General features: G+C 25.7%; 4 protein-coding genes across 6 annotated transcripts; 3 read left to right on the top strand and 1 right to left on the bottom strand.

The window, feature by feature from the left end:
- Nucleotides 1-5,033: 5,033 nt before the first annotated feature.
- Nucleotides 5,034-38,953, bottom strand: LOC122511081 (brefeldin A-inhibited guanine nucleotide-exchange protein 3). Of its 2 annotated transcripts, none has more exons than XM_043626125.1 (20): nt 38,734-38,953; nt 38,480-38,613; nt 37,567-37,701; nt 32,663-32,828; nt 30,780-30,909; nt 30,385-30,654; nt 29,611-29,844; nt 22,698-23,299; nt 20,192-20,376; nt 19,958-20,120; nt 19,530-19,838; nt 17,290-17,512; nt 17,054-17,209; nt 16,278-16,899; nt 15,274-16,144; nt 15,007-15,139; nt 12,172-12,400; nt 8,862-9,088; nt 6,086-7,517; nt 5,034-5,204 (listed from the first exon to the last, which is right to left on the bottom strand). In XM_043626125.1, the coding sequence occupies exons 1-20, from the start codon at nt 38,870-38,872 to the stop codon at nt 5,061-5,063; spliced, it is 6,504 nt and encodes a 2,167-aa protein (XP_043482060.1). In that variant the 5' UTR covers nt 38,873-38,953; the 3' UTR covers nt 5,034-5,060. The 2 variants fall into 2 exon arrangements, with proteins under 2 accessions (XP_043482060.1, XP_043482059.1); XM_043626124.1 differs by having other exon boundaries at nt 30,385-30,669.
- LOC122511083 lies at nt 33,609-36,177 on the top strand. Its single transcript, XM_043626126.1, has 8 exons — nt 33,609-33,747; nt 33,846-34,016; nt 34,397-34,485; nt 34,664-34,731; nt 34,803-35,028; nt 35,192-35,361; nt 35,465-35,582; nt 35,778-36,177. Exons 1-8 carry the CDS (start codon nt 33,645-33,647, stop codon nt 36,108-36,110), a joined length of 1,278 nt encoding a protein of 425 aa, XP_043482061.1. The 5' UTR covers nt 33,609-33,644; the 3' UTR covers nt 36,111-36,177.
- Nucleotides 38,954-39,515: 562 nt separating the features above from the next.
- On the top strand, nt 39,516-48,307 carry LOC122511088 (probable C-mannosyltransferase DPY19L1). The gene is made up of 9 exons (XM_043626133.1): nt 39,516-39,840; nt 39,985-40,097; nt 41,912-42,049; nt 42,159-42,227; nt 43,586-43,921; nt 44,416-45,238; nt 46,946-47,108; nt 47,236-47,364; nt 47,750-48,307. The coding sequence occupies exons 1-9, from the start codon at nt 39,726-39,728 to the stop codon at nt 47,961-47,963; spliced, it is 2,100 nt and encodes a 699-aa protein (XP_043482068.1). The 5' UTR covers nt 39,516-39,725; the 3' UTR covers nt 47,964-48,307.
- A 6,857-nt stretch (nt 48,308-55,164) lies between these two features.
- On the top strand, nt 55,165-97,760 carry LOC122511087. Of its 2 annotated transcripts, none has more exons than XM_043626131.1 (8): nt 55,165-55,731; nt 76,735-76,959; nt 80,687-81,261; nt 90,205-90,385; nt 92,373-92,504; nt 93,052-93,499; nt 96,176-96,485; nt 96,731-97,760. In XM_043626131.1, the coding sequence occupies exons 2-8, from the start codon at nt 76,737-76,739 to the stop codon at nt 97,088-97,090; spliced, it is 2,229 nt and encodes a 742-aa protein (XP_043482066.1). In that variant the 5' UTR covers nt 55,165-55,731; nt 76,735-76,736; the 3' UTR covers nt 97,091-97,760. The 2 variants fall into 2 exon arrangements, with proteins under 2 accessions (XP_043482066.1, XP_043482067.1); XM_043626132.1 differs by having other exon boundaries at nt 92,382-92,504.
- The last annotated feature ends 8,819 nt before the right edge of the window (nt 97,761-106,579 follow it).

Genomic DNA, 106,579 nt, shown 5'->3' on the forward strand with positions numbered 1-106,579 from the left:
CTAAAATAATTATTTTATCACCCGGTCGTCTTTAATTATTAAAAAATATGAAGAAAACTATCATTTTGAGTCTTTGACTCGGATCTTATCTACATTTTTTATAATAATTGTTTTTTCTACTTTTTTTTTCTAGTAATTTTTGTTTCTTAAGTCTTCAGTAACTTATTTGTAACACGCCCTGAAGAAAGGTGCTTAAAAAGCAAAAAATTGAAGGTTATGTTCATATCTTCTACTCCTTTTTGTTTTTTTTACATTCTTTGGAATTTATTTGTAACGGGCACTGAAGAAAGGTGCCTAAAAAGCAAAAAATTTGAAGGTTATGTTCATATCTTCTACTCCTTTTTGTTTTTTTTACATTTTTTGTAATTTATTTGTAACGGACACTGAAGAAAGGTGTTTAAAAAGCGAAAAATTGGAAGGTTACGTTTTTTTTCTTATAAAATACTATTTTTTGTTTTCTGTGTGTTTTTAACACCCACTGAAGAAAGGTGCCGAAGAAAGGTACAAAAAATTGATGGTTATGTTCATATTTTCTACTCTTTTCTGTTTTTTAAAATTATTTTTTGTAAATTATTTTTAACAGGCAGTGAAGAAAGGTGCCTTAAGAAGCAAAAAATTTGAAGGTTATGTTTACGTTTTTAACTTCTTTTTGTTTTTTTACATTTTTTGTAATTTATTTGTAACGAGCACTGAAGAAAGGTGCCAAAAAAGCAAAAATTTGAAGGTTACGTTTGTTTTTCTTATAAAATCCTATTATTTGTTTTTTATGTGTTTTTAACACCCACTGAAGAAAGGTACTAAAGAAAGGTACAAAAAATTGAAGGTTATGTTCATATTTTCTTCTCCTTTTTGTTTTCTTTTACATTTTTTGTAATTTATTGGTAACGAGCACTGAAGAAAGGTGCCAAAAAAGCAAAAATTTGAAGGTTACGTTTGTTTTTCTTATAAAATCCTATTTTTTGTTTTTTACGTGTTTGTAACGCTAACTACAGAAAGGTACAAAAAATTGAAGGTTATGTTCATATCTTCTACTCCTTTTTGTTATTTATTTGTGACGGACACTGAAGAAAGTTGCTTAAAAAGAAAAAAATTGGAAGGTTACGTTTGTTTTTCTTATAATATCCTTTTTTTGTTTTCTGCGTGTTTTCAACACCCACTGAAGAAAGGTATGTTTCTTCAATTTTTATTAATTATTTTTTATCGTAATAAATTTATTTTATTATTAAATTTTAGAGCAGTTTATAATAAGAGTTGATCCTTTTTACGTATTTTGATTAGAAAAATAACAAACATAACCTAAAATTTCGATACCTTTCTTCAACGCTTAAAAAGAAGTTTATTAACTTTATAGTGTCTCTGCTAAACTTTGTGAATTTAGAAAAGTATAAAACTTTACAAAAAAAGTAAGAAATATTTTCGATAAATTGAAAATTAAAGATTTAGAATTATAATGAACCTATTGATTTATGACAAAGGAGATGAACGAGTGTAACAAACAAGATTGGAAGACTTGCGAAGAAAACTGATAAATTGTCATGGTTTTATCTGGGGGCGTTGAGAGGGCATGGATAATCCTTTTTACGAGCGTAGCGAGCTCCATTTAATATTTAAAGGTTGCTGCGAGTGACGAAGCGATGGATAGTTGCGGTCTGGCCAGACCTCCCTTTATTAGCAATCTACCATTTCTACCCCATGGCTCCAGTTCAGTCCTGTAATATACAATCCACCATTTCTCTTGGTGTTCACAGCTAATAACTATATTTTACTTCACTATATATGGAAAATCATCCCTTTCATCCAGTTTGACAAAATACATTCTCCCGTCTTTCGTGCGTCTATATAATTTTTATATTCACCTGAAAAGACATATTTCTTTTTTCCATTGATTTTCGATTCGAAACCATTGAATTCTTTTTCTACTTATTGCTTTACGAACAAAAAGATTTTTCGTAAAAAAAACAAGACAAGACAAGACCAAATCAGTTAACACGTGATAAAAAAAATAACAGTGTAATATTAAAAAAAAAAAAAAAATGATGACCGCAAAAAAAAATTTTACGATCCAAGAATGGAAAAAAAGTTTTGACACACAATGGAAATGATAAATAATTCTAAATCTAATGTTTTGAAGGAAAAAAAAAGAATTTTTTCCGTTTGATTTTGTTTTTACAACCTCAACCCTCAACAGTTCTCTGCCAATGGAACAGGAGAAATAAAGCCATGGAATAAAGGAAAGACGACCGTTGCTCGTAAGCTCCTCTCTTTACGAGACACGGATGACTCGGCTTGCCCAACCGCAGACGCAAACTCAAATCTCTCCTCTTTCCTTTTTTTCCCTCTTCTTCCTCTCTTCTCTCATCAGCCTTCTTTATTTTCTCCTTTTATCATTTTTCATAGAGTGCCATTTTACAACAACAAGAAAAAATTCAAATTAGCAAATTCTTTGAGAGAAAAGAAAATCATCAAAAAACCTGCTTTTCTTCAAAAATATTCAATTCGAATTCCACTTTTAAAAACAATTCTACTTTTCTTAAAAAAATTGTTTTAAAAAAAAAAATACTTTTTTACAAATATTTTTCTGTAATAAAAATTTTTATACTCTCTAGTAAAAACAAAAGTCATTAGAAATCAATCAGTAATTGTTAATTAAGTTCACAACCTTTTGACGAAATATATAAGCAAAAAAAGGTCAAATTACACAAAAAGCTGAATAATTCATATTTAAATTATTCGCGAAAAAAAAGTATGTCACACATGACAAAAAAAAACTTTTTTTTTTCTAAACTTTGCACGATAAGATGAAATTAAATATGAAATTAATATCAAAACCATTCGAGATAGACCTTCATTGAAATACTTAACTTTCCTCTGGTGAATAACAAAGTTACGAGTTGTTGAAACCAAATACTTCATTGCAATTCCCTCGCCTACGAGGGAACCACAGACTACAGTTAAGTGCAAAGAGCATAAATAATCGTCGAAAGCCGTATAAGAGTTGAATAGATCATAAATAATAAACTGATCTTGTCTTTACAGATATATAGAAAAAAAACAAGACCTTCTTATTTAAAAAAAAAAATCTCGACACATTTAATCTTCATCATCAATTTCTACAAATAAAGAAGGAAATAAAAAAAATAGGTCAGATCAAAAACAAAAGACAGAAAACCACTATTCCAAAAAGCAAGACAGCTTGCGTATATTGTCATTTAATGTGGCCATTCATCGCAAAAATACACCTGAATTACTTTACAATATAGCATTCGTTACAATTCTCCATAATTTCACAATTTTTCTCATATATTTATTTTCCTCTTTTCGAAATTCAAGAAAATTCGATAAATTTTTTCTAAAAACTTTTTTTAAAGAAATAAGAGATTATTTCTTTATTTATTTTATGCTTAAAAGTTAAGAAAAATTAGAAGAACCTATAGATATGAACCTCTGGGTTCCTAGGAATCCAGAGGTTCATATCTATGGGTTCTTCTAATGTTTTCTAATTTTTGTAAATAAATTTTTAAAGAAATAAGAGATACTTATTTAATTTACACTTATTTAATACTTAAATGTAAAAAAAATTAGAAGAACCCACAGATATGATCCTCTAGGTTCCTGGGGACCCAGAGAAATTTTTTTAAAAAACTTTTTTAAAGAAATAAAAGATTACTTTCTTTACTTATTTAATATTTAAAAGTAAAAAAATAGAAGAACCCATAGATATGAACCTCTGGGTTCCTGGGAACCCAGAGGTCCAAACTTCTGGATTCTCGGGGACATAGAAACTCAAGAATTATTCTCATTTATTTATCTTATTACTGATCTTATTTTTTTACTAAAAAATTAAAAAACGCATAGACCTGAACCTCTGAGTTCTTGGGATCTAGAGGTCTAAACCTCTGGGTTCCTGTGGACCCAGAGGTCTGAACCTTCAAGATTTTGAGGAACCCCTGGGTTCTTGGGGACCCAGAAATCTGAGCCTCCGGGTTCTTGAAGATATTTTCTGCCCTATTATGACCATTTTGAAAGATATATCTTTACTCAAATAGGAACCCATAGAAAAATTTTTGAAAATTTTACCGAATTTTCTTAAAATTTCTCAATCATTATTTTCTTAGTTATACAAAACAATACATATTCTCTTTAACCTCTTTTGTAGAAACGCACATAAAGGATTTACATTTATGAATATATTTTTTGTTCATTGCTCATTTTCTTTTCTTTCTAAATACATAGATTTATTTTTCAAAGATAATAAATTTTTAAATTTATTCTACACGGCGAATATTTGGAACAATATTTTTGAAAATAAATTCAAAAATCGAGAAGAAAATACTTAATTAATTTAATGAAGATCAATATGAGGATAATTATTATTACTATTATTAATAAAATTATAATTAATTATTATTAATCAATTAATTAATGATTATTTATTTTTATTAGTAATAATAATAATTTTTTTATTAATAATATAAATATGTATAATTTAATTATTGTTACCTAATAATAATATAATTTATTTATTATTTTTTTTAAAGACAAATTCAATTCAGCCCGACGAATAAAAATACTTTATTACAATAACAATGTTTGGTATAAAGCTAAATATATAAAAAATCTATTGCAGCTTGAGATCTATAAAAGATAACGTTTCTTTAAATGAATTCTAACAATATATCTATATTTACAAAAAGTTGTAATAAAAATATCACAACAAATATTTGAAGCAAATAAAATTATTTTACGTATAAAGTAAATTTTTACTTGCCTCAAACAAAAAAATTCTTATTTACTATATAAAAGTAATTTACTTAAATACTTTTAAGTAAAAAGTAAAGTTTTTTTGCTTTTTTCCCTATAAAATAATTTACTATATAAAAGTAATTTATACCACATGTATAAATTGACAATAAAATTACTAGTTTGACAAAAATACTTAATTTAAAGAAATATTTTTTAAAATTTCTTCCCTTTTTTTTGTTTCATAAATAAAAGATGTGAAATTTATTCAAATTTTTTTTCTCTTCCTTTCGTTTCATATGGGAAATATGTAGTTTCGCTTATTTGCTTGCCAAGCCATATATTGTTATGATGCGTTGAAAGACAGCCGATAATCTTTGCTTTAGAGATGGATCAGTTGCGTGTCTCGTCAAGATTCTGACACCGCCTACCAGAACAGGAAGTAACGGCGCCAATCGCTCATCCTGTGAACAAATTGTCCCTTTTTTTTAAAAATTATCTGTGATCCCTAATCTTTGTGCCCCCCACCAAAATGAAAAAAAAAATGTGGAAAATTGGAATTCATTTTTAATAAATAAAAAATTTTTTATCATGAAGAGACTTGTTATCAAAAACGACCTTAAGAGGTCAAAGGAAAATGTGGATTCTTTGTAAATTTTTGTATTTAATTTACCTTTGAGAGTATAAAAGTAATTTTAATTTTTGATATATTTTTTATTTTTTAAAAGTTTTTATTTATAACAATTAAGAGGTAATTTTTAATATTTTATAGTTTTGAGGCTTTAAATCTAATTAAAGAAATCTAATTCCTAAGTTAGAAACTAATTCCTTAGTTCTAAGACCTGTCCTTCTGTTCTTATTTCCTAAATCTTTGTCCTTAGGTTCTTAACTTAAAACTAAGACTTAAAGATTAACCTAAGACCTTAAACCTAGACCTTAGACCTTAGACTTTAGACCTTAGACATTAGACCTTAGACCTTAGACCTTAGACCTTAGATGGACCTTAGAAAATGATTGCTAAAGACTTAGATCTTAGGTTTTAAGAAGGTTAAAACTTTCTTAGAACCTAAGACCTTTAGCAATAATTTTCTAAGATCTATCTCATTAGGTTTATAACTGAGACCTGAGACTTAGATCTCAGGCTTTTAAGTCCTTAGTACCTAAGCTTGTATATAACTTCTAAGACCTAAGATCCTAAATAACTACTGGTTTTTTAAGAACCCTTTGTCTCTAAGACCTAATTCTTAAGTTCCTAATATCTAAGACCTAACGAACAAAAAAACACACTTCCAAAAATTATGAAAACATTTTAAAACATTTAACATTTAAGAAATGAAATACTCACCGACAGAGCCAAAAGCGAATCAATGGTAGCATTTAAAGTTTCAGCCCAGGCCTTTCGATGTGCTTCACTGTCCTTATTAATGACACTCTTCTTCTGAAATTCAAATTCAAAGACCTGACTGAAAATATATTGATTCGCCAGTAGCATCTTCTCGTCCTCATCCTCAAGAAAGGGATTCGTTCTAAATCCCCTCTTGCTTCTTTTATAATCCTCCAACAATGCCTCAACATTATCAGAAGCATTCGATTCGATAACATTTCCCCTCGTTGAATTCAAATTCAATCCATTCTCCAATGAAGATCTTTGTAAATCACAATTTCGAAGTTCCATTGCCGATTTTGAAATTCTTTCACAATTCTCTTGATCAGAACAGACAGGGTTCAAAAAATTTAAATTGTTACTTCTCTTAATACAAATGTCACTCTTTCTTCTCTGGAGATTTTTTCTAGGCGATCTTTCTGAATCGATAAGTTCATTTCTTTCTTTGTTCCACTTTCTCTTCTCGACAGTACTTTTGGATCTTATCGTCAATTTACTGGCAAGTTGATCCTCACTGGAACAACTCTTCAATGGTTCGGGTGTAAATGAATTTTTCGAATCAATGCAACCTTCGCTTGACGTGCAACCCGAACGATCGGGATAGACAATTCTGTCATTGATCGAACCTAATCGTGAAGCAGGTCTTGAATCATCGGTTTCGGGTTCGGATTCAGGTCCCGAATCGGTGGAATATTCAACAGCAAGATCCGAGAGTCTAAAGGGTCTCTCGTCCTTCTCTTTTTCTATTTTCAATCCCAATTCCTCCAATTCTTCCTCAACATTAGGATTATAGACGTCCTCCTCATGATCCTCGTCATCAGTTGTAAATCCCATGTTTTCCTCAATTCCATCTTCTTGTGGTGGTTCATCTTTAATTTCAGCAAACTCCTCAGGCTGGGCAACGAGAAGAAATACCTTCCTTTCGGAAAATCCATCAATCCTGGTGTACCTACCATCCTTGTCCATTACAATCTCCGAATAAGTCTCGCACAATTCATCAAAAGCTGCTTTCAAATATCTCAAATATTTGACAAGATCCAAATACTTTTCCTGACTCTTTGATTCAGTTCGCATCAATATTTTCACCTTCTCCAGATCGACATCCGTTCGTTCAATTTCTCGAAGGGATAATTCCAGCAGTGTCATAATCTTGATCATCCATGAGGCTGCAGCTTGCCGATAAAGATTAGCAGGCTTCTCTAAATTTGCCACTTTTTGCACTAGAAATTTGAGACTCGGTCGTGCGTCAAATTTTAAGGCTGCCGAGTAAGAAAGATCTAAAGCAGCGAGAAAAGTATCAATGTGGTTGGGTCTCAAATTCAACAGGTTCCCCGATGTTGACAATTTTGATGATGATGATGTTATTGTTGGACTTAGGATCACATGAGAGATACTGGAAAAAGTTTTAAAAAATTTAATTCATATTATCCAAAAAAAGCATTATTTTCCTTACAGTACCATCGGGAATTTAGACCATTTTTTCTGAATAGAAAACAATTTAATTTTTAGATCTGAGATCTGATCTGAATTCAACGTTAGATCTTAAATCATATCTACATTAAATATAATTCTTAAAACTGATATAAATTAGACCTAAGTTCTCCATTAAGATTTAAATCAGACCTAAGTTCTTAAATCTAGTCTAATCTAGATCTAAGTTATTAGGTCTGATGTAAATTCGATTTTAGATCTTAGATTGGACACAAATTAAATGTAAGTTCTTAGGTCTGATATAAATTCAACGATAGATCTTAAACCATATCTACATTAAATATAAGTTCCTAGATCTGATATAAATTCGACCTAAGTTCTTCATTACGATCTAAATCAAACCTAAGTTCTTAAATCTGGTCTAATCTAGATCTAAGTTATTAGGTCTGATCTAAATTAGACTTTAGATCTTAAATTAGACACAAATTAAATGTAAGTTCTTAGGTCTGAACTAAATTGGACGTAAGATCTTAAATCAGATCTAAACTAAATAAGACCGAAGTTTTTAGATCTGCTGTACAACAGGCCATGAAACCATCAAAAATATTCTAAATTAGATCTAAGTTCTAAGCCCTAGGATCTAAGTTCAAAGACTCGTAAGTTTTGTCTAAAGTTTTGACTAAAGGTCAAGTTCTAAGTTCTTCATTAAGATCTAAATCAGACCTAAGTTCTAAAATTTGGTGTAATTTAGATTTAAATTGTTAGGTCTGATCTATATTCGACTTTAGATCTTAAATTGGACACAAATTGAATGTAAGTTCTTAGTTCTGATCTAAATTCTACCTTAGATCTTAAATTGGACACAAATTAAATGTGAGTTCTTGGGTCTGATCTAATTTAGACCTGCACTCTAAATCTAAACTAAATAAGACCGTAGTTTCTAGATCTGCTGTACAACAGGCCATGTAACTAACAAAAAATTCTTAATTAGATCTAAGTTCTAAGCCCTAGGATCTAAGTTCAAAGACACGTAAGTTTTGTCTAAAGTTTTGACTAAAGGTCAAGTTTCTAAAACTGAACTTTTAGATGTCGGACTTAAACATAAAATTTCTACGACCTAAAAACAAAGTTCTAAAATCTGAGTTCTATGATCTAAGTTCTTTGACATAAGATCTAAATTTCAATCCCTAAGATCTAAGTTATAGGATCTTGAATTGTTTTCCAATTTGCAGATAAAAATTAGTTTTAGAATTAGAAAATGAAGAAAATTCCCGAGGTTTTTTTGAAAATAAAAAATAAAATTCACCTTGGCATGAGGGGACCATAGCCTTGAAGAAGGACACTTGCAATGCAATGAAGAAGCATTTGGTGAACCACAAGTCCAACAACTAAAGCTCTCAAGTGAACTCTTATTATATACAAATCAGGATTAAGAGTTGTCTCAACGGATTGAGGATACAATAGGAAGACATAAGATCTGCCATCGGAAGACCTTAAAGTATCATCTGCTCGTTGTTCCTCTAAAAGGAATACCTAAGGCACAATATCAAAAGAAAAATGTTCTCATCAGAAGCAAAAAAATATTCCCATCAAAGCAAAAAGTGATTTTCCAATCTAATCCATTCAGTCATAATTTAAATTTTCTCTCTTTCTATTTACATATTTTATTTTACTCTTTATTTTTCCAAGAATTAAATTGATTTATTAGAATTAGAATTATAATTAAAATTAGAATTAGAATTATAATTAAAATTACAATTAAAATTACAATTTAATTTAGGATTAGAATTACTCAATTATTCATTAATTAATGAATGGAGAATTTTAGAAAATCACATTTAGATATTAGGTAAATATACTATTAATATTATCACTAATTTTTAAATTCAATTAAAATTAATCTAGTTTTCTAATTTCTATGTTAGTGTTTTAAGTATAAAAGAGGGCAAACGAGAGTATCAAAAATATGTGATGACTATTGTCAATTATAAAGTAAATGTGATATTATTTTTTTTCAAAAATCGTTTTATATCTGAATTGAGAAAAAAAAATACGTGTGCGCACTACTTAAGCTGCATTTCTTCTATATATGAAAAGTGTCGTATTTTAATAAAAATATACAGTAAAAATCATTACATATATTGTGAGAGAGTGATATTTATTCTAGCCATGGTCTCAAGCCATGGATTTTAATGGTGATTCACAAGATCGTGCCACTCAAAAAACGCAATGATTTCTATTTATCACTCTCGACAGGGTCCTTCAATTTATTTTTGAAAATTAAACCTTTAATTAAAATTACTTTGAGATTTAAGAAATTTTAATGGTATACTTAATAAATATGTAAACATCGCAAACAATTAAATATTAAATATACGTATTATTTTTAGAAACTAAAAAAGTTTTTTTATTACATTTAGGAGTGACTTTATTGAACCTAAAAAGTTTTAGATCAATATATTTTTTAGAGACCAGAAAAAAAATTCTAGAATAAAGCTAATTTATAATTTCGAAAAGTGTTTATTATTAAATGTTTTTTATATTAAATTTCTTATTAATTCTTTTTAAATAAAAATTTTTTTATTCTTCTTTCTTTATTGTTCTTTTTTTATTGAATTTTAACAAAATTTTGAAATAAAAAATATAGGTAAACTTAAGAATAATATTTGAAATAATTGAGAAGGACCCAGTCAATATGAGATCCTGTTAATGGACCTCGAGTGCCTTTCTACCAGCGAGTGCATTCAAGTGTTTTTAATGCGATTAAAAAATTTGCATTTATCGAAATATTATCGGCAGGCCTTTTCCACCATAGAAAATTAGAAATAATAATTAAAATAAAAACTAATAACACTTTTTTTCCACAAGGCACTCAATTTCTAAATTTATTTTCTAAATTTATTTTCTATGGTTAATTTGATCTCTAATTTAATTTCTAATCAGCACTAAAAATTATTCGAATTTTTTCAAAAGAAGCATTTTTTTATTGCACAATGTTCTGAATAGAAGCAAAAAAAAATCGAAAATTTCCACAATGCCAAAAGGTCTTGGCCTACCGACATTTAGATTCGATGACTCTGATATTTGATTTCATTTTAAATCTGAAGACTACAATTTTTAGAAATTTTTTTTTTCAGAAATTGGGGAGGGATTTTTTTGGATTAAAACCGAAGGGTGGTCGAAAATTTTTAAAATCCATGACGTGAGTTACCGTGGACGACTAGAGCCAATGGGGGCCCGTGTTCGACGTAGTGTTAGTGTAATCGGGGGGTGTCGTGTGCTGCCTACAACCGACGGGATAGGAAGTAGTGTGCTGATCAATCAGTGTCGTCTCAATGGTCATCGTGTCCTGGAAAGGTGTCGTAAGCAGTGATGCCGCACTCTGCCTCTTGATGGCAGTCAATATCTCTCGCAGCTGGCTTACCTGGGAGCAAGTCACGTCAGGAGGGAAGCACATTTGCCCATTCCACTTTTTTTCATTTTTCAACTCAATTTTTTAAGCTACAGATGAAACTTTTCTAAATTGCAGTTTTATTTTATTATTTATTTATTATTTTCATCTTTTTATTTCTATATTTGTATTTCTTTACATTTTTTTTCTATTTTTAGAATTTAAGTTAACCTGGGGTTTAACATCACCTAGGTTCTCAGTTCTAAGGTCTAGGACCTTATAGACCTGAGAACAGACCTAGAACAGAAGTTGTAGGTGTGTTCTCAGGTCTTAGTTCTAAGTTCTGCTATGGGACCCAAGATCTCAGTTCCAACAGACTAGGTCTAAGTTCTTAGTTCTAAACCCAAGGTTCTGTTATTTGATCTTAGTTATGAAAACCTGGGTTCTGTTATACCTAAGATCTTAGGCCTGAGAAAAAAAACTAAGGAAACCTAAGAAGAAAACCGAAGACTGGATTTTTCTGTAGGCTCTAACTTCCCAGCAAGGCCTAAGTTCTAAGGACCTAAGACCTTAGTTCCAACAACCTAGGTTCTGTTATAGACTCTAAGTTCTTTGTTTTAGGCCCTAAGTTCTATTATAGAACCTAAGTTCTAAGTTCCAAAACCCTGGTTGTTATGGAACCCAAGTTTCCAGTCCTAAGATGTAAGTTCTGCTGTAGGACCTAAGGTCTAATTTCTAAGAACTTAGCTTCAATTGCTGGACCCGAACCAGATTTTCACTTAACAAGTTAGGTTCTAAGATGTCAATTCTTAGACCTGAGGTCTAATTCCTGAGAACTTAGTTCCAATTGCAGGACCCATTCCAGATTATCATTCAACAAGTTCTCAGTTCTAAAATCTAAGTTCTTAGACCTAAGGTCTAAAAATCTTAAAGTAAAAAATAAGTGAAATTTTTTGCAATAGAATAGAGCAAAGAACGTGCTTCCCGCTTGAAATTAATCGAAGGAAAGCCTAACTTGAAAAGAATGCGTATGTATGTATAGATAGCAAGGATCTTAGCAGAAGTTACCTATTTTAGCAGAATCTCAGTAGTATAAGAAACTGGCGTTGAGTTAAGTTTACTGCGACTTTTTTAATATCCATTGTTATATACTTGATTCCTTTTTTTCAAAATTTAGAAAATAGGCCTAATTTGAAAATAATGAGAAAATTATTTAGATACAGACCTGTGAGGCAAGTTGTCGTAAACGTTCTGATTCCTCAGCCGAAACATCACGACGAGCCGCTACCTTCACTTGGGCAACGTCGCCATAAAATGATTCTGAACGCGGTGAAAATGCCATTGTCAATTGATGCAATTCCTGAAGTGAGTGTGAGCACGCTCTGTAACAAGCCACACCGCAAACTTCCCATTGTTCCGGTGTTAAATTTGGACCACTGCTCACCAACATGTGTCTGGTAATTTTTAAAAAAAGTGTTATTAAGTGTTATTAAAAAGTGTTATAATCAAAAAGAATACTATTTCTATTGCAATAAATTGGTGGCAGCGGTGGGATTACTGAGAGTTATTTTCTATTTTGACAAATCGTTCTCATATTAAATGAATTTCGTTTTCAGATTTATAAAAATTGAAGATGTTGCACCATTTATTTGATAAGATAAATGCTTTTAACTTTTCTAAATTCAATTTTTTCTAATAATACAATTTTGTTTAGTATTAAGAAAAATAATAATAATAAAAAAATAATAAAAAGGTCTCTAAGTACATTAGAAATTCGAGCGAAATTCTGTTTTCATATTCGAAATCGATCTGAACCTGTTCCGTTTTTAAGGATAGTAGGTACAGTTTTTTTTTATAAAAATGATTCTCCGTCATCGGGGTTTAGAATTACCGATGGATGCGTGCCATGCATTATAATATGAAGAAAATGCGACGACAGAAATCAAGGTACACAAGTATGAGTGCTACGGAGTTTCGAATATCAGTGGCTACTTTATCCTACCCGACAACCTGTCAAGCTTCGTTATCATCTTACCCAGCGCTCATTCGAACGATACAAATTCTACATTCCTCATATTCTTGCATTTCAAGAAAAAAGTTGATTCAATTTTTTTTCTCTTCAATTTCTATCATCAGAAAATATTAGATCTTCCTCTACTATAGTAAATAGATCAAACATAAAATATCAGAAAATAAATAAAAATACTAGGCTATAGGGTTGCCACAGGTCAGGGAAGTCAGAGGGAATTCAGAGAATAGTCAGGAATTTTTATTAAAAAAAACTGGAAAAAATTTAATTTTTAAAATTTATAAGAAAATTCTGAATTTTGGTGTCATTTTTGTTTGCCTCATAAACTATAAAATTGCCAAGAATTCTAATAATAATAATTAATCATTCTAATCATAAAATTATTACTTAGAAATTATTTAATGAATAATTTTACTTAAAAATTTCAAAATTAATTGGATTTCAAAAGAGTTAAGCTTACAATCTTCGTAAATAGATCAACATTAAAGGATTCAATTAAAAATTTTAAAAAATGTCAATTTTTAATGAATTTAAATAGAAATTTTAAGAAAAACTGATTACAGAAATTCAATTATTTTCAAAAGTGAAAAACTTCTTCGCATAAATTCAAATATGATCAAAACTTTTTTAAAATTCTCGTTAAAATTTTAATTATCTTTATAAATAATAAAATTCAAAAGAATTCAATTGTTTAAAGATTAAACAAAATTTTAATAAAAATTTCACAGGAATTCAAGTTTGCGACATTTTTTTTTAATAAATTTCTTTAAACTAATTCAATTATTTTGGATTTTTTAATTAAGTTTCTCAAAAGAATTCAAGTATATTTAGCGAATTAAAAAAACAGTTCTGAGAACATCAATTATATCGAAAAATTTAAATAAAGTTCTTTTAAAAATTCAAAAATATTTAAAAAAAGGTTGACCAAATTCTTTACAAGATTTAGTTAATAAAACTGCAATTTTAATAAAATCTTCCTAAACAATTCAATTATTTTCAATACAATTCTTCTTGAGAATTCAATTATTTTCACAAATAATATTTTTGTATACTTGTTAATTTTAAATAAAACCTGTTTATCTGCTTTTTTTCTTAAATTTGGGACAAAAACAAACAACTTTTCCTTAAGACATTTTACGTAGCACAAAATTCTAAAAAGTTATGACTTTTTTCCATAAAAGTAGAAAAAATTCAGAATCATTGGCTTTGAAAATTTCAAACTTTGGTATCTTTGTTAATTTTTTTCAAAATCTATTTTTCTGCCTTTCTCCTTAAATTTTTGGCAAAAAGAAACAACTTTTCCTTTATACACTTTTACGTAGCAGAAAATTCCAAAAAGTTATAATTTTTTTTTCATAAAAGTACCAAAAATTAAGAATTATTGTCCTTGAAAATTTCAAACTTTGGTATCATTGTTAATTTTCTTCAAAATCTATTTTTCTGCTTTTCTTCTTAAATTTGGGACAAAAACAAACAACTTTTCCTTTAGACACTTTTACGTAGCACAAAATTCTAAAAAGTTATGACTTTTTTCCTTAAATGTAGAAAAAATTTAGAATTATTGGCTTTGAAAATTTTAAACTGTGGTATCTTCGTTAATTTTTAATAAATTCTATTTTTCTGCTTTTTTCTGAAATTTTTGGCAAAAAGAAACAACTTTTCCTTTAGACACTTTTACGTAGCACAAAATTTAAAAAAGTTATGACTTTTTTTTATAAAAGTACCAAAAATTTTACTTTGAAAATTTCAAACTTTGGTTATTGATGTTTTCGAATAACGAATAATTTAGCTTTTAAAGAAATTTTGCAAATAAATGTAATAGAATATTTTTTTGATTATTATCTAATAATTTTTGGAGTGAATCAGAATATTCTTTATGATCAGGGAAAAAGTCAAAATTTTGTTTGTAAATCAGGGAAAGGTCAGGAAAAAGTTAGGGAAAAATAAAATAAAATTTTTGTTTTTGTAAAGTCAGGAAAAGTTGGAGAAAAAAAAATTAAATTTTTATTATAACAAATGGTATTAACGCACCTGATACAAGCACAACCGAGACGAGCAATACTTTCAGTCGGTTGAACAACACATTCCGCCATCACTAATAATAGTTGTTTTAACATTAGAGTTGTAGCAGGAAGAAAGTCGTCATTTCTTGTCACGTCCGGTCCTGGAATTTTTTACTTTTTTGTAAAACTAGCAACAATTCGCTCTTAATTCTTACTTTTTTTTTACACAAAATTGGCAATTTTTAAATTTCTTTTTAAAAGTATTTAATAAAATTGTTTTTTTTTAATTACTTACCCTGTAGATAGGTAACGAAATCAACAACCAAATCAGTAGTAAGTCCACAGCATTGCTTAAAATTAGGAGCAAAATTATCCCAACCTCTGACTATTTTCGAAGTCTTTCTCAACCAATTTTGCACCATTGGTAGGAGCAAATGATTGACACAATACAATCCAAAAGCTGGTCCCGGAACATTGAGAGTATCTCTCAAAAGATGAAAAAATGTCTCAAGAACATGTGGTTGATATCTTCGTGGACAAATCATTGTAGCACTAGCCAACCCCTCAATCAAAATATACCAAACTCTTAAAATTCCACTCGGTCTATCCAAACTCTGCAGTGTCACAGTCTGACCAGGATCAATTTTCGTCAAAATTTCATAAGACATCTCCGGTATATTCTCACAAATCGAATCAATTTTCTTATCGAATTTCATAATTTCAATATTCGGAATATTTGGATCAACGTATTGTGGAATTGTCGACATTGGTATTCGTTGTGCCGAATGGAATATCGGACACGCTGGCATTCTGTACATTGATGCTAAAATATCACTGCAACTTAAAAGATACTTTAAACTCTCAACGCACAATCGCATTTTTCGTGCTTCCAAAATATCGATATCTTGATCATTATCGAAATTATCATTGTCAGTGGAACCTCTCACGTGTCGCAGCAGGCATAATATACAATCGAGTGCTGCATTCGCGAATACCAGTGTATTGTCAGTTGAGAGAAAAACACGGAATACTTCCAGTAGAGGTGCAGATTCGACACTATCGGAATTGCCCACCGAGGCGATTCTCAATGCTCCGAACAGTGGACGCCATCCTGAACGTATTTCTGTTCGATTTGTCTCAACGAATTCGCAGATACAACTGACGATCTGAAAATTAGAGGAAAATTAAATGGAAGTAAATTAGAAAGGACTTTAAAATAAATACTTTAAAATAAATACTTTAAAATCTCCTAGAACCAAAAAATTTAGAACCTCTGGGTTCTTGGCCTGAAATATTTACCTGATCTTGAACATCACTGTCGCATAATTCCAGACACAGGAGATTTTCAAAGGGTTTAAAGAGAGCTTCATTGAAATGAAAGTGCGCCAATTCGACTTGCTCGTTCAGCAAAGCTGTCATTGAATCGTGAATACACTGAACTGCTTTTTTGGAAATAGTACGATCCTTGTGGCAAGCCGCTTCCATAAAGTGTGGTCCTAAAATACTCCAAACTCTCATCACGTGGATTAGAGGTCTTCCACTCTTAACACATTTCAACATCACTTCTCCCAATCGGCTCAAAAGCAGGACATTCAATTCATCCTCCCTCGGTTTACTCCTCCTCCACCAAACTCGTCTATTCTCCTTGATACCGTCAATATTCTTGAATAACTGATCCTTACTTGCCTTACACAATGCCGTTAGGAAGAAGCAAAGAGCTCGTAAATTCAATTTTAATGCCGCATCTTCGAATAATCTGTCCACTTGTTGTGACAGGACGCAAACAATTTTCGCCGCATAATCCGCTGGCAGGATACCATTAAATTGACTGTCGGCATTTGAGTCTTGTATTATTTCCGGAATTGTGTCTATTCCAATGTTTTGCGTGTATGGACTCGAGAGGAAACTGTAGACATCGACACTGAAATGGAAACAATATTAGAATTTAGAGATTTCAGATTTCTTTCTTCATTCTTTTGTCCTCTTTTTGTTCATACAAAAAAAACCTTTTTTTTAATTCAAATTTTTTTTGTGCCCATTTTTTGCCCTACTATTTTTTGTTCTATTTTCCTTACCAAGTCTCGTCTTCGTCAATATTGAAATTCAGTTTATTCGATTTCGAATTAATGGGACTTTCCTTCTTCTCCTTTTTATGCTGAACCTTAGGCATCGTTGGATTTTGATTCTTTCCAAAGAAATCGTGTTCCAGTTTACTTACATACAGGCAACAACTGAAAAAAATTGGTTTTTTAATTTTTCTTCTTTTTGATAACTTTTTAAAATTTTAAGAATTCTAAAGAAGGAAACTTACGTAAAAACGTGAGGCCAACAGTCACTTCCATGACTGCCTAATTCTAATCCTCTGCCTAAAAGTACCTCCATACTCAAGGCATGCGAAGAATGGAGATTCGTAGCTCGATTCTGTAACTTAAGTCTAAGAACATCTTTGGTTCTCCTCAATTTTGAAATTGACTGTTCAGAACACGCGGCTTTCGCTAAAAGTGCAAAAATCGCTCCACAACGATTTTGCAAACCTGAAAAATCAAAAGACTATTTTCAAAAATTGTTTCTTAATCTTCGTGCCTCCAAGAAACCCAAAGGATGAATATCGAAACTTATTAGCATGAAATTAATACTCTGCGTTTCTTGGAGCGATTTTTGGGGTCTTTGATTACGAAATTTGAATCAGAATTCAAAAATTCAAAATGGCAGACGATTTTCAAAAAGTTCTTAAATTTACCCAAAAATTTCTGCTATTCAGGGTTTTTTGAATCGCTCTTTACGAATCCAAGATCAGTTTGTCAAAATTCAAAATGGCCGATTTAAAATGGCCTACGAGTTTTTCAAAAAGTTCTTAAATTTGCCGAAAATTTGCTATCCTGTGGTGCGTTCACGTAACTTTAACTTTCATTTAAAAATTTCTCACTTTCACATTCATTTAAAAATATTTTCACTTTCAATTTCACACAAAAATTCTCACTGTCACTCAAAACAGTTCCACTTCAAAGTTTAATTTTTTTTTTAAGTGAAAGTGAAAATTACTTGGGTGAAAGTGAACATTATTTGAGTGAAAGTGAAAATTTTTTGAGTAAAAGTAAAATTATTTGAGCCAAAGTAAAAGGGGAAATTTTTTGATAAAAATTGAGAATTTTTTTGGGAAAATAAATTTTTTTAAAAATAAAATCAATATTCTTTTAGTGAAAGTGAGAATTTTTTTGTAATGAAATTAAAAATTTTTGAGTAAAAGTGTAAGTGAAAATTTTTTGAATGAAAGTAAGAATCTTTTAAGGAAACTGAAATTTTTGGAGTGAAATTAGTGACATTTGATTAGTGAAAGTGAAAGTGAAAGTAAGAATTTGTTGACTGCAAGTGAACATTTTTTTGAGTGAAATTAAAATTTTTTTAGTGAAGGTCAATTTTTTTTTAGTAAAAGTGAGAATTTTTTTAATGAACATGAAAATTTGTTGACTGAAAGTGACAATTTGTTAAGTGAAAGTGAAAGTAAGAACTTTTTTTGTGGAAATCAGAATTCTTTTATTAAAGGTGGGAATTTAATGAAAGTGGAAATTTTTTAATTGAAAGTGAAGGTAAGAATTTTTTAAGAAAAATGAAACTTTGTGAGTGAAACTAAACATTTTTTTTCAGTGAAATTACATTTTTTCTAGTTAAGAGCAAAATTTTTTTAGTAAAAGTGAGAATGTTTTTAATTTATTCTAAAAATTTTGATGAGTGAGAGTGAAAGTAAGTATTTTTTGAGTGAAAGTGAACATTATTCGAGTAAAAGTGAGAATTTTTTGAATAAAATTAAAAAAATTTGAGTAAATGTAGAAATGAAAATTTTTTGAATGAAAGTGAAAGTAAGAATCTTTTGGGGAAAGTGAAATTTTTGGAGTGAAATTAATGATAATTTTATTACTGAAAGTGAAAATAAGAATTTGTTGAGTGAAAGTGAAAGTAAGAACTTTTTAAGTGAAAGTCAAAATTCTTTTATTGAAGGTGGGAATTTATTTAATGAAAGTAGAAATTTTTTTAACTGATAGTGAAAATTATTTGGGTGAAAGTGAACATTATTTGAGTGAAAGTGAGAATTTGTTGAGTAAAAAAAAATTATTTTGTCAAAGTGAAAGGGAAAATTTTGTAGGAAATGTGAAATTTTTTTGATCAAAATTGAGAATATTTGAGGGAAAATAAACTTTTTTTGAGTAAAGTCAATATTCTTTAAGTGAAAGTAAGAATTTTTTGAACGAAACTGAATGTAAGAATTTTTTTTTTGAAAATGAAACTTTTTGAGTGAAATTAAAATTTTTCTAGTGAAGAGCAAAATTTTTTTAGTAAAAGTGAGAATGTTACGAATCAAAAGTCAGTTATTAAAAATCCAAAATGGCGGATCCAAAATGGTGGCCAAGTTTTTAAAAAATTGACTAAATTTGCCTAAAATTTGGCAACTTGGAGTCAATGGGATCGCTGATTAGGAGCTTAGTGACAGTATTTAAAAATCCCAAGTCCTGGAACTATAATAGAGGAAAAATACCGAAAAAGTGCTTAGCGTACCCAAAATGTTGCTCAAAATTGCCGCCTTATGAAGACCCTCGAGAGCCAAAATAATTGTATCCTTAACGCATCTACTGCCACCGTCTTTATTCAGAATTCCCTTTCCACTCTCCTCTTTACATGGATTCAATCCAGTGGCCAAAACTGCGACCATACTGTCCCAGCAGCAAGTCAATACACGTCTTGATAATTTGGCACCAGCTTCCGCCTCCGACGTCGGTTCACTTCTTGACAATTGTGCGCGTTCCAATCGTCGAAAATCGGAAAGAAATTGACCGCCTCTTTGACATCCGCTTATTCCATCGACATCTGATTTAAAAAATCAAATAAAAATAAAGGAAATATCAAATAAAAAAGAAAATTCGTGAAAAAATGTGTAATTTGCGATAAATATAGTTTTTACAGATAAAAGTTTTCTATTTACTAACCAATGAGAACATTAACGAGTGCACTGTTCTCTGTCGAATTTGGATTATAACCACTTTTCTCAAGAAGATTACAAGCTAGAATTTGTTGATACAATTCGGAAAGCCAGGTGGCTGATAAATAAACCAATACACCAGATCCATGAACCTCTTCTACGAATTGTTCCTAAAAAAACCCCCCAAAAAAAGGTCAAAATGGTAAAAGCGGTGGGATTTTTGACAAAAGACGCAACAAACCTCGTTTATCGGCACTTGTCTCGCTTCCTCCTCGTAATAATTGAGTCTAATTAGTTTCAAATTAAGAAGTAATGCTGCATAGGTCGCTAAATATATTCCATCAGCGTTCATAATCGTCAGCAAAGAGCACGTATCTTTATTTGAATCACAGTCCTCCTGGAATTTTTGCTGCGAAGCAAATACACCTGGAATAAAAAATATCTTGATTTAATTTTTATTAAAAATTTTTATTAAAAAAATTAATTAATTTTTTTGTTATTAAAAATAATGGATTTATAGAAAAATTTTAGTTAACATTAAGAAAAATTATTTTCACAAATAATACATTTTTTATGGGAATTCAATTATTTAAAAAAAATTTGAAAAAAATTCTTCTCAAAGAATCAATTATTTTCATAAATAATAAAATTTTTCTCGAGAATTCAATTATTTAAAAAAATTTTGATAGAAATGCTTTATAAATTTGAAAAATTATAATAAAATTGATTATAAAATACAATTATTTTCGTAAAATATAAAATTCTTTATAGAAATACAATTATTGTCAGAAATATTTGTAAAAATCTTCGAAACAATTCAATTATTTTCGTAAAAAATAAAATTCTTCGAAGCAATTGAATTATTTAAGAAATTTTAATAAAATTCTTCCCAAGAATTCAATTTTTTTCAAAAATAAACATTTTCACAGGAATTCAATAATTTAAAAAAAAATTTAATAAAATTCTTCGTCAGTTTTCAATTATTTTCAATTATTTTCAATTATATTCATAAAAAATATTATATTCTTTTTTGGAATTCAAATTTTTTTTTTATAAATATTAAAACTTTTTTTAGGAATACAATTATTTTCGTAAAAAATTAAATTCTTTTTAGGAACTCAATTAGTTTCATAGAAAATTAATTTTTTTTAGGAATTCACTTTTCTTCATAAATAATAAAATTCTTTTTAGAAATTCAATTATTTTCACAATTAATCGCAGAATTTTAATTAATTTTGTATACAATTTGAATTAAATTATATAAAATAATAATTGAATTATTCCTTTCAGATTTAATCAAATACTTCAAAAAAATTCAAATATTTACAAAAATTTTAATAAAATTCTTCCCAAGAATTCAATTTTTTTCAAAAATAAACATTTTCACAAGAATTCAATTATTTAAGAAAACATTTAATAAAATTCTATGTCAGATTTTAATTATTTTCAATTTTTGAATGAAACTTCTTTATGGAATTTAATTATTTTCAAAAAGTTTTAAAAAAATATAAACATCTTACTAGAATTCAATTGTTTAAAAAAATCTAATAAAATTCTTCATCAGATTTCAATTATTTTCAATTATTTAACGAAATTTCTCGATAGAATTTAATTCTTTCCAAAAAGTTTTTAAAAAATTTTGAGAAATTTAATTATTTAAAAAAGTTTGTATAAAATTCTTCACAAGAAATTAATTATTTTCGTAAAAAATAATATTTTTCTCCGGAATTCAATTATTTTAACAAATAAAATTCTTCACAGGAATTAAATTCTTTAAAAATTTTTTAATTCAATTTGTTGCAAGAATTAAAATATTTTCATCAATAACAAAAGTTATTGCAAGATTTAAATTATTTTTTATACAATTTTAAATAAAATGATAGAAAATTGTATTTTATTCTTAATTTTTTTTTAAATTTGACAAAAGAATTCAATTATTTTTTTAATTTTTGATAAAATTCTTTTTAAAAATTCAATTATTTAATAAATTATTTATTTTTGTATTTAAATTATTGAATTCTAGTTGAATTTTCTAACAAAAATTTATTTTCATTTTATTAAATGAATTTCAGTTAAAATTTTAGATAATAATTGAATTTTAAAAGCAATATAGCGTGAATTTTTAGAAATAATTGAATTTTGAAATTCATTTTTTTGAAAACGTGCAATTGGACTCTTATTATATTATTTTCAGTTTTTATTTTCTAATATGTATTTAATTGGTGAATTCACGAATAGTTCAAATTTTGTAAAATTGAATATTGTAAATAAATTGATTTTGAAAATTGTCGAAGAACTTTTCCGAAAATTAATTGATTTTAAGAGAAATTTTAGTGAAAATTTCTTAAAAATAATAATTTAACGAGGAATATGACGCTAGTAATTTAATTGAAATTATGAAAATAATTTTGAAGAAGTACAATAATTATATTCTTATAATATGAAATAATGATTTTATCAATTTGCTATTTGTAATAATTATAAAACATGAAGAAATCGATCGCTTAGAGTCGGAGACTCGGAGTCATTGATTTCTTTATGTTTTATAGTTATTAAAAAAATTTTATTTTTTACTTTTAAGTAAAATTTTATCCTTTTTATAAAAATATATAAAAATAATCGCTTATAAATTTATAATTTATAGCTTATTTATAATTTTTTTATAATTTATTTTTATTTATAATTTATAGTTATAAATTAAGCCTCAAAGAGTGTTTGAACCAAAAAAAAAAAAAAATTCCACCTACTGTGACAATATTCAGAGGCGAAATTCTGCAAAGCCTCATCAACCTCAATATTACTCCTCAAACAAAGAATCATTGGAATTAAATCGCCTCTCAATGTTTTAACGAAACGCCTGGCATTGTGACGTTCAACGTCAACGTTACATTCCTCGGCAATTTGCCTCCCAACGTGTAGACATTTTGGCAATTTTTCAAGACGTAAACGTTCGCGTTCATTTTCAAGGGCATAATCAGTGTCATCAATACTTGTGTCCTCGTTGACTTCATCTGATTCGTGAGGACCTTCGGTATCAGTCGAATCGCCATCCTCCGATGGTCCATGTCCTGAGGATTCAGAATCTGAGTATGTGCCCTTCTTCATCAGTTCCAATTGCTCACGATAAGTCTTTGGAAGACGGGACATTGACTGATATGTCAATGGACCACGATAATCACACGATTCAAGATCATCGTAGAGACTATTAATTGTGCAGGTATATTTGTGACTTATTGCCTTTCCTTCGCATAGTTCTTGTAGTGCCGAGAGCATTGCAACAATGCATGCGACGCTGGCGTTGAGGACATTAACACCCGAACTTATTGACTCCTCAATTGAATCCATAACACTGAAAGACAATATTTTTATTAGTAAAAGAATTTATTTTTTAATTATTAAAATAATACTAATACTGACAATAAATAATAATTATTATTGTTTAATTATATAATTATATTATTATTATTACTAAAAATATTATTTTTACTCCTAGATTGGGATAAGTATTCAACTCTTTTGAAAATTTCAAAAGTGGACCCGATATTCAAAACATTGTTTGAATTAATAAAGGTTTTTGAAAAAGTATAAAAATTAAAATTTAAGTAGTAAATATCAATACTTTGTCAGACATTATTATTATTGTTCCCAGATTGAGAGACTTCTTCCAAACTTTTTTGAAAACTGCCAAAGTCGACTTGACGTTCAAGATATTATTTTTTAATTTTAACTAATAAAAAGTATTAAAAATTAAAAATTGTAAGTAGTAGATGTCAATATACTATCAGACAGTATTATTCATATTCTTAATTTGAGAGAGTTCTTACAAAGTATTTTAAAATTTACAAAAGTTGACTTGACGTCTAAGATATTATTTCAATTAATAAAAAAATTAATTAAAAATTAAAAAATATAAGTAGTAAAAGTCAATGTGGTGTCAGACATTATTATTCACATTCTTGAATGGATACAGTACTTTTAAAGTATTATCAAAATTACAAAAGTGGACTCGACGTTCAAAATATTATTTCAATTAAAAAAAAGTATTAAAAAAGTATTAAAAATTTTAAATTGTAAGTAGTAAAAGTCAATGCACTGTCAGACATTATTATTTACATTTTTGGATTCAGACAATTCTTTCAAACTATTTTGAAAATTGTAAAAGTGAACTCGACGTTCAAAATATTCTGTTAATTAATAAAAAATATTAAAAATTGAAAATTGTAAGTAGTATAAGTCAATGTACTGTCAGACATTATTATTTTATATTCTCAGATTCAGACAGTTTTTCCAAAGTATTTTAAAAATTGCAAAAATGAACTCAACGTTTTTTCAATTAACAAAATGTTCATAACAAATATTGAAAATAAAAAGTTTTAAGTAGTCAAAGTCAATATATTGTTAGACATTATTATTTAAACTCCTGTATTGGGAGAGTTGTTCCAAAGTATTTATAAAACTGTAAAAGTGGACTCGACGTTAAAAATATTATTCGAAGTGATAAAAAGTATTAAAAAAGTATTAAAAATTGAAAATTGTAAGTAGTAAAAACAATGTACTGTCAGACATTATTATTCACATTCATGGATTCAGACAGTTCTTCTAAAGTATTTTCAAAATTACAAAAGTGGCCTCAAGTCGGCGTTCAAAATATTATTTCAATTAATAAAAAGTATTAAAAAACTATTAAAAAATGAAAATTCTAAGTAGTATAAGTCAAAGTATTGTCAGACATTATTACCCACATTTTTAAATTGAGTGTATTCTTCCAAAGTATTTTGAAAATTTGCAAAAGAAGTGAACTTGACGTTATTGGAATTAATAAAAGATTTTTAAAAAATATTAAAAATTTATAATTGAATGTCAATATATTGTCAGACATTATTATTCACATTATGGAATTCAGAAAGTTAGTCCTAAGTAATTAAAAATTACAAAAAGTGACTCGACATTTAAAATATTATTTCAACTATACCTATAGAGTCAAAATACTCCATCTGCCAATTAGCAGACAATCGAATTTTCGAGTTTTGCGAAGCTAAGATCTTTAAAAAATTTAATTGTTAGAAGACAATTGATTTTGTTGTTGCCTATTGTTCCTTAAATGTTAATTTACAAGAATTTCAATTAGAGAAATAATTTTGGCAAAATTACTAGTCAAAATACTCCATCCGCCAATTAGCAGACAATCGAATTTTCGAGTTTTGCGAAGCTAAGATCTTTAAAAAATTCAATTGTTAAAAGACAATTGATTTTGTTGTTGCCTATTGTTCCTTAGATGTTTGCTTACAAGAATTTTATAAAACAAAATAATTTTGGCAAAATTACTAGTCAAAATACTCCATCCGCCAATTAGCAGACAATCGAATTTTCGAGTTTTGCGAAGAAATGAGCTTTAAAAAATTCAATTGTTAGAAGACAATTGATTTTGTTGTTGCCTATTGTTCCTTAGATGTTTGTTTACAAGAATTTCATCAAACAAAATAATTTTGGCAAAATTACTAGTCAAAATACTCCATCCGCCAATTAGCAGACAATCGAATTTTCGAGTTTTGCGAAGCTAAGATCTTTAAAAAATTCAATTGTTAAAAGACAATTGATTTTGTTGTTGCCTATTGTTCCTTAGATGTTTGCTTACAAGAATTTTATAAAACAAAATAATTTTGGCAAAATTACTAGTCAAAATACTCCATCCGCCAATTAGCAGACAATCGAATTTTCGAGTTTTGCGAAGAAATGAGCTTTAAAAAATTCAATTGTTAGAAGACAATTGATTTTGTTGTTGCCTATTGTTCCTTAGATGTTTGTTTACAAGAATTTCATCAAACAAAATAATTTTGGCAAAATTACTAGTCAAAATACTCCATCCGCCAATTAGCAGACAATCGAATTTTCGAGTTTTGCGAAGAAATGAGCTATATAAAATTCAATTGTTAAAAGACAATTGATTTTGTTGTTGCCTATTGTTCCTTAGATGTTTGTTTACAAGAATTTCATCAAACAAAATAATTTTGGCAAAATTACTAGTCAAAATACTCCATCCGCCAATGAGCAGACAATCGAATTTTCGAGTTCTGCGAAGAAATGAGCTTTAAAAAATTCAATTGTTAAAAGACAATTGATTTTCTTGTTGCCTATTGTTCCTTAAATGTTAATTTACAAGAATTTCAATTAGAGAAATAATTTTGGCAAAATTACTAATCAAAATACTCCATCCGCCAATTAGCAGACAATCGAATTTTCGAGTTTTGCGAAGAAATGAGCTTTAAAAAATTCAATTGGTAGTAAGCAATTGATTTTGTTGTTGCCTATTGTTCCTTAGATGTTTGTTTACAAGAATTTCATCAAACAAAATAATTTTGGCAAAATTACTAGTCAAAATACTCCATCCGCCAATTAGCAGACAATCGAATTTTCGAGTTTTGCGAAGAAATGAGCTTTATAAAATTCAATTGTTAAAAGACAATTGATTTTGTTGTTGCCTATTGTTCCTTAGATGTTTGTTTACAAGAATTTCATCAAACAAAATAATTTTGGCAAAATTACTAGTCAAAATACTCCATCCGCCAATTAGCAGACAATCGAATTTTCGAGTTTTGCGAAGAAATGAGCTTTATAAAATTCAATTGTTAAAAGACAATTGATTTTGTTGTTGCCTGTTGTTCCTTAAATGTTAATTTACAAGAATTTCAATTAGAGAAATAATTTTGGCAAAATTACTAATCAAAATACTCCATCCGCCAATTAGCAGACAATCGAATTTTCGAGTTTTGCGAAGCTAAGATCTTTAAAAAATTCAATTGTTAAAAGACAATTGATTTTGTTGTTGCCTATTGTTCCTTGAATGTTAATTTACAAGAATTTTATAAAACAAAATAATTTTGGCAAAATTACTAGTCAAAATACTCCATCCGCCAATTAGCAGACAATCGAATTTTCGAGTTTTGCGAAGAAATGAGCTTTATAAAATTCAATTGTTAAAAGACAATTGATTTTGTTGTTGCCTGTTGTTCCTTAAATGTTAATTTACAAGAATTTCAATTAGAGAAATAATTTTGGCAAAATTACTAATCAAAATACTCCATCCGCCAATTAGCAGACAATCGAATTTTCGAGTTTTGCGAAGAAATGAGCTTTAAAAAATTCAATTGTTAAAAGACAATTGATTTTGTTGTTGCCTATTGTTCCTTAGATGTTTGTTTACAAGAATTTTATAAAACAAAATAATTTTGGCAAAATTACTAGTCAAAATACTCCATCCGCCAATTAGCAGACAATCGAATTTTCGAGTTTTGCGAAGAAATGAGCTTTGAAAAATTCAATTGTGAAAAGACTATTGATTTTGTTGTTGCCTATTGTTCCTTAGATATTTGTTTACAAGAATTTTATCAAACAAAATAATTTTGGCAAAATTACTAGTCAAAATACTCCATCCGCCAATTAGCAGACAATCGAATTTTCGAGTTTTGCGAAGAAATGAGCTTTAAAAAATTCAATTGTTAGAAGACAATTGATTTTGTTGTTGCCTATTGTTCCTTAGATGTTTGTTTACAAGAATTTCATCAAACAAAATAATTTTGGCAAAATTACTAGTCAAAATACTCCATCCGCCAATTAGCAGACAATCGAATTTTCGAGTTTTGCGAAGCTAAGATCTTTAAAAAATTCAATTGTTAAAAGACAATTGATTTTGTTGTTGCCTATTGTTCTTTAAATGTTTATTTACAAGAATTTCATTTAGCAAAATAATTTTGGCAAAATTACTATAATAAAAGATACTAAAAAATTATTAAAAATTAAAATTTATAAGTAGTAATAGTCAATGTACTGTCAGACATTATTATTTACATTCTTAGATTTAGACAATTCTTCCCAGGTATTTTGAAAATTACAAAAGTGGACTAAAAAAAAATTATTTTAATTAATAAAAAATAATAAAAAAGTATTAGAAATATAAAAATTGTTAGTAGTAAGAGTCAATGTACTGTCGGACATTATTAATAATATTGCTAGATTGAGACAGTTAATTTGCAAAGTATTTTGAAAATGACAAAATTGAACGCAGGATTGAAAACATTATTTTAATTATAATAAACGATTCAAAAAATTATTTGAAAAAACAAGTAGTAACAATTAATATATGGTCAGACATTGTTATTACCATTCTTATATTGAAACAAATTTTCCAAATTATTTTGAAATTTACAAAACAGATTTCACTTTCAAAATAATGTTTTTATTACCAAATATTAGAAAAATATTAAAAATTTGTAAGTGTAAGTAGTAAAAATCAACGTATAGTCAGACATTATTAATCATATTTTCTAAGGACAGTTTTTAGAAAGTATTTTAAAAATTCCAAAGCTGAAGCCGGCATTCAAAATATTATTTTCATTACCGAACGGTATTAAGAAAGTATAGAAAATTATAAATTTTAAGTAGTAAAAGTCAATAGTTAATAGTCAATAGTCAAACATTTATATAAATATTCGCACATTCAGGCAGTTCTTCGCGAAGTATTTTGAAAACTGCAAGAATTCACACGAGGATCAAAATATTAATTTAAATAATCTAAATATTTTTATAGAATAAAAGGTATTAGATAGTTTCAAACGTGTAAGTAGTAAAAATCGATGTATGGTCAGACATTATTATTAATAATAATATTTGTATATTAAAATAGTTTCTTGAAAGTATTTTGAATATTAAAAAAGTGGACACGCAGGATTTTATTTTAACTAAAAAAAGGTATTAGAAGCTTATAAATTTGGCAAGTAGTAAAAATCAATATTTGGTCAGACATTGTTATTAAATATTGCTGCATTAGGACACGTTCTCCTATGTATTTTTAGAATTACAAAGATGGACACAGTGTTCGAAATATATTAATTAAAAGGTATTAGAAGCTAATAAAATTGTCAAGTAGTAAAAATCAATATATGGGTCAGACATTGTTATTAATATTGCTAGATGAGGACACACTGTAAAAAATTTAGGGAGTTAACGGACTCGGGAGTTGGGAGTGAAATTTTTCGAGTTAAAAATCAACTCCAAAAGAGAGTTAATTTCTAACTCCCTTTATTCAACACCCGCGCGAGTTATTTTTTCCTTGGGTAGTTAGCATTTGGGTATGTGAAATTTTAACTCTCTTTATTTAACTCCCCTGGCATTAACTCTCCAATGGGTGCGACTTTTATAGACCCCCCGGGGGAGTTAAAATTTAACTCCCTTTTTTTACAGTGCAGTTCCTCGAACGTATTTTGGAAATTTCAAAGTTGGACTCGTCACACAAGTTATTATTTTAATTAACAAAAGGTATTAGTATTGTATTAAAATAACAAGTAGTAGAAGTCAATATATGGTCAGACTGTGTTAAAAATATGTTTAATTCAACAATTAGTAGTAAAAATAAATTTTAATAAATTACTGTAGGTAATTTTTGCTTTCTAAGAGAGTACTTCTCGACACAGTAGTAAGTGGCATTTCTAGTCAGACAAATATTCTTTTAAGAAATCAGTGAAGTAGATATAATTACCACCAAAATGAAAAAATTTAAGATTTTTACTCAAGGAACTAAAGTGGTCTCTTTACAAACTAAAAATTTGGGAATTTAGTGTTTTAAGGTCATTTTGCAATAAACGAAGACAAAAATATTAAACTTACAGTCTCATTAAAGCCATATCACTCTGTAGCTGACAAGATTTATCCTCCTCAACCAAAAGTGGTCCAGCAAAATCAACCATTCGACTGGGACTACGAAGAAGTTCCCTAAGAGCTTTTAGAGGTTCCAAACGATGCTGTGGTGGAGGGTAAAGTAACATTCTATGAAATACTGATTCTAAAACAGGTCTAAGTGGACCTACACAACCAACCAGTCGTACCAATTCCGTGCCAATGCTGCAAAAATAATTAACCATTCTTATTATTAATTGTTAATTATTAATTATATGAATTAATTCTAATTATTACACTGTAAAAACAATCTTAAAGTATACTTACAGCCCAAATGGATTTTTTTCTTAAATTCAACTCTTTTTTGGGCTTAAATTAAATTTTATTTAATTTAATTAAAAATTAGACAATTCGATGTCTTAAAATCAGTTCCTAGTCGGAAATTTAGTTAATATTTGGACTAATGAAAGTTGTTCTAGTCAAAGTTGGGCTTAAAACAAGACTTAATTTTTACAGTGTAAATATTGATTACAGTAATTAATTCCATTTCTTAAATATTACTTGGTTATTAATTCTATTTTTTAATTATTAATTATAGTAATTAATTACATTTCTTAATTATCACCTAATAATTAATTCACTTTCTTTAATATTAGTTATAGTAGTTAATTCTAATTATTAAGTTCCGTCTATTTAGCTGAATTTAAAATTTATTTATTTATTTATTTAATTAAATTAATTAGCTTAAATGAATTTGAACCGAACCTATAAACAGTTTTCGCCTGATGACTATCGAAACTCAATGATGTTGTTAAATATCCAGAACCACGGCCGACTTCCGCTTCTTTACCCTCGCGTGATGTAAATGACTTGTCCACTCGTGGCGTTCCAAGAAATGCTATTAAAGCTGGACAAAATTTTTGCCAAAGAAATGTTGTAAAGTGAGAGTTTGTGTGTATTTTTTGAGGGAGCGACGATATCAGAGTGTGAAGACACTCTAAAAGAAAGACCACTGTACTTCCGTTTCGTGTGGTACTGGAACAACATTTCCTTAAAAATTACACATACACAATATATATATATATATAATACAAAAATTCAGACGTAATTGTCTTTCGGGTTAATATTTTTTTTGCAAAACAATTTTTCAATTAACTTACTTTTGGGCCTCGTCCAACTTGCAACAAATGTATTGAAGTATCGGTAACGCCTCATTGAAGCAAGACACTCCTCTCTCACGAACGTTTTTGTTTCGCTTTGCGTTCTCATCCATTTCTTGGCACTCCTCATCTGTAATTGTGCTCAATTTCATTATTACTCTTCGAAAAAAAACAAAAAGAAAACAAAAAGAAAACAAAAAAAAAGAAAAAAAATGAATAATTTTTATAGACTTTCACCAAAGGGGGAAAAAGGGGAGGGGGAATAAGATTATTTTCTACTAAATAAAAGTATTTTCATAAAAGTATTTCTTTATTAAAGAAAAAATGTTGAATTTTAAGAATTATCGATTTTTCGAAAAATTCAAAAAAGTATTTTTTTACCAAATAGTGGAACAAAAAAATTCGGTAAAGTGTTTTTGAAGAGCCCGAAAATAATTAAACCAAATCCCACGAAAATTAAGAAAAAATGTTGAATTTTAAGAATTTCCATTTTTCGAAAATTTTAAAAAAATAATTTTTTTTTCAAAGAGTGGAACAAAAAAATTGGGTAAAATATTTTTGAAGAGCCCAAAAACAATAAAACTAAATCCCACAAAAAAGTAGAAAAAATGATAAATTTTAAGAATAATCGATTTTTCGAAAATTTCAAAATAGTATTTTTTTATCAAAGAGTGAAATTAAAGAAACGGATAAAGTATTTTTTAAGAGCACAAAAATAATAAAACCAAATCCCACAAATAAGAAGAAGAAATGATGAATTTTAAGAATTATCGATTTTTCGAAAATTTCAAAAAAGTATTTTTTTCAACAAAAAGTGGAACAAAAAAATTGGGTAAAGTATTTTTGAAGAGCCCAAAAATAATTAAACCAAATCCTTCTAAAAAGAAGAAAAAATGTTGAATTTTAAGAATTATCGATTTTTTGAAAATTTCAAAAAGTATTTTTCTTATCAAAGAGTGGAGCAAAAAAATTGGGTAAAGTATTTTTGAAGAGCTCAAAAATAATTAAGCCAAATCCTACTAAAAAGAAGTAAAAATGTTGAATTTTAAGATTTATCGATTTTTCAAAAATTTCAAAAAAGAATTTTTTTCATCACGAGTGGAACAAAAAAATTCGGTAAAGTGTTTTTGAAGAGCCCAAAAATAATAAAACTAAATCCCACAAATAAGAAGAAAAAATGATGAATTTTAAGAATTATCGATTTTTCGAAAATTTCAAAAAAGTATTTTTTTCAACAAAAAGTGGAACAAAAAAATTAGGTAAAATATTTTTGAAGAGCCCAAAAATAATAAAACTAAATCCCACAAATAAGAAGAAAAAATGATGAATTTCAAGAATTATCGATTTTTCGAAAATTTCAAAAAGTATTTTTCTTATCAAAGAGTGGAGCAAAAAAATTGGGTAAAGTATTTTTGAAGAGCTCAAAAATAATTAAGCCAAATCCTACTAAAAAGAAGTAAAAATGTTGAATTTTAAGAATTATCGATTTTTCAAAAATTTCAAAAAGTATTTTTCTTATCAAAGAGTGGAACAAAAAAATTGGGGAAAGTGTTTTTGAAGAGCCCAAAAAAATTAACTCAAATCCCTTATGAGAAAAATAAAAATGTTAAATTTTAAGAATTTTCGTTTTTTATTACATTACATATGATAAATGCCAGTCTTATGCCTGAGTTTTTGTAAAATTCTTATTATTAATTATAATTTATGTAATTTAATTTGATTTGTTCCTTGAATACAAAAAGCAGGAAGTGAAATATTTTGACAAGTTGAAATTTTAAAGGGGAAGTGGAGAGAAAAAGAGAAGAAAAAACCTTTCAATAAAAAAATAAAATCACGATGATCATTCACACCTTCCTTTCTGGTGTGTAAAATGGACTTCTTACCCAAAAAAAGACAAAAAGAACGCAACGTCTGACTGGTTGCTGCCTGAGCTGCAGTTCTCACGGCTTGATTTCCATTTTCAAAGGCTTCGCAGCATGTCGTTAATATGGCAATGATCAATCTGCCATTCATCGTCCAGTATTGAGAGCAGGCAACTTGGAGTAAAACCTAAAAAGTTAAAAATAATAATAATTAATAATTAATAATTAAAAATAATAATAAAATAATACTTACAATTTTATTTGCAAAAACTACAAATCATAATAATAATAAAATTCTATTGAAATAATAATATTCAATAAAATAAATTTTTATAAATTAAAAATGGTTATTTTTCGTTTTATTTTACAAGTTGAAAAATATAATTCTTCATTTTATCTTTAATTGAAAATATTTAATTTGTAATTATAAAAAGTAAATTATAATACTTAATTCAAAGTTTATTTTCGAAATTAAAAATTTTCATATTCTTTAAAAAACCTTTATTTTCTCAGTTTTATTTTCGACTTTTAATTTTTAGTTCGAATATATTAATTTTTAATTGAGCATAATTTAATTTATTCTTTATTCTATTAATTTTGAAGCGGAAAAATAATTTTCTGTAATATTTTATTTGTTCTTTAATATAAATTTGAAAAGACTGGGATTTACCATTTATCGAGAGGAAACATTTGAAATATTTAATATTTTTTTTTTTTATTGTGAAAAGAAAAATTATAATGATTACACTCAATTATCACAGTATACAATGATATCGAATTGTTTGATCAGGTGAAGGTTAAAAAATTCTTTGCTGACGATCTAACTTATGATTTTCTTCGAATCACTCTCTCGTATCTTTTTAAAACTGGATCAAAAAAACATTATTTTTAAAGCATTGTACATATTAATAAGAATTTAAAAAAATTTTTATGAAAAATTTAGTGAATTTTTATAGTTAATGAAAAATTTTTTCCAGTTTTTTATATTTTACATTTCTTTTTAATGGCTTTTTTTAGTGAAATACTAGTAATTATGAAAAAGCTGTTAATTTTATTAATTTATTTTTGCATTTCTGTTACAAGTGTTTTCACATTGGAAGAAATAAGTAAGTAAACAAATTATTTTCTAAATTTATTATTTTATAATTTTAATTGGTTTTTTTCAGACTTTTTCAATTTTTTTCAATAATTTAAAATTTTTCAGATTGTACGATACAAAATAATTTTCTCGTAAATATTAGAAATAATCATAAAGCCAACATATTTGATGGGAAATTGAGCATTCAATTTACGAGAGAAAAATTCAAAGTCTATACGTATAAAAATACGGAAGACGTTAATTTTTTGATAAATGAAACGTATGTAAATTTTCAGGGTAAGTTACCTAAAGTGGAAGTGAATAATAAATTTTATTTTAATTGAAAATTTCATTTTGGTGAAAAAAAGTTAAATTTTAAATTTATAAAAATAAAATTTTTTAGTTAATTTGTCTCAAAAACTAAATTTTACAGTACAATCAAAATTAATCAATTTGATTGAAATTAAATTATTTTTTATTGAATTAAATTTAAGTTAAATTCAAAAAATCCCATTTAATTTAATTATACTTTCATTCAACTTTAATTTAATTAAACTTTAACTTCATTTAAATTAAATTTATTTTAATTTAAAAAATTCAATTTAAAAATTTTAATTTAATTCCTAAAGAAACTAAATTTAAATAAAAAATAATTTTTTAAATTTCAAATATTTCAGGACGAATGCTAATAGATAATTTATATGACAAAATTAAACCAATAAATCAAATTTTTCACACGCGAATCTTGGGAGTTTCTGTCTTACAGGTAGAAAAGATAAAAACACTATTTATCTTTTTCGAAAAATAATTATCTAAAATCTAAAATAATAATTGAAGATTAAAAATATTTTTATATTGTAATTTAATACCCTATGGAATTAACTTATTAAAATTAATTTAGTTCTATAAATTGAAAAAAATATAACTATTTTTTTCTCCTAAAGGATATTTCTTGTTATGACACTATTCTCACACAGTGTCAAATACTTTTACCGAGGAATAAAACCGATAGGTAATTATTATTTTATTAAAAAAAAGTTTTCCAATTAAAAAACATTTTCAAATTAATTAAAAATTCTCTAGTCCCAAATTTCCCTTTGAAGTGGAAAATGAAATTCTTCACTTGGCAGCGAGTTGTTTAAATATTGAGTTAACGGAAAAAATTGGAAGCCTGTTGCCAAAGGATTTTTCAAAATCAACTGATTTTTATAATTTTGGACCCCTTTCTGTTGATTTAAATCATGAGAATGGAAATTCATGCTCTAGTCATTCAATAACTGAGGAGAAAAAGAAATTGAATTCAATGCAGGTATTTAATTTTTCATTAAATTATTTTTTTTTCAATTAAAATTTTTAATTTTATTTTTGAATTTTATTTTTGAATTTTATTTTTGAATTTCATTTTTTAATTTCAATTTCTAAATTTTTACCTACATGATTTCTGACTAATTTTATTCTTTTTATATAACAAGTTGGCGCTGAATACAATTGTGGATGTTGTAGTTATAGAAGTGAAAACGTTTCTAAAAAAAAGAAAAATGGAGATAATAAAAATTCCAGACGTTTTTGAACCGTATCATGTATTCACCGACACATTTATTCAAATGGCAGGTTATTTTCAAGCTACAAATGGCACTTTCGAGTAAGAAGATTTTTCTATTAAAATCAAATATTTTCATTTTAAATTGTGTCAAAAATTTTCACTTCAATGTTTCAATTTTTTTTTCCCCCATCATTTTTGTTAGAGATTTTTCAACAGTAAAAAGAACAAGTGAAGTTGTCATTGATCAAAGAAATCAAAAGCTTTCAATTTCATTTGGCTTCGGACTCGACAGAGCAAAAATTCATTTTGGTTACTATAAGGTAAGAAAAAAATAACTACAAATAAAAAGAAAAAAAGCTAATCAAATAATTTTTTTAACTAATTAAAAATTAAATTAAAGTCTATAATTTAAAATTAATTTTTTAATAATTCAATTAAAATTAAATTCAATTAATTAAAATTAAATTAAAGTAGAACAAAATTTACTAATTTTTAATTTCCGGTTTCTCTTTCAGGCAAAATACGGTGTTTTATCAATGAGCGGAAATATATCGGCATCAGTTAAAACTATTGATGCTGATGTCAAATTGTCAATGGATTTCGATAAAGAGCCATGCATAACAAGTTTGGATGATTTTCGCTTTTCGCATTTCGATGATTTGCTAATTAGTATTTCCGGTAATGTAATACTTAGTCCCTTAGCGTCAAAGATAGTGACGTCAGTTATCAATAAATGGAGAACAGAGATTGCTGAGTTTATTGAAACAGTAATTGGTCAACTTGTAACGTCTGAACTTGATCAATTCAATTGTGAAACTTACAGATCTGCTCTGAATCCAGAATGTTAGTTTCTAATAAAATATTTACGTATTTTAATTATATGGAAATTTTTTTTTTCTTTTCTTCAATATTTTTGCAGTTAAATGTTACCATTATAATTAATATTTATAATAAAAAATAAAAAAATAATAATATTAAATTGTTATTATTTACATTATTAAGAGACATAATTGCGTAAAAAATAAATGTTATCAGAGATAAGAATAATTCAGAAAACAAAAACATTTTGTAAACAACAAACAAAATTTTTTAATTCTACTTTTATTAATTAATAATTAACTTATATTAATAATAATGATTATTTGTAAAAGTATTAAAAATTAAAAAAATTAAAATTTTTAAGTAGTAAAAGTCGATATACTATCAGACATTATTATTCGCATTCTTTTATTTAGACAGTTCGAATATTTTGAAAATTACAATACTCTGAGTTCAAGATATATTATTTCAATTAATAAAAAATATTTAAAAAATATTAAAAATTTAAAATTGTAAGTAGTAACAGTCAGTGTACTGTCTGACCTTATTATTCAAATTTTTGGATTAAGAGAATTTTGCCAAAGTATTTTGAAAATTTTCCAAAGTAGACTCGACTTTATTTCAATTAATAAAAAGTATTAAAAATTAAAAAAAAATTTAAATTGTAAGTAGTAAAAGTCAATGTACTGTCAGACATTATTATTCGAATTCTTATATTGATACAGTACTTTCAAAGTATTTTCAAAATTACCAAAGTGGACTCGACGTTCAAAATATTATTTCAATTAAAAAAAAGTATTAAAAGAGTATTAAAAATTTAAAATTGTAAGTAGTAAAAGTCAATGTACTGTCAGACGTTATTGTTTACATTTTTTGATTCAGACATTTCTTTCAAACTATTTTGAAAATTGCAAAAGTGGACTCGACGTTATTTCAATTAATAAAAAGTATGAAAAAATAAAAAAATTATAAATTGTAAGTAGTAAAAGTCAATGTGGTGTCAGACCATTATTATTCGCATTCTTGTATTGATTCAGTACTTTCAAAGTATTTTCAAAATTACCAAAGTGGACTTGATATTATTTGAATTAATAAAAAGTATTAAAAAAGTATTAAAAATTTAAAATTGTAAGTAGTAAAAGTCAATGCACTGTCAGACATTATTTTTACATTTTTGGATTCAGACATTTCTTTCAAACTATTTTAAAAATTGCAAAAGTGGACTCGACGTTATTTCTATTAATAAAAAATATTAAAAAAGTATTGAAAATTTTAAAGTTGTAAGTAGTAGAAGTCAACGTACTGTCAGACATTAATATTAACATTTTTTGCTTTTTGTGCATTTTAGTACATTAAAAAATAGAAATATGTACTTGATGTTTAAAATATTATTATTTATAGGTAAGTATGTATGAAACTATAAATATGTTAATAAAAATATTATATATTTAATAAAAAAATATTAAATTAAGTGACAAAACATACTTTAAGCATATCAGTTTGAGTATCATCAGATTGTGACAAAATTGATCCCATTGCATGTAACATTTGTGCAGGTAGCCACAAAGAATCATCTTCCGGTTCATATGGCGATTGAAATCTGTCATCTCTTAACATTTTCTGAAATTAGGTATAAATTTTATTTTATAATCAGAATTTTATTCATAATTTTAATTTTGATTTTAATTTCAATTATAATCGTAATATTAAAATTATTTTTTCATTCTTTTCTTCTCCTGAATTTGGAAAATTAAAAAAGAAATATCTTTAGAGAAAAAATTTCTATTGTTTATTGTTGAGAGTAATTTTAATTTATAAATTATGAATTGCAAAATATCGCAATCTAATTATTTATCGTACAATTCCTCAAACATAAAAATTTACTTATCAAATTCGGAAGTGAATTTCCTCAATATAGCCTCTAATACTGTATTTCTGAGGGAAAATTTTCGTTTCTAAACTATTTTCATAAATATTCATAAAAGAAGAAAATTTCAATTTTACTTCAATTTTTTTTTTACTTTTAAAATTTTTCCAAAAAAGTTTATAACTACGAAAAGATATTAATAACCAAAAAATTCTATTACTGTAAAATAAATAAATAATTTAATTTTAAATAATTTACTGCCATTGTAAAATGTATATTTGGAAAATAAACAAAGATTACAAGAATAAAAATATTAATAATATAATAAGAATAATTAATAATAATTAATAGTCAAAAAATAATTAATACTATAATGAAAAGAAATAAACAAAATATAATAAAAAAAAGAAAAAGAGAAATAAAGAAAATAAAATTAATAAGAAATAAACAAAATAGAAGCAAAGAGAAAATAAATAAAAAATAAAAATTCTTCAACTTTGAAGGACCAAATAAATGAAATTATTTACATACGTGTAAACCGGAAAGTCCAAAAGCAACAAATTTGCTTCGTTTTGTTTCCAGTGCCAATTGAATTGCACGCAAACATTTTGCCCGCAATTCATGCGGGGGATCCCTCAACAGTCCCTGCTGTTTGTCCATAAATTCTTCACAGAAAAAAATAAAAATTTTACATAAAATGATTATTTTTCCCTCACCCCCAAAGAATACAAAACACAATAAAAAAAAAAAAAGATTTTTCCAAAAAAAATTAAATTTTCACTTACCAGACGCTTCTTGCGCCGCTTTTCGTAAATTTTGTAATTTTGCATTTTGAGCTTCCCTTACAATTTGCAGTAAGAGATCCTCCATGACACGACCGACTGCCACGCGACTAATCGATAGTAGCGGGTGTTTCCTACTCATGTACGTAAGTAAGAATTTTTCTTCTATGCGCTCAATGTGGAATAGTATCAAACTTAGTTACTAAAAAATCGATGTTTCGTGACACTTTATGCCCGCAACTTTATACACTTTTATACTCCTTTTGGTATTCTTCGTTCAATCTAATTTTCCCTTTTTTATAAAAAAAAAATAATTTAAAAAAATTAATTAAAAAATTAAATAAAAAAATTAATTTAATTTATTTTAATTACTTTACTTTTCATTAGTTTTAAAATAAATTTACGATATTTCTTCAATAAAGCCTTAGGAAAAATAAAAAAAAAGAAATTTTATTCCTTATTTATTTTAGGAAAAATTAAAAAAAAAGTTTAAATAACTTTAATAAATAAACTACGATAAATAAACAACTAAAAATACAAAAATACTAAATATACGAAACGAGTTTTGAATCCACTGAAGAGTGAAGAAATCCAGCTTGCCGACCGACTCCTAACAAGCTACTTTCATTCTTCCCCGAAAGATAGCAGTAGAATGAAGTTTTTTCGATTTTATTTAAAACCATTTATTTCCATATATAGTTTCATTAAAAAATAATTTTTATTCTCCTGTCAAAAAAGGAATAAAAGTAAAAAATACAATAGTGAAGAAATAAAATAATTTTCAACCATTTTTCAACAAATTCAAAAATGAAATAAGAAAAAAACAAAAGCATTCGAGAAATAATAACGCAAGCGCTCTGAAGAATATATTCTGAAAATAATGATGATATTTCCAAATGAGAAACACTGCGGAACAGAAATAAGTTGAAAGACAGCAGTTATGTTCAACAAATTTTCGAATAAAAGAATAAACAGTGTTTATTTAATTGTCTCGCATGACTTCGAAGGAAGAAAAAATTAAAAATGCAATTTTGTCGAAAGATAAAAAAATTGAGAATGGAGAAAAGAGGACAGATACAATTTATTATCGATTGGCGGTGACACTTCTTGGTGTGTAGTGAATTTTTATTATAAATACAAATTTTTTTTTTGGTCAAATTTTGAAGTGTTTAAAATTTTTTACTTGGAACAATTTTTGTATATTTTTTTCTTCTAATATTATTGTAATTTTTTGATATTTTTTTCATTTAACAGCAATTGGTTTTGGATTTCTTCATGGTTGGCACGTATCAACGCTTTTTGAAAATGATCGACATTTTTCACACCTCTCGGATATTGAGAGAGAAATGTCATTTAGAACGGAAATGGTAATTAATTATTGTTTTAAATTTATTCAACATTTCTCTAAAATTGTCAATTGATGTCAAATTTACGAATTTTCGGTTTTAAGTTACCTTCTACTTCACTATAACATAACCTTAAAGTATATGCATCTCTGAGAAAAAAATATTTAAAATTTGGTTTTAAAAAATTTTTATTCTTTTACTAGCAATTTTATAAATTATAAAATTAATTATATATTAAAAATTAATTATAATTAATTGTAATTAATTATATAGCTTCACTCTTCATCGTATTTCATTTATAAAAATTATTTCATTCAAATAATATTTATATTTGATAATAAATAAACAATCGGTTATTTGAATCAAATAAATTTTTTCCAGTGTACTTTTATTTTAAAATTAATTTTCTATTTATTTTGAATTTTACATTTTTTGAATTTTTGTATAAATATAGCTATAATAATAATGTAACTTCACTCTTCAATGTTTCTATTATAAAAAAAAATTTAAATAAATATTCTTCTTCTCAAAAATACTGAAAAAAGATTTGGTTCAAATAATCAATTAGTTGACAATTAAATATTTAATTGAATCAAATAAATATTATTTTAGTGAAAGAATTTTTATTATAGTCAAATAAATTGTACTTGAACCAATAATTCCATTCTTTGAAGGAAATACCGTTTAATTGACTCTAATAAAAATTCTTTCACTGAAATAATATTTTTCTGATAATAGACAAATAATTTGTTATTTGAATCAAATACATTTTTTTCAGTGTATTATTTATTTTTAAATTAATTTTCTAAAGATTACAGGACAAAAAATCCAATTCAATAAATCCAGACCGGAAAGTCCAAGAAAAAAAGTCCAAAGTACAAAAAATCCAAAATAAAAATGTCCAAAGTCAAAAAATCAAAAATAAATGATGAAACATAAGAAAAAGCCACATTTTTACTTTTACGCTATAAAATTGGAATTATTTTCAATATTTTTGATAAAATTTTTTACAAAAATTCAATTATTTTCATAAATAAAAAAATTTCTCGAAGAATTTCAATTATTCTATAAAATTTTTAAAACAATTATTCCAAGAAATACAATTATTTTTAACCATTTTGATGAAATTCTTTACAAAAATTCAATTATTTTTAAAAATAAAAAAATTCTTCAGAAAATTTCAATTATATTCATAAATAAAAAAATTTCTCGAAGAATTTCAAATATTCTATAAAATTTTTAAAACAATTATTCCAAGAAATACAATAATTTTCAAAAATAAAAAAATTCTTTACAAAAATTCAATTATTTTCAAAAATAAAAAAATTTTTCACAAAATTTTAATTATTTTCATAAATAAAAAAATTTCTATAAGAATTTCAATTATTTTATAAAATGTTTTTAAAAAAGGAGAATTTCATTGAAGACAACCATTTGAATTTTTATATTTCAATTTTTTTCATTGGATTTTGAATTTCTTTTTACTTTTTGACCAAGACAAAAAATCCTAAAAAATAAATCCAAAGTGAAACTATTTTTTTGTTTACTTTTTTGGATTTTATTTACTTTGGATTTTTTTGTTTGGACTTTTTGTTTTGAATCTAATATTTTGGATTTCACGTAGTTTTTGAATAGAAAAGGAAAAAAATTTTCATTTCCTATTTATTTATTTTGTAGGAAAATTTTTAAACTAATCTTTTTTAAACAAATAAATATTCTTCCTTTCAAGTACTTCTTATTTTGAATTTAATTTTCTATGAAATTTTGGAATATTAAATTTCATGATTTTTAATTTTTCCAAACAATTTTGAAATAATTCTGTAAATAATTTTTAGGGAATGTATTACTCGTACTATAAAATAATTGCAGAGGCCAATAATATTAGTTCAGGTATCGAAAAACTTTTATCTGACAATATATCCGAATATCCAAATGTTATAGACGCCACAATGAAATATAGTCTTTTACCAGAGGTTCGTTTTCTCATTTATTTTGTTTATTTATCAATAAAAATGATCTTTTACAAAAATTTATCTTATTCATAAAATTTGTGTTTGATTTTAAATAAAATAATATTTCCAGGTCACTGCAGGTTCTCTTTATCACATTGGCAAAGATTTTGGTCTTCTAACGAAAAAACAATGCTGGCAGGTAAAAACCTTATTTATTTATTTTTATAAATGTTTATAATTTTAATAATTTACTACTTTTTAAAAATATTAATTATTTTTCACTTATATTTTACTTATTTTTTAAATATTTTTTATTTATCTGTTTATTTATTATTATGTACTGTTATAGGCCTTAAGATTATTTATTTACCTTCTAATTTAAAAAAAAGTGTTTATCAAACTAATATTAAATATTTTTTATTATTTATAAGTAAAATATGATTCCTTTTTTTAATAAATTAATTTGAGAATTGTCAGATTTTTAATCAAAAGATGGTAAATTTATTTCTGCTGATGATTTTAAGCCACCAAAACAAAATTAGAAATACTAAAATATTCATTTTTATTGTTTAAATAATTTAATTTTTTATTAATATTATTACATTAAATTATTATATAATTATTATTAATATTATTAATAATAAAGATCTTAAACTTTTTTGTTTGGCCTAATGGCTTAAGCCATTAGGCAAAACAAAAAAATTTAAGATCTTTATTATTTAAATTATATGGCTTTCTACAAAAATTTATTTCAACATTAATAATATTTTAAATTAAATATGTACATTTAGGGTAAATGCACTAGTAGTCGGACACTTAAGGATACGATCTTATATTATGCTTTTTTTCTTGAAATAACAAATATCTACTGTGTTTATAAGCACATTATCAATTAAAGGAGTTCTTCAGGATTAAGAATCATGTAAATTTGTTACAAATACTTGAGTATTTAATAAAATATAAACATTTTAATGAAAAATTACGAATGCTTTAGTAGTCGGACACTTTTTTCCCTTGTTTCTATAGTCGGACATCTGTCAGATATTTTGGATTTATAAAGTAAAACAGATAATTTGTTAATTGCTATCTGCTGGAAAATGGAATTAAAGCAAATTAGAAGTTATTAATATAATATTTAAACCCTATAAGTTTTAATATTTATGATAAATTATCAACAAAAATTTGTGCTACTCATTGCGCTACTCGAAAATGGTTGTATCTATAGTCGGACACCATGATTTTTAAAACATTAAATAAAATATTTCTTGTTTAATTATTTTCGAAAATAACACTAATTTCATAAAATATAAACTTTACACATTCGTCCAGTATATTTTTTAAAGTAATTATCACAATGCATTATTATTTATTTGCCAAAAAACACGAAAGTGTCCGACTACTAGTACTGTCCGACTATACCCGCACTTACCCTATATACATAAATTTAAAAAATATTAATTATTAGGTATTAATTTTTTTATTAATTTAATTAATTAATTTTTATTAATAAATAAATTTATTGTTAAGAATTTTAGACAATAATTTTTTTTCTCATAGATCGAGAGGGGAGATGAACTCCCGCCAGTTTTAAGTTGCGAAGGTATGGAAGTACCGATTTATTTTTACCTCGAGATCGTTTGGTTTCATGCAACATTCACTGGATCAATTATATTTCTCTACGCGACATATTTAAGTGGTTCCGTTTATGGTGGACTTTTGGCGATATTCTCATTTTTCTACAATCACAATGAATGCACAAGAATACAATGGACACCGCCATTGAGAGAGAGTTTCGCCTATCCGGCTCTACTCTATCAAATGTACAGAATAACTGAATTTATACGAGGGCATCGACACATAAAATCAAAAACCCACAAGTTCTACACCTACGTGGTGAGTATTAAAAAAAAAAAAATTACGTTCCCTTTTGTATCACTAAAAAAATTACTAAAAATGTTTCTGAATGAGAAAAGAATGGAAAAAGTTTCTGAATATGGGCGGAGCGTAGAGTCGGAGTGGGGGAAGTGAGAGAGAGCGAAGGCGTCTTCTCACTTACCCTCATTTCTCCCGCGCCGAGTGGGGGGGACGTTTCTAAGAATAGGCGGAGCGTAGAGTCAGAGTGGGGGTAGTGAGAGAGCGCGAGGCATCGACTTTCTCACTTGCTCTCATTTCTCCCACTCCGACTCTACTCTCCGGCTCTTTTCCACAACATAAAAAGGCGTTAAAATTCACTCTAAACCTTGGCAATTAAATTTTAAAAAAGCACTAATTTATTTAATTTACTTAATTTATTTAATTTAATTTATTTTATTTATTTATTTAGTTTTACAGTTATTTATTAATTTACTGTTTGGGAAAAAATGTTCAAATCAAATTTTTTATTTCAGGACATATTTCTGGCAATGATGTACAGTTTCTACAGTTGGCAATTCTCACAGTTTGTCTTCTTAACGCAAATAATTGTCATTCTCTTTCTCAAGTGGATAAAAATAATTCCCCGCGATTTATCGAGGAAAATTTGTCTAATTCATGGCCTGTCGGCGCTAACAATAATAATGGATTCGGAAAATACTCTACTGTCACAATCATTGTATTGGTGCCTTTTATTCAGTCACATTTATTGTGAATTTATCAGTGAAAAATTACAGCGTTTCTTCAGTTTAAAATCAATAACGTGGATTGAAATATTCTCCACAATAATTGCGACAGTATTGACGAAAATATTTATCATTAAATCAGAAGATGACAATCATATTTTCCAACTGCTCATGTCGAAATTAACGAAATATAAAGATTTTCATACAATGCTGTATACATGTGCTCCGGAATTTGATTTTTTACAGTATGAAACATTCAAGACGATTACAGTGACATTTTTATTGCCAACAGTTATTATTGCTGGATTAATAACATTGTACTATTGGTATAGAAATTTTAAGAAGGAAAATTATCCTAATTGTATTGAACCTGAAATTGCTTATAGTGCATTGCAATGTGGGGCTTTTATTTTAATGGCTGTATTTATTATGAGATTGAAATTATTCATGACACCGCATTTGTGCATTATTTCTGGATTGGTGATTGGAAAGCGTTATCTTGCAAAATTTGGTCTTAAAAGTGAAACTTCGCGAGCTGCATTGGTGGCTTTAATTTTGGCATTGATGACTTTCAATGGAATGCAGAGACTTCAGGAAGAAAGAAATCACGTTGGTATGCTTTAATGATTTCTTTAACTTATATTTCATTAATTAATTTATTATTATTACTAGGAAATGTTACGAAACGTGATATTCAATTTAATATTATTATACGCAAATTACAAAAATTTGTATTTTAAAATATGAATTTTTGAATGACTTCAGATTTAAACTTTAAGAAAATTTAATTATTAACTAATTTACTAATTAATTATTCTTTTTGATTAATTTCTAAAATTTTAATAAAATTCTTTAAAGGAATTTAACTATTTTCATAAATAATAACATTAATCGTAAGAATTCAATTATTTTTATTAATAGTAAAATTTTTTGGAAAAATTCAATTATTTTAAACAAAATTTTAATAAAATTGCATGGAAGAATGCAATTATTTTTAAAAAATTTGATGAGTCCTTCGAAACGGTTCGATTATTATTATTTTCAAGAAAATTTCGCGAAAGAATTCAAATTTTTTCTTAATTCGTTATAAAATATTTCAAAATAATTCAATTATTTTTAAAAATTTTAATAAATCCTTCGAAACAATTCAATTATTATTTAAATAGTAAAATCTTTGCAAAAATTCAATTACTTTTAAAATAATTTCACAAAAGAATTCAATTTTTTTCTTAATTCGTTATAAAATATTTCTAAAGAATTAAATTTTAAAAAAAAATTTAATAATATTTCTCGAAAAAATTCAATTATTTTATAAAGTTTTAATAAAATTTCATGAAAGAATTGAATTTTTATTTAATTTTTAATAATATTTTTCGAAAAAAAATTTATCTTCTAAAATTTTAATAAATCCTTCGAATAATTCAATTATTATTTATAAATTGTAAAATTCTTATCAAAAATTAAACTATATTTAAAACAATTTTGCAAAAGAATTCAATTTTAAAAAATTTTTTAATATTTTTCGAAAAAAATCAATTATTTTATAAAATTTTAATAAATTCTTCAAAACAATTTAATTTTATTTATAAATAGTAAAGTTTCATTAAAAATATGCATCTTTGCAAAAATTCAATTATTTTGAAAAAAATTTCACAAAAGAATTCAATTTTTTTCTTAATTTGTGATAAAATATTTTAAAAGAATTCAATTATTTTCTAAAATTTTGATAAATCCTTTAAATAATTTTATTATATTATTTATTATTATTATTTTATTATTATTATTTTATTATTATTTATTATTATAAAATAATTAATAATAATTATAAATAAAATATAAATAATAAATAAATTATTAATAATAATTAATAATTAATAATAATAATAATTATTTATTATTATTTTCAAAGAAAATTCCACGAGAGAATTCAATTTTGTTCTTAATTCGTTAAAAAATTTTTAATGTTTAATTTCAATTTTTTTCAAAGGCGATTATTTTAAATACTTGAAAAAAAATCCTAAAATTCAATTCTTTAAAAAAAATTTCAATTAAAATTATTAAAAAAAAATCTATTATTTAAAAAAAATTTTAAGAAATTCTTTACAAAGAATTTAATTAGGATTTTCAAAAATTGTAACAAAATTTTTCGCAAGAATTCAATTATTTTCTTAAAAAATCAAACTTTTTGAAGGAATTCTATTATTATCAAATTTTTTGATAAATTTCTTTGCAACAATTCGATGATTTAAAATAATTTTTTATTTATTGATTTTATTGATTTTATTAATTGATTCTCTTTATGTATTTTAATTGCTTTCAGGTGAATACATGAATATAGAACAAGAAGAATTATTTGAATGGATAAAATTGAAAACACCGAAAAATGCTGTTTTTGCTGGTAAAATGTCGTTAATGGCAAATTTAATGTTGTCGACCGGAAGACCAATTGTGAATAATCCATATTACGAAAACAAAGAAATGAGGTTACATTTTTAATTTATAAAAATTGATTATATTAAATAAATTTTTCCAATTTACATTATTAATTGAAATAGATTGCAATTTTGAGTATCAAAATGCAAAAAATAAAATGAAAAATTATTTTTTTAGAGATAGAACGATGAAAGTCTATGAAATGTTCAGTCGAAAGGAACCTGTAGCAGTTTACGAAACTCTGAGAAAACTTCACGTGGATTATGTAGTTTTAGACGAAAATCTGTGTTTCGGCTTTGGCAATGTGTAAGTTTTTTTTATTTATCGTTTAATTTTATAAAAAGAATATAATTTACTTAATTCATTCACAAATATTCAATTTAAATAAATAAATTGCGAGCGCGCAATCAGTAAACGCTACGTTTAGAGAAGCGGCCCCCACTTCCGAAAATAGGAGTGGGGGGTCGCTTCTCCTAGTCTCGCGCTATGTAGTTATTTATACTTCTACTTTTGAGTCTTAAAATAATCTTTAATTTCTAATACAACATTTATAAATTCTCCAAGTTTAAATTGAAAAATAAATAATAATACCTAATAAAATAGAGAATTAAAAATAAAAAATAAATTAATATTTTTTTTTATATTCCACGTATTTTCAAAAAAAAATTTTACTTTTTTATTCTAAAATTAGAAAACCCGGCTGCAGAATGGTGGATTTAATGGACCTTCTGGACAATGGAAAGAATAAAAAATCAGGAAAACCACCGGTGTGTCCAATTCTCTATCGCGGTTACAATCATCTTTTCAGAAAAGTTTTTTCCAATCAAAATTACGTGGTCCTAAGTCTCGAATATTCCAAGTACGTAGAAATAAAACCGAAAAAAACAATTACTTATCAATTATAAAGAAAAAAGAATACTACTCAATGAAAAAAAAACAATATTTATTAACAGAAAGCACACAGAGAATAGTATTGTTAATTCATTAATATAAAACTTCAGCCATTCTCTTTACCAATATTTTCTTTATTATTAAAAAAAGAATATTAATTTCTCAAATTTTTAAAAATAACTTTAAAATTTTATCAAAAAAGCAGAAAAGTTATTAAATTTTCCACTTTTTTCCGAGGAAAAGATTGAGAACAGTTTTTCTAAAAACAAAACATACAATCAAAGAAACAAGCATGTACATTTTTTATATCTGGATAATAATTAAAAAATTAAAACAATTAAAAAAATGAAATGAAACATATCGAATTGAAAATTTAAAAAATTTCTTTCTTTAAATTAAAAATGAAAATTAAAAATTTTTGAGAGAAGAATATTTCTAAATAATGGTAAAAGAAAAAAAATAATATTGAAAAGAAGTTAAGAGATATTTTCCTGTTAAAGAAATTCAGTTGAACAAGACTGTTAAATATATTTTACTATGTAAAATAGAAATATATTCTAAATAATTTTTAAAACACTGTTTATTGGAAAAGGGACAATAAATAGATTTATTTTAGAATAAAGTGTGAAATTAAATTTTCATAAAACAAAAAAAGTATCTATATATATTAATATAGATTTTTGAGCGCAGCTTTAAATAAATGATGGATTTGATTAATAATAATTTTTTCGCGAGAATATAGAAAAAAGATATTGTAATAAAAAAAGGACAACAATTCTTTTGTCAAAGAAATACAATTAATAGATTTTTAAAAATCATTCAAAATCATTTAAAATCAATCATAAATGTATTTATCTATTAAAAATTACTATATTATAATAGTAAATTAGTTTAAAATGGATAAATTAGTTTATTTTTAAAATTTTAATGCATAAAGTCTTCTCTGTGCATGAGAGGAACGCGCAAGCGTGAAAGAAGGGGCAATGAGAGAGAAAGAGAAGAAGTAAAATTTCTCTCTTACTCTCATTGTCCCCACTTTTGCTCTTACGCCCCCCTCTTCTAAATTAGGCTCGGCGTAGCAACTACAGCGATGTAAATCTAGTAATGCAAAGAAATTTTGATTTTAAGACTCAACCAAATGCTTTTTAGGCGTTGTAATTAATTTATTGTGCTATAAAAAGGCGGAGCATTCAAAATTACGTTAATATTGAATATTGCAATATTTAACATTATTAATTATTATTATAATTACAATTTTATTCCTATTATTATTCTCGTTATTATCATTCTTCTTCTTGTTCGTCTTCTTCTGGATCTTTCTTCTTCTTCTTCTTCTTATTTTTATTATTTTTACTTCATATTTTTATTTATATTTTTTTATTACTATAATTTGATTTTATTTTATTTTTATTATTCTATTATTATTAATATTGTTCTTATTATGAACTATTATACTCAATAATGAAGACAACGAAATGTACGTCTATGTGTATTAGGAAAACAATTTTTCAACGCTACAACTATTTAAAAAATTTAAATTTTACGAAAAGTGCCATTTGGTGTCATTTGGTGTCTATAGAGATATTGTTTGACAAAATACCCTTAAATGTCTATAAATATCGAATTCTTAAAATAGGTTTAATTTTTAGTAGATTCTAATAAACAGAAAAGAGCATTTATAATTGTTATTAAATACAGATTTTCTTGAAAAAGTTTTTCAACTACATAGCTTCTAGTAATTTTACTCCGTCATTTTTCAAAAATTGTCTCAAATTCAGTATTAAATATTTTTTTTTTAATTAAAAAATTATGAATAAATAAATAAGAGAGAAACGGTTATTTTTCTCGTAATATAACAGAATCAGTGTATTGTTCGTATGTCCGTTTTTTACATTCTCGCATCACATTTATCAGAAGGTGGTAATTTTAAATTAATTTAAATATTCGCATGTGATTTTAATAAATTTAATATAATAATGCAATAAAAGTTCTATTATTACTGTAAAATAGTATAAAATACAGAAAGAGCAGCTTATTTAAGATAATATGTGATACTTTTTATTAAATATAAGTTAAATATGCCAAAAAAAAGAACAACAAATTGTAATAACTGTAATTGAAGGTTTCGAAAATATAAAAAAATTATCTTAAAGATTTTGTTAAATTTTTGTCACATATTTCGTCCTTTTTTGCTTAGATGAACCTGAATTTCAAATTATGTTCAAAAATATAAAAAAAATTCTCGTCAAAATTTCAATTATTCAATTATTTTTAATTATTTTCAATTATTTTTCAAAAGTAATAAAAATTCCACAAGAATTCAATTATTTGCTATTTTTTTTATAAATTTCTTCACAATAATTCAATATTATTTTCATAAATAATAAAATTCTTTTTAGGAATTCAATTTTTTTTAATACACATTTATTCAAATTTCTCGAAAAATGCAATTATTCTTCAAACCTTTTTTTAAATTCGTCGAAAGAATTCAATTATTTAAAAATTTATAGATAAAATTCTTTATATTACGAGAATTAAATTTTGAGAAAAATTCAATTATTCAATTCAATTCAAATTTTTGTTGAAAACACTAAAAAAGTCCAATTTTTGAAAAATTACAAATAATTCCAGAAATTCAATTATTTTCAAGAGTGATAAAATTCTTCTCATAAAATTCAATTATCTTCCAAATTTAAAAAAAAATCTCGTCAAAATCCCAATTATCTTTATAAATAAAAAAATTCTTTCCCAAAGTTCAATTATTTCCAAATCAATTTCAAATTCCCAAAAATAGTACGCAAACATTTAATTATTTTCATAAATTAATAAAAATTTCTCAGGAATTCAATTATTTACAAATTTTTTATAAATTCCATGGCAATAATTTAATTATTTTTATAAATAATAAAATTTTTTCAATTATTTTTAATAAAAAATAATTAAAAATTGGAGAAAATAATAATTTATTTAAAATGATGAAAATAATTTTGAAAAAGTTACTGTAATAATATTCTTATAATATAAAACAATGATTTTATCACTCGGACATTTTTAATTATTATAAAACATGAAGAAATCGATCACTTCGAGTCTTCGACTCGGAGCAATCGCTATCTTCATGTTTTATAAAAATATTCTTATAATTTATTGAAATTAAAAAGATTTGAATTTAAATGATTTGAAAAATTTTAATTCCTACGAAAAAATAATATTTAAATATTTATTTAAAAAAAAGTTATTGATGTTTTCGAATAATTTTACAATTAAAGAAATTCGTAAATAAAATTAACAAAGAACATTTTTTTGAGTAAAATTTTTTCCTTTATTTTCTAAAAATTTATAAAGTTTCAATTTCATTTTCAATTAAAATTTGTAATTGACAAATAGAATAGAATATGTAATGTTTCTTTTCCAAAAGAAAATGCATTTTTGAACAATATTATTATTGAGAAATATAAATTATGCATAAAATATTTCCTATTTCTTAATTATAATTTTTTATAAAAATCACCAATTTTCTATTTTTTATAAATAAAGGGGAGAAAAATTTGCATAATTTAGATCCGTCAAACGAAATTTGTTATAGAAAAAAGCATATAATAAACAAAATGAGTATATTTTTTATTTGTTAATCATATTTTTTTTATATTTTCTAATTTCAAATATTGTTTTATTATAAATCATGAAAAAATACCTGCATTTTTTCAATCTATCGAACAATATATATTTTTTAAAGAAAAACAAAAAAAAATTGATTTAGATTTAGTGAAGAATTTTAGTTAAAAATTCTAGATAATCCTGCCAATTATCGGCTGTGGTTACTTTTTATTAATTGTGAATTAAAATAATTTTGGTGAGTTAAAATTAATTAATTTTTCCTATTATCTGAAAATCAGGGAAAAACAAATTTAAATTTTTGTGGCAATCCTCTAGTTGCACTTATTTTCAATAAATAAAATAAAAATTAAGAAATAAATAAAATAAAAAAAATTAAATAAAATACAGAAATAAGCAAATTAAAGAAATACAGAAATAAGCAAAATAAAGAAATACAGAAAAAATAAATAAAAAAAAATAAATAAATACAGAAATAAAAAAAATTAAGAAATACAGAAATAAGGAAAATAAATGAAATAAAGAAAGAAACAAAATAAATTATATAAAGAAATAAACAAAATAAATGAAAGAAATAAATAAAAAAGGAAACATTGAAGAAAATAAAAACCAGAAAAGCACTTCAGAAAATTTAAAACCATATATCAGAAACAATGAAACCTAACGGAAGAAAGTGCGCTAATATTCTAAAAAGTAGAGTATAGTAATTTTTCATGTCAGAAAAGACAATTTTTATTACTCCACACACCAATCACGAGGAATTCGAATCTAAAAAGCAAAATGCCTAAAGAAGAAAAAAAAAATAGAAAAAAGTATAAAATTTCAAAGATTGTTTCTTTAACTTAAAAGTTTAAACCGAAACAGCGGTATCTTCACTTAAAGAGAGTCTTTATAGGCTTTTGAGAGGTATATATATATAAACAACAAAACCACCACACGATCACACTGTACCTTACAATATACAACCATCAGAGAATAGCTTGTTTATACTGTATATACGTAAAGGCACGCTGACCTAAATGAATCCTTTCCACTATATTTCCAAGCAAGTTACAAACAGTCAGTCCCAGTCCGGGCGGCAATATTGTCGGATCTGCGCGCACTCTTGTCCATCAAAATACAAGAAGAAGAAAAATAAAAAGGATCAAAAATAAAAGGCAAAATAATATATAGGTTTCCTGGTTAAAATTAACGGGGAGAAAGAGGAGAGAGAGAGACAGAGAGAGAGAGAAGGAGGAAAATCTCACCGGGTCCAGTTTGGATGCAGTGAGAGTAATATATAGTGACGAATAGAGATATTTTCACAGATGTTATTAATAATACGAGTTAGTAAAAGTGCAAAACCTCGCAGGCCATTGAACCTCAGTGAATGGGACCCATATTGCAAATAAAAGAACGGAATCGGTCTCAAAAAGAATTTTTTTTTTTCTTTTTTTTTCTTCGTTCTCATGTTCAAGTTATTATCATTGTTCTGTCAGCAATTACAATTTTATAATTCATTCACTAATTCATCTAGATCAGTGATTCGAGAACAAATGGATTCTTCGTGTCAACTTCTTCTTCTTGTTCTTCTTCTTCTTCTTCTACTTCCTTAATTTTTTATAAACAATATTATTACATCTTCTCTATTTTTTAAAATTTATTTTACCTCTGAATTTTTTTTATTTTGAAAATTTATTTTCTACCTCAATTTTTTATCTTAAAAAAATATTTTCTACGTATCAATTTTTCTATTTGAAAACATATTTTAATTAATTTTGTAAATTAATAAAAAAATTATTTTCTATCTCGATTTTTCTATTTGAAAACATATTTCAACTTTATTATTATAAATTTGCGGAGTGATAGCTTCAATTATTATTTATATTTCAATTAATTTTACAAATTAATAAAAAAATTATTTTCTATCTTAATTTTTCTATTTGAAAAAATATTTCAATTAATTTTATAAATTATTAAAAAAAATGTTTTCTATCTTAACTTTTCTATTTGAAAAAATATTTCTAGTAATTTTATTAATTAATAAAAAAATTATTTTCTATCTCAATTTTTCTATTTGAAAAAATATTTCTATTAATGTTATTAATTAATAAAAAATTTTTTTTCTATCTCAATCTTTCTATTTGAAGAAATATTTCAAATAATTTTATTAATTAATATTTATATTTGTAGGACATACAATTTACTAAAAAAAAATTCCTTTTTTTTAAATAAAGAAAATAAATGGAATCTGTATTCCTTTCGATTAATTTTTCCCTTTTAATTTAATTCTATTCTTTTTTAAATTCAAAATTTTTTAAATCCATTTTTTTACTGCTAAAAAGGAAAATCTTTTTGATCTTGTATTTCATGGAGAGAAAATTAATTTTTGATTTTATAAAAGTATTTTATAATTTAGGGTGAAAAAGCAACAAAGCGAAATTTTCATATAAAAATTCCAAACTTTAAAAAAAATCATGTGAAAATTAAAACAGTTTTTCCAAATATCAAAAATATTATCTAAATTTTAATAAAATTTTACTAAATTTCATTGTAATTTCTTTTCAAGTTTGTAGTATTTTTTACATCAAAATTTCGCTTTGTCTCATTTTGTCCCCGAATTTTAAAAAACTTTTACAAAATTAAAAATTTATTTTCCCTCCATGTAACATAGGATCAAAAAGTTTTGCTTTTTATCAAAAAAAAAGTAATTTTAGTTCTTAAAATTTTTTTAAATTTTAAATTGAAAAAGAATAGAATGAAATTGAAATGGAAAAATTAATAGAAGGAAATACTTTTACAAAATTTACCTTTCTTCAATTAACTAAAATTTGTCCACTAAAAATTTTTTCTAAATGGAAAATAACAATAATTCTCGAAATTGATCTCCAAATAACATTTTGCTCCATTTTACTTTTAATATCTGGAAAAATATTCCTTCTTAATTAGAACAAAAAATTATTCAAAATTGTTTTTTGTGTTTAAATATAAAGTTTTTATTCATATTCTCTCCTGTCTCTCTAATTTACACTGAGAAAAAAATTATTTGATTCAAATAGCCGATAATTTGCCAATTATCAAACAAATATTTACTTGAATCAATTAAATTTTTCTTCAGTGCACAAATATTCAACAAAAAATTGACAATTGAAAATTTGATAATTGAAAACATTGACAATTGGAAAAATTGTTAATTGAAAACATTGACAATTGAAAAAATTGTAAATTGAAAAAATTGACACCTGAAAAAATTGACAATTGAAAAAATTGTTAATGAAAAAAATTGACATTTGAAAAAATTGTTAATGAAAAAAATTTACATTTGAAAAAATTGACAATTGAAAAAATTGTTAATTGAAAAAATTGACATTTGAAAAAATGGACGATTGAAATAAATGAAAATGAAGAAATTGATAATTGGAAAAATTGTTAATTGAAAAAATTGACAATTGAAATAATTAACAACTGAAAAAATTGTCATACAGAAAAAATTGACTGAAATTTACTGAAATATACAGAAAGTGTTGAAAACGAATAATTATTAAAAATTAAAAATTAAAAAACTTAATCAACATTACTTAATTCCAAATGTTAATTAGTAAATTTTTAATTAAACTCTAGATATGGACATCTCTTCCTGTTTTCGCGGGAAACGGTACAAAATAAATGCGGGAAAGTGTTCTCTTCACTGTACTCTTTTATTGTCAGATGTGTGTTGTACATGCGTGTGAGTGTATAATATAGTAAAAAAAAAAAAAGAAATGAATACACGTGTGTGGTGAACCTGCGCATTGTCGCGCAGTGAAGAACGTGCCGCGGATGCAGCTGGAAGCTATTGGCATTCAAATAGAACTTCCACTGATTTTTCAAATAAATATATAAATACATAACAGTGGATTATTAAAAAAATTGAACCAAAAAAAAAAAATCAGGGCAAAATAAAAATAAAAAAATGGAAAGCAAAAAATAATAAAAAAAAGTGGTGAAATATATTTAAAAAAAAAGAAGAAAATAATGCAAAGGAACACTAAAGAAATTATTATCATTTCAATGAGAAGGAAGTTGAACGATGTTGTTAATTTTTGTGTAGAAAAAGTGAAGTAAAAAATTATTAAAAATCGATCAACTTTGAAAGAAATGCGGCTTCCGTGCTTAACAATTCTTCCTTGTGGATTTTAATTTCTAACAGTAAGTGAATTTATATTTTGATAAAATTTTCTCTAGTTCTCTTTTTTCTTCTTCTTGTTCTTTCTTCATCGTTGAATTTATTATTTTTATTAATATTATTATTTTTATTTTTTTTTAGAAAAATAATCTTTTTAAATATTTATTTAAAAAATAAGTACAAAAATCCGTTTTTAAAATTTTAGTATAATTATTATAATTTTTCTCAAAATTATTAACGAAAAAATTCTAATTGTAAATTTTATTCCACCTTTTTGATTGTATTTATTAATTTTTATGTTATCCCCTTTTTATTCATAACCTTTTCCTATTTTTCTTATTCTCATTAATATTTTTTTATTAATAATATTTTTGTTATTATTTTATAATTTTAGATCTTCCACTATTAATTATTTCAATTTCATTTAAAAAATTAGTTTTTTTCGTTAATAAAAAAAAATTCAATTTTCGTGAATTTTTCGAAAACAACATCTTTTAATTGGAGAAAAATAAGTTCCTAATGGCCGGGAGGTTCTTTTTTTTTGTCCCTATTATAAGCGATTATTACGTGACCCTCTAACAGCAGCAAATGCTCTTCTCCGAAATGGGAAGTGACTCCACATTAAATTTATGACTAAACGTTGCTTTTCTCGATTTTATAGTGTTTCACGCAGTTGTTCTAATTTCCTAGGGCCTTTAAATATTTTGTTTCAAAAATAACTTTTGTTTTTTCGAATTTGAAAAAAATGTCCCACCCATAAAGTTTCTTCATTATACAATATATTTATAAAGAAATGTAAAAATATACTTTTTATCTTTCTTTTTTTTTTGGTGAAAGTAAAAAAAAAATAACGGAGAAAAAATATTTTTAACTGTTTAAAAATGAAAATTACAGAAAAGAATCAGGTTTTTTTAATCAAATTAATTTTAATTCGGATTAAATTAGATATTTACTACTCTTTAAATTTGAATTAGTAAAGAAAGTTTACTAATTTTAATTAGTGACTAGTTTTGAGCTTTTGAATTTGTATATTTTACTAATAAATTAGTAGAAATTACTATTTATTTTACTAAAATTAGTAAAAATTAATATTTATTAGTAAAAGTTACTAATTCAAAAAAATTCAGTAAAAAAATTTACTTTAATTAGCGACTAACTTTTTACTTTTGAATTAGTAAATTTTACTAATAAATTAGTAGAAATTACTATTTATTTTACTTAAATTAGTAAAAATTAATATTTATTAGTAAAATTTACTAATTCAAAAGCAAAAATTCAGTCACTAATTAAAATTAGTAAACTTTTTTACTAAATTTTTTTCAATTAAAAATTTTACTAATAAATAATAATTTTTACTAATTTTAAGTTATTAGTAAAATTTACTAATTTCAAAATCAAAAAGTCAGTAACTAATTCAAATTAGTAAACATTTTTACTAATTCAAATTTAGAGAGTAAATAATTTTGAAAAGTTGGTCAAAAAATTAGTTCTAATTTATAATTATAAAAATTTTTAATAGAAAATTATACTTTTTAGTCATACTTTATAGTCAGCGATAGTTTATACTTATAAAAAATCAAAAGATAAACAAAGTGTATCAAAAGCAAGTTTCGCAAACGACTAAAAATCAGAATTGGTGCCAAAGCTCAACTGTTAAATCAAATAAATACGATTGGCGTCTTGTTCTCTCAATCAGGTTAAACTCCTGGTCTCAATATATATACATAATGATTAGGAGAGATTCAGGCCAAACCGAAATAAAAATATACGGCTTCATCAATATATTGGTTCACCTTATTTGCAAATTAGGAATTTAATTTTTTTTTTCATTTTTTTTTTTGGAACCCAAACAGATTTTAAATGAAATTTCTAATCTTCCGGGGTCAACGAACGGTTTCTCTCTTTTTCTCTCATTGAACGATTCGTAGTTTCTTTACAATTTTCATTTATTTTTTTTTTTCGGGAGAAATTTTTAGAAAAGTGAAAAAATGATTTTTTTATTATTTGTGATTCTGTGTGTAAAAATAAATCTTTCTTATCATAATATTACATCTGTTTCATAAATTTATAATATTTCAAAAATATATTTTCATACGAAGATATAAATCCTACTTGAGAAACATGAAATGCATTCCAAAGTAGTACTGATTATAATCATTTATATATGGAATTAGGTTTCTTGGAAAATATCCTTTTCAATTTAACATTAACTTTGACAAGAGAGTTTTGTTTTTATTTTTTATTATTTTTTAATAAATTATTATATAATAACAATTATAATTGTAAATATATTTAATTATTTGTAAATACTGAAGGAATTTATTATTCTATAAACATTTTTATGAACCTTAAACCTCTCGTCGATTATTTTTTATTTACCTTTATTATATTATTTAAACAAAATATGAAACTTATTACACTGTAAAAAAATTCTTTTTAATAAAATTTGATTCAAATGACCGATTATTATTAGTCTAATTGTCAAATATAAATATTTACTTGAATCAAACAATTTTTATTTGATTTTAAATTTTAATTTAATTTTCATAATTAAACAGTTGCTTCAAGTACTGAAATTATTGGTTCAAATATAATTTAATCGATTCAAATTAAAGTTATTTCATTCAAGTAAATAAAAAAAAATTTTTTTTGTTAAATAATTGATTTTTTTGAAATGTTTTTAAAGATACTATTTTAAAATAATTGAATTCTTTTGTGAAATTTCATGAAAATGCTAGATATTAAAAATAATTGAATTTCGAATATTTTTTAAAAATAATTGAATTTTCGAAAAGAATTTCATTGTAATTTTTGAGAATAATTTTTTTATTTCTAGTATTAGCGAATTTAAAGTAGTGAATATTCTCTTAAAAAAATTATTATTTATAATTCTTTATTCAAAAAGTACAAAGAATATTATAATAATTTTTTTACCTTCTCTATTCTTTAGAATAATTAAATTTTTCGTAATGAAGATTATTTTTAATTTGAAAATGAAAGTATCAAATAACAATTTTTGCGAAATTCAATTTTCCTCGTACACGAAAGTTTAATTATTTTTCGTTTACAAAATCTAATGTTAAATTCAAAATTATTATCAAAATTTGTTAAAGTTTTTTATTATATACTTTAAAGTATTAAAATAATATAAATTGAAAATTTAATTCTAATATTAGTTTTTCAGTTATGTGTCATAATAATTATTTCTTTAAAAATTACTTAAATTAAAATGATTTGAAATTTTGTTCCGTAAATAGTTTTTTGCCAAAAATACGAAACTTTCTTTTCATTCTCACAATCAGGGTGTGAGAGAGAAAAAAAGAGAGAAGAGAGAGAGAGAGAGAAAAGGAAAGACTGGGGAAGAAACATTTCCCTTAGAAAATTGATTAACTTGCAAATGTTTTACTTTCACTTTAATGACACCTATGCTTAATTAATTTCGAGTAGGAAAAATTCGCACATGTTTGAACAAAAGTGCATTGTCTCGCTTTTGGAACTGTGTGAAGTCACGACAAGGTAGAGGCCAAGAGTACTTTGCAAATATAAATGAGAAAGAAAGATTACACTCGTATAATGTGTGAAAGAAGAAAAGAGAAATCAACCGTGATCTTAATGATCTCAGGAGAAAAGAGAAAGAAAATGTAAAGGAAAAGAATGAGAGTAAATGAGATACACAGGGAGAGAGAGAGAGAGAGAGAGAGAGACCGGAAGAAAAATAGTATATAGGAGAGGCATAGAACGAGTTTCACATGACCGAGATACGCCATAGTTTTACCAGGACAATGATTATGACATGAGATCATTAGTTCGTCAGTAGCCAAACGGTAGCGGATCTCCAACCGCGTTAATTGGACAAAGGTCATATTAAACCATAAGTGTTACTTTTTATTCCAGAGTGCCATACACTCTATAATTACAAAATAATACCCACAATTCGTCACTCATTTGGTCAAATTAAAAAAAAAAGATATTTCTTTTACTGCGCCGACTAATTATCTTTTGAAACAATAGAAAAAAAGATATTTAGTCCCGCTGTGAATAAATATTTAAAATAATAAAAATTATATTCCATCTTATGTAGAAAGTATTTTTATTAATTTTTATTTATTGCTATTGTTACAATTGTATTTTTTCAATAAAAAGGAATTATTGTTGTTTTTTTATAATCATTGTTGTCCGAATGAGTCGTTTTTAATTAATAAATAAAATAAATTTTTTTAATAAATTTCTGTTATTATAATATTATATTTTATTATTAATAATTATTATTATAATAATAGAGTTGAGCTTTTTGTGTTTATTAATAATAATAGAAAAATTTTAACATCCGAGAATAATTTAATAAAAACGACACATTCGAACAACAATATTAATAAAAAAAAAAAACAATTCATTATTGTTGAAAAAAATATAATTATAATAATTTTTATTATTTTAAATATTTTTTCTATTGTTTTTTTCTATTTTTTCTATTCTATTACTATATGGTATTAATATTATTATTTGTTTAATTTTAATTTCCACAGTTCAGGGAAATTAAAATAATTTTACTTAAATATTTCAAAATTAATTGAATTTTAAAAGAGTTGTGTTTACAATATTCATAAATAGAATAAATCTTCAAAAGGTTTTAATTTGAAATCTTAGATTTCAAATTCAAATAGATTTATAGAAGAATTTTAGTTAAAAACACTAAAAAAAATTGAATTTTGGAAAAATTTTTAAATCATTGTAAAAATTCAATTTTCTTCAAAATTAATAAAATTCTTCGCAGAAATTCAATTACATTTGAAAATTTGAAAAAATTCTCTTTAAAATTTCAATTATCTTTATAAACAATCAAATTCCTCTCCAACATTTAATTATTTTCAAAAAATTTGAATAAAATTCTTGAAAGAAATTCAATTATTTTCATAAATTTTAATAAAATTCATGAAAAAATTCCAATTGTTTTCAAAAGTATTTCGAAAGTTCTCTTCAAAATTTCAATTATTTTTATAAATAATAAAAATCTTCTCCAAAATTCAATTATTTTACAAAAATTTTAATACTATTCTTGGAAAAATTTCAATTATTTTCAAAAATAAATATTTTCCAAAAGAAAACAATTATTTAAAAAAATGATGATAAAATGGTACGCAACCATTAAATTATTTTCTTAAATATTAATAAAAATTCAATTATGTTCAAAAATTAAAAAAAAAATCTCTTCAAAATTTCAATTATCTTTATAAAAAATAAAATTCTTCTCAAAAATCCAATTATTTTCAAAAATAAAAATTTTCCAAAAAAAATCAATTATTTAAAGAAGATTTAACAAAATTCTACACAATAATTTAATTATTTTCATAAATAGGTAATACAATTTTCATAGGGATTCAATTATTTATGTACAAATTTTTTATATAAATTTCTTCATAAGAATTCAATTATTTCAGATTCGAAATTATAAAAGAAATAATTTCAATTGAAAACAATTTAGTTTCATTATTTTTTGGTATTTTTTAATCTTCAAAACATTAAATTAAAATTTAATTAATAATTTACTGAAATTCTACGCAAACATTTAATTATTTTCATAAAAATAATAAAAATTTTCCAAGGAATTCATTTCTTTTACAAATTTTTCACAAATTTCTTTACAATAATTTTATTATTCATCATTTTTAGAATCAGAATATTTTTTACAGCCAGAGGAAAAATTTAAATTTTAGCTAGAAATCAGGGGAAAAAAATTAAATTTTTGTGGCAATCCTGTAGTTGTATGTAGTATAGTAGGAGTATAGTAATATACATATGTAAACGAAAAATAAACTTTATTGCTTTACGTCGTCAAAAATATTACGCTGCTCCAAAACTGAAAAAAAAGAGAGAGAAATATTAAAATGTCTACATGCGGCATTTTCGTAATAAACGAGTGAAAGTCCGTCAATTTTATTCACGATGTGGCAAATTAGTACCGGAAAATGTTTCACCACAGTGCCATTAAGGCACATATATAGATAATATATACATAACGTATTTCAAAAAGTCACATATACTTTTCTGTAACATCGATCAATTTTTTCCCCGATATTATTGACAGTATTCAGATCGCAGAATTAACTTCTTCCTTTTTTTATTTTTCCCTCCTCATTAGTTCTGCATTCGAGAATCTTGTCATTATTATTATTATTATAATTATTAAAAAATAACTAAAAAAAATACAAAGTTAACATATCCATTTCCTTCCCAGGCATTTTTTTAGGGAATTATCGTCTTTTCCAATCGATTTCAAGCCATTTGTAGCTCGTATGCAGCACTAGTTCTCAGAAGTGTTAAAAATACCAGGAACGCAGCGTGAGCGCAGGAGTGGGGATAATGAGAGCGAGTGAGAAGTACGTAGACTTCTCACTCGCTCTCATTACCCCCACTCCTGCGCCTGCGCACTCTCATCCCCACCACGCTCGAAGAGCCGATTAATATAACTATATAAAAGACCTGGTCATTTTTTTCTACTCTCAATTTCTTTCTCAAGAACGTAGGTTCTTGAGGAAAAAATTATTATTATTATTTTATTATTATATTATTATTAATTATTGTTGAGGAAGAAAAAAAATACTCGAGCAAGAAATTATTTAGGAGTAGTATTAATAATAATAATTAATATTAATTAGGAAATAATGGAGTAGTAGTTCCAAAAGAACGAGAATTTCGTTGAAAAAAAGTACATGGGAAGCAAATTTTAATGTTTTGTATTTTTTTTTTTACAAAATGTGTATGCGTGTCATTTGATTGGTATGCGATTAATGTTGGCGAAAGATTATTTGAGAGGGAGTAGTATTTTAAAGAGAGAGAGAGAAAGAGAAGCACAGAAGCGAGCATTGAACTAACAGAAACTTTTGTTTTGCCAATTATGTATGTATAGTAGAGAGAAATATTGAAATCGCGGGGGAAAGGAGCGGCTGTTTGAGGACTTGGAGATTTTAAGTTCACAATTTACATGCATGACTGGTTACATGATTATCCCTATTTTCAAGTCGTGTTTTCCCTATTTAAAAAACAGTAGCACCAAAACAAGAAACGACATTAGTTTATCTGATAGGCTTGTGTATTGGTTATAATGTACACACACATTCAAGTGCTCGTGTATTTTATGACACATTTACCTACATTCCATTGAATATTTCCCGTCTCACTCTCTCTTTGTCTCCTATCCTTTTGTCTCCCCCGCTCATCTTAGAATGCTTGTGCAACATCGATAGATTCCCACGCCATATACTCAAGAGAGTCCTTTAAAATGCATTTCGTTTCTTTGTAATGGATACAAATATTACATGGATTTTGCATGAGGCCTCTCTCTCTTCTTCTTCTTCTTTTCTTCTTCTTCTTTTTCTTCTTCTTCCTTTTTGTCTTCTTGTTTTCTACTAATTTTTCATTACCAAACATTTTTTTTTGTTGAAAAATACAATTACCACAGAAAGAAAAATTAACTTTCGAGGGGAATCGAACTCTGGACCTACGACTTTAGAGTCCTGTACACTAACCACTGGACCATGACACATTCGAACTTGGTTTGTTTATATTTGTTTTTCTCGCTTCTAATTTGCTCTATAAATCCGTTAGTCAACATTTGTAGTAGCTATTGCTATATATTTGTTGAAAATTGTAAAAGAAAATTAAAAAAGGAAATAAAAAAAGAAAATAAGAAAAGAAAACAAAAAAAGAAAGAAAACAAAATTTTTTTTAATATAATAAAAACAGTAAAAACTGAAAGTACCAGTAAACAGGAAATAATTCCCCCCTTGAAATTCTTTTTAATAACAAAAATAATAGAATAGAAAGAAAAAACTTCAAACCAAAAAAAATGCAATTAATATATGATGAGAATCTTATTGCAATATACATGAAATTTAGTCACGATTGCAATTTACAGAAATCAGATTTTAATGATGATGATGAAAAATAAGAATTGAAATTAACAATAACTCCTACAATATATTTATTCGCCAAAACACATGACCGGTTTACTGAGGAGGCGTGACATGAACGATTAGATTGGAATGTAGTGAGGTGTAGAATGAGCAAGGTTAAAAAAGATGAAGGCATGGAGGCTATAAAGGCGCACACATCGTTGGACGCTCCCTCTAAGTGACCTTGTTTTAACTTTATTCTGGTAAAGAGACTTTTCACGAAGAGTTTTGTTACACAATTTTCTAAATGAGAAAAGAGGATAATTCACTGTATAATCAACTGACAAGTAACATTTTTCCAAAGAAAGAGGGAAAATTTCTATCTAACTTGACTTTTTGTTATCTTTTCCAGTGAAAAAGAAATAGATGAAATTTTACTATTTGTGATGCGCTCCCTCGCGCTCCTAAGAAAGGAACAAATAGGTTATGTTTACAATTCTTGGAATAAAAATTCAGAAAGGGAATTAATTTCTATTATTAATTATCGGTGTTCAAGTCTTTATTATGTCGGAAATATTCAATAAAAACTATTTTTAAATTTAAATAATAGAAAAGGAAGTTTGAATCAAGATAAATTTATCATAAACATAACCTACAATTCGTTTGCTTTTTTCGTACTTTTCCTGAGAGCGCGTCACACTTAAAAACTTAAAAATACTGTCGTGAATTTCTGTCAATTTTTATTATTTTTATTATTTCCGAATAAGCTTAGTATCATTAATAAATTGTAAAAAATTGATGAATAAATAAAATAAATAAATAAAAATAATAAAATAAAAAATATAAGAAATAGTCTTTTATTTCTTATATTATTTAGTTTCTTTAACTAAATTAATAAAAAAAATAGAATAGGTACATTTTAGTAAAAGGAAATTATAAATTAAAAAAATTAATTAATAAGTTGGTTGTTAGCTGGTTGGTTAGGGTCTTTGGATTGCGACCGTCAAACCAGGGTTCAATTCCCGGTCCCATCGAATTTTTTTCCGAAATTAATTAATAAAAAAAAGTAGAATACATTTTAGTGAAAGTAAATAATAAATTAAAACAAATTACAAACAAAATAATAGTTAAAAAAAATTGTGAATAACAAAATAATAGATAAAAAAATTATTTAAATGTTCTCCGAACGGAGGAAGCTTCACTTATTAAAAATCAGTAAAATAAAAAATCTTTTTTGAAAATTGCGTTTGTTTTTAGTTTTATCATGATGGGAGGAATTTTTCCGCGCAGGTTCTTACAGATATACGAAAGCAAATCTTTCGAGCGTTATATGCCACTTAGGAATTAAGTGCTTTTGTGTCGAAGTGAAAGTAGTAGGTTCGGTTTGATACAATCATATATGTAAGTGTGTAAGTTAATTCTGTTAAAAACTGGAAAGATTTTAATTTATGTGTGAATCATTGTAATTACAATATTGTTTAGACAATTAAGATCATTAAAAATCTGATACAATTTTAATTCATTATTTATTTTTATTCGCAATTCAACTATAAATTATAGTAATAAATACTTAACTTGTATGTACCAGAAGTTTAATAGAAATTCTTCATGGAAGCAGTGAAAATAAAAAATTATTATAATATTTATGTTAATTTTAATTAAAATTTTTATTTAAAATTATCATTTATTTGAAAAAGTCTTTAAAATTGTTAATTTAAATAAAAAAAATAAATATTGTTATATATAGACAAAAAAAAATCTTCATCTGTAACAGCGATAAGTTTCTCTAAAATAGCGAAAGTATTAATTGAAACAACTAAAAATTTCTCTAATATGAAAATTTTTTCGCCTATAGTAAAATTTATTTATTTCTGTAAATGTCCGAAATTGTTACTCTAACTTATCAAAAAAAAAAAAATTATGTAACGAAATACAAAGGAATAATCACAATAATAGAAGAAATTGAAACAAAAAATATATTCTCCATTCGTTCCTGGTTGACATTCATGTAGCTTATTACCGCTTCTAAAATTTGGGACAACATACTTTCTTTTCAATAATAATGCCTACTCAGATACAAAATAAAGACTATAGAATATCTTCAAATACTATACAAAGCAAAGCTTTGTTCTTGTCGTTAACTCTTTAGAATGTTAAATACCAAGTCCTTGAGAATTTTTTTTTCATTCTCCGTTATTATAATATACGTATATATATTGAATACGGCGATAAATATTTTACAACGAAAAAAAAGAGTCAAATATAATTTTGTTTTTCAATTTTTTTGCAATTACTTTTTTTATTTTGTTTATTTTGTTTTTTTTAATCTAAAAAAATGTTATATGTGACTTGTCAAAAATAGCAGGTCATTTTGCACTCGAAGGATATAATTTAATTTTAACTGTTCTAATTAATCTCTTTTATATCCCACAAACACTGGAGGTCTTATATTAGCGTTAATTAAATTAACCTGAATTATAACTCTTATTGTGATAATGAGGATAAATTATAAAAAATGTAGGTTTGTTGTACTTTAATAAAAAAAAAAATATTTTTAATTTCACTCGCATTTTTTTTTAAATCTACATAATTCGGTAGTATTTCAAAGCAATTCTACAGTATTTCTCGGTGTTTACTGATTTTACAGTATTTCCTAGTATTTTTAAGAATTTTTCAGTGTTTTATATTATTTTTCAGTATTTTACACTATTTTACAGTAAGTTCTAACTTTTCCACTGAATTTTGCAGTATATCCTAATATTTTACAGTATATCCTAGGACTTTTCAATATATCCTAGTATTTTTTAGTATATCCTAGTATTTTCCAGTATATGTTAGTATTTTTTATTATATCCTACTATTATTTCCTAGTATTCGAAAGTATTTTCCTCTATTTCAAAGTATTTCTCAGTATTTTCACTATTATACTGTATTTTTTTTAAGTTACTGGTATTTCAAAGAATTTTCTTGTATTTCACAGAATTTACTAGAATTTGTCAGTATTCTACAGTACCTATTTTATTATTTTTTTAAGGAATTTCCTTGCATTACAAAGTATTTTCCAGTCGATGTCAGTTTTTTGAACTATTTCATAGTATTTCGAAAATTTTCATTGTATTTTGTAGTATTTCTTAATATTTTACAGTATATCCTAGTATTTTATAGTATATTTTCTAGTAATATTTCCTAGTATTTCAAAGTATTTTTTTGTACTTCAAATTTCACAATATTTACCAGTATTTTTCTTAACTTCCTGGTATTTCAGAGTATTTTCTAATTTTTCTAAGTATTTGTCAGTATTTTCTAGTACTTCACAGTATATCCCTAGTATTCTCCAGTAATTCCCAGTAATATTTCCTGGTATTTCAAAGTATTTTTTGGTACTGTACAATATTTTTTTTTGTATTTTTCTAGTATTTCAAAATATTTTCTAGCATCTTCCAGACTATTTCAGTATTTTGCACTATTTCCTAGTATTTCAAACTATTTCACTATATTTTACAATATATCCTAGTATTCTACAGTATTTAATTCAGAATTATTTTCTAGTATTTTAGTATTTTCAGTATTTATCAGAATTATTTTCTAGTATTTCAAAACTTCTTTTAGTATTTCAAATCTCACAACATTTCCCAGTATTTCACAGTAATTCCTAGTACTTCATAGTATTTTTTAGTATTATACAGTATTTTCTAGTACTTCACGATATAATTTACTGTATTTACAGTATTTCTCAGTATTTCACAGTAATTCCTAGTACTTCATAGTATTTTTAGTATTATACAGTATTTCCTAGTACTGCACGGTATATTTTACTGTATTTACAGTATTTCACAGTAATTCCTAGTACTTCATAGTATTTTTTAGTACTATACAGTATTTTCTGTTACTTCACGATATATTTTACTGTATTTACAGTATTTTCCAGTATTTCACAGTAACCCTAGTAGAAATTTGTCATAGTATCTTTAAGGGCACTGGACAGTTCCACTGGAAAATTTCGAGGCACTTTACAGTTAAACTGGCTAAAAACTATAAAGTGATGTCACGCTAATTTCTTCAAGTTATTGTCCAGTCAAATTTTACAGTTTCTGATCATCAGTCCTGTAGAAAAACTATACAAAATAATTCACTTGGAAATGTCAAAACTTTCTTTATATTGACGTTACGTATTAAACACGTACAAATTTGAAAATATAACGTTAAATTTTTTTGTCAACAAATTAAATAAATTAAAATTTTACGAAACTATATTTTTACTGTTGGTGTATCTATTGTTCCGTATAATAAATGATTTATAATAAATTATCTGTAAAATTATTTTTAAATAACTACATAATTAAAAAAAAATATAAAAATTACTGATTCTTGAACACATGTCATTTTTTTACATTAAACAACATTCACTTTTTCCTTTAATTAAGCACAACACTGAAATAAATATTATTATTTTATCACACTACAAACTTATAAGTAAACCCTAATATGAAGAATTAATTCAGTTCAAACGAAAAATATCTAGCGGTTTCGGGGAGCGAACTCGGGTCACACTGGGACGAAATACCTAAACGCACGCTTTACGCATCACGGCCGTTCTAGTCGATGGACGATTCCGGAAAAATAAGAACCATACTCTACCGGCAGGTAAAGCAGTTCCCTTTTTCATCTTTTCTAGCTCAACTGGCGAATTACTGGACAGCTACTGCATAACACTCTAAAGTTGAACTTATTGATTATTACTGTATAGAAGTTCTGTCTGTCCAGTTATTCTCATGGTACTGTCTAGGCGTTCCGTGAAATTATGTTTCAAAGTTTGTCGTGGCGTTAGCGCTACCGTCAGTCCAGCAACTGAACAGTGTTGTGTAGACATTTTCCATAAATACATCAGAGTATACACTGAAAGAAATAATTCGCGGGTGTAACTAGAATTATGTCTATTTTTTCCGTAAGGAATTAGTAATAAATTGTTACTGTCTACTGTCATTAATTATAGACAGTTCTGTTATTCAGATCGGAGAGCTATACATATGTCAACGTCAATTCATCAATGTAAAACATAACCTCACTTTATTGGACCAATTCTAACTTTTTGTATGTAACAGGTTTGTTAAATTAATATTTATACATATAATAAGAGTATATAATCTTGAAAAGAAATTGTCTTCTGAATTTAAAAAATTAGTTATTTTAATTAACTCAATTAATTGAAGCGAATTTTAAAAAAATTTTTTTTTTCTAAAGGAATTTTCATTAAAAATAAATTTTGATTGAAAAGAAATTTTTATTATTAAATCAAAATTTTAATATTAAATAATTTAAAAAATTTGTTATTTAGTTGTCAACAGTAAAATAAAAGAACAAAATTAAAATTATAAAAACTATAAACTGTAAAACCAAAAGATTTATTTTATAGAAAATATTTCGAAAATGTCAATACACAACTGTTTAGTTACTGAAACTGGCGGTAGCGCTAACGCCACGACAAACTTTGGAACATCATTTCTCGGAACGCCTCGACAGTGCCATGAAAATAACTGTACAGGACTTCTATGCAGTAATAATCAAGTTCAACTTTATATTTTCTTTAACAGTGTTATGCAGTAGCTGTCTAGTAATTCGCCAGTTAAGCTAGATTAAACTTCCATGACTAAAACTGTACAGTAACTTGAATAAATCTAGTCATGCCACGACAAATTTCTACTAGGGAATTCCTAGTACTTCATAGTATTTTTAGTATTATACAGTATTTTCTAGTACTTCGCGGTATATTTTACAGTATTTTAAAGTTTTTTTACAGTATTTTACAGTAATTCCTAGTACTTTATAGTATTTTTGAATTGTAGAGTATTTCCTAGTACTGCACGGTATATTTTACAGTATTTCAAAGTATTTCACAGTAATTCCTAGTACTTTATAGTATTTTTGAATTGTAGAGTATTTCCTAGTACTGCACGGTATATTTTACAGTATTTCAAAGTATTTCAAAGTATTTCCCAGAATTCAACTGTACTTCACAGTATTTTACATATTTTACAGCATTGAAAAAATTAACTCTATAAAATTTGTATCAATTTATCGAATTTATTATTCATAGTATAATTAGTTATCAAACCTAATTAATTCATAAAGGGAGAAATTTTCCAGGAAGGAAAAGAAAAGCTGATAGCACAATATTATAGAACTTTACAGTAATTCTCATTATCTTCAGCACCGTTTAAAAATATTGTCTATATGTATATAAAATCAGTGTCAATGTTTGAAATTTATTACTCGTGGCATAATTAGTTATGAGACCTAATTAATTCTTGATGGGGAAAAATATCTGTAAAGGAATTAAAAAAAAAGAATTTTGATAGCCATATATAAGAGGAATTCAGGTTGTGTTGCTTGTGATGATATTATAATATAGGTCATGAAGCACGTCTCGATATTGAATGAATTGGCATTTGTATATTGAGAGATGCCTTGGGGTCAACGTGGGCTAGAGCGTCAAACCAGTTTTGCCTCATAATGTGACGTTACTGTTATTATATGTATACACTGGGCAAAATTAACCTACATGTGTCATTCGGTCCTACCTCTATACATTCTACAATCTTTCATGCCTCTCTCTCTCTCTCTCCTTTTTTCTCTTTCCTCTCTCTTTTATCTCACATCATTCAAGAAAATTTTCGTAAATATCTAAATTTGCATTCATTCGAAAAAATTCACACCTCGATTTATTTTTTCTTTCTTAAAAAGAATATTTCACTAAACTATTTAGCCAAAATTGAAGAATTAATCATTAATAAAAATGAAAAAAACAATTATTGTATTTTGTTATGATACCTGTATAGCTATCGGCGGTACCTGTTCGCCAGAGAAAGAGAGAGAGAGAGAAAAAGAGATCATTACACTTTTACAATTTTCTTGTATATACACGAAGATAATATATAATTTCCTACTATATAATCGAAATGCATGTACAATATATATTTACATTTAAAATCATTTGCTTAGCTTACATTTTTTATTTTCATTCTTCCACTCCCACAAATATTGGCAATTATACTTATATACATGTGCAGTAAAGACGTAAATAGTGTTTTTATTTTTAAAGTTCAAAATGACTGAACCAACGTAGCAAACGAAGTGAAAAAGAAATTCTTTCTCATTATTATATTAGATTTTTTCTTTTCATTTGACAAAAGGAACAAGAGTACCTATTCTTTAAAATTTCGGAAAATTTTTTTGCCGATTCAAATAGTCATTAAAATTCTACAATTCTATCAGGATGATTTTAACAAAGAAGACATTAATTAACGCCTGTGCCTTTGGTTCACAATTAAATGATGTACCGGATAATTAAGTCATTATAAATATAAAGAGAAATTGTCATTTACATCTGTATAACTGACTATAATTTGTGGAAAAAAATTTGTGCGACTTGATGATCAATTAAAAACGAAACTAAATTAAATGTGAATTCAATTGTTTTCTTTACTTTTTAAATAAGATTGAAAGAAAGACTGGACTAATTTAGAAGTATTAAATTAGTAACAAAATTTGAAATTTAGAAAAAAAAGTATTAAATATGTAGCAAACTATTAAAAATATACCACAAAATATCAAATTATTACCAAAGAATATCAAATTGATATGAAAGTATTAAATTGATACGAATAAAAAATCAAATTTATACAAGTTTGAAATTGGTATCAAACATTTTTATTTATTCTAAAAAGTTTCACAGATTCCACAAAAAGTATTGAATTCACAACAAATTCATAAATTAAGAACACGAAATATCAAATTGTTAACAAAAAGTTTAAAATTAGGATCAAAATTTCAAATTGGTATCAAAAAATACTAAAGTGGTACCAAAAGTAACAAATTGGCTCAAAAAAGTATCAAAATGCTACCAAAGTCTCCAAATGTTACCAAAAATTTTTAAATTGATACCAAAGTTCCAAATTGGAACTAAAAGTATTAAATTGATACAAAGGTTTCAATGTAGTTACAAAAAATTTCAAATTATTTCCAAAAAATATAAAACTGGTACCAAATTATTAAATTGGTAACAAGAACTATCAAATTGGTGCCAAAAGTATAAATTTAGAACCAAAAAATATCGATTTCATACCAAAGTCTCAAATAAATAACAAAATTTATCAAATTCTCCCCAAAAAGTTTGAAACTTGTACCAAAGTACCAAAAATAATCAAATAATCAAATAATCAACAAAATTTTAAGCTAGTGCCAAAAGTATCAAATCTGTACTAAAACTATAAAAAGAAGCATCAAATTGGTACCAAGGTCTCAATTTTATATCGAAAAAATGTCGAATTGTTACCAAAAGTTTGAAACTGCTACCAAGGTCTCAATTTTATACCAAAAAATGTCAAATTGGTACCAAAAAGTTTTAATTTGTATACGAAGTATCAAATTTATTTCAATAAATTTAAAACTGGTACCAAATGCAAAAAATCAGTATTAAAACTATAAAACAAATGTATCAAATTGTTATCAAGGTTTCAATTTTATGACAAGAAAATCTCAAATTGATGACAAATAATACGAAATTTGTACCAAAGTTTCAAATTGTTTCCAAAAATTTTTAAATTAATACCAGAGTATTAAATACTTTTCTGATAGTTTTTAGGATCAATTTAATACAAAGGTACCAATTTGATATTTTTTAATACCAATTTGATACTTTGGTACAAATTTGATATTTTTTTATACCAATTTGATACTTTGGTACCAATTTGATAATATTTGATACCAATTTGATACTTTGGTACCAATTTGATATTTTTTGTATACCAATTTGATATTTGGTACCAATTTGATACTTTGGTATCAATTTGATATTTAGTACCAATTTGATACTTTGGTACCAGTTTCATAATTTGGTACCAGTTTTATATTTTTTTGGATATATTTTGAATTTTTTTGGTATTAAATTGAAACCTTTGTATCTATTTAATACTTTTAGTTCCAATTTGAAACTCGGGTATAAATTAAAAAAAATTCGGTAACAATTAGAGACTTATTTGGTAGCACTTTGAAACTTTTTTGAGCCAATTTGTTACATTTGGTATCACCTTAGTATTTTTGATACTAATTTGAAACTTTGATACTAATTTCAAATTATTTGACAAAAATTTTACTTCTTTTTGTACAAAATTGAGTTTTTGGTATCAATTTGATACTTGTAGTATTAATTAATACTACCAAGTATGAAATTGATGCCATGGATTCAATATTATACAAAAATAGTAAAATTATTATTTTTGTTATTAATTAATACAAAAAGTATCAAATTGTTATCATGGATTCAATTTTGTACAAAAAAAGGAAAATTTTAGACAAATAATTTGAAATTGGTACCAAAGTAACAAATTTTAAAATTGTTACAAAAAAGTAATGATTAGAAATAAAATAAATAAACAGTATAACTAAAAATAAAACAATTAAAAGAAAGATAATTCCAATGCGTCGAATATTACCCGATATTACCAAAAATTAAATTAGCCAAAGCATATTTCTTGATAGTTAGAGCATAAGAAAAACCGTTACTTCGCGGCATAAAATCTAATTATACAACGATCCGTTGTGCATTCCAATATAATGCCTTAACCAGTGATCTCGTGAATATAGACGTTAATAATAATACCGGTAATAAAACAACGAGAGAACGAAATATAAAAACAGCATTCTTCACGAGAACTATGAAAGAAAAAATAAAATAAGGACCTTTATTTTTAAATCATTAACTTCCTTTTTCTTTGCAAATAGACATTATCTTACAATATTTTAATACAATAAATTAGAACTTAACTTAGAAAGTTGCCTGAGTGCAACATATATCTTAGATAGTTTACACATTGAGATAGAAAGGTTTTTCAGGCGCACAGTGGCTAGAGAGAGAGAGAGAATTAAAAAAAGTCAATGACGTATAATTTAATAATAGAGGGGAATTAAAATGAGGATCCCCCCTCCCATCTTTGTGTTTATTTGACATTTACCCGCGCCTTGTTCGCGAAATGCGCGAGAAAGGAAAGCAAGTCTGTATATGCATATAAACTTCCTTCATTCCGTGCGTGCGATAATAAAACATCCATCTAACAAGGATCAAGTCCACACGCTTAATTATCATGAGATGAATGAATTCCAAGCTAAGGAAAGTGTCAGGAATCGTAAATGTCAGGAAGTAACAACATGTGCGCTTGTAGAAATGCTTTATGTCCCACATGAAAATTTAAATATGCTCACGTTCACTTTATTATTATATTACCTACTTTACATACTTAATAAATTTTTCTCTTTTTTTTAATTTTATTTATTATTTAAATCACAACTCTTAATCACATGGAAAATAAAAGACAAAGTAAAAATAAAATTTGCTTAGGCAAATTTTATTTTTACTTTTTAGATCAAATTTTTATTTCTTGGTCACAAATTAAAGGGGAATTATTGCTCCTTAAAATGTGACAATTGAGAATTTTTTAAATATATTTTTGATAGCCAGCGTTCCCACCCGCCCGTATCAGAAAAACGAAAATTGGGAAAAAAAATCGAAAAAAAATTCATAACTTGAATAATTTTTGACCAATTTTTTGTTTCTTGGTCGCAAATTTAAGAGGGATTAATGCTTCTTATTATTGGACCAATAAGAATTGTTTAAAAAAATTTTTGATACCCAGCGTCCTCACCCGCCCGTATCAGAAAAATGAAAATTAGAAAAAAAATCGAAAAAAATTCATAACTTGAACCGAGCCGAGCCGTTTTTAGGAAAATTTTTCTACTTTTGGAACCAATTTGATGTTTTTTCAAAACAATTTGATACTTTGGTACCAATTTTATACCTGGTACCAATTTCAAACTTTATGGTTCTAAGTTAGTTGGTTCCAATTTTTATATTTTTCTTAATAATTTGGTACTTTTGCTACCAATTTATATTAATTTTTATAACAATTTTTTACTTTGGTACCAAATTCAATCTTCTTATTAACAATGTGATTTTTTGTATAAAATTGAGACTGTGGTATCTATTTGATACTTTTCGATCGTGTTTAAGATCAATTTGATATTTTGATACCAATTCCAATGTTTTTAGTCTTAATCTGATTTTTCTTGTTATTAATTTGAGACTTTGCCACCAATTTGATAGTTTTTAAGATCAATTTGATACTTTCGGTACCAATTTGATACTTAGGTACCAATTTCATACTTTTTAGGCTCAATTTGCTATTTCTTGTTAGTAATTTGAGATTTTGGTAGCAATGTGAAACTTTTGGTACAAATTTTATTTGCCTAGACAAATTTTATTTTTACTTTGTCTTTCATTTTTACCTCCTTATATTATATATATTTATATTTATGGATTTTTTGTTTTTGTTTCTTATTTTTGCCCTTTTTTTTGCTAGTATACGTAAAATGTAAATACCATAAAAAAAATTATTTCCTCTCATGTGTTGTAATATTTCAAGCGGAAATTGAATGATTTGTCCTCAGTCAAGGTAGAAAGTATAATTATAAAAATTAGCAGTTTATTAAGATCAATATAGTTTTTCTAATAAGAAAATTACAGACAAATTATTATTTGTTTTTTTCTAATCATCATTTGATTTATGCTATTAAGTATCATGCAGTTCCTCATATTTTTCAACTTTCATTTCACTCATAATTTCAAATAGAGTTGAATGTAAAAATTTAAATCGATTAATATTTTAATAATATATATTTGTGTAAAAATAAATTTTAATATATAAGTGAGAGAGAGAGAGAGAGAGAGACAAAGAGAGAAACGAAAGAGGAATGAGAGAGATATATAATATGGAACAATGGTTATTTATTGTATGTACACAATCTTATAATATTCATTGATCTAGATTTTACACATGACTAATAAATATATAGGAAAGCAACTCTCTTTAAAGTTTCAAAAGAAATATATGAGAAAGGCAATAGAAAATGATTACAAGTGGGTTCTTTAAATGGCTATAAATTGCAAATACCAAAGTGAAATAAGTAGCAATTGTCGGATGAGGCGATACTTGAGTTATTCTCAATGAGCCACTTTAATGTTGAATAATAATTAGTATATTTATCCTTTATATTCTATTCCGAAGAGAAAAAATTTTTACTACTTTTTCAAGAATGTTGATTTTTATTATGCAGATGAGTTTCCTTGGAAATATTACGTTTCTAATATCTGAATACTTATATTTCAAAATGGTACCACAAGTTTCATATTGGTACCAAAAACTATCAAAAGTGTTAAATTGGTACCAAAGTCTCAAATTAATAACAGAAAATATCAAAATGAGACTAAAAAGTTTAAAACTGGTACAGAAGTATCAAATTGGTATGAAAAGCATCAAATCGATATTAAAAAATACCAAAAAGTTTAAAATTGGTACCAAAGTCTCAAATTAAAAGTAGGAAATATCAAATCAATAATAAAAAGATTGAAATTTCTATCAAGAATCTAATTGGTACCAAAAGGTTTAAAATTGGTACCAAAGTATCAAATTATTATAAAAATAGAAAATTGGTACATAAAGTATCAATCAATCTTAAAAAGTATCAAATTGGTACCAAAGTCTAGAATTAATAACAAAGAATATAAAATTATGACTAAAAATTTTGAAATTGGTACCAAAGTATCAAACTATTATAAAAAATAAGAAATTGATACAAAAAACTTTGAAATTGGTACCAAGTATCAAATTGGTACCAAAGAATCAAATTGCTACCAAAAAGTTTGAAATTGGTACCAAAAAGGTTAAAATTATTACCAAAGTCTCAAATTAAAAACAGGAAATATCAAATTAATAATAAGAAGTTTGAAATTTGTAGCAATTATCAAATTGGTACCGAAAAGTTTAAAATTGGTACCAAAGTATCAAAGTGGTACCGAAAAGTTTAAAATTGGTACCAAAGGATCAAATTGATACCAAAACTTTGAAACTTTTGGTACCAATTTTTGATTTATATATATGTTTTTAATTATTGAGCTATAATTATTTTTGAATAAATACATTATGTACAGTTCTGTTCATTTAATAAAAAAAATAATAACATAAGTAGTAATAATTATAGTACTTGAATTTATAATCAACAGAAAATATGATTTTTTTTTTGCAGAGATGAGAAGTGAGGTAGGAGAATGGTTGCCCACGTGCGTCGGTTCGCCAATTTGCATCCTACTTCTCTCTTGGTCACTACTCATATACCAGAACCAACCATCATCTGCAAAAAGAAGAATAGACATTCTGACAGTGGCAATTCTTTCAGAAAGTCTCGTTCATCAACTCGGATTATTACTGTACGCAATTCTCACACTAATTCGACCAGCAAATCATTTCGGAGGTAAAAATAAAAATTCAAAAAAGTATTTCAATTTTAAACAAATTTTTTTACCCCCTCCCCACAAAATAGATTATAATTAAATAATTATTACCTTGAAAGAAGAATTTTTTTTCGATTCATATTTATTTGGAGCAAATTTATTTAGAACCGCTCTGTTTTTCGTCATATAATTAAAATAATTGACATGTTTCATCTCGTGCACCAAATAAGAATAATAACGAATTCCATGCTAAACGATTTGGAAATATTATTAATTATTTTTCATCATCAATCATGAGCCAAAGTGTCATTAATCATGAATAAAAGAAAAACTTTAGTTCGACGCTCGGATGCACAAAATGATTACAGTATTGTTTCATGTAAACGTCTAACAATGCGAGGCGGCGTCTATAATCAACATTACGTAAATCCATCAGCAACGATAATTATTATTTCAGTGGGAGTGACCTTTCGGTGTCATTGCAATCATAACTATTTCAAATATTAAATTGGGCCAAGAAAGATTTCATTTAAATTTTTGACATTTCTTTCGGCAAAAAGAGATTTTTAGTCACTCTCTACTTGTCGTTTCATTCAAATTAATGATCCATAGATCAGAACTCGAACTGGGTTCGAAAATCTCTTAAAGGTCCGTAAATAATTGCAGAAATTCAATTATTTTCAAAAATAATAAAATTCTTTGCAGAAATTCAATTCTGTTCAAAAGTTTTAAAAACTTCTCGTCAAAATTTCAATTATCTTTAGAAGTAATTAAATTTTTCTCCAAAATTCATTAATTTAAAAAATTTTTTATAAAATTCTTGGTAAAATTTCAATTATTTTCAAAAATTTTCATAAAATTCTTTGCAAAATTTCAATTATTTTCCAAAATTTTTCTCTAAATGATTTTTAATTTATACAATTTTAATAAAATTTACCAAAAGAATTCAATTTTTTAAAAAAGTTTAATAAAATTCTACGCAAACCTTTAATTATTTTCATAAAACAATAAAAATTTTACAGGAATTCAATTATTTACAAACTTTTTTTAAATCTCTTCGCAATCATTCAATTATTGTGATAAATAATAAAATTTTTACAGGGATTGAATTATTTTCGTAAATTAATAAAATTCGTTTTAGAAATTCAATTATTTTCATTAATAATAAAACTCACCGCTGAATTTCAATTATTTTTAAATACATTTTCAATTGAATTCCTCGAAAAATGTATAATTATTCTTTAAAATTTTATTAAAATTCGTCAAAAGAATTCAGTTATTTAAAATTTATTGATTAAATTCTTTATGAGAATTCAATTTTAATTTTTAAGAAACATGCAATTATTCAATAAATTGTTTTTTTAAATAAATAATTGAATTCTAGTAAAATTTTCTAATAAAAATTGATTTAAAAACGGACTTCAGATAAAATTTTAGATTATAATTAATTGAATATTAAAAGCATTATAGCGTCAATTTATGAAAATAATTGAATTTTTAATCAAAAATTATTAAAAATATAATAGAAAAATTTTAGTTAAAAACACAAAAAAAAATTTAATTTTCGAAAAATTACAAATTATTGTAGAAATTCAATTATTTTCAAGAGTAATATGCTATTCTACGCACAAATTACATTTTGTTCAAAAATAATAAAATTCTTCTTAGGGATTCAATTATTTTCATAAATAATAAAACTTATCGTAGGATTTCAATTATTTTTAATACAATTTTCAATTAATTCCTCGAAAAATGCAATTATTTTTAAAAATTTTATAATTCTTCGCAAGAATTCAATTATTTTTGAAAATATTTACATTCTTCTTTGGAATACAATTATTTTTTAAAATTTTAAGAAAATTCATTGCAAAAAATCAATTATTTCCATTATTATTTTTATAAATATAAAAATTCTTCTTAGGGATTCAATTATTTTAAAAAATTTTACTACAATTGGGATCGAAAATTCATTTATTTTTATAACTAATAAAATTCATTGTAGGATTTCAATTATTTTTAATTCAATTTGCAATTAAATCCTTGATAAATGCAATTATTCTTAAAAATCTTATTAAAATTTTTGAAAAAAGTCAATTATTTAAAAAAATAATAATTAGAATTGAATAATTATCTTCAATGCATTTTTTATTAAATTTTTTGAAGGGATTTAATTATTTTCAATATTAACTATTTCAATAAAATTTTCTTTTCTCTTATTATTTTTTTAAATAATCAAAATTTCACATGAAATTAATTGTTTAATTAATTTAATTTCAATTTTTAATTTTAATACAATTGTAAATAGTTTCTTCGAAAAATGCAATTATTCATAAAAGTTTTATTCAAATTCTTGGAAAGAATCCAATTTATTAAAAAAATGTTGATTAAGTTTCTTTTGAAGAATTCAATATTAAGAAAAATTCAATTATTATTCAATAAATTATTTATTTTTGTATTTAAATAATTGAATTCTAGTAGAATTTTCTAATAAAAATATATATAAAAATAAATTTCAGTTCAAATTTTAGATAAAAATTGAATATTAAAGGCAATATAGCGTAAATTTTTAGAAATAATTGAATTTTGAAATTAATTTTTTTGAAAACGTGCGTAATTGAATTTTTTTCATATTATTTTAAGTTTTTAATTTCTAATATTTATATTTAATTGAAGAATTTACGAATAATTGAAATTTCGTATTTTTGGTCCTTAAAGTCCGTATTTTTAATAGTTTTACTGGTTCCAGCACCGAATAGATCTATAGATCAATATATTCCATGATTTATAGATCTATAGATCAATTCTATGATCTATAGATCTATATCTATTATTGTAAATCTATAGATCTATTGTATATAATATATATAATATATACAATATATATTATCTATATATTATGTAATATATAGATCAAAGAATTGTTATAGATAATATAGATCTATAGATAAATAGATTTAATGATTCATACTTCTATAGATCAATAGATTTATGATTTATAAATAAATGATCTGAATGATCTATAATTTGTGATTTGAAGATGAATGTTTTATGGTTGTATAAATAAATTATATATGGATCCTTGAATCTATAATTTGTGATTTAAGAGTAAATGATCTACAGATCTATAATTTACGATCCAAGCATCAATAGCTTATGTCAGTATGGATAAAATAGCTCTGAATCTATGGATCTATAATTTTTGATCTAGGAATCAATGGTTTATGGTTGTATGGAAGAATAACAATCTATAAATCTATAAATCCACAAGAAAACAACGTATTTTTTTTATACATTGAGAATAAAAATTTGATTTCTATAACGTCTCTTTTCGCTGATGCATCATTATCTTGTAAAATTTAAAGACATTGAAATATTTTCCAGAATAAAATTTAATATCCTACAATTATCTTTTTCTGACAAGAGATTAAAGAATTCGCTTTATATATATATAGCAGATCCAATTACTATACTTCTTTCCAATTTGCAATTACCACCCAATTACTGCATACTTGATGCACTTTTTAACACCAATTTTTTTCCATTTCTTTTTCTTATATTCATACCTTCCACTTTTATCTACAATTGCCCCGAGTCCACATTTATCCACGTGCGGATATATTTCATTCTTCTTCATCTTCTTTTTTTTAAGTTCTCGTCTTTTATTTTATTTTTAAAAATTTTTTTGTTCGTCGAATCAAACATGGAAGCACATAAATCTTTACAAGTATTTTTATTTTTATTTTATAGAATTATGTTCGACCTTGGTGTGGATGCTGAACTCGTCGAGCATCCTTCAGGAGTTGACTTTGACGTCAATCGCAATTTTTGCAGCGATTAGCAAACAGGAAAACTTGAACCTAACGAAAAATCATCTCAAGTATCATGTGGTTTGTCTTAGTGTTGTCAGTGCGTGCATTGGCATTACAGGGATTCTCAACTTTGAACCGCAAATATGTGTTTTTCTACCTCATGAAATATCATTGAAATATGGAATATTTTTTAATTCATTGAGAATTTCATTGGTGATGACATCGTTGTTGAGTTTGTTTATAAATATTATGAAAAATTCATGTCATCCGGTGAAAAGTGAATTGTTGAAATCGGTTTCCGATTTGTCGGAAGCAAGCTCGAAAAATTCTTCCGGCGCTTATGAGTGCCATCAACAACATTGGGAGCCGTCAAGTGGTTCCTGCACTAGTGGCTCCACAAATAGCAGGACCTGTTTGAAAAAAAAGAAGATTCAAGTTGATGAGGCCAGTGGAAGATCCACTGTGTTCAGCATTCTTTTTGTCTGCTACATTTTCGACAGTCTTCCAACATTGGTAAGAATTTTATACCTTTTCATACCATTTTATGCAATTTTATGCCTTTTTATGCCTTTTCACGTTTTTTATACAATTTTTATTAATAACAAATATTCAGTAAAAATTTTTTTTATTTAATCAAACTTTTATTTATACACAGTTTTTTTAAGAATATCAAATTGAGACAAAAAATGTATCAAAATGTTCCTTCGCAAAAATTTTGATACATTTTTTGTCTCAATTTAATATCTGTAGAAAAACTGTGTTTGTAAAACGCAAATTTAGGAGAAATTTATATAAAAGGCAGAAAAAAATATCACAATGCTAACAAAAAGTTTGAAATTGGTACCAAAGCATCAAATTGGTATCAAAAATATCAAATTGGTACCAAAAAGTGTGAAAATTATTTCAAAAGTATCTAATTATAACCAAAAAGTTTGAAATAAGTACCAAATATCACATTGTTGTCAAAAATTGAGAAAAAGGTACATAAGTTTTAAATTGTTATTGAAGAATATCAAATTTTTATCAAAGACTACAAAATTACTACCAAAAAGTATTAAACTAATTTCAAAGTCTCAAATTAATAACAAAAAAATATCAAAATGATACCAAGAAGTTTGCCACTGGTACCAAACTATTAAATTGGTACCAACAAATTTCACATTGGTACCAAAGTATCAAATTAGTATCAAAAAATATTAAATTGATTCTAAAGTGTCAAATTGGTACCAAAAAATCATAAATTGGTACTGAAATAACAAATTGGTACCAACAAGTGTCCAATTGATACCAAAGCGTCAAATTGGTAACAAAATTAAATTGATTCTAAAGTGTCAAACTGGTACCAAAAAATCATAAATTGGTACTGAAATAACAAATTGGTACCAACAAGTGTCCAATTGATACCAAAGCGTCAAATTGGTAACAAAAAGTTTCACATTGGTACCAAACTATTAAATTGGTATCAAAAATATCAAATTGATACCAAAATATCAAATTATTCCAAAAAAAGTTCTATTACAGTATACCAAACTGTTAAATTGTTACCAAAACAGTATAAATTAATATCAAAGTGTCAAATCGGTACCAAAAAGTTTCGAATTGGTACCAAAGTATCAAATTGGTATCAAGAAATATTAAATTGATTCTAAAATGGCAAATTGGTACCAAAAATTCATAAATTGATAATAAAATAACAAATTGGTACCAACAAGTGCAAATTGATACCAAAACATAGAATTGGTACCAAATAGTTTCACACTGCTATCAAAGTGTCAAATTCAAATGAAGAAATAGTAAATTAATTCCGAAGTGCCAAATTGGTACCAAAAAGTCATAAATTGATAACAAAATAACATATTGGAACCAAAAAAAACTAAATTGACATCAAAAGTATTAAATTAGAACAGAAAATATGAAAAAATAAATATGCAATTGTTAACAAAGTGTGATAAATTTATATCACAGAATTAAATTGGTATCAAGAAATATAAAGTTGGTACTAAAGTACCAAATTGCTATTAAAAACATAAATTGATACCACAATACCAATTTGTACCAACAAGTGTACAATTGATACCAAAACATAGAATTGGTACCAAAAAGGGCCAGATTGGTACCAAAGTGTCAAATTTAAATGAAAAAAAATAAAATTGTTTCTAAAGTATCAAATTGGCACCAAATAATGTCAAACTGTTACCACAGTGTCAAATTGGTACCAAAAAAATTTCACATTGGCACCAAAGTAATAAATTTTGTATCTAAAAATATTAAGTTGATTCCAAATTGTCAAATTGGTACCAAAAAATATTAAATTGATACCAAAATGTCCAATTAAGTGGAACCAAAAAATATTAAATTGATATCAGAAGTATTAAATTAAAACAGAAAATATGAAAAAATATGTATATGCACCATGTATCAAATGGGTATCAAAAATATCAAATAGGTAACAAAAGTGTCAAATCGTTACAGAAACTTTTAAAAAAAAATTATCATATTGGTACCAAAGGCTTAATTTTTTACAAAAAAAATGTCAAAATGTTCCCAAACAGTTTGAAAATGGTACCAAATTATCAAAGTGATGTCAAAAAATATCAAAATGGTACTAAAAGTATCAAAATAGTTACCAGAAGTTATAAAAAAGTTGTAGTTAAACTTCAATTGCTAATTTGTCCCAAAAAACCTTATTTTATCCTAAATTGAATGTTTTCTTTTTTGTTTGGAAAAATATCACAAGACTTTTGTCGGAGATTTTTTTGATTTAAAAAAATTACACAGACGATTTTTGTACATATATAAATTATTTTTTTTTCTGAGCTCTGACCGCGAAGAAATTTCGTAATACACGAAACTGCATGTAACAGGCCAAGCATAACGCAGCCTCGGCATAATGGACTGAACGGTCAAATTATTATTGTAGGCAGTAGAAAATTTGTAACTGTACAGATTCTATCGCTAACGAGAAGAGTGGATTGCATTTGCCTGCGAGCCACTTCATCATGATACGTTCCACGTTATTAACAGATTATGAACAATGAGTCATGATCTCGAAATCTTCCTTTCTGGTTCTGCCATTTGATTTTTCCATATTTATTTATTTCTCCCTATTTCTATTTTGCAAATTCTGGAAATCAACTTCATTTGAATAAATTTTCCTTTCACTCAATAATAAACTGGATAAACCAAAAGAAAATTAATACTAAATTCTTGAAAATTAGCATAAACTGAGAATTTATCAATTTTTATTCATATTCACATTTTATTTTATTTTTATTGTCGACGATAACTCATAGACTGCAACTCATATAATTCAAAACAAAATACGAATAAAATAATTCAAACTAACGAAATAATAATAGATTCTCTAAATTTAAATTAGTAAAAATATTTACTAATCTGAATTAGTGACTGACTTTTTGTTTTTAAATTAGTAAATTTTACTAAAAAATAATAATTTCTACTAATTTATCAGTAAACTACTAATTGAAAAGCAAAAAGTCAGTCACTAATTAAAATTAGTAATAATTTTTACTAATTCAAATTTAGAGAGTGAGAACTATATTTTCAAAAAAACACAAAATTGGGACAAACAGTTTTCTAAATTTGAAAATGAAAATATTTTTGTTATAAAATAATGTAATGATTTAAACTCATAGACTGAAACTCATACCGTGTCAATTCAATGGATCCCTTAATTAAACAAATAATAAACCAACACCACTCCTGGTTCATAAAATATAATGATCGAAAGTTTATTTTTAATACAATCGTGCGTGCAAACTCAAGCCGGAAACTGGCTTCGTTGAACTTCCAATGCGACTTCCGGAAGTGAAATAAAATAAAAATACAACTCGATCGGGATTCTTTTTAATGCGACTCTTTATTGAGCGTATGAGTAATTTATTCTGATAATATAAACCAATTTAATCACCTTTAAATTTTAATACAAAATTTTTAATATCAAAATTTTAATACATTTTTTAATACAAAATTTTTAATATCAAAATTTTAATACATTTTTTAATACAAAATTTTTAATATCCAAATTTTAATACATTTTTTAATACAAAATTTTTAATATAAAAATTTTAATACAGTTTTTAATACAAAATTTTTAGTACAAAATTACTAAAACAACATTTTTAGTACAAAACTTCTCATATAAAATTTTTAATGTAAAATTTCTAATACAGTATTTTTAATATAAAATTTTTTATACTAAATTTTTAATACAGAAATAATTGTCAATACAATAAATAAATTATGATACGAAACTTATTAATTTAAGCTTCTTAACAATAAAATAATTTAGGACCATTTACAAAAATGTACAATAACGATTTTTCCATATAAATCGTATTTTAAGAAAATAAAATGAAATGCAATTTTTTTTAATAGACACATAGGCGCAAATTAGAAAAAAAATATGTATCTTCGTTTGAGTAACGAATTGAATTTGATTTTCTAATTACAAGAGTATGGAAACATCACTTTCTAATGGCTCTTATTAATTATGATTTCAATTTTTAATTATCAAGAATCGTACATTAAATTCAACCATCAAGATATGATTTCGAAAAGCAATCTTGAGAAAATTCTGTAACACGTAAATATAAGAAAATTCATTTATTCAATATATGATATTTCGCCGCAACACTTTAATTTATTTATTCGAAAAGAAAAATCAATTTCTGGTTTGATATAATTATTTTAGAACGTTTACTCATTAAATTTCCGGTTTAATCAAGAAATTATGGATTTTACGTAAAATTTTTTTTTTATTTACATAAACACATAATGTTTAGAAATTTAAAAACAGCGATCTTTAATTATTTTGTTTTTTTCAATTTAAATGTTATAATAACATAATAATATAATAATAAATTATTATTATTAATAATATTACCCATTATTATTATTATTACATATTATTATTACCAATTATTTTTAATATTATTTTTATTATTTATTACATAATAATAATTTATTATTATTAATAATATTACATATTATTATTATTATCATTTCCATTAATATCATTATTAAATAATAATATCTTTCAATAAAATCGATTAAAGTTTAATATTCAGAATAACGTAACCTTTCTCTTATGTACAAATACATTGAGTTCACATCTTGCCTTCTGGGTTATAGTATAATTAGAAAAACGTATGGAACTTATATTCAAAAATAATTATGTAATCCATATTATTATTGATGAAAAAAAAATCGATGGTACAGGTGAAAGTACTCTTCTATTGTACTTTTTTTCTATTATTACAAAAGAGAACTGCTTTTCTATTTCTCTGCAAGAACAATGGAAGATATTTTCGTTCGTTTGCAACCTTAATTAAAATCTTTATAGTTTAGGATAATTACAGAAAAAAATCGCTTTTCATACATTTCCTGAAATGAAAATTTTGACAAAATGTTCCATTGTGTGATGATTTTTACCAGATGTCTAGGACAGTTTCCTTTGAATTGTTTTTTAATTGGACACTTGTTGGTACCAATTTGTTATTTTGGTGTTAATTTTTTATTTTTTGGTACCAATTTAACACTTTAGAATCAATTTAATATTTCTTGATACCCAATATGATACTTTGGTACCAATGTCAAACTTTTTGGTACCAATTTGATACTTTAGAATCAATTTAATATTTCTTGATCCCCAATTTGATACTTTGATACCAAAATGGAAATTTTTGGCACCAGTTTGACGCTTTGGTATCAATTGGACACTTGTTGGTACCAATATTGTTATTTTCTTATCAATTTATGATTTTATGGTACCAATTTGACACTTTAGAATCAATTTAATATTTCTTGATACCAATTTGATACTTTGGTGCCAATGCGAAAGTTTTTGGTACCAATTTGACATTTTGATATTAATTAATACTTTTTTGGTATCAATTGGACACTTGTTTGTACCAATTTGTCATTTTGTTATCAATTTATGATGTTTTGGTACCAATTTGACACTTTAGAAACAATTTAATAATTCTTGATTTGAATTTGACACTTTGGTACCAATGTGAAACTTTTTGTTACCAATTTAACGTTTTAGTATCAACTGGACACTTGTTGGTACCAATTTGTTATTTTGTTATCAATTTACGATTTTTTGGTACCAATTTGACACTTTAGAATCAATATAATATTTCTTGATACCAATTTGATACTTTGGTACCAATGCAAAACTTTTTGGTACGAATTTGACACTTTGATATCAATTTATACTTTTTTGGTACCAATTTGATACTTTTGTGCCAATTTCATATTCTTTATCATTTATTTCGATTAAGCGATAAATAAATTAAGCGATACACTAATTAGAAGAAATCAACTCCTTAGAATTCAGAAACAGTTCGTTGCAACTATGAAATCACATTTTATAGCCGCAAATGTATATAGAGAGAAACTGTGACGTGCTCATCATAAGCGAGAGTATGTGAGTGGATTACATGTCGAGTTGTATTAACGCGTGCTATTTTCTAATTAGGTACACACTAGTTTCGATTTCATACCACGTACTTAGACCGGCTTCGTAACACACTCTGCAAAAATATATATATATATTTCTTTCAATACACTCTCGCTGAAATATTTTCTATATAAGAAATTTCAGTATTACCCACTCTCAATTTCTAGCATTTAGAGAATGTGTGCTATACGAAAGTCATTTAATATACTTAATACTTATGAGTATTAAAATACAAACAGAGGATTATTTACATTTTTCATTACAGTAAACATATATTATCTCTTTATTCTATACATATAGTGTAGTATTTCAATATTATATACGTGCAAGAACTTTTGAAAGCGCAACCAAAGATTTTCACTCCGGGGACGAATGTATATATTTGTATAATATACCTGATAAAATCGAAAGCCTTTGAGAATTATAATGAGAAATTGAAATGAAATGGAGCATTAAGAGAAACCTTTTTTTTATTTATGAGATCATATTTAGACAGGTACATTAATTTTAATTTTATTTTTTATGTGACGCGCTCCGAAGAAAGGTACCTTAGAAGCAAATTATTTTTTTTTTGTTATTTTTACCTTAATTAAAAGTTTCTGTGTTTAATTGAAAACAAGAGTCTTTTTTGCTTCTCAGGTACGAAAAATATCGAAACTCTCAAAATAAATGATAAAAAATATCAAATTGGTTCTAGAAACTATCAAAAAGCATCAAATTGATACCAAAGTATCCAATTAATAAGACAATAATATCAAATTGGTACCAAAAAATGTCAAACTATTACCAAAGTGTCAAATTGGTACCAAAAAGTTTGTTATTGGTACCAAAGTATCAAATTGGTATCAAGAAATATTAAATTGATTCTAAAGTATCAAATTTGTACACATTGGTACAAAAGTGTCAAATTCAAATGAAGAAATATTAAATTGTTTCCATAGTGTCAAATAGGTACCAAAAAGTTCCGCATTGGTACCAAAGTATCAAACTGGTATCAAGAAATATTGAATTGATTCTAAAATGGAAAATTGGTACCAAAAAATCATAAATTGATAACAAAATAACAAATTGGTACCAACAAGTGTCCAACTGATACAGAAATGTCGAGTAGGTACCAACGTATGAAATTGGTATTGAGAAATATGAAATTGATTCCACATTGTCAAAAAACCAAAAAATATGAAATTGATACAAAAATGGCAAATTGGTACCAAAAATATTAAATACATATGAAATGTAACAAATTCGTTCAAGAAGTAATAAGGAATATAACCATTTATTACTAAAAAGTGTTCAATTGATACAAAAGAATTAAATTGATATCAAGAAATTTTAATTTGGTAGTAAAGTATCAAACTGGTATCAAAAAATCTCTATTTAATACCAAAAATAATCATAAGTTCTTACCAAAATTTTTTTATATTAGTTCCAAATTTATCACATTGGTCAGAAAAAAAATCTAATTCGTACCAAAAATATCAAATTGATTCCGGAAACTATCAAAAAGTAACAAATTGATACTAAAGTATCAACTTAAAACCACAATGATATCAAATTGGTACCAAAAAATTTCCAACTATTACCAAAGTGTCAAATTGGTACCAAAAAGTTTCACATGCGTACCAAAGTATCAAATTGGCATCAAGAAATATTAAATTGATTCTAAAATGTCAAACTGGTACCGAAAAATCATAAATTGATAACAAAATAACAAATTGGTATCAACAAGTGTCTAATTGATACTAAAACATTTAATTGGTACCAAAAAGTTCCGCTTCGGTACCAGAGTAACAAACTGGTATCAAGAAATATTGAATTGATTCTAAAATGAAAAATTAGTACCAAAAAATCATAAATTGATAACAAAATAACAAATTGGTACATACAAGTGTCCAACTGATACCAAAACTTCGAGTTGGTACCAAAAAGTTTCAGATTGGTACCAAAGTATCAAATTAGTCAAAAAATTGTAAACATTAATACCAAAGTAACAAATTAGTACAAAAAATTTTGAATTTGTGTTTGAATTATTATTATTAGTTTAATATTGTATTATGTTAACATTAATTATATTCAATTACGTATAAGAAAGAGAATTTAATAATTAGAGAATTAGACAATCAGAGAATTAGAGAAAGAGAATTTTTACGTAACATTTGCTCTACGAAATAAAATATATATATAAAAATGTACATTGAAAAGAAAAAAAAAGAGAAGGAGAGAACAATTTCAGGAATGAGGAAGAGATTCTCTCGGTGCGGTTATAAAAGAATCTGAATGAATTTGGTAATGACTTTTCTGGCGAAAGTAATTTTGCGATTACTTGCTGTATCTTGTTTTTACAGTTGATTTTCTAAAGCGAGTAAAAAAAATTTTTCCCATTTTGAATAACGAACACCTGATTGAGAAGCCGGTATATTTCCATAACTATACCTTCTTTTACAAAATGTATTACAAAATTACATTTTTAAAATCAGATTTCATTTCTGTAATGAAAAAACTGAAAAAAAATTTAAATATAAAACAATGAGTTGAACTCATTGTTTTATATTTTAGCTAAGACGACCGAGTGATAAATAAATATATAAATAAATAAATAAATTCAAATATTTATTAAAAAAAAAAAATTTTACGAAATTGTATTATATTAATTTGTAAGTCTACTGCATTTTTACTAAAATAAATATTTCTAAAAGAGATTTTTTATTATGTTTTACCGCATTTTTTTACAGTATAAAATGTTGCGTAACAGCGTAAAAGTGAAAAAAAATACTAAATTATAGTAACTTTTAAATTATTACCATACAAGTACTGTTAAAATCCGTTATAATTTCAAGGAGAGGAATAAAAAATTTAACATCTGCTATACATGTAATTTAAATATTATAGTTTTTTTTTATTTATCAACGATGAGGAAGTGAAGAAAAAAGGAACAGAAAAATTTAATCAGTAATTATTTAATGTTTCAGATAATCTCCATTTGGCCAGATTTATTCAAAGACTTCTGCACACCACAGAACTTGGCCACATGGCTGCCACTATTGAAAGACACACTTCTCCCCGTATTTCTTGCAATGTTCGATAAAATGTTCTGTCGCTATGTGGCTAAAGTCTACACAAAACAGGACCATTCAATGAAAATATCACACGGTATGCTAAAAAAAAAAATTTTTAACCAATTTCAAAAATAGTGTTTTCTTCACTGAGAAAGAAGAAATAATTCTTCTTTCTCTGAGAAGAATCTTCTTTAAAACGATTCAATTTTTTTAAAAAAATATTCGAAATTCAATTATTTTCAATATCTAGTATTTTCATAAAATTTCGCAAAAGAATTTAATTATTTTTAAAAAAATTGATAAAATTCATCCAAAATTACATTATTTTCCTAAATAATAAAATTTTCACAGGACTTCAATTAATTTAGAATAGCATTTTCAAAAAAATTTCGAAAAAATCAATTATTTAACAAAATTTTTATACAATTCGAATTCTTCACAATAATTCAATTTCTTTCAGTAATAATAACATTTTTCATGAAAATTTAATTATTTAAAAAAGTTTTTGATAAAATTCTAAGCAAGAATTCAATTATTTTCAATAATAATAAAATCATCAAAAATTTCAATTATTTTTAATACTATTTTATTAATTGATCGAAGAATTCAATTATTTTCACAAATAAAATTTTCCACAAAAATTCAAATATTTAAAATAAAATTTTCGTACCTAATATTTATTATATTTCGAAAAAAATTAATTTTTTAAAACAATGCTTATGAAATTCTAAGAATTTGCTAAGAATTTTGTTATTTTTGAAAATAATTGAATTCTTTAATTCAATTATTTTCAAAAATAACAAACTTCTTCGCAACTATTCCATTCTTTTCTTAAAAAATAGAATTCATAGCAGGATTTTAATTATTTTTAATACAATTTTTCAGGAATTGCTCATAAAATGTAATTATTCTTAAAAATTTAATTTCAATTCCACGAAAAAATTAATTATTTAAAAAATGTTTTTTTAAAATTCTTTGGAAGAATTTAATTATTCACAAAAATATTAGAATTTTTCACAGAAATTCAATTAGTTTCAAATATTTTAATAAAATTTTTCAAAAGAAATCAATTTTTTTAAATACAATTTTAATTACATTTTTTTTAAATAATTCAATTATTCTTTTAGATTTTAATAAAGTTTTTTTGATACTTTTTTAAAATTAATTATCGAGTGCGAAGTCTGTAATTATAATTATTATAATTTAGACCATAAAAAAAATTTAGAATCTTTTATTTAATAAATCATATTATAAATCATAACCATTGGGTCAAATAAAAATTTCAACATCTTTTATTTGATTAATAATAATAATAAAAATAGTTACACTATAAAAAGAAGTATTTTAAAAGTAACTTTGTAGTCACTTTTAAAAAACTTAATTTTTGCATTGTAGGCTAAAGAAAAAATTTAAGATCTTTTATTTAATAATTAATAATGATAAAAATAGTAATAATAATAATAAATAATAATAAATTAATTAGTTAATTAATGAAAGAAAAAGTTATTTTGAAGATATCTGGATTGAAATTAATTAAAAATCTAAATTACTTTCCCCAGTGATAAAAAGTCCTCGAATTATAGATCCATGAATTTAATACCTCTTCAAGTTTTTTAATACACATTCGAAAGTAGATTGTATGAAATATGTTCTTAATTTATTTAACATATTGTTACTAATAGTTTATTTAATAAAGTAGTCTCTTCCATTCATAGAATGGAATTTATAGAATGAAATTCATAGAATGAAATTCATAGAATAAAATTCATAGAACGTGAATATCGGAAGTAGTGATTTTATATTAAATTTAATACCTTTTTTTATTTAAACTTCCTTTCTATTGAGCTTACTCAGAAATACATTTCCTTGCATTGACAAAAAAGACACTACTTCCATTATTTACTCTACTGTTATTAGTAATTTCTCACTTTCGTAATTTTTTTTTTTTTCAAAACTAATTATCAAAAATGTCGAAAATATATAAATATAAAAATATTAAATTTGTATATTTTCGAAACTCATTACAATGAATACTACACGCTGTTTATTTTTTTCCATAATTTCCCTGTTATCCAACTTAGGTAGTATAGATGGAAAATTTCGTCACTTTGAGCATGATGCTGAATACAAGTTGCAGCTGAATCTGAATCATGGTTTAAAATTCCCTCTCACAAACGGAAGTCTCTATGGACGATTACACAATCAAAACAGAGGTGTGCCACATTTCTTCTAATAGATTTCAATTTTTAAAAAATGGGCTAAGCTTTTTGTAATTTAAAATGTTTTTGTCATCTTTATGTATAATCTTTAAGTAATCTTTATGTAATATTTAAGTAAACTTTTTGTATTCTTTTTCTATTCTTGTTGTACTCTTTTTGTATTCATTTTGTATTCTTTTTGTATTCTTTTTGTATTCTTTTTGTATTCTTTTTGTACTCTTTTTGTATTCATTTTGTATTCTTTTTGTATTCTTTTTCTATTTTCTTTCTGTATTTTTTGTATTCTTTTTGTATTCTTTTTGTACTCTTTTTGTATTCATTTTGTATTCTTTTTGTATTCTTTTTCTATTTTTTTGTATTCTTTTTGTACTCTTTTTGTATTCATTTTGTATTCTTTTTGTATTCTTTTTGTATTCTTTTTGTGAGCTTCTTGTAATTTTTTTTTTTAAGAATTTAATTGTAAGATTTTTGTTTGAACTTTAAATTCTGTAATTTATTTGAAATTGTAAGAGAATAAAAATGTATCTTTTTGTTTTTAAAGCGAGAACTGGAACTATTACGATGGGGATTCAACATTATCCAAGGTCGCAATCAACGCAGGAGGATAATGCTTACGGTTCTCTTTCGCCGGAAGTCGCGTCCTTTACAAGTTCAACCTTCGAGCCACGAATTGATAGCGCCGTTAAAACATCATTTGAGCAACGAAATAATAATAGGGATTATGAAAATTTTGAATATGGAAAGAGGAGAAAAGTTGGTAGTACCGATGTATTTGGACAGAATTTAGAGAATCTTGTGCAACTCGATAATTCGTCGAAACGTAAATTTACAAAGAGTTTGGACGAAATACGTGAGGAGGTGCCGAGGAAAATTGACCGAAGTGTTCCTGGCTTGGAGAATTTTGTTGCTGGACTGGAGAAAAATCGTTCTGAAGAGGTGCAATTTCAGAGGAATGCTGTTAGGCGGAATCAAAGTTTCGATCAGGCCAGGTAAGTTTGTGTTGAAAAATGTTTTCTTTACTTGGCTACAATTTTATTCGTAACAAATACTTTGGTTCGTTGACTTCAATTTTTATACGTAACAAATACTTTTGTTCGTTGGCTTCAATTTTATTCGTAACAAACATTTTTGTTCGTTGACTTCAATTTTAAATGTAGCAAACAGTTTGTTTATTCACTTCAATTTTTTTTATTGACTGAAGATTCTTTAAGGACTCGAACTAGGTACGTAAATTCCGTAAAAGTCCGTAAATTTGCTAGAAGTCCATAAAAGTCAGTTTTTTTCAAAAAATATCCGTAAAGTCCGTAATTTGATTGAGAAAAGACGAAAAGTTCGTAAATTGTACTATACAATTTGGAGAATTTTAGAAAAATTACAATTGATTGCAGAAATTCAATTATTTTCAAAAATAATAAAATTCTTCGCAAAAATTCAATAATGTTCACAAATTTTTTTAAATTATCGTCCAAATTTCAATTATCTTTAGAAATAATTAAATTCTTCTCCGAAGTTCAATTATTTTTCAAAAATTTTAATAAAATTCTTGGCAAAATTTCAATTAATTTAAAAAATTTTCCTCAATTCAATGATTTTTAATATCTACTATTTTAATAAAATTTTACAAAAGAATTCAATTATTTATAAAAAAAATTAATAAAATTCAACGCACACCTTTAATTATTTTCATAAAATAATACAAATTTCACATAGAGATTCAATTATTTTCGTAAATAATAAAATTCTTTTTAGGAATTCAATTATTTTTTCAAATAATAAAACTCATTGCAAAATTTCAATTATTTTTAATACAATTTTAATCGAATTTCTCGAAAAAATTAATTATTCTTAAAATTTTTATTAAAATTCATCAAAAGAATTAAATTAGAATATAAAAATTTATTGATAAAATTCTTTGTAAACATTTAATTATTTTCATAAATAATAAAATTTTCAAAGGAATTCAATTATTTTAAACGCAATTCTCATAAAATTTTTCTAAAAAAACAATTATTTAAAAAAATTTTTATAAAGTCCTGCCCAAAAATTTTATTTATTTTTAAACAATTTTAAATAATTCTTTGCAAGAATTAAATTATTTTTATTAATAAAAAAATTTTTCTTAGAATAATTTAATTATTTTTTAAAATTGTAACAAAATTCTTTCCAAGAATACAATTATTTTTAAAAATTTTAATAAACTTCTCTTAAAGAATTCAATTATGTTTTAAATTTTCATTAAAATTCTTGTAAACGATTCAATTATTTTCACAAATTTTCCGAAATTTATTTATTTTCAATATTTACTATTTTAATAAAATATTTTTCAAAAGAATTCAATAATTTGAAAATTTTTTCTTTAAAATTCTTTGTAAACATTCAATTATTTTCATAAATAATAAAATCTTCACAGGAATTCCATTATTTTAAACACAATTTTCATAAAATTTTTCGAAAAAAAAATTATTTAAAAAGATTTTTATAAAGTCCTACACAAGAATTAAATTATTTTTATAGATAATAAAATTCTTTTCAAAAATTCAATTATTATTAATTCGTTGAAAGAATTCAATTATTTCAAAATTTGTTAATAAAATTCTTTATGGGAATTGAATTTAAAATAACATTTAATTATTTAATAAATTATCTATGTTTGTATTTAAATAATTGAATTCTCATAGAAAAAGAACTCCAAAACCTCTGTTTTGGAGTTTTTTTTGCAGCAGCTAATGATGTAAAATGGGTGCCAAAATTTGTTTACGATTTGTCTCTCAAAAATTCTAAATTCTAGTTTTTTTTTCTAGCAGCTTTTGAACTAAATTTGGCGTCTATATTTAATTACGATTTGACTTCAAGAATAAAAATCTTCTGAAGTTTCTTCTTCAGCAACTTAATTATATACAGTTAAATGGGCGTCTGTATTTAGTTATGCGGTTTGTCTTAAAAAATAAATCTTCTAAGTTTTTTTCGCAGCAGTTTGTGAAGTAAAATAGGCGCTAAAATTTGTTTACGATTTGTCTTCAAAAAAAAAAATTTTCTGAAGTTTCTCTCGCAGCAGCTTTTGTGAAGTAAAATAAGCGCCAAAATTAAGTTACGATTTGTTTTCAAAAAATAAATCTTATAAAGTTTCTTTTATAGCAGCTTATGAAGTAAAATAGGCGCCAAAATTTAGTTACGATTTGTCTTCAAAAAATTCTGATGTTTCTTTTGTAGCAGCTTCTGAAGTAAATTGTGCGCCTGCAGTTAGTTACGATTTGACTTTAAGAATAAAATCTGCTTAAGTTTCTTCTACAGCAGCTTATACAGAAAAATGGGCGCCTGTATTTAATTACGATTTGTCTTCAAGAAGTAAATCTTCCGAAGTTCCTTTTCCAGCAGCTCCTGAAGTAAAACCGACTTATAAAGTCATTTTTGGTTCATATACTCACCTTGACTCTCTACTAGAAACCTCTTTCTTGAATCCACCTCTCCTGCAGCATCTGAAACATAAACAAAAATCATTAAAAATATTTCTCTTTCACTTTAGTTTTATCTCAACTCTCCTCAAACTTACTTACTTAATCCTATAAAACTAATAGAGTGGAACTAATCCACTCAACTTAAATTATCCCCAATTATAGAATTCTAAAATTAGAATTAGAATAACATTAAAAATTTCTTTATTTCAGTTCAGTGCAATTTGAAAATTTCAAAGCAAAATACTTCAACCTTGGTAGATTTCCACGACAGGGAATGGACTCGAGGACATATGATATTAAGAAGGATGCGATTAGACGTGATCAGTTGCAAGCTCTTCATTCAAAGCAAAATGCAGAGGATAATGATGCCGATTATGAATCTTCGGATGACGAAAGTTGTGACCTTGAAAGCGGTGATTTTGATACAATGAGCTCGTGTAGAAGCAGAGCGAGAAGTTGCTGTTCAGTTACAACCGTTGCTAATGATGACTTTGAATTTTTCCAAAGAAAAGGAACAAAGGTATAGGATCAAAAATTAATTAACATTAATTTTCGAACTTTGATTTCGTGTATGTAAACATTTTTTTAAATTCATTACCATTAATGGTAAAAATGAGAAATTCTGTGTTCTGTCAGAATTCAACTTTCTAAACCAATGTTCTATCTCCTTCTTCCATTATCTAACGGATTTTTATAGAAAATAATAAAATTTATGACAGAAAATATTTTTGGAGAATTAATAGTATTTTTTATGTATGTTCGTAGGTGGAGTTATTGCCTCTCAAAAAAGGTAATGGAAGTAAAGTAAATATGCGTACATTCACGCCGAAAATTATTGAAAATGAAGCAACGCCCGGATTATTGGATAGTGTTAAAGAAAAAATTGACACAAAACCAGTAATTCAGTCATATCATTTAAAAAAGAAAATCACTGCCGGTTATTCAATGAACGACATCGATAAAATCGATGGTAATACAATAATGCCAAATCTTTCGATGGAAAGTCTTCGTAGTATTCTTAAAAATACTGACGTCAGTTACCTCGACAGTGGGGAAATATGTAGGCACGATATCGGTGGATCTGTTCCTGATTTTAAAAAAGTATTTCTCTCCGAATTCATTTAAAATCATTATTTCAAAAATCGAACTATAGTCAATGTGAAATCAAAAGAACATTTGAAATTGTTTAACAGTTTTTTTAACATTTAAAAAATAATATTTCTCTGTACATAAATAATTATACCATACAACTCTACTAATTTATGACTCGTCAATTTTAAAATTGAACAAAATATTAATTTCTTAAAAAAATAACTTAATTCCTAAAAAATAAGAAAAATTAGTTTCTAAATAAAATTGTAGAAAAAAATAGTAAGAATCAATATTACAGATTTTATTGATTTTTACAGGAATAAAAATACTTATTATTGTGAAAAATCATTGAACGTAATCAGAGCGCGCGATGCGTTTTAATAATGTGTATATATTTTGTACATCTATATCGCACTACTTAATATTCAGAAAATGTATTAACGTTATAATTATCAAATGAAATATGCTAAAATGAACCGGACACGTTAATTAGAAATATAAAACGTCAGAAAGAATAATTATTCGATTCGAATAATCATCCGTTATTTTGGGATGAAATATTTTTTACGAAATATTTAAATCAAATAATTATAAAATAATTATCAAATAATTATCAAAAAGACATGACAATTAAAAGTTCATTTCGAATCGAAATGGTCAACGACATTTTAAATTTTATACCCTCTTTTTAAAAAGTAAAGTTTGATTGAATTCAAAAACATTAAAAATTAAAATTATACATTTTAAAATGTACAAATAATTCTTTTTGAGTAAAATTTTTTTTAAAAATGTTGATAATTACATGCAGTAATTACAAAAATACAAAATTATTAAACTGTAAGCAAAGAATGAAACTAATTTACTTTTTAATACACACAAGAAAAGTAAAAAACTAATCTTAATAGTGTTTATAACTACTATTTTATTGATCAAATCAAATGTATTTTATTTTAATTAATAATCCATCCATTTTATTATAAATCACAAAAATTTGTAATCAAGCGATTGAAAAATCTTTAAATTTTTTAGACATATAGCTCTCTCATAAAATTCACCAAAATGCAATAGAATTAAAAAAAATACAAAATTTAATCAAAATTGTACCTTAAAACTGCTTTAAAATTTTACTCCATTGTAAAAAATGTAAATATGTCATATGTATATGAAATTTTGAAATAAAAATAAGTCTGTTTCTTATAAAAGTGCTTGTTATTTGATTATAAAATTATGTAAATAAAATTTTGTGTAAAATATTTAAAAATTTTAAAAAAGAAAAGAACTTTCAAGAGAAAAAAGAAATTTTAAAATAAAAAAGCAATTTAAAAACAGCAATTTTATTTTTTATTTTCAGATAATTAGAAATTTTGAATTTGGAAGAAATAAATTTTTATTTTCATTTTTAACAAATTTAAATTGTCTGATGGCGTACGGGTGGTGGTGCTACTACTTAAAAATTGAAATAAAATTCTCTATTCTTCAGGATTGTGTGAGGCTCAGTCCCTACTAGAACTCTGGTAATTTTCAGATTATTAGATTTGTTATATTTGGAAGAAATAAATTTTTATTTTCATTTTTAACAAATTTAAATTGTCTGATGGCGTACGGGTGGTGGTGCTACTACTTAAAAATTAAAATAAAATTCTCTATTCTTCAGGATTGTGTGGGGCTCAGTCCCTACTAGAACTCTGGTAATTTTCAGATTATTAGAATTGTTATATTTGGAAGAAATAAATTTTTATTTTCGTTCTTACCAAATTATGATTGTCTGATGGCGTACGGGTGGACCTGCTACTACTTAAAAATTGAAATAAAATTCTCTATTCTTCAGGATTGTGTGGGGCTCAGTCCCTACTAGAACTCTGGTAATTTTCAGATTATTAGAATTGTTATATTTGGAAGAAATAAATTTTTATTTTCGTTCTTACCAAATTATGAATGTCTGATGGCGTACGGGTGGTGGTGCTACTACTTAAAAATTGAAATAAAATTCTCTATTCTTCAGGATTGTGTGAGGCTCAGTCCCTACTAGAACTCTGGTAATTTTCAGATTATTAGATTTGTTATATTTGGAAGAAATAAATTTTTATTTTCATTTTTAACAAATTTAAATTGTCTGATAGCAATCGGGTGGTGGTGCTACTTCTTAAAAATTAAAATAAAATTCTCTATTCTTCAGGATTGTGTGAGGCTCAGTCCCTACTAGAACTCTGGTAATTTTCAGATTATTAGAATTGTTATATTTGGAAGAAATAAATTTTTATTTTCGTTCTTACCAAATTATGATTGTCTGATGGCGTACGGGTGGACCTGCTACTACTTAAAAATTGAAATAAAATTCTCTATTCTTCAGGATTGTATGGGGCTCAGTCCCTACTAGAACTCTAATAATTTACAGATTATTAGAATTGTTATATTTGGAAGAAATAAATTTTTATTTTCATTTTTAACAAATTTAAATTGTCTGATGGCGTACGGGTGGTGGTGCTACTACTTAAAAATTGAAATAAAATTCTCTATTCTTCAGGATTGTGTGGGGCTCAGTCCCTACTAGAACTCTGGTAATTTTCAGGTTATTAGAATTGTTACATTTAGAAGAAATAAATTTTTATTTTCGTTCTTACCAAATTATGATTGTCTGATGGCGTACGGGTGGACCTGCTACTACTTAAAAATTGAAATAAAATTCTCTATTCTTCAGGATTGTGTGGGGCTCAGTCCCTACTAGAACTCTGGTAATTTTCAGATTATTAGAATTGTTATATTTGGAAGAAATAAATTTTATTTTCATTTTTAACAAATTTAAATTGTCTGATAGCATTCGGGTGGTGGTGCTACTACTTAAAAATTGAAATAAAATTCTCTATTCTTCAGGATTGTGTGGGGCTCAGTCCCTACTAGAATTCTGGTAATTTTCAGATTATTAGAATTGTTATATTTGGAAGAAATAAATTTTTATTTTCATTTTTAACAAATTTAAATTGTCTGATGGCGTACGGGTGGACCTGCTACTACTTAAAAATTGAAATAAAATTCTCTATTCTTCAGGATTGTGTGGGGCTTAGTCCCTACTAGAACTCTGGTAATTTTCAGATTATTAGAATTGTTATATTTGGAAAAAATGAATTTTTATTTTCGTTCTTACCAAATTATGATTGTCTGATGGCGTACGGGTGGTGGTGCTACTACTTAAAAATTGAAATAAAATTGTCTATTCTTCAGGATTGTGTGGGGCTCAGTCCCTACTAGAACTCTGGTAATTTTCAGGTTATTAGAATTGTTACATTTGGAAGAAATAAATTTTTATTTTCGTTCTTACCAAATTATGATTGTCTGATGGCGTACGGGTGGACCTGCTACTACTTAAAAATTGAAATAAAATTCTCTATTCTTCAGGATTGTGTGGGGCTCAGTCCCTACTAGAACTCTGGTAATTTTCAGATTATTAGAATTGTTATATTTGGAAGAAATAAATTTTTATTTTCATTTTTAACACATTTAAATTGTCTGATAGCATTCGGGTGGTGGTGCTACTACTTAAAAATTGAAATAAAATTCTCTATTCATCAGGATTGTGTGAGGCTCAGTCCCTACTAGAACTCTGGTAATTTTCAGATTATTAGATTTGTTATATTTGGAAGAAATAAATTTTTATTTTCATTTTTAACAAATTTAAATTGTCTGATAGCATTCGGGTGGTGGTGCTACTACTTAAAAATTGAAATAAATTTCTCTATTCTTCAGGATTGTGTGGGGCTTAGTCCCTACTAGAACTCTGGTAATTTTCAGATTATTAGAATTGTTATATTTGGAAGAAATAAATTTTTATTTTCATTTTTAACAAATTTAAATTGTCTGATGGCGTACGGGTGGACCTGCTACTACTTAAAAATTAAAATAAAATTCTCTATTCTTCAGGATTGTGTGGGGCTCAGTCCCTACTAGAACTCTGGTAATTTTCAGGTTATTAGAATTGTTACATTTGGAAGAAATAAATTTTTATTTTCGTTCTTACCAAATTATGATTGTCTGATGGCGTACGGGTGGACCTGCTACTACTTAAAAATTGAAATAAAATTCTCTATTCTTCAGGATTGTGTGGGGCTCAGTCCCTACTAGAACTCTGGTAATTTTCAGATTATTAGAATTGTTATATTTGGAAGAAATAAATTTTTATTTTCATTTTTAACAAATTTAAATTGTCTGATAGCATTCGGGTGGTGGTGCTACTACTTAAAAATTGAAATAAAATTCTCTATTCTTCAGGATTGTGTGAGGCTCAGTCCCTACTAGAACTGTGGTAATTTTCAGATTATTAGAATTGTTATATTTGGAAGAAATAAATTTTTATTTTCATTTTTAACAAATTTAAATTGTCTGATGGCGTACGGGTGGACCTGCTACTACTTAAAAATTAAAATAAAATTCTCTATTCTTCAGGATTGTGTGGGGCTCAGTCCCTACTAGAACTCTGGTAATTTTCAGGTTATTAGAATTGTTACATTTGGAAGAAATAAATTTTTATTTTCGTTCTTACCAAATTATGATTGTCTGATGGCGTACGGGTGGACCTGCTACTACTTAAAAATTGAAATAAAATTCTCTATTCTTCAGGATTGTGTGAGGCTCAGTCCCTACTAGAACTCTGGTAATTTTCAGGTTATTAGAATTGTTACATTTGGAAGAAATAAATTTATATTTTCGTTCTTACCAAATTATGATTGTCTGATGGCGTACGGGTGGACCTGCTACTACTTAAAAATTGAAATAAAATTCTCTATTTTTCAGAATTGTGTGGGGCTCAGTCCCTACTAGAACTCTGGTAATTTTCAGATTATTAGAATTGTTATATTTGGAAGAAATAAATTTTTATTTTCATTTTTAACAAATTTAAATTGTCTGATAGCATTCGGGTGGTGGTGCTACTACTTAAAAATTGAAATAAAATTCTCTATTCTTCAGGATTGTGTGAGGCTCAGTCCCTACTAGAACTCTGGTAATTTTCAGATTATTAGAATTGTTATATTTGGAAGAAATAAATTTTTATTTTCGTTCTTACCAAATTATGATTGTCTGATGGCGTACGGGTGGACCTGCTACTACTTAAAAATTGAAATAAAATTCTCTATTCTTCAGGATTGTGTGGGGCTCAGTCCCTACTAGAACTCTGGTAATTTTCAGATTATTAGAATTGTTATATTTGGAAGAAATAAATTTTTATTTTCGTTCTTACCAAATTATGAATGTCTGATGGCGTACGGGTGGTGGTGCTACTACTTAAAAATTGAAATAAAATTCTCTATTCTTCAGGATTGTGTGAGGCTCAGTCCCTACTAGAACTCTGGTAATTTTCAGATTATTAGATTTGTTATATTTGGAAGAAATAAATTTTTATTTTCATTTTAACAAATTTAAATTGTCTGATAGCAATCGGGTGGTGGTGCTACTTCTTAAAAATTAAAATAAAATTCTCTATTCTTCAGGATTGTGTGAGGCTCAGTCCCTACTAGAACTCTGGTAATTTTCAGATTATTAGAATTGTTATATTTGGAAGAAATAAATTTTTATTTTCGTTCTTACCAAATTATGATTGTCTGATGGCGTACGGGTGGACCTGCTACTACTTAAAAATTGAAATAAAATTCTCTATTCTTCAGGATTGTATGGGGCTCAGTCCCTACTAGAACTCTAATAATTTACAGATTATTAGAATTGTTATATTTGGAAGAAATAAATTTTTATTTTCATTTTTAACAAATTTAAATTGTCTGATGGCGTACGGGTGGTGGTGCTACTACTTAAAAATTGAAATAAAATTCTCTATTCTTCAGGATTGTGTGGGGCTCAGTCCCTACTAGAACTCTGGTAATTTTCAGGTTATTAGAATTGTTACATTTAGAAGAAATAAATTTTTATTTTCGTTCTTACCAAATTATGATTGTCTGATGGCGTACGGGTGGACCTGCTACTACTTAAAAATTGAAATAAAATTCTCTATTCTTCAGGATTGTGTGGGGCTCAGTCCCTACTAGAACTCTAGTAATTTTCAGATTATTAGAATTGTTATATTTGGAAGAAATAAATTTTTATTTTCATTTTTAACAAATTTAAATTGTCTGATAGCATTCGGGTGGTGGTGCTACTACTTAAAAATTGAAATAAAATTCTCTATTCTTCAGGATTGTGTGGGGCTCAGTCCCTACTAGAATTCTGGTAATTTTCAGATTATTAGAATTGTTATATTTGGAAGAAATAAATTTTTATTTTCATTTTTAACAAATTTAAATTGTCTGATGGCGTACGGGTGGACCTGCTACTACTTAAAAATTGAAATAAAATTCTCTATTCTTCAGGATTGTGTGGGGCTTAGTCCCTACTAGAACTCTGGTAATTTTCAGATTATTAGAATTGTTATATTTGGAAAAAATGAATTTTTATTTTCGTTCTTACCAAATTATGATTGTCTGATGGCGTACGGGTGGTGGTGCTACTACTTAAAAATTGAAATAAAATTGTCTATTCTTCAGGATTGTGTGGGGCTCAGTCCCTACTAGAACTCTGGTAATTTTCAGGTTATTAGAATTGTTACATTTGGAAGAAATAAATTTTTATTTTCGTTCTTACCAAATTATGATTGTCTGATGGCGTACGGGTGGACCTGCTACTACTTAAAAATTGAAATAAAATTCTCTATTCTTCAGGATTGTGTGGGGCTCAGTCCCTACTAGAACTCTGGTAATTTTCAGATTATTAGAATTGTTATATTTGGAAGAAATAAATTTTTATTTTCATTTTAACACATTTAAATTGTCTGATAGCATTCGGGTGGTGGTGCTACTACTTAAAAATTGAAATAAAATTCTCTATTCATCAGGATTGTGTGAGGCTCAGTCCCTACTAGAACTCTGGTAATTTTCAGATTATTAGATTTGTTATATTTGGAAGAAATAAATTTTTATTTTCATTTTTAACAAATTTAAATTGTCTGATAGCATTCGGGTGGTGGTGCTACTACTTAAAAATTGAAATAAATTTCTCTATTCTTCAGGATTGTGTGGGGCTTAGTCCCTACTAGAACTCTGGTAATTTTCAGATTATTAGAATTGTTATATTTGGAAGAAATAAATTTTTATTTTCATTTTTAACAAATTTAAATTGTCTGATGGCGTACGGGTGGACCTGCTACTACTTAAAAATTAAAATAAAATTCTCTATTCTTCAGGATTGTGTGGGGCTCAGTCCCTACTAGAACTCTGGTAATTTTCAGGTTATTAGAATTGTTACATTTGGAAGAAATAAATTTTTATTTTCGTTCTTACCAAATTATGATTGTCTGATGGCGTACGGGTGGACCTGCTACTACTTAAAAATTGAAATAAAATTCTCTATTCTTCAGGATTGTGTGGGGCTCAGTCCCTACTAGAACTCTGGTAATTTTCAGATTATTAGAATTGTTATATTTGGAAGAAATAAATTTTTATTTTCATTTTTAACAAATTTAAATTGTCTGATAGCATTCGGGTGGTGGTGCTACTACTTAAAAATTGAAATAAAATTCTCTATTCTTCAGGATTGTGTGAGGCTCAGTCCCTACTAGAACTGTGGTAATTTTCAGATTATTAGAATTGTTATATTTGGAAGAAATAAATTTTTATTTTCATTTTTAACAAATTTAAATTGTCTGATGGCGTACGGGTGGACCTGCTACTACTTAAAAATTAAAATAAAATTCTCTATTCTTCAGGATTGTGTGGGGCTCAGTCCCTACTAGAACTCTGGTAATTTTCAGGTTATTAGAATTGTTACATTTGGAAGAAATAAATTTTTATTTTCGTTCTTACCAAATTATGATTGTCTGATGGCGTACGGGTGGACCTGCTACTACTTAAAAATTGAAATAAAATTCTCTATTCTTCAGGATTGTGTGAGGCTCAGTCCCTACTAGAACTCTGGTAATTTTCAGATTATTAGAATTGTTATATTTGGAAGAAATAAATTTTTATTTTCATTTTTAACAAATTTAAATTGTCTGATAGCATTCGGGTGGTGGTGCTACTACTTAAAAATTGAAATAAAATTCTCTATTCTTCAGGATTGTGTGAGGCTCAGTCCCTACTAGAACTGTGGTAATTTTCAGGTTATTAGAATTGTTACATTTGGAAGAAATAAATTTTTATTTTCGTTCTTACCAAATTATGATTGTCTGATGGCGTACGGGTGGACCTGCTACTACTTAAAAATTGAAATAAAATTCTCTATTCTTCAGGATTGTGTGGGGCTTAGTCCCTACTAGAACTCTGGTAATTTTCAGATTATTAGAATTGTTATATTTGGAAGAAATAAATTATTATTTTCGTTCTTACCAAATTATGATTGTCTGATGGCGTACGGGTGGACCTGCTACTACTTAAAAATTGAAATAAAATTCTCTATTCTTCAGGATTGTGTGGGGCTCAGTCCCTACTAGAACTCTGGTAATTTTCAGATTATTAGAATTGTTATATTTGGAAGAAATAAATTTTTATTTTCATTTTTAACACATTTAAATTGTCTGATAGCATTCGGGTGGTGGTGCTACTACTTAAAAATTGAAATAAAATTCTCTATTCATCAGGATTGTGTGAGGCTCAGTCCCTACTAGAACTCTGGTAATTTTCAGATTATTAGATTTGTTATATTTGGAAGAAATAAATTTTTATTTTCATTTTTAACAAATTTAAATTGTCTGATAGCATTCGGGTGGTGGTGCTACTACTTAAAAATTGAAATAAATTTCTCTATTCTTCAGGATTGTGTGGGGCTTAGTCCCTACTAGAACTCTGGTAATTTTCAGATTATTAGAATTGTTATATTTGGAAGAAATAAATTTTTATTTTCATTTTTAACAAATTTAAATTGTCTGATGGCGTACGGGTGGACCTGCTACTACTTAAAAATTAAAATAAATTCTCTATTCTTCAGGATTGTGTGGGGCTCAGTCCCTACTAGAACTCTGGTAATTTTCAGGTTATTAGAATTGTTACATTTGGAAGAAATAAATTTTTATTTTCGTTCTTACCAAATTATGATTGTCTGATGGCGTACGGGTGGACCTGCTACTACTTAAAAATTGAAATAAAATTCTCTATTCTTCAGGATTGTGTGGGGCTCAGTCCCTACTAGAACTCTGGTAATTTTCAGATTATTAGAATTGTTATATTTGGAAGAAATAAATTTTTATTTTCATTTTTAACAAATTTAAATTGTCTGATAGCATTCGGTGGTGGTGCTACTACTTAAAAATTGAAATAAAATTCTCTATTCTTCAGGATTGTGTGAGGCTCAGTCCCTACTAGAACTGTGGTAATTTTTCAGGTTATTAGAATTGTTACATTTGGAAGAAATAATTTTTTATTTTCGTTCTACCAATTATGATTTTTCTGATGGCGTACGGGTGGTGGTGCTACTACTTAAAAATTGAAATAAAATTCTCTATTCTTCAGGATTGTGTTGGGGCTTAGTCCCTACTAGAACTCTGGTAATTTT

This window comes from Leptopilina heterotoma, unplaced genomic scaffold (genome assembly GCF_015476425.1).
Source record: "Leptopilina heterotoma isolate Lh14 unplaced genomic scaffold, ASM1547642v1 Lhet_80, whole genome shotgun sequence".
Taxonomy (NCBI): Eukaryota; Metazoa; Arthropoda; class Insecta; order Hymenoptera; family Figitidae; genus Leptopilina; species Leptopilina heterotoma.

Bases quoted from the DNA above. Each gene is read 5' to 3' on its own strand.
- LOC122511081 (XM_043626124.1), bottom strand. From the start codon at position 38,872: ATGAGTAGGAAACACCCGCTACTATCGATTAGTCGCGTGGCAGTCGGT. The intron at 30,910-32,662 runs GTAAGAAGTCCA...GCACAATTACAG, and splicing joins TTCTTTTTGTCTTTTTTTGG to ATGAGGAGTGCCAAGAAATG. The intron at 30,670-30,779 runs GTAAGTTAATTG...GTAATTTTTAAG, and splicing joins AAGTTGGACGAGGCCCAAAA to GAAATGTTGTTCCAGTACCA.
- LOC122511088 (XM_043626133.1), top strand. From the start codon at position 39,726: ATGACTTCGAAGGAAGAAAAAATTAAAAATGCAATTTTGTCGAAAGAT. The intron at 42,050-42,158 runs GTTCGTTTTCTC...TAATATTTCCAG, and splicing joins AATATAGTCTTTTACCAGAG to GTCACTGCAGGTTCTCTTTA. The intron at 43,922-44,415 runs GTGAGTATTAAA...TTTTTATTTCAG, and splicing joins ACAAGTTCTACACCTACGTG to GACATATTTCTGGCAATGAT.
- LOC122511087 (XM_043626131.1), top strand. From the start codon at position 76,737: ATGAGAAGTGAGGTAGGAGAATGGTTGCCCACGTGCGTCGGTTCGCCA. The intron at 92,505-93,051 runs GTGTGCCACATT...TTGTTTTTAAAG, and splicing joins ATTACACAATCAAAACAGAG to CGAGAACTGGAACTATTACG. The intron at 93,500-96,175 runs GTAAGTTTGTGT...TCTTTATTTCAG, and splicing joins CAAAGTTTCGATCAGGCCAG to TTCAGTGCAATTTGAAAATT.
- LOC122511083 (XM_043626126.1), top strand. From the start codon at position 33,645: ATGGCTTTTTTTAGTGAAATACTAGTAATTATGAAAAAGCTGTTAATT. The intron at 34,732-34,802 runs GTAATTATTATT...AAAATTCTCTAG, and splicing joins CCGAGGAATAAAACCGATAG to TCCCAAATTTCCCTTTGAAG. The intron at 35,362-35,464 runs GTAAGAAGATTT...CATTTTTGTTAG, and splicing joins GCTACAAATGGCACTTTCGA to AGATTTTTCAACAGTAAAAA.